Raw genomic sequence first — 121,896 nt, forward strand, 5'->3', positions numbered from 1 at the left:
GCTTCTCTCCATGGCAACCGCTGCATCACTTGAGCCTCATGCCACTTCCTGAACAACTGCACACAGGAAAATAAGCCAGCAGCCAGCATGGGGGAAAACAATAGGGACAGATACATAAAATCTGCCCCGGCTGTCAGGCACAGTCCTCCTGTAGACTGTTTAGGGCTGCCTTTTTATCTTTGTTTCCGCATGTTCTGTGGTAGAGTCCAGTTTATCCTTACTCTGGCACGGGGGCAGAAGGTTGAGTGGCTGATGAGAGAGCTAAAGCTGGGATGATGCAGAATCTTCTCCTCACACGGGCCTCATGCAGCAGCCTTGCCCCTTGGCAGTCTGGTGGGCAGGAGGCAGGGCAGGAGGAAGGGCAGACTGCCCCTGGATCTTTCCAGAGCCACCAGCATCGGGTCACTGCAGTGATTCTTCCCAAACAGATGCGGAGCTGCACTTGGAACCCACCCACAACAGCCAGGCAGTAAAGCAGGTTGTGGCAACAAGTAACCCTAGTCCCTGAACTGTATATGGCCCTGCAACAGTTGCCAGTTTTACCTAGCCTTTTTCACTGAGCCCATTTTTGTAAGTAAAATGAGCCACAGTAAGTGGCTAAACTGTCCTCTCTCAGGGCAGTCTTCTGTCGTTCCAAACGTCCTGGAGAAAGAGCCCTAGGACATGGCCATGTGCTGCCTGGAGGGAGCCCGGGTAGGAAGATTTCCCACCCCCACCTGTATGCTACCTGTCAAACCCTGTGGAGGAAATTGGAGCAGTGTTTACATGCCTGCCCCAATCCACTTTATGAATTTCCAGATAAAAATGCTGGAAACAGGTAGACATCAGGATGGCATAAATAGACAATGCTCTTTTCACAGTTTTGCACTTAAAACAGAGGCATTCAAGCGGAGATGGGCAGAGCAAGCTGCTGGAAGGGCCAGACTTGCTTTGCATTCAACACACTGATGTGGCTAGGAAGAGATTGGCAGTCATCTAGCAAACTTACTGTGTCACTGCAGAGATGGGATTCTTACAGTGTTTATGATATTCTTCCTGTTTAATGAAGTTCATAATGGAATTAAACACAGTTGTGCCTAATGCAGGATCAAAGAACAAAGTTCATGATCCTCTACTATATGAAGGCACTCCATATCTCATGTGTTTCTCTGTTGCTGCAGTCTACATACCCCTCAATATTAATTTTTTGGTACTTGGTACCATATGAGATGTGGAAATCCTATATTCAGACTTTATAAGTGTACACCAAGCAAGTATGCATAAGTGTATCGAGTATTTTGCATTTATCTATATACATGCCCTCTTCTTTAGCCATTTTCCAAACCTAATAATAATATTTCATAAGTAATTGCTATAAATCCATTTTTTATTATATATGTCAAGCCCATTTTATGTTATACTAACATTTTGTTGCACTTTGCAAATTTGGTGCTTAGAGAATGGCTCACTTACCAGCACTGTGAAAAATGGCAACCAATGCTGAATCAAGGGATATGTGACTATTGAAAGAATGCAGGGATGAGTAAAAACCCCAAATCTCTCCTTTTTGATAGAAATAAATTGACTACAAAAGTCTTTGCAGAATACTTTCTTAGATTAACAGGTCAATTTGCCAAGCAAATGTCCTAGTCACTGGATCAGAGAAATAGACTCTTCAGGGGTCACTGAATGCTTAATTATTTAAACAAGATGGAACAGCTAAAACCGGAGAAAAAAATAACATTAGCCTTGTGGTAAGGGTACTTAGCTGTCATTGAGAGATGTGGAGTCAAGTCCCTGCATCAAGGCAAGCAGTGTGTAGGCACCACACAGGACAGCTGACCATTTGTCTTCTGGCTGTTCTTCAGTAGCAGTGCTTACACCTTCCTCATGAAATTTTTTTAATTTGATTTTTGCCCCAGTGAAGATTAAGACCCAAAATTCATTTTATTTATGAATAAAAAGAGGTTGGCTAACTAGACATCCTGATTAATTTTCAGAAACAATTTTAGGGGTTTTTTTTTCCTACAGAAAATGCAAAACTTGGTGGATTTAGTCAATTGAATTTGTTAATGGAGTGTAAATATGTGTGTGTATCATTGGGACAATGGGAGGTCGAAAAGGGAAAAAAGGATGTCATGAGGAGAGTAGTGAGAAATATCACTGATGCTACTGTCCAGCAGCTGCTTTGGAATTTTTTCTTTTTCCAATTTAAAGGAAGATCCTCATAGCTGAAAATTCTATGTTTTCCCATTTTCTACTGGCAAATATTGAACAGTGTTTCTCTACTACCATTCCTTGTGTGGGAGATGCTCTCTGCTAGATGATCTGCTGCACTTAGAGTCAGTCAAGGTCTCTTTTTTTGTTGGACTCCTGCAGACTCAGGTAAAGTGGCAGCCTGCTTGGAAAAGCAGAGGAAACAGCTGAAGGCAGCATTTGAGTGCCTTCCCATTACCACTGAGAGCTATTCAAACAAGTATTTTCCTTGTTTCAGGTCATAGCTGCATAGTACTTTTGTATATGTAATCAAAGACAAATGTTATCCTTAATGCAGACATTTTAGAAAGTTGTGCCATTTCAGACTTATTTAGGCTGTACATTTTACAGGCTGGCTGTGACAACTCTGTGCTATAACATAATGCTTGAAAGTTTTTCTAACAATTTCTTGGGAGAGAACAGAAAATAGATAACACATCATTAGGGTGGAGCTTTTGAAATGCATGTAATGGCAGGCTCAAGGTGTGGAAATTTCTCCTTTATTAGCGTGAGGATGATATGAAATTCACTGACTTCAGAAAAAGTTGTACTTTTATGCCCAAAGGTAGATTTTCTCCTTCAAGACATAGTTTATATGTGTTGTCCTTATATGTTCCTGGAAATGGCTGTAATGGCTGCTTTACAGAGGTGTGTGCAAAAGCTCAAAATCACTTCAAAGCACAATTACTCTTTGAAATAGTCAGCCAAGAATGGTCAGCTTATCAAAATTTGAAGTGACATATTAAAGTAGCCATTTGGATACTGTATCCAGATAAGTGTTAAGAAAGAGACTTCCTTTGTATGTCTATACCAATCTAATATCTCTAAATCACATACACAGCCTAAGCCACCTTCAAAGCAGTTTTGTAAGTACTGGTTACAGACCAGGCAATGTAGACTACAGCTATGTGTGGCTTACTCAGCACGCCTGTTTATTTGTACCCTGTGCTCAGTGTTTTGCAGCAGCAGCAAAACATCTGGAAACACCAACTTGGAGGAGCTGTTGCTGACTGTAATAAAATTAGAAAACTTATGTGAAGCTGATAGAGTCAACTACTGGTTCTAGGTCTAAACCACTATTTCCTGGACAGATACAAGATTGTTCTGTCCTGCTCCAGGGCAAATGAAAGCTATTTGGATGTGGCTACTAGGATGCTGACCCTAAGCTAATACACCCTCCCTCACCAGAACTTGTTGGCTCAGACTCATCACCATGTTAATTGCTTTTCAAATCTTACAAACAAAAGCTATGCAGAATGGACAAGTGAACACATGTCTTCTTATAAATAACTATTCGAACATTGAATAAGCCAAATTGTCTGGTGGAAATAAAAGTGAGACACAGACAGTCCTTGAGCCCAACTGTTTACTCTGGTTTTCCTATAAAAGCCTGAACACTGTGTGTCTCAGATGGGATGTGAAAGGAATACCAAATTACATTAGCTGACTTTTCCTCTGGTTCTTTTTCATCTCAGTGGAAAGCATCCCAAATCTCAGGTTTCCACTTGGCATAAAAGAGCAAGAGTAAATCCTTTTGTGTGATTTGTCTGTGGGAACAGTGGAATAATTAGAGACTGTTTATCAGTCTATGAAGACCAACTGACTCATTGCTTCTGTCTTTAGTGGTTCTTTTGTGTTCATAGCTTATCTGAATTGTGCATTAACCAGGGATTCAGGAGATCTACTTATTGCTGTAGCCTGTGGTACGACTTCTAGCAACAAAACCTTACTTGATTGTTTCCCAATTTGTAAATTATGAATAGTGACAACAACTACCAACTATTCCATCAGAAAATTTGAGATATACTGATGAGAAGTACATATTAGAGAAAGATATTATTATAATAATTGTTTACTTCTTGGTTAACTGAAAAATAATTGATGGGTAATATTTAGTGCATTTAAGTATTAATACAGGAAGTTTTCTAGATAGATTTTTTTCTAGCCCTTGAGAGGGCTGCTCATTGTAGAAAATCAAAAATAGAGTTTGAGGGAATAGATTAGATAAAATTCCTACTTTGCATCACCTGATGGAATTTTCTACTACCTACCTAGGACAGTATGTTTCAGATGAACAAAAATACTGAAAAATGTTAGGATTCTGAGGAAAAATTAGAGTTAGTAATAGTGCAGATCTGAGATGTAAACCTTTGTACTCTTACTTAGGTAGAAATATGGTTAGATCCTGGCTTAGATAGATAGGTGGTATTTATATTATATCTGTATGTACTCAGAGCAGATTGGAGAATCTAGATCTCTTTATAGGGATCTAGCCCTGAAAACAAGTTCTGTAAGTTTGAAATAGGAATTCTTTGTCAAAAGGATTGCTTAAATTCCGGTATGTCACATCAGTCACATCTATACTAGTGCCAGAACAAGGATTTGAACCCAATTTCTTTTCAGAACATATTCAATTATGACCAAACATGTGAACTTCATAAGAGTCACACAAGTGTATGTACAGCTGTGCACAGAGATGTAGCAGATAGTAATTAATGGCTATGGAAAAGGAGACTATCACACAGAAAGTCTCTGAGACCCTTTTCATCTTAAGAGCTTTTGATCTTACATTTCTATTAGGGGAAAAAAAAAGGCAAGAAGGAAAACCAGAAGAAAGAATTGGAGGATGCATTTTTGTACATTATGTGATGTAGTACAGATTGCCTTTACCTCCAGTGGTAATGATTTTCACAAATTAACACATTTTTTTGCTGAAAAGTAAAAAATAAAATCTCATAAATGCAGGTTGGGAGGAGAGACAGAAAACTGCGATATTTCTTTAGCAATAGTTGGCAACAGCTGTAGCACAGCTGAGTTCTTATAAGTGTAATGGGGAAAAGCTACACCATTCTAGATAATTTATCTTATGTTGTTCTCCAGGCTCTATTGTCTAAGTGCTTTGTGTCAAATGTAATAAAATGGCCAGATTTCTCATTATAGAAAGCATAAATTTCTGAAGGCAAATATATTGTGAAGGAAACTGTCAATATGATAATTGTGCACTCCTGTCACTGAAATGCAGAAAATATATATGAATATGCTAACCCTCTAGACTGTTTACTCATAGAATAACTGGAAGAGTGTGCACTGAGGCTGTTTTATTCTTTTTCATTGTTAGATTGTCATTTTCATTGTTAGATAGCCCATACAGATTGCACGTTGCAATATATTTAAAAAGCTTTATAAATATGTCAGGATGCCACTAAGTGCCCACTTGCAGTCAGAGACTTGTAATAATATCATTTTAGACATTATAAAATTATTTGAGCAATAAATTAAGTAGTAATTCAAGGGATATGAAAGTCAGTGGATCTAAGTTGGGTCTTTGTTAAAAATATGAAGTCAGCTGGTTTTACTGATGAAATACATGCTTCTCATATATAATAGTTTTGAATGTTTCTAGTGATAGTCATCAAAGAAATACTTGCTAAGGTCATTTTAGTTTAATAGAATAAGTGGCTAGTTCTCACACATTTAATTTAAAATATTATTTATTATGAAAATAACTGATATTTTAAAAACAGCTCTTGTATGCTATTAATAAATTGAGTTTTGGTATCTTCAACAAGAATAGTTGTTAACTATAAGAGTTGAAACATTGCCAACCAATCTACCTTTTCCCTTTTTTCGGGTTGTTTATGAAAAACATGATGCAATTTTCATGTGTTAAATAAAATGATGTATCAGAAACAAAATTTTCCCAAATGGGAAGTCTTGGGAATATGTGGATAGGATGGAAAGGAGTAATGTGGAAACAGAGAAGAGGAAAGGGAAGAGCTCCAAGTTCTTCTTGGCCACTTGCCAGTGAATGAGTTCTGTGTTACTCAAGTTACCTTCCTAGTGACCAGGAATGAATTTGGGGTGGAAGGGCTGAAAAAGAGAAACCAGGGTTTCCATCCTCAGCAAAAGGCAGAGAGGAGCTTCCCAGCTCTCTGTGGATGCTCCATCTATCTGCATGCTAGAAGGACTGGCCTTCCCCTAGCTCCTTTTCTTGGACATCAAGAGGATCTGGAATATGCTCCAGCCCCAGTGTTAAATGAGACACAACTCAGCTGACCTATGCACCCAAGCTGCCAGACCTCAAAGTTAGCCAAGATGCTGGAACAGAGAAGAAGGGATAAGATTTCAAGTACAAATTAAAAACATGGTTTCTTCATTTATCATTCAGTTCTTTAGCTTCACTTAAAATTTTGAAATCAATAAAATTACTCTGTTTTTCTCGTGCCCTTATGTTTAGAATGACCTTAGGTAATGCTGGCAAGCATTAGAACAGAACTCAGTTTAGAATTAAAGTATCAAATATATGTACCTACAGAAAAAGTTGGCTAGATGTCTAAGTGGCCATGACAGTCATTAAAAATCTCATCAGTGGGGCCTCAGCTCACCATACAAAGTCCACTGACTATATTTAATAAATCTTTGAGTATGTGACAGCTCAGATGCTTAGCATATATGTAGACACCTTCATTAATATGTAGCTATGATGTGTGAATTAAATGTCACCTATAATATCTTAATAAAAGCATAACAAATTATAGCCAGCTGTTTAGAATTTTTTGACCTTGATACATGGTGAGATGGCTGTAAAAGCTGTTTTGCTGTTAATATTCCTGCATGGGCTAGGTGTTGTATCTACATCTATGTAGAAACACAGCCTGGAATAGTGCCAGGCAAGGAAACCATGTGGCATGATCTGAACTACCTTTTGTTAGTAAATCTGTCAGCCTCCAAAACATGCCTGAGCATGTGGATATGAGCATGAAAAGTGTCTGTTTGAAGTGGCAGGGATCTCTTCATTTCCCTGCAACATTCTGACCTCACACCAATGCTGACACCGTGGGGTTTTACGCTGAGTGGCACAAGCTAAAAGCATACAGAGAAAGCTGACAATTTATCCACATCTGACTACAAACCAGAGCCTGGGGACATTCCCGGGCATTGTTTAATTTATTAGTGTACTTAGAGCTTTTAAGTAGTACTTCTCATCTATATAACTTGCAGGCTTTTCCTTTGAATCCAGCATGATCCAGCTGGACTGAAAGAGTGTTACAGTGTTGTGAATAAAATATAGCAGTTTGGTTGCAGATGAAGGAAAAAATCCACAAACACCAACCCAAGAAATCAAGAAATAAGGTACATATTGCTTTGTTCCAGCTTCCTTCCACAGCTTATGATAACTCAGTTATTGGTACAGCAATGCAACATTTCCTGGGATTTTCTAGTAATGAACACAAACAAGTGGCACGGGAAGGTAAATGGTGCCATGGAAACAGAATTTAGATACTGCCTTGAGCAGGATGGTAGTGTAGTGTAGGACTAACAGAAGAATGTATAATGATTATGTTAAATATGGTCTAAATGTGAGTGAATCTTACATGCAAATAGAAGATGCATTTATGTTTGGTTATTTTCCACCCCATCCCAAAAAAAATCTATCTCACAGGACAGTGAAATCTGAGATTTTTATTCTATAGTGCCATGGCTGCTAACTTTTAGAGGTAACAGATGTATTTTTGTACTTTATTTGAATGCATTCACAAGTCACATTCCTTTTTGTTGTTTTTACTGTAGAAATAATGCAGTTAGCTTTAAGTGTGTTGGAAATCTCTCTCATCATCAACTCAATGCAAACTTAAATTATAACAGTGGATAAAAGGAAAAATGAAACTCGAATGGTATTATGCAGATATCCCAGTCCAAGGAAAACCTCTCTCTAGATTTGGTAGTAAAATATGGATTAGGCAAATGGCAATGTTTTTCTTTAATACTTGTCTTAAACATTCTCTTGAAATTATTTTGAATTAATTTAAAAGCAGATTGTTTTCCTTTTTACATTATTTTTTTTGCCTTGTACATTACCTTTTTCTTCAAGTATTGCTGAAGTGTTGTAACTACCACCAGATTTTGGCATCTGTGTGCTGAATCTAGCCTTTACATTGTGCAATGCCTATTATCTCTTTCTACTTCGAAATTATCCATCCAGTCATTCTGAGCTATAAATAGCAACACACTGGTGAAATAAAATTCTGTATTAGAAGTAATTTAAGAGGATTTATGTTTCTGTCCCTAGTTGTTTTGAATGAGCTGTCACAGTATGCTGGGATGCCTAGAATGTGTGCTTCAGGAGCTGGGACATAAAAATTAAGCCAGTTTGGAACTAGTAGTTGCTTGGTATTATAGTTTATAACCATAATATTTTTAATCATTGTATTTATGAGACTGCAAGTTGGAAAAGGACAAACAGAGACCAGGGGATGTGTAAGGAAAATGAAATGTCCCAGTTTGTGGGAGCAGCTGATGCCATGGTCCCACACAGGCAACAAGCAGCTGCAGTGAACAGGTGGATGGACACACAGCCCTTCTATGAGCGTTGCCCATTCCACTCCATCTCAGCACTGCTTTCAGTGGGCCCATTGCAGCCACTTTGGCAAGGAAGACCTGAATAAACTCAGAAATAGAAACTCACAAAGTGTCTTCGAAGAGTACAGCTGTATTTCACATGATGGAGATTGAATAGCTGAGGCAGAAAGACTGCCTCTTGCCCAAGGTTTCAAATCAAACCAGAAGCAAAACCAAGAATTAGGACCCACAAGTTACTTATTCACAGCTTCCTCCCATTTGCCTAGATACTGCCACTTCAACCATTCTTTTTTCAGGTTTGTTTTGTTTTTAGGGTTTTTTTTTTCAGAAAGTTAACTGTAATTGTGAATTTTAATTCATCTTTGAAAGGCCCTTTGAAAGGCCAGGGCATGAGAGCCTCAACACGCACTGGAAAGCATGGCCAATGATACTAACTTGTCTCTTGAAAATTGAAAATAGGATATTGAATTCTGTTTTGTGTATGAAATGAAATATTTATCACAAGAAATTTAGGGAAAAGGATTTGAAAGGTCAAATTTTCCATTATGGTCTTGCAGCAGAAAGGACAGCACAGACCTTCAGAGAAAAGCTAAGGTAAAAATATCACTTTATTCTTAACCTTGACATGCAGACACTTCATTTAATTCAGTAAACTGCATCCTGTTGCTGCTTAACCCTTTATCCCCTTGACATTCACCTAAAAGAGTAATGCTTCACAATTTCTATGTATTGTTTTTCCTTTCGTTAATTCTTCCACACTTCAGATGTGCTCTTTCTGAATGCTCAAAAGCAGTTCTGTGAAAGTAAAATCTTTAAAAAGGGAATTGTGTAGCTTTTTCTACTCTATTTGTAAACATGTGATTTCCTTTTAAAAAATGTGCAAATCTCCCCCTCATTTTTGCCTGATAAAAATTATTTTTTTCTGCAACTTTCTGGTATCCAATCTACAGCCCATGGGCTGGGAAAAAAACTGGAGAACATTTTTTGCAGCTTTCTGATTTCTCAGCCATGCATAACTTGAGTCAACATTTTCTATGTGTTTCAGACTCAATCTTTGCTGTGTTTGACTCCTGACCGCCTTTTCTATGCATTTTGGTCATTGTCATAAACTTCTATTTGTTTTTAGGAATGAAGGAACTACTCATCATGAATGAAAGCATTTTTTATCATGAGTTTTTTTGGTTGTTTTTTTTTTCCAGTAAGACTTTGTACTTTGACTTGCTCATGCTACTGCTAACCATAGAGAGCTACCATGCCACGTCTGGCATTTGGTCATTTTTGCACAGCATGGAGATGGTATGTACTGCAAACACACCACCTTTAGAAAAGCAAAAAAGGAGGTAGTCAAAAGATGGTCAGCAAAGCAAAAGACAAGTTCCAGGATTTTTAGTAAAGTGCAGTCTGTATGAATCATGAAGTGTTATCAATAAAAATGCCAGACTAGTAAGGAAAAGAGAGAAAAAAGAAAGGAATAAAAAAGTTTTGCAAACTGAGTATATTCAATCTAATTTAAATTTTAATTTTGATGCACGGTGACAAAAAGTTGGATGTAAACATTTTGTTACAGCAGAAACAGCTCCAAGAAAGTAGTGATTCAGATTCAGGGATACTCTGGAAAAACTACTCTGGAATCTAAGAATGCATCAAGAGAAAAGACCTATTATTTGTCTGGTAAATAATTTCTAATGCAGAATATTATCTTCATCATATATTTTTCCATGGATTTTTTTACTTGGAAAACAACTTCAGCAAATTTTTACATTTTGAGAAGTTGTTTTCCGGGATTTATTTTGTTTTGTTTTTCTCACAGGGTTGGCTTTGCCTAGACAAAGCAAGACATTTGGCATTTGAAGGCATAATTTTCAGAACCCCAGCCATGTAGTAAACTAAATTTTATTTTTATTTGTAATGATTAAAAGCAGAAAAACAAAAAGTGAGTGTTAGCACTTTGGAACCCACATAGATTCACCAAAATTCACATTAATTCAACAAGAAAAAGCTGTTCGCAATTGAAAATGACAGGTTCATTTTGACCAAAATTGGGATATTTTTTTTACCAGGTACAATAGTGCTGCTGAAAGGTACCTGAAATTTAAAAATAATGGAGAAAAAAATATTTAGAGTGAAGAGGAAAACCCATATCTCATACAAACATTGAGTTACCAGTCACCAGATTCTGTGGATTAGCAACCCAGGAATTAGGTAGACTTGTATTAATTCCTTTTAAAAGACATCCTTACTCGCATTCAGCATTATTCTCTAATTTCTTTTTCTACTTATACATCTTTCTGTTTCCTATCAGACAAAATCTGGTTTGTTTCGTTGGGTTTTTTTTTCCCTCAGGTGATGCTTTTCCTTCCTTTTACTTTCTTTCAAACAGAATACATTTTTTTTTTTGAGATGTAAAAGCTGTAACTGCACCTAGGAATAAAGTTCACTTCATGATGGATATTGTAATTCTTTTAAATTCTAGTTCAATATAAAACCCTATAAATTTTGAATTTTTCAGCTAGAAGAATGCTACCATATTGGGCACTTCCTATGACAAGATTGTCTCTGAGCTAAAAATGCTGCTCAGCCAGGTCTCTGGGCTGCAGCCATGCTCCTAGAGAACTGAGGAAGTGTTCCAAGGGAGAATGAATTTATTTCCATTGCTGAGCTATGGTGAACCTTTGTTGTGATCAAAATATCTTCATAAAATGTTTTGACTCCAGGGAATAGGAGCCAGGAAATGCTGGATATTTTCTGAGCAGCATTTATGTTAACAAAGTATCTTTTGGTTTTCCAACAAGGGCTTTTCTTTTTGCAAGTGTTTGATTGGTATGAACTATTTCTTGCTCATCTGCTCATGAACTGTCTTTTACCTCTTATTTTATATTTTTTAAGACTTTTCAAACAAATGTTGGCCTTCACCTACTTCAACAAATCAGAAGTATTAACATTTTTCTCACCTGTGGTATATGCATAAGCAGCTGTTGTAATAAACACAGTGAATTTTAGGGGATATTGAAACATCTTGTTATAGGAGACTCCAAATGATTAAATAAATAGCAGTAAGATTAATGGAAAGAAAAAAAATGCAGCATTGATAGTGAATGACAAAATCTTGAATATGTTTAGGTAAATAATCTCTGATATAAAAAATGCACTTTAAATGCCAGAGAATGTTAATTACTTGCAATTTAATAAGAAAATTAATTAAGGATCAGCACAAGTACAAAGTAAGAATGCCTGTTGCTTTTCTCAGCAGATAATTGACAGCTTTGAAATACTAATAAAAGCCAAGCTTGAGACATACAAGGCTATTATAGAGCCTATTATTTCATGTAGAGGTGAGTTTTGGGCACACAGTGAAAAAAATCATCTTCATAAGGAAAGCACCAAGTATAATCTGGAGCGATAAGAAAAAAAAATATGTTAAAAAGAATTATTGCAGGAGGAAATTAGAGAGGTGGTACATGAAGTGAAATCCCAGCAATAAAAGAAGGCTGGACATGTAGTTAGGATCCTGAAGGATTTCTACAATTATCTTCTGTCTCTACTTTTTGACTTCATGTCCATGGAAAAAGGAGAAGATTGAACATAATATATAATTCATTAATATGATTTAAAAACAACCAAAGGAATATATTTTTGGCTAAAAATGTTTGGACTAGTAGTGGGAAAGACAGCAAAAAATATTGTTAATTGTGAGAAAGGCTGTTAAGATCAGGAGTCAAATATAACCTACAGTGTGATGTCTTAAACGTTTATTTCAGATAGGAAGAATTCTAGTAATCCCTTATAAACTCTTGCTTACTATGCTGGGTAAAGATTTTTCCAGTTTGCACTTGGCAAGCAGGCAGTAGATTTCTACCACTATACCTACGAAATGTATGTGTGATTGTCTGATGAATCATATATGGAAGTTTTATTTTTCAGCTTGATGTTTTCTTTCTATAGATGTATCATATTCCTTCTAATTATGTTCAAATGGGTAGAAAAAAGGCAAGAAGAGTGGAAACAACCAAAGGAAGCATCAGTATCTACTTTTAAAACTTTCACTGAGTTTATAACACATGACATAATTGAAACAGCAGAATAAAAAGAAACTACAGAATTTTTATAAAGTATAGACTGAAACATTGAAATTACTTTTACTCATATTTTCATACGTTCTGTATGGTCTTGGATGCATCTCCAGGGGAAATCTGATTTCTGTAAATGGGAATAGATATATATGCCAATTAATGATGGGTTTTTAAGTCACTATATACAGACAGTGCAGTCCTAAGTTGCCACTACATTTGAATATCCATTATTTTACTTTTATAGCTATTATTTATTTACTATAGTGATAGATTAGAGAGTCTGTTTTCAGAAGTCTTATGTGTATATTGTCACAATATTTATTTGCCAGTTAAATGAATTATGACCTAAGCAAGAGACATCTGTGTCTTCCTACCTAGGGCACCCAAAGATTTGTTTCTTTGTTGCTTTTATTATGTTGCATTTTTCATCCCTGAAGCCATTAGTTCTAAAAAAAAAAATAAAAGACAGGATGAAAAATTCTATGGCTGCAGAGTTTCCAGGTGTCTAAACATTGAGGGTTTTTCTGTCCCAGATTGTGGACATTTTTCGTGAACTGTTTTCAGTAAAAGAACTCTTCTAATAAGTATTAGAAATACTAATACTAGCATATTACTAGGAATAACCATAATAATCTAGTATTAATTACTTATTTCATTACTTATATGTTAAATCTAGCATTGTGGCATTAGGAAACCATGAGCTGAGCAATGCAGCAATGAGATTTTGTAAATTTAGAATCTTTATAATCTTTAATTACAAGATGAACAAATAAGAGGAGAAATTACTATGACACAGACTGAGCAGTGATTTACAGATGTCATGCTAGTTCTCTGTCTGGAAGTTCTTTTAATGGAGTTTTTCTTGTTATTTACAATTTTTGATTGGAGCTTTTGGAAGAAAGCTGTTGCCAGTTGAGAAACTGAACTTAAGTGAACAGCTAGGGATATTTTAGAGTCCCCTGGGTCTACCCAGGGCTGGATCCATGTGTCCAGAACACGAGTAGTATAACTTAATGAATTGTGAAGGAAACCCTGTCATGCTGTTCTGGACAACATTATCCGTGGACATATTTATCCTGCCATCAAGTGTGATTTCCCTTAATTAGTTCAGCAGATGGGCTGATGTGTTTAGCTCCAGCACTGATGGCAACAAGGCTGCTGTTGCTCAGGCTTCAGTGAAGCTTTTACCAGGACCCAGCATCTATTCTTGGTGGCGAAGGCCTGAGTTGCTATTGCTTAGCAACTGGTGATTTCTAGCCAGATTTAAGTTTCATGTGCTGTAATGATTCTTAATAAGGCATATGATCTTGAGTGTGTTTATGGGTTTGAGAGCAGGGGGCTGAAGATGAATAAGCACACATCAGCATGTAGGAGATGGAAAACTACTGGAGTGAGCACAGGATAGCACAGGAGGCCCTGCTCTCAGTGCCTCAATGATGTAGTAAAATTCAGGGTGTGGGAGAGGGTATTTGAGCATAACATTGTGGGATTTTGTATCAGTGAAAGCATTTCAATAAAATATGTCATGTTCTATATCTTTCAAAGGAGGTAAGTTTTAGTCACTGATAAATCCCCTTTTGTTCATAAATCCAAAAACTTTAAAAGACGTTTTGTGGGGAAAAGAAAAAACCCTTTTGCCTCCCTTTTATGGAATTACCTGCAAAATACAATAATTAATGTTGGAAAAGGCTTCTGAGATCATCGAGTCCAACTGTTCACTAAGTCGACCATTTGGGTGGTGCAAATGTTAGTAATTTCGAATGAACTGTGGAGGATATTCAAACAGGTACTGATCTTATTTGGAGAATTGAACAGAAAACAGTTTTCAGGACTGAAGCAAAACTGGGTCATGGGCTGACCTCAGCCAATAGCCAAATGCCCACACAACTGCTTCCTCATTCCCTCTACCAGGGGATGGGGAGAAAATAGAAGGTGAAAAGACTCATGGACAAATATAATGACAGTTAATAAAGAAAGTAAACTGTACATGGAACCAAACAGAGGATTAATTCAGTACTTTCCATAAGCAGGTGTGTGGCCATTCCTTAGAAACAAGGGGCTCAGCAACCATAGCGATGACTTGGAAGACAAATCCATAACCAGGTATTGCGGTCATTGCTATAACCACAAACATCCTTCCTCTTCCTCCTTCATTGGGCTGACATGAATAAAGCAAGCCTCATCCCAAACAGACCCAGCAGAAACTGAAACTTTTATGTTTGCTTTTTCCTTCCTTCTTTTTTTTTTTTTTATTTTTTTTCCGTGAGTGGCTGAAGAGTTGTATGACCACTAGTGGCAATATGAACAACTCAAACATGTTTTTCTGCTTTTTCTATTCTACTTAACATTACTTGGTTTTTGGCATAGTGACTCCTCCTCCTCCCTCTGTCCTGACAAACATTTAACCATTTAAATTAGTTTAAATAGGTCTAATAAAAAAACCCTAGAAATATCAAGTCAGGAACACTAAGACACTTTGAGTGCTTGATCAAAGTGAGGGACTTGTTTTCTAACAAATCTGACCCAGATAAAGGAGCAGCTGACAGCTGCTTCTTTTATGCTGAATCAATGTCAAAATTAGCAAGTTCTTCCAAGACTTCCTTCTCTCTTTGACTGGAAGAGGAAATCTTCATCAAAATTGATACATTCTTGCAAAGAAATTTAGGCCTCAAGGAGTTTATATTTTCTAAGAATGGGAATAATTAGTGAAAAAAGAAAGAAAAACAAGAAAAAAGACCCCAACAACACTCTCACCCAAAGATTTACTTATCCATCAAGGAGTAAGTCAAGAAAAATTCCTCAGGAAATCCAAAAGGAAAGGATGTATAAATAAGGCATGCTCAGAGGTTATGTTTTACTTAAGAGACTGCACAGAACACAGCCATCAGTGTTGCCACAGGTGTTTGTCTGCACGGATGTGGTGGGACATGATGCTACATACAAGAACTGAGGGTGCAACAGTGAAATTTAACCCATTAAATGCTTTCAGTGCTGGAACGGATGGCTAGAAAGTAATTTATATATATTTCTTGTCAGTATGGCATTTTTTCAGTATTTCTTTTTAGCTGACACTTTCACATAGTCATATTCTTTCTGTCACCTGTAAATACATGGTGTACTTTCAGTGCCTTTGCCATTTTCCTTTGGACTGACTCCAAATAAAGTTAAACCAATGGAAGGTCTTGTATGATGAGACTACATAATTTGACTCAAATTATCTTTTTGCTCAGAGGCCGGATAATGAATACCAAAAGTAATATTACTTTCAAAATAAAGTCATTAGTAATCATTAAAGCAGCAGCCAAAAGCAGACAGTATTACAGCTGCATTAAAAAATGGAAGTGGAAGTCAAACATTACTACTAATCACTGCCATTGTCCTGAAAGCACAGAAATTAAGCACTGATTTAAACTCATTTTAAATCTCATTACTGAGAGACCAAATTACTAAAAATGTGGAGGCCTTTCTCATGGATTTCCATAGAACAAAACCATCTTTACATTCTTTAAATTTGCTAGTGTACTTAAGAGTTACCAGAATGACAGCATAGGAACTACATCCAGTTGCATGGGTGAATAATGGATATATGGAAGCAAAATTCCTCGTACTGTCTTGCTGATGTGACTTGACGCTCATGGGGTAAGAAGCTGACAGGTTATTTTATTCCTCTTGCCCTTTCATTCTGAGATAAGAGAGATGAAAGTTTTGTCATGATGGCATGCCTCTCTTGTGGGAATTCACAGAATTCACTAATTTGTTTTCAGCCAAGGAGTTTGTCACTTCCAGCCTGGGCTTGATTTGAGCATTGCATCAGAAATTAAAGTCTCAATACTCCATTTTAGGCTTCTAGCCTTTCTGGTGCTCCTATTTATGGCCTTGAATAAAAAAAGATATGGAAAAGAAAATGAGACTAACAGTAATCATTTGGTTTCCATTTGTAATGTGAGCTTGAAGACCCTGATACAAGCCTTTCTCCTCCTTCCTTTGAAAATGCAGCCATGGCTGAAATACTGCGTGACTATATGTAACATCCCAGCAAATGTTTATGGGTGTCCCAAACATCTATTGGAGTAACATTGTGGTAAAAATGGATTGTAATTAGAAGATACTGTGTTCAAGGTACTGAAACTGCCCAAATATAATTGTAAAGGGAATGATTTGTTAGTTTCCAGTATATTTGTGTGTGATGGACAGATCAAAGTGAGGGCCCTGCTACACTATTGTGTTGCAGTAGTTTATTAAGTCACCATATGTCTACTGACCCTTGGTAACTGAACTTCTTTACACTATTGGCAGAAATTATCTAATTCCAGGTACTTTTACCTTACAGGCTATGGTTTAAGTGATTTGTCTTACCTTACAGGCAGATGGATGGTTACCTCAGCAGAGCTGATATTCTTAAGCACATTAAACCAACCAAATCTGATCAAGTATCTAAGCTGATATTATTAAACCTTTTGTTGTTGTTGTTATTAAATTTTTCAGTTGTGTGAGTTCTTCCAAAGAGCAAGTTGGATGTATTCCATGTATCATTGCCAGGGCAGGAAAAGGCCAGGTGAACATCTGTGCAGAGCACCTTTAGTGCCTTGCAGATACAGGAGTGGAAAGAGTCCCTGTGCATAATGTCAGTGACCTTGGCTCTGTGTGGGTATTTGCCCACACACACAGACCTCAAAGACCTTGTAGTGAACAAGGTCTTCAAACTATTTTACTCTGTGTAAAAGTAGGATTAGTAGCACTTAAATGTGGAAGAAATGTAGGTTGTACCTCTGCCAGCGTAGCAGCTACAAACATAACCGCAGCTAGTGAGGTGACCTGAACAAATAGCACCTTTGCTGAGAGCAAATATTTGTGTTCAGTTTCTTTGTTCCTTTTTAAGTAATCATGACAGTCTGGCTTAATGTCATTTTGCTTCAGGCCCTCAGTTGAGGACTGGAGCTGATGAACCTGGCAACTTAGCACTTTCCTTAGTCCCTGGAGAAATGGGCTGGACAGAGATCAGCCTAGAGCTGCCCACACCTCCCGACCAAGGGGAGGAAGACAAAGGTGCCCAGACTCCCCAGGTGCTTCAATGAAAAGCCTGTCCTTGAGAACTTAAATGAAAAATTTGTCTCTTTTGATGAGATCAGTACAGTAAACTTTAAGATCAGGAACTGGCCAAGCACCTTTTGCAACATCCTAACTATTGATTCTGCCCATCCCACAATGGACAGCTGATAATTTTGCTTTCCATTTTCACTGGCCACACAGAGAATTGATTCTCCTTCAACTTTATTTCTGTTTGTGTCATAGGGAAAATCCAAATAACCCAGCAGCTGCACAGGTTGTAATTGAATGTCACAACCAACAAACAGAAAGGTTCACCTCGGGCACATTGTAATTGGTTTTAAAATGTAATGAGTCAATGTGTCTGTGTATCCTAAACAATCACAGAAATATCTGCTATATATTACACAATTTCTAGAGCAACTAGAGAGGACCCAAGGAGGGTTGCACTCACTGTGCGGAGTGGTAAACAAATGCATTAGTGAGAAAGCTCTCTGTGGTGAGGTAGTTGGCAAAACCCTTTTCTTTGTAAAGCACAACCTTTCTGAAACTGAAACTGTTTATGAGTCAGTTCCGAACAAATTCATTCTTAAAATAAAAATGCAGGGGGAAAAAAGAGATTTTCAATTGTTGGAGCACCCTATTTTGACATTTTAGAAGTCTCATTTTTCTACCTTGAAAATGTGCTGCCTGACATCTCTTTTAACTTGTGAAAAAGGATAAAACTGTACGCAATTAATTTGAAAATATAGACATTTCTTTAACTTTAGATTATCACTTAACAATTTTAATAATTTTAAGTTATTTCTAAGCTGTGATTTTATAATTTGTAGCTGAAAATTGCTATGGGAATGAGAAAAATTTCTTTGGTTTTTCTAAATATTTGCAGTGCTCCATTAAAGACCTGGTGGTACAAATAACTCAGTAAAGCACAAAGTTGGGACTATACATGCGTCATGTACAAAATCTTCAGGGGACCTTCAACCTGTGCCATATCAGTTGTACCTCAGGAATATTAGGACTGTGGATGGAAAAAGAAGACAATTAAAAAAAAAAAAGAAAATAAAATAAAAGAAAGACTAAAGGGGGAGAATTAAAAGGAAAAGTAAGAAAAAATAAAGCATATCTATAAAGGAGATGGGAAAGAGAGAGATACAGGACAAGGGAAAGATGAGGGAGATGAAAGGAAGTAGATGAGAGAGCAAGCCTCATACTGCAATTGCATAGGGATGGTGGGGGAGGAACTAATAACCAATTGCTGGAGAATGCATTAAATCTGAGCCACTGAGCAAAACTTCAGCAGCACCCACAGGATGATGAAAACACAGGACAACGAAATGAGGCATCCTGATTCATCAGTCTTTGCCTGCTACAGCTGCTCCAGACCCATGATTCTTTCTAGGAAGAAAACTTGTCCTGGTTATTGCTATTTTTGAGAAAGAAAAAGGGCTCATTTATAGGTACTGCATTTCATAGCTGCTTAAATTGCCAAAAGGAAGCTGCATATTATATAATATGTAATCATATTTGCTAAATAAAAAACCCCACCAGCTGTCAATCTTACCACCCCAGCATTTAAGTGTTCACAGAATTCCTCACCAAAATTCTCTTGTGGAAGAATGAATATATTTGAGCCTTCCCTCTGCTTTCTTTTAACCTTGCACATAGAGAAAAACACATGCAAATCCTGTCTCCAGTTACAGAGAGCTTCATCATCTAATGTCAAAAGCCTCATTGAGTGATTTCACAGCTGCAGATACTAATAGCTAATTTCAGTTTTCAGTGGAACTGCTGACATTGCCCTCACATCCCACTGGGGTCAAGGGTTTTCCATATTAAATGTCTCCTACCGTGGTAGATCAGTGGAACAACTGCAGTTGTTCTCTAATGTTAAAATATCTTATTTATTGAACATTTGAAAGACAGGGACATTGCTCAGACCTTTTGCCCCACTGTAAAATCAGAATGCCATGACCTACTAGTAATAGTGGCTGTATATCTGGTTGTGATTTTTATCAAAGAGTAAAGCAAAATACAGTGTGAGAATATCTAGTTTTAAGAATGGAAACGTTACAAAACCCATGTTCTGTCAAACATAATTTAGTATTAGAGATTTCAGTCATTTTTAAGCAAAATCTTAAAGACTTGCCTTTTCTGAAAGTGATTTTGAAATAGATTGAAAAGGCTAATTTCATCTACAGTTTATTTTTTCTAAATGACTTTTCATTTCCATGCATATGCAGAAGAAAAAAGATCACTAAATAACTACACTCATCCAGTAAGAGAAATATCCTGTTTCCTCTTCACAAACCAGTGCAATTCAGGGACAATTTTTATGTATTTTTAGGAGAGGTGTAAGTCAAGTTTTCTGACTTGTATACTTCTCTCTCACTACTGGGCTGCCCTACACTATTCTCTGGCATTCTTCCTCACTTTTGTCTCTCAAGTATATTTTCACATAATTTCTGCAGGTATTTTTATAGATTTGGTGAGCATTTTACTTCTCTGACAGGATAGTTAAACCTTCACAGCTGTGGAAAATCCTTCTGTGTTCCTGACATGCATTTTCTATTTTTTCCTCTCTGCCAAGGTCCAAGATAGACTTCTTGGACCTCCTTAATTGTCCACTGTTAGGTAGCTGGGAGTCCTTCCAAGAGCTGGCACAGTGGGTGGAAGATGAAAGTGTACCAAAGGCACTTGTTGCAGTTTACCAGAGTAAAGAAACATAATGGATTCTGTAGAGCTGTAGGGAGAACTAAAGATTTTTCTGTGGTATCAAGGACTACTGGGTTCACAGGATGTGGGTTATAACTCACAATAATGAGATACTGTATATTTTAATATTCCCACTTTTTATTATAGAATATTTGGGATTCCTCTTACAGATCCTAAAAACAATAAAGGGTAAATAGCTTTTTCAGGGCTTGACATAGTCATTCATCCGTGAAAAATCCAGGAAGAAAGAACTTTTAGGAATTTCATGGACTGTTTGAAGCACATCACACAGAGCCGAGTTTGAACACAATGTCTTATCACTGAGTTACTCATTTTTGTGAGCTCGCAGTCACTTGTTAATTTTGATATGAAAATATAGAGTTATTTAACTGAATTATTCATTTAAGTGTTAGAATGACTGAAAAGTGACTCTACTTTAAGACTTCGCAGCATCATCCAACACATTTTTGCATTTATTGCTTTAAGTGAGGAAAGGAAGAGGAACTTGCAGATCTCTGGAGTAAAAGGGATAAGGCAGATCAGAAAGCCTTCCAAGGAGCAAAATGACCCTGGCTAGCTCAGGAGAGGCTGCTGTAGGGAATCAAAGCCTTCCAGGGTGATCACCACAATATTGCTAAGGCAACCTGTGTTTTGTGGTTGATTTTCAGCTGCCAAAAGCTGGGAGGTAGGAGTTAGTGTGCCAAGACCAAGATGATCCCTGACAGTTTCTGTGGTCCCTGCAATATATTTTATTCTATTCTTTTTCCATTATAGGATCTGGGGGACATAGCCAGCTTCCTGTCCCTGATTTATTAGGCTGAGTGTCTCCAAAAACTGATGCCTGATTTCATAGTCCTGCTGTCTGGAACTATACTGTATAAAAGTGGAAAGGCAGGATGAAAGCAAGAGAACAAGGAAGAGAACAGGAATTCCTCAGTCCTGATTTTCAGGGGGTGTGAAGGGTGGTTTGTTTTTGCTCAGTAATCTGAGCTAAGTGAAAGGCTGGGATTCTTCAATATTTATTAGTGTAATATATAAGAGAAGTATGTTTGTGTTTGGAAAGCCAAACAAATTTTCTCTCTTGGGCACAACTTAATATGACTAATGAATTCTCTAGGTTAGGAAAAGGGCAGATGAAAATATTAAAAGATAAAACAGAAGAAAAAAAAGGCAGAGAACCACACCATACCTCAGTAAAAAAAATCCCCCATACTGTAAAGCCTTTTGAATTTCTGGCTGTTGCATCTGAAAATGGTATTGCAGAGAAACAAAAATGTACAGAGGAGAATGAAAAGAATAGTGAAAGTTTTAGAATAGCTTTGCCATAATAAAATACTAAACAGATTGATTCTTTGTTTTGGAAAAGGGAGGACTGGATATGGTCTACACAATTATAAATTATATAGACATAGTAGGGCTCAATGATCCATTATTTTTCACAACCAAAGAACTAGAGGCACCTAATTTAATTATCAGGCATCCTGATAAACAAGCAAAAAAGCAAATTCTTTTTCAAATAAAGCATAATTAGATTGTGAGGTGCATTGGCACAGGATGCAGTAGAGGCTATCAGTATAAATGGGCTCAGAGAAGATTAGATAAATCCATAGGGGATAGACCCATTGGTGGCTATTAAAAATGATGGTCTAGATTAAACTTCTGTCTCAGGAAGTCCCTTTAGTGCTGGTTGCAGGAAGTTGGAAAGGTATTTTAGGCAGTCTATGTATTTGCCCTGTTTCTAGCAATATCCTTTTGGGTCAGCGCTTGAGCCAGCATACTGGAATTAAAAGATCTTTGCTGAACTCCTCAGGAACGTTTCTCTGTCTGTCTGTGTGTGTGTGTGTCTGTGTGTGTGTGTGTGTGTGTGTGTGTGTGTGTGTGAAAAATAGCAAGAAAAAAGGAGGCTGTGATGAGAAAAGCAAAAGCAACTTAATTAAACAATGACTTCCTCTTACTGTTAATAGTTTCCAAGCAGTCCTCTTGCAAAGGAAAACCTCAATAACCCTGAATCTGCTACTATCAGCTTTAATTTTCATTTCAATCAGAGTTTTCCCAGCCCTGCTGTCCTTCTGTGTATTTGTTGCTTATCAGCATGCTACGAGAACAATGCGTGAGACTATTGTATTTGACAATACTGCCACCTGGGCTACATCTGTAGTAAATAAAACAGTGCCAGGACAATGCCCAACAAATAGGAATTTGATTACTTGTAATGCTGCTCAGACAGATCCCTGTCTTAATTTTACACATGGCCAACTAATTTTCTCTGTCCAAAATAATTCCCAGACTTTGGGAATCACGGTTCAGATGTATCCACCCTATTCTTGAAGATATGGCTAGAGCATGCCAGTTGGCCTCATAGCCAGAGGAGGAGCCTTTACCATGCCTAGTTTGCTTTATAGATGTGGTAAAGATTGGATATAAACTCTGGAGGATTTGGGTGAGGAAAGGAATAGGTTTTCTAGAAGTTTTTTTTGGCCTCTTGCGGAAGGTCCAAATCAATCCCATTAGCTGTCAGGAGGGGTGAGGAGTCCATAACATCTCCCAGGCATGCAAACTTTTGGTAGTCTCCCTGACTAGTTCTCAGTTCTCTGCTCTCATGACATACACTGAGCAGTCTGGAACTTTTGGTAGTCTCCCTGAGGTTAGGACTAGTTCTCAGTTCTCTGCTCTCATGACATACACTGAGCAGTCTGGGGATGTCTTTGGCCAGGGTGAAAGACCACCTGCAAGAAATACTTTGATTTCATAGCAGGACTTGAGGTACAGGAGATTTCTCTTCTAGATCTTCAAGTTTCCCTAGTCTGGGAGAGGTGATTTTGTTTCCTTAGATAGTGGAGTGATGTGGTGAGTGTCCCATATTCAGCCTCTGGACACATTCTGTCATTATGTGATTGAATGAAATTCCAGCTGCACTTTAATTCAGACATTTTGTGTTTGCTCTCACTTGTTGCCAGACTTCTAATACCAGGCACTATATAGAAACTAAAAAAACCCAACAACTTCCATAGGGAGCTTGCAGGCTAAAAGAAAAGCACACAGTGAAAAGAATTGATGTGAGGTCCAGAGCAGGCCAATAATAAATAAATCAAAATCCTATGAACTAAGAAGTTCAGTATCAGTTCTAGTTCAGTATTTCTCTTATGTTTTGATGGAGAAGGCAGTTGATTATAAGTCTTGCTGAGGTGAAACTTTTAAAGTATGTGAGCAACAAGTCCACTGACACTGGTGCCTATTTTGTGGATGGATAAGTTATAAAAGAAGTACAATTAGGAGATGGAAACAGCTTGCCTGCTTATTGAGCAGAATGAATGCATAAAAAATGAGGTCCAACAAAGAGGCAAGATTTTGCAGGTGAAGAAAGAGAATTTGAACTGATAGATCAGGTTCGGAGAGTAGACAGAGGTTAAAGCTGAGATGACAAAATTTGAAGGGTGAGCAAAGTGATTATTCATCCCTGTCTCAGCACATATCCTTGACCAGATTTGGCCCATGCCAGGTGCTTCCCTAGAGAACGTCTCCTTAGCAGAGTATGGAGCAGCACAAGCCAGGCCACATTCCTGACAGACATCCAGCCTGTACTGGGGACAAAAGCTGTGCCATGCCAGCTTGATCTTGGGCACTGGTCTGTGTCATTTCCCACTGTACATGCAGTAGCTTCAGGGTTGAATGAGCTGTCTGGATGTGTCAAGCTGGTTCCAACTCAGCAAGATCTCCTGACGTTTCCAAGCTTAAGTCTGGAGAACTTCAGCTGTGACAAGTTCCTATCACAGTTTTGAGTGTCATCTGTGCAGTGTTGAACTGGATTGAATGACAGATACATCACATATTTAAAAAGGAAAATGAGATACTACATATAAGTGATAGTTTTTGCTCTCCTACTTATGCAGATCACAGCATCATTTTACTATACACTGAGCTTTCAAAGAAGGAATGCTCTCTGCATTTTTAGAGCCTTTCATTTTTTGTCAATGTTTTTGAGCCCTGTTGAGAGTGAACACTTCCTGCTATGTTTTAGTTTCAGGTTCAGAGCAAGAGTCTTGTTTTCTATTTAGACTTGCTTGTGATGAAGCAGTTTGTACATGTCCCTTGTGTGTGAGCTGTGTTCCATACACAGTTAAAAAACTTACGTTGTAAATCAACCAATTTTCATAATCTCTTTGTTTGCAATTAATTGCCCATTGAAGCATTCCATTCTAAGCACATGACTTTCTTGTATGTCCACTGGTGTAGAATGTGCCACCAGTAGGTAGCAAAGGGCAAACTGAGGCCCTGTATATCTCTGAGATAGAGAAGGTGAATGACATGAGATAAATGCACTCATTTCTGACACTTGCATTTCAGCATGAGTCAGAATGCTGTGAGAGTCTGCCTGACTCCTTTACTATGAGATATGAAGTGTTCATGAATGCTGTGTGTTCATGAATGAAGGACATGCTTTTCATTTGTACGAACAATAATAAATACGGTAATTTCTAGGAAAAATTTAAACTGAAGAAACAAAGGCCATGTATGTCTGTTGCTGAAGGAATAATATGAGTTTGGAGTACAGTTTAATCTCATACAAAGATTATCTGTGTAAAACTGCAAGAGTCACCAAGACTCTAGATTAATTTATGCTTCATAAGTGCAGAAAACAAAAATCAAATCTTTTCAATGGCTGAAATGACAAAAGCCTTCTGAAAAGACAATAGAAATAATGAAATAATGATGTGAATATGTATAGTGATAAAATATAAATAAATTAGGAAGTAAACTAATCACTAAGACCTATTCATACCCCTCATACAGATTCATAAACCTGAGGGAATGACAAAGGAATTCTAAGTTCCTTTGAAATATCTGCAATTGACCCTATTTATAACAGAATATAACTTTTCTGCAGGAAGGACATTTTATCTCTTTGTGCTCTCTGTAGGTTTTTCTAGACAACAGGCTCACTGACATTAACAAATGTAGCACAGCTACAAAAAAGAAATTAATTTGAATCCTAATTCTAATGGGAAATTGAGACAGAAAGAGATTAAGTGGATTGTCCAAATTCACACAGAAATGCTTGCAGCAAAGTCAGAATCTGACTTACGATCTCATTGCATGACCTCTCCCTTTAATTTTGGAAGATAGTTTTTTTTTCTTTTTTTTTTTTTTCCTTTTTTTTTTTTCTCCTTTTTTCTTTTTCCTGAAACACTTCACACCCACAAATGTTTAGTCTTAATCAGCCTGCTCGTAGCATCTTAGTCTAGTTTTGGGCAAATTTATTTTATGATGATGATTTCTTGCAAGGGAAAAAAATGTTATGCATTCATTCTGTATGTGTTTCTGAATATATGTGCATGATAGACCTTTGGAATCAATTAATATATTTTTCAAAAATATTAAACTATCTTCTTGATTTTGAAGTTAGCAGTAAGATCTCCAACTTACTTACAAGAATGTAAAGGATCTTTCCGAATATTTTTGTTACAACTTTCATTACTTATAACTGATTCCTGTGCAGCCACATTAGAGGACAAGCATATGAGTTATACAATACAGGCAGATCATGTGAGCAAAGTCTCCATGGAAACTGCCTAATTTGTGCTTTTATTTAATTAGAGTTGTCCATTACCTCTCCAAATGAAGTTTAATTTAAATTCATATGCCAGTCATTTTTTAAATTGTGTATGACTTTTCATCCATCACTTACTGAGATCTCTTGTAGGCTGTATTTTAGCAGACTGAGTTTATTTAACAATTTAGTTTATAAACAGGATGTTTATTTGACAGTTCAGCTTATCCAATATTTTTAACATCCTTGGATCTAATTTTCTATGCAGTATCTCTGCTACACAACTCATTGTTATCAATTAGATATTCTTAACCTCAGAAATTGTCAAAACCTCGGAACAATTGCTTGAGAGATCCACATGAGTATATTCACTCATTTTGCTTGCTGTGAGATAATTGGGATAAAATTTGAGTACAAATAAAAAGTGTAACCAAGACCAAGAAATATGCAAAATGCATGTGTTTGTTAAATGGAGCATTGAAACAGGCAAAACTGTGTGTCTACTATAAGCTGCACCACAAAAACCAGCTGGTCTCGTTGAGACACTCTTCAGAAAAGTCTGAGCTGGTTTGACCTTACAGAACTGTCTGTCTGAGGGTATGATAACATGAACTGATGTGAGTTATTTGGAAACCATCAGTCCTTGGTTGTCCATTATTTCCCAGTTCTTCTGAGGTGTCTTGTAACATACGCAGGTGATAAGAAAGAGGACAGTGGAAGGCTGTGTATAGTCAATAATTCCCACCCCCCTGAGACACCAGCAAATATCGAGAATAGGGAAAAACATTAAAAACATTAAAAATGTAGTATTAAGTAAATACATGAAACATATTACTGACATATTTTGTATCATAATGTACGTATTCTGAAGCAAATCTTGCATCTCATGGAATCATTATTGACCCAATTTTCCATTTGCAGCTCCATTACAGAAATATCTAGACTAGGTGCCTGGTCCAAAATTAGTTTATGTGCCAGCATGACAAGAAGGCAATGCAGAGGTAACTGCAGCTCTGAAAGGGACATAAGCAGGGTAGCTCAGAGCTGCACTCTGGTGCCATTCAGGTAGTTTCTGCATTCATACAGCATAGACACATCATCCAAGTTTAAACTGTCTTTCAGAATTACTGAAGTTATCTCTGGAAAAAAAAGTAAATGGTAGTGTTAGGAAAAAAAAGTCATCACAACATTATCATAGTTCACAATGGAGAATTAAAAGTTTGTGTACAAAAGGTAATAAAAATGGCTTAAGAATAATGTGTGGTAAATGCTAGAGGATTCTTCTAGAATAATTACATGAAGGCTAAAAGTCAATACAATTTAACACAACTAAAAAAATTGGAAAGAACAATGTAAAAGATGTTAGGAAAAAAAAGGCATTTATGAATATTATGTGATATTAGTGATTGTAAAATGTCTAGAAAATTAAAATAATAATAATTGATAATACTAATAGAAGAAAACTTGAAAAACTGGCAAAGGGATAGATACTGCAGATAACAGCAACACAACAGCTTAACATTAACAGAGGTCCTGAATGGTAATAGGTGTCACTGAGTGGATTTAAAAACTAGTGGAGAGTTATGTCTGGATGTAGAAAAATATCAGAGTTATTTAATAGCTACTTTGTTTCTGTCTTTTCAGAAGAAGAGGGTGGCGATCTGCTCAAGTCGAGCTTCAGTTTTCCAGGGACGCCAGAGGAGGAGCTAGGTACAGACACATCTCTCAGACACCCGGTACCGCTTGCGCACCCCGGGGCTGGGCGCAGCCGGGCTGGGGCTCAGGGGGCTGCTCGGGGCTGCGGCCTCGCCCCGCCGGGAGCCCACCACTGCCAGTGACAGTGGCCACAAAACTCTGAGCCAAACCCTTCTGGGCATTTCTCACCTGCCGTGTAAGGTTAGAGAACGCAAAGGAAAATCATCAGATTTGAGTTAACACTCAGGCAACTGAGAATTCAGAAGGTATTCAAGGAAATTGCCAACCTTCCTTCTTTTGTCTTTTTCTCTTTGTCTTACTCTTTAGAGAACATCCTAAATGCAGACAGAATTTTCAGTGTTACCTTTTCAATTTAAAAAAATAACAGAAGCAAGATGAAATCAGAAACTTTTAAAGCCCATGAGTGAAATCTTGATACTTCTGTTTTACAAAGCTAGTACTAAAATGTCCCGCTGGCTTCACTTTTATACATTTAGATTGTGAAAAATTGAGTTTCTGTTCCTGGAATTTCATGCCCAGATTGTCACTGGTTTATGTGAAATCTGTCAAAATTTTGACTTATATGCAATTACTTCATGTGGTTATTTTTAGAAAAGCAATATGGGAAGTGGTTTCTATGTGTTTGCTACTTAAAGCTCCATTTATTCAACATGAGCTTACTTGCATTTCAGAAGTCAGCATAAAGTAATTTTTCTTTTTGTGCATATGCTCATGTTAATATATTGCAACAGTCTATTTTTTGTTATTAGGATATTGTTGTAGTTGACAAGAGTATTATAAACTTTTGCCCTGACTCTATTATTACTCACTGCTAGGAAGATAAATTATAGTTGCTGTGTTAAGGAATACTACCCAAGCAGTTAGAGCAAGGAGCATGAATTCAGACAGGTTGTGTCCTTATGTTTAGCCAATCTCTTAGAAGAGGATTCAAGTAGTGTTGCCACTCAGCTGCACTCAAATCAGGCAGTGTCATAAATGCTCAATGTAAAAATTTCTGTACTGGACTTGTTTATCCACTTAACATTCCAAAACAAGTGAAAAAAAAAAAAGCTACAGGGTACATTCCAAAGATTAGACAGAAGAATGTGTTATGGAAGAGACTGAAGAAGCCTCAGTCAGTTTCTGCCTTAATCAAAGTGGTGTAAAAATGTGGTGTATCATTTAACATGAGGCTTCCTAGAAATCTCACAAGTGGATCCTATGGAGGAGTCATGAAATGGACAAGTGTCTCAGCCTTCTTGGACATTTGGAGTTTTTTCCCACTTCTGTCCCATTTCACAGCACACAGGAAGGAGTTCAGATGGCCTGGATTAGAATCCATCTCATCTGAGATTTGGAAAGTATTTCAGATGTAGATGGCTAAACTGTACACCTCGGACTTCTTTTAGAGTCAATGAAGAGTGATAGACTTTTCTAGGACATAGCAGGTTTGGCCTACTTTAGAAGCTTAATGAAGAGTGAGATAAATAATGCTTAGAAGAATGTCAAAATTGTTCTCCTTCCCCTTTGTTTAAGAAAGAACTGGAGGTTTTCTGGAGCCAGAGCAAATGATATACAAGTCAATAATGCTAAATGTCAGATGTCTATAGGAGCAAGGACCCTCTCATGAAATAGGTAGTCAAAGATTAGCACAAAGATATATTCTAACTGACCAATCATCCAGAACCCTGGCTAGGAAGAAGATTGGGGATTAGTCAGAAATGAGAAACAGGAAAGCAAAACAGCAAAAAGAAAAACAAATAACAACTAGACTACAAAGAAATTAGGCTGCTTTCCAACATTTCAACTATTTATGGCCAAGTGACTGAAAAAAATATGCCAAAAGCAAGGAAAAATCTGTCCTTGCTCCTAAATTTTGTCCTTATTTCAGTCCTCTGAAAGTAAGTACCAAAGATTGCTAGATAATACATAGGAAGAGGTGGATGGCTTTAATATTTTTGGAAGAAAATCCTGTCTTCCTGGCAGGACCTAGTCACCAAACTGGAGGTGGTCAAAGTGAACTGGATAGCATCAGTAATGTAAAAACATATGATAATGTAGAAATATAATGTAAAAACCTATCCCCTTCTCCCCTAGAGAGAATCACTGAAATTGGTAAGACTTTTAGAAAAGTTGTGGGATAGTTAGTTAAATTCTGTGTAGACAAGCTCTGCAGTTACAGCTATGCTAATGTGCTACCCCTCTACAGATGGACAGGACATATCTGTCTTTCTGTCTTTGCCCCAGTGTTGTGTTCTGTCACTTGAAAATTTGTGTTCAAATCAATGAATCATAAATAACATAAGTGAAAAAACTGCAAACAGATCTTTCTCAGTCTTCACTTTTCCTTACTGTTGCACATGCATGAAGTTAATTATTCATTGGAGAGAAATATGATTCTGGGTGGATACTCTAATGCTTGGACTATGGAAATGGGCTCACTTCTTTTCTGAATGTACATAACCCAATGACTATGTCATAATTTTGTATGAACAGTCTCAATCTAACAGACTGCTAGAGACCTTCATCCCTGAAGAAAACCCAGAAAGGGCTTTCCTTGAGAACTAAAATAAACTGCCCTAAGTCAAGACAGAGTCAGGATGATGTTCTTTGAGGTAGCTCTAGCTGCAGGGCCATTCATTTTTCTAGACTCTCATTGTCCCAAGGAGCTTCAAGTTGTGATCTCTCTGGTACTGAAAGATCTCTGGCTCCAGGTCCTTGTTTGTAAAATGGGTTTAGAATTTCCGAGCGAGGTTTGTGGCTTTGGTGGAGTTTAATTAATGTTTGCGCAGTATCTCCTGAGAATGAAAATGCTGAATAGTCATTAAATAATATTTTTAATAAAATTATCCAATGCCTTAATTGGAAAAAGGTACCAAGGGATAGGACTTATCTAAAGTCTTTCTCACTATTGATTCTATAAAAGACCTCTTTAGTTAAAACAGGCAGAAGGGCAATGTATTCCTTCAAAAAAACTTATCCAAACACTATCAGTCAGTTTTTGAGAACATGACTTCATGACTTTACCATTAACATTTATTTGTTACCAGAGTTAAGGGTGAAAAGTATTATTGTTACTAGAATCACACTCACACCAAAAATTCCTATTCCTTTCACTAGGAATATCTCAAATAAGAAACCTGTTAACCAAATAAGAAAATAAAGGTAGTAGGACATGGTGATGAGAGCAAGAGGTCTGGCTTGTGAGCTCAAGCAGCTCACTGTAAGTCTCACAGAAACTGGAGTTCTTTCATTCATTCAGCTTTCTTCTAGCTGGTGTTTATATCCTCTAAACAATGTTACTGTATTAGAAAAAAAAAAAAAAACATTCAATGAAACTACTCTTTTCTATGTTATCTGAAAATTTCTCAGTCTTGTTTACTTTAGGCATGTAAAGGCCAAGGCAAAATTTTTCTTTAGGCGTCCAAAGCTAATAGTGTAGTCTTAACAAGAGACATACAAAAATGCCATGTTTGAAAGGCATTCAAATAGTTACAGAAATGTGAACGGGGAAGATGGGATGAACTTCTCTTTAAACATATATTTTAATGGGTAGTACATATACAGAGTAAAGAGGGAAAAATAGATTATTGAAAATTTTTTTTAACTCCTTTTTACAGGTAAGGAAAACATTTACTTTACACAAGTTTTATAGTTAGGCTGTTTTATAGTTAGCAGGATCTAATGTCAAGCAAAGAAAGAGAACTTGCACTAAAGGTTTTTTGCTACAGTAAATTGCTGTTTTCTCTTCAGGAGTGGATATGGAGTTAATGTTAAGGAAAAGGCTGAAACCTGTAAAACAGGTTGCAGTTACTAATAATGCTCTTAACATGCCCCAGTTGCCAAGTAAACTGCAAGGGAGTTTAAGGGCAGGCTATGAAATGTATTTTCATTTCACAGTTGATGCTTTTGATTAATTGGAAAGGTTCCAGTGTCAGACAGTAACTCATGGTTATTCAATCACTGCTGATTGCATGATCATGCCTTTATGACCTTATGTGTTGGAAGGAAGAAAGGACATGGCTGTTCTTGAAATGAAAACATTAATAGAGTCCTGACTTTTCAGTCTGTCTGTCCTTCTACTGTGCACTCAGTGCATCAGTGTCTGAACACTTCGCAAGGGTTTTAGCTTCATGTGCCAGGAACTACAGGAAATTTTCCCAAGGACAGAGGAGGGGTTGTCAGCGAGCCCTTGACTCTCACCTGTATCACATCCCCCAGAGCATCCAGGGATAGTTAAACATCTGTAGACTGACTGGAGCTGGTGGGACTTCAGCCAGACACATGGCTTGGCCACACAGTGACTACATCAGTGACACTCATCCCAGTAATCAGCAGGCACAGGAACGCTCTGGTATTAATTCCTAGATGAGCCACAGACTGAATGTTTCCCTGATTGTGGCACTAACGCTCAGAGGTACAGGAGTTTTATCCTAGTTCTATGGGAAATTGAAGTAGGAAGTCTACAAGAGATGAGCACAAAGGATCACTGCAACCCAGCGAGGTAAGATCAGCCTCTCCATGGCAACTGACACCCCTGCCCATGGCATTGTCCTGAACCGTGCAAATAATTCATGGCTGACAGAAAACTTGACTGCAGCTTTCCCAGGTTAATCCTCTAACCACAGGCCTATCTTTCTGTTATATAATAAAAAATGTGTAACCAGGTGATTTGGTATGACAATATAAAAGTCTTTCAAATTTATGAGATTTTAAATATGACATGCCCTGATATGATTCAGTGTCATCCTATGATTTTGTTATTGTGACTAGATTAACAGATACTGAAAAAAAATAGCCTTTCTTATTTGTCTTATTCCACCACATCTTGAAATAATTCCATTTCATATTCTTAATTTTTCTGTACCCAAAACTGTAGTGTTGAAGGTTATTGATGTGATAATCAAGACTGTAGAAAACATTAATGAAATAAAAGGAAATGTTTTTCAGAAAACAAATTTTGAACTTTAAATTTCTTTTAGTTATTCTTGAGAACTTATTCTTTAAATTACTTTCAGTCATAGAACAAAATCATATCCTATGGCCTGATCATATAAAAAAATGTTAACTGCCCATCCTTTTAATTATAGGTTGTTGGCAACAAATGCTTACTAAAAATCTGCAGATCAGAAGCTATTTATAAAAATTAAATACCTCATAATGTCACATAACTGCAAAAATCCCATTAGGCCCAAGGTCAATTCACAAACAGGCAAAGATACTTATAAGGATGCAAGAATAATCAAACAGGATATTTGTAATGAATTATTAATCCGTTTCTACTACATAACACAAAGGGAGTTATGCATTCATAAACAAATATTTCTGTTCTAAATGATTTCACACGTGGGATGTTAGCAAAGAAGGGACATTTTTCTCTCCCTCATGGCCTGCTGATCTCTGAAACCCCTGGGTGCATACCTGACACGCAACATTTACCTTCCCATAAAGAGTGTGACAGCTGCAGAGATGAGATGATGATGATGATAATGATTGAGATGAGATGAGATGAGATGAGATGAGATGAGATGAGATGAGATGAGAGACCAACTGCTTAGCCACACCTTCCCTCCTCAGTGAGTGTCTTCACTGGATTCTCCCTTTTCAAAAGGATAAACTGTGAAGCCTTTTAAATGTATTTCTATAATGAGCAGCTTAAATGATGTCCTCTCAATTTCCTCAGGAAAAAAGTTACCGTGCTCTACCTGCACATTCATCATTGCCTGCTTAGGTTCTGTTGGGAGTGGGACAATTTTAGCACAACCAGGGTGGTGGAGATGCTTCCAGCATGGAGGCAAATGACTGCAGCTCTCGGGCAGAGAGCTATGCTGGGCACATAGGCAACTGTCTTCCCAAGGAAATTTGCCCTGCCATAAGCAGTGCAGCAAGAAAAACATCAGCAAATATTGCTAATGCAATCCCAGCTTTCACTGCTGAGTTCAGTTGCCACCTTTCACTGTGCAACTTCACTTGTTTTTCCATCTATATATAATGTCATTTCTCTTCATAAGAGAGCAAACAGCAACATATTAAGATGCCTTGTCTCAAACTCGCCCAGAGTGGGGGTACTTAAACCACCACCTTATCCCAGGAACAGGAGTCACTGTTTGGCCCATCACTGCCACATGGAAAATCTGGGTGCTAGTGATTGTGGGCACAGGCAATTAATGTTTGCAGTGTTTGTCACAGACCCAAAACAGAGCTCAGCCAGGCAGAAAAGAGACAGCACCCTGATTTGAAAAACTCCCAATCTGGAGGTTATGTAAAGTGGAAGAGTGTCTGCCTGTTACTATGGCAACAGGTTTAAAAGGGATCTTGTCACCAGGCTGCTATTTCTTCCTCTACCCCATAGGAAAATCAGGATGAGTCCTCCTCCATCTCAGTGGGTTGAACTGAACAGAAAAGTTCATCATACAATGGCAAAGCAGCAAGAGGTAACACCAAGGGTGTACACCTGAGCAGATAATGATGAACTCTGAAAAGTAAAATAATTCTTGTGGGTCAGACCATGGCTAAAACTAAAATTTTTGGTGAATCAAAAGTCTGCAAAGAACTGATTCTGAAGCAAACAGAAAATCAAATAATTTTCTTCAGGTCTGATAATTTAAAAGCTGAATTAATATTTAAAAAAAAAAGAAATATAAAGGTAATTTTGAAATAGAATGGTATTTTAAATTGAGCCGTCATTGTTCCATGGCAATAACCAATGCTTTTGGTGATTAACAACTTCATTATTTCTTTCCCAGAATAGCGCTCTGTAAAAGAGGTGAAATCTTTAAAGTACATCCATGTTTTAAATAAATAGCAAAAGGCAATTTAGAAGGAATACACAATAAGTATTTTTGCTTGGATACACGAGCATTACTTCTTGCAGTCCCCTTAGTATTGGATGGAGTGGAAAACTTCCTCCTTATGATGACATATCATCATAAAAAGTGGACAAATTCAGAAGAATTCCCAAAACACTGAGAAAAAAAAAAATCAGGGAACGAGATAATAAACTTCAGCATTTTTTGTCTGATTTTTTATTTAAGAATCAGTGATAAATATTTCTTAGTAGAAAGAGGTTCCATCCAGCTGAATGGTTGGTCCAAGTGTTTGGATCCTTGGGATTAAATTTTGGCAATTATGCTATCACTGGCAGTATTTCAAAAAACAAGTTTCACCCTTCCATGCCACCATCTTTCTGACTGGGAACCCTTGCTGTTTTCTAACACATTTATTCCAGTCCAGCACAAATTGTGCATTCTGCAACATGCAGCCCTGATAAGAGATGATCTACCTCAAGTAACACAGGTGTCATAGGTAAAATGACCAAGAATTTTCTCAGCAAATGTTTGCAACTGATCCTGGCCCCATGAAGTTAATGGGAGATTTGTTACTGCTATCACCATGACATGGATTTCCCTTGTACTTCCAGAACTGTGCATATATTTCTATGTATGTGTTTGAGTTGTACCCTGCAATTACTTTGGCTTCCTTTAATTGCTGAGAAAATAGTGGCAGTTTTATGACCGCAAGGGAAATGGATTGTCTCATGACCTAATAACTGCAAGCAGCAAAATTTTATCCTTTAGGAAAGAAAATCCATAAAGTCAGATGCAATAAGGAATAAAAGAAGTTTAATGGTGTTGGACTAGCATTTCTACTCTGCATTTGGAAGCATTATAACCAGTTGTTCAAAGATATTCAGATAGTGAAGCCCCGGTTTACTCCATACAGCTGGATTTTTCCAGAAAATAAGCTGACATGTTAGTTATTTTAGGTCAGTCTAGTTCTGCTACATTATATTTTTTCCAGAACTTTGCTGATCATACAGATTCTGTGAAAAAATATTAGTCATGAATCATTTTTTTGGACTTACCTGTGTCACAGCACTGTTGAAAGGTGAATAATGGCAATATATTTCAAATGTGAAAAGCACTGTGAAGGCCTGTGTGCTGCATACTTGGTACCAAGACATCACACACTTCAAACCAATGGAAATTAATTTTGCACTATCCTGAGGGCTCCCTGCATTGCTCTACTCCATATCCTGGAGCTTTATACAAATCCCATATTGCCTCTCGTGGATTTTTGTCCTGTCCTTTTTCATGGCATGAGCACAACATTGTGACTTTCATCCTCTCCATACAGTCCAAGGGCTGATTTTTCTACCCAGAAGATGTGAGATGTCTTCATTCCTCAAATACTGTTTTCACGTTTCTTCATTTTCACACATAGCATGCCCTGTTCTGAATGCCGGGCAGTCAGTGTTGTCACCTGGCTTTAGCTTGTCCCTGGTCACAGCTTTCCCCAGAAGTATTTTCCTTCCTCACAGTATATTGTGCTTTGAGTCTCCCACCATCCTGTTCATCCAAGGTTTCATTCTTGCTCATCCATTATTATTTTGCACTCCTATTATTATATAACCTTTTCTCTTATCATCCTTATTTATCTCAGAAATAAATACCTTGAGCTGTTGGACTGTCAGTCTACTAATCTTTATTTGAAAGATGGATTGACATGGAAAACTGTTGGGGTGAACAAGGGGATTTGGTGTTACCAATATTTGTTCCACATGCAGACACCTGTGTAACAGTGCTCAAAACTGACTACTGAATAAATTGCAGCATTCCACATGGTCCTTACTTCTCCCTTTGGGTTTTCTGACTTTGCTCCAATTTGGTATGTTCTGGACTGTAATGCTGTTCTAAGAATAAAATTTGAATGTCCATTTTAATCTAACATGGGAGTTTAAAAAACCGTCTTACCCTTGGTCATTATTTGTCATGTGGTTCCATTGAATTAGCTTGGGCTAATTGGAAATGTCAAAATATTTTCCATGGTTTAGAAGTATCCATGTGCCTCAGATCACCTAAACTTACACATTTTTGATGTAGGTTTCTGCACTGGAGCTTGTCAGCCACAGTTTTTGGCATAATCAGCAGAGACAAATATGTCCATGAAGGGCAGTATTCATCTGTTGTTTCTGGACACATGTTCAGGCTTCAGAAGAATCATGCCAGTTTCTTACTCAAAAATAGAACCACATCCAGACTGCATATTTGTAAGGATCTTTGGTGATGTTGTTCCTGAAATCATACCTACATATCAGTTCCTATTTCCATAGTATGAAACTGTGATGGCAAAAGCTGAGCTGTATGGTCTGGACACACTCTCCAGCTGGTGGCAACAGCTATACATGCCTGCCACACAGTGCCCAGGATTCTGAATAGAGAAGTATTTGTTTTTCAGGTTTCTGTGTCAGAACAAATCAAGCAGCCACATGTAGCCCATGTGCTGTTTGACAGCTTTGGGCATTTTGTTGTTTGGCTTTAGATCCTCAGAACCACCTACTTCTTTCCTTTGGCTGTGCATAGAGACTGGGGGCATAAAGTACCTTGTTACAACAGTGCTACAAGAACAAATAACCTTGTCTCTGAGAGGATGTTCAATTTTTCAAGTAAGCAGCTTGAGTACTTACGTAGGAATTCACAGAAAAGTCAGTACACTGCATGAAGAGCACACACATCACCAAAAATACAAGTCATCTTCTAAAACTGGAAGATGATCACTCAATCTTTGCAATTTTATGTAAATTTTATACCAGATGTTGTGCTACATAAATAGGTTGGAAATTTGATGAGACCATAACAGAAGCTTAAAGCATTTGCATTTCCAGGACTTCTTCCTTGCATTTGGCCAATTAGTCACTCTCCTCAATCCCTGTAAATATTAATTTTCAAGGCTAGTGTAGAACAGAGAAAAATACTGTAACAAGTACTCATATAATGCTACTTAATGCAGACCTTGGACAGACATTTTTCCAGCTAAAACATTTAATTATGCATTTTCATATTTAGTGTCTACTTATTTAATTAATATGCCCATTTTCCCAATATTTCATTTTCTATTAGTTATAGGTTAATCTGTGAGGATATATTTTTCATAATGCATTTCAACACTGATTCAACTGTGTGAAACAGCAGGATGTAGCAATCTGTTTTTGTCCACCACCTCTTTTTGAAAGCTAAATTAGGTATCTCTTTTCAGCAGTGCATTTTCCTGGTTACACTAGGCAGAAGAAAAGTTCCTTCTCCAATGAAAACAGCACAGATGTTTCAGATGGCAAAGCATTACAACAGACTTATACAGTTAAAGCAATTCAAATTAATTTCACAATAGAAAGAAAAGTAAGAAAAAAAATTAGGCATAATTTAGTAGTTCCAGAGAGTATTATCACACCCTGAAACCTTGCTTCTAATATGCAACACACAAAAAGATTTGTGGAGACAAGCACTTCTTTTGAATGTCAGAGAAGTTTCTGTGTTTTTCTATTGATGTTCTTTAGCCAAGAGCAGTGTTCCAGGAACTCTAGAAATGCACAGCTCTTATGTTGCTTTACTTGGAAGGTTTTAGCCTTCTAATCTAGAACACTAATAGCAATTCTAATTCATCATTTCAAATATTATTCTTGGTCCTTGAACCTGTCTTTCTTTCCTTGATACTGACTAGCACAAGGAAATTTCTTGGATGATCTAAAAATAGTGGCCAGACCCCAAACACAGGCAAACCAACATCTGCTTGGAGCAAGAGAACAACTCTCAGAAAGTCCAGAACTGAAAACAGGAGAAAAAAGTAAGCAGGACACAACATGGCATAACAGGGAAAGATTTGAAGGAGATAGGAAGGGATGCAGAAATCCTTCCATCTGCTGAGGTTAAAGGTTGACATATCTGTACAGTAGTATCTGAAAAAGAAGAGCTTTAAGGGATTTTCAGGGTTTTGGAATTACTGGAATCTCTGACATAACAGCCCTTTTCTTGTTCTAGGTCCACCCCCACCCCAGTCTTTAAATATTATCTGAATATCCATTGAAGTTAGTTGGAAGATTCCATTTTGTTCTGATGAAATCTAAAAAAAACACATTCCTATGCTCTCATATAATATCTTTTTCTCTGTTCCCATTCCTTAATCTCTTTGTCTGCTTTGGGTTATGTTTATTTGTTCTTCTGTCTCCCTTTAGCTCTTTAGTTCTGATGGTGGCATTTTATTTGGTGGTTTTTAGAGTGATTGACCAGAGCAAACATAAGAGCTGCTGTAAAAAAACACAAATTTCAAGTTATAGACTAAAGCTTCAGTCCAATTTGTCATTATTTGATCTATCAAATATGAAACTATTTAATTATATCAAAATATTAAATTTCTTTTGAAAAGATGGAAAAAAATTACTGTAGCTTCATAAATTTTTATGAATCAGCTGTGCTGTGGTCATTGACCACAGACATACTTTTAGCCCCTTGCAAATTCTAGAAAAGCATGTTAGCTTAATTGAATTTTAAGCTAGGACATTTTTCTTGGCAGGCTAAGAGCGAGCACATGGGCAATTATACTGCTCTGGTACCACACAGTAATTCATTCAGCCACAGATCAACTGTTTCTTCAAGCACTTCAGTCTCTTGAAGAAAGCTGACTGAATAATACAAAGCACAAATTACTTGATAAATTTATATATTGTATTTCAAAATTCTGAAGATTTTTCAAAATATTTATATGAAGAACTAGTTGTGTCTGGGATAAAGAACAAGTTTGATATCCTAGATTGACAAACCTAATTAGAGTGATAAATTTAAATGATGAACACATAAATAATTTGGGAGTTTATCTAGTTTTAGTTACTCTCTATGACAGAGTTAAGAGGGGGCAATTACTTCTGGAAAACATCTACTTCTTAATTCATGTTTTAATTATTTTGATTATGCTTAATAAATGCCTATAGTAGTTTCTAGCTACTGTGTTTCAAACAAAAATAATTCAGACATTCCATGTAGCTCATAAAATGCTAAAGTGACATACAGAAAATGGTATTTTTCTATAGTTGCAAAATGAGTCGGAATCACAGGGAGCCATGAGGGACAGAAAAGCTGTTGTTAGATTATCCATTGCAGTGCAGTCAAATCATCACTTCTCATACTCCTAGGGATGTAACAGGACAAAAATATTTGAAGCCTTCTGGTTTATGTTTGATGTTGCATGAGGCCTAAACAAATCACCAGGGACTAGCAATTCTGTGCTCCAGAACTCCTTTAAAATTAGTTTCTTATTCTCTTTCTTTCATTCTGGATCTCTGCCATGCCTTTTTTTTTTTTTTTTTTTTTTTTTTTTTTTTTTTTTGTCTAAATACATTGGTGAGGCATAGTACAAGTTATATTCATTCATGGATGGGCATGATTGTGATGAAAAGGCTTGGGGCTGACTCATCATGTTGTTAGAGTGACAGAAGAGCTTCCTTCCACCTCCCTCTGGCTCACACCTCTGTGAACATTAATATCACAAAATCCATAAGCGCTTTGGAAAATATTTTCTATATTGCAACTTCCTATTTCTTTAAAAGGAGAACAGTACCTTCCACATAGAATCACAGAATAGTTTGGGTTGGAAGGCACCTTTAAAGGTCATCTAATCCAACCTCCCTGTAATAGGCAGGGACATCTTAGATGAGATCAACCTCTTCCAGTGTTTTACCACCCTCATTGTAAAAAAAAACTTCTTCAGTCTATCTAATCTCATGGGTTTGTAAGAACTATGGTAGTAATGTCTGTCAGGTACTTTGGGAAACCTTTATTGGAAGTACAGACTAAGTAAATTCAGCACATGGTCCATTATTATTCCCCTGATAATGTTTGGTAATATTCTGGGTAAAGTACCACTAATTACAGGACTACTTTATGAGGCTGAATTCCAAAGCACTGTTATAATTTACATTCTGTATATAATCAAAATTACGTCATTTCAGAGAAACAGTTAGATTTCCTTCCTGTAACTACATTTATGCAAGGTATTATAACCTAATAGGACAACAGACTGAGCAATCAGCAGTAATAAGATTTTATTTTAATGTAATAATAGCCAAGAACTAAGTAAAAGAAATAGACAGGAAAACAAAATAGAAGCAGAAAGGAATACATGCACAGACCCACCAGTCTGATGCCATGATAAAGTATAGGGGTGGCATTCGTACCATTAAATCCATCTTTGACTTCAGTGTGGCATCATTATGCCTAGGCTGAAGAATACTTCACTATTTATTAGTTTAATGCTGTGTTCATTTTAAAACATTGTGTGCAACTCTGTTGAAATCAGGGTATAATAAATATATCAAAATGTCTCCCACAATAGGAAATACACAGCATTTAGGTTAAGGTATCATGATGTAAAACATATTAGTTGAATAAAATAAGAGAGATATGAGTATTGATCTGTTTCATGACCATATCCAGGCATTGAGTTTTCACCAGCAGTGGAAATATGATTTGGGAGAGCTTTGTCATATGGTTAGAAACCCGTCCAAGTGCTGTCAATTACTGTCTTATCTCTACAGCCTGGTTCAAGTGTCCAGTTAATAAATATTCTCTAGCTTCCATTCTGGTTGAGACCCACAACTTCCTTGTATCAAACACCTGTGCAAGTTTATTTAGATTCTTAGAGTAAATTTGCAGAAAGGCTGTGATAAGTGGGTTGTATAAACACTTACACATCTGTCTTATCCTCTAAAGGATTATCTTGCATCTTATCTCTTTGTCTGCTATTGAAATGTTTCTTAAATAAGCTGAAATTGAAGAGGGAAAGTGAATGGGAAAATCAAATTGAAGTATTTCTAGGGTTGTTTTTATTTTTCTGTTTGTAACATATGACAGCTGCAAGAAATTGCATAAGAGAAAAAAATCAAAAGCTTAAGTATCAAAATCTTTGCTTACAAGCTACTCTTATTTAGCAATCATGCTTGCATAATAACCACAACTTGGAGCACATGATTCATAGGAACAAGTAATCAAGTCTATAAAACCCCATAGCTTGTACCTAAATATATTTGGGGTTTTTTCAGGAATAACTTAGAGAGATTAAATAAATATTATGTGGTGTGGTCATAAAACGTTTTTATTGATAAACTGTTTGGCAATATAAAAATTTAGCTTCATTTCAGCACGTTCATATTTTTTTCTTCTTGCTGCTTATTATTTATACTTATGAAGAGTGAACTTAGGATCATGAAGCTGAGATTCATTGAAGAAAATTAAGTTCAATTTACGGTACAAAAATGACTCCATGGAGAAGGGATACATTTAATATATCCAGCTGTGAAAACACCAAAATAGAAACTAAACCCATGTAACTTAAATGATTAGTCACAAAGCTTGACATATGAGCTATAAATAGTAAATAATAAACTGAATACTTGAATGTATCCATTAAATTTGAGTAAATTTATACAATTAATAGCTTCATAACATCTAGAATTGCTAGCACACAATTTTGCAAAGAGAAATGAGGCTGTGTTCTCCCCATAATTTACTCATAGTAAACAATTTTAATTAGTTTTTAAATGGTGGAAGAAATTTCATGAATGGTGAGACTTTCCACCAAGGTCATAGAGAAAAAATGTTTAGTTTTTCAATATACTTGGAATTTTCAAGTTAATCTTTTAATCAGACACATAACACAGGTTTTATATGTTCTCATGACAGACCAGCAGTACTCATGGTCGCCTTCTCAGCACTTCAATGAAGAAAGATATTCTCCTGCTCCGAGGAATATGAAAGGATTATCTGGTAGTCGCAATCAACCACAGTTATGTTCAGCTCATACTTGTGGCTTAGCATCCCCTGAAGATTGTGAACATACCCACGACCATATCCACCATGGGCAGGAGCCAAGGCCGTCATATCTTCTCAGCCCCACGGAGAGTTGCCCGCTGGACCACCACCGTTGCTCCCCCCGCAGCTCCATCCATTCTGAGTGCATGATGATGCCCATGGTAATGGGCGATCACATGTCAAGTAGCACTTTCCCCAGAATGCACTACAGCTCACATTACGACTCCAGAGACGACTGCGCCATGTCTCACGGTAACCCCAAGATTAACCGTATTCCTGCGAATCTTTTGGACCAATTTGAGAAACAGCTTCCTCTTCACCGGGATGGGTTTCATACTTTACAGTACCAGCGGACCTCAACAGCTGCGGAACAACGCAGTGAGAGCCCGGGAAGGATTCGCCATCTCGTTCATTCCGTCCAGAAACTTTTTACTAAATCTCATTCCCTGGAAGGATCATCCAAGGGCAATGTTAATGGAACAAAGGGAGACAGTCGAGGGGACGATCATCATCATGGGCACCATTCCAAGCATAGCAAAAGGAGTAAAAGTAAGGAGCGAAAACCAGAAGGCAAGCATAAATCTGGAATGAGTAGCTGGTGGAGCTCTGATGATAATTTGGACAGCGATAGCACTTACCGAACCCCTAGTGTGGTAAATAGGCACCATGCAGATCATATATCCCATTGCTATCCTGAGGCACTCCAGGGGCATTTTGGGGATCTCTCATTGAAGACTTCCAAAAGTAACAATGATGTGAAGTGTTCGGCTTGTGAAGGGCTACCAATGACCCCTGATAGTAAATATATGAAAAGGAGTTCTTGGTCCACGCTTACAGTAAGTCAGGCTAAGGAAGCTTATCGCAAATCATCACTGAACTTAGATAAGCCTCTGGTTCATCAGGAAATCAAACCTTCTTTGAGGCCGTGCCATTACCTTCAGGTAAGAGGAAGATTTTCTTGAGATTTTTAATGAAAAGAGCATCACAGTATATATAATAGTCATTGTAAAAAATATACAAAGGTACCTCTCAAAGAATTTCTGTATGGCTCTCCTAATGCAAGTATCAGATATTCCATTAAAGTGAGAAATCTCTGGCCTTTGTCTTTGTTTATAGACCACAGATTAAAAACTATAAAACAGGTGTGATATAAATTAGTTTCAGGTCAGTAGATGTGTTTTCATCTTTGGAATTCATCCTGAACCCCTTGATGAAATATATATATCACACTAAAAAAGGAGCAGTACTCTCAGCAGTCTGAGAGCTAGAAAGAGTGTTTCAAATACATCCATGAATGAGTGATTTTAAAGACAGGCTCTGGGAAATCCTATTTTTGTGTTCTTTTATTCCTTCTCTCCATGTTTTTGTAAGTAACATGGATGGATTTACAAGATGAATGGATTTACTGGTGTGCCAAATTGCTTTGTTGTGGTGATGATCACCCACATATTTCTTTTTAATAATCACCCAGGATCACTGAACTGAGCCTCTTTTGAAACCATACTATAACAACATATGTGTTAAAAGATACACAGGTACCTCAGGGAGAGAGATATTTCAGGCCTGGGCCTCAGACTGGTTTTGATGGTGTTCTGCACATGTGTTCTCTTGCAGCAACAAAGAAGCTCCCACTTTCTCCTACATTTAAATTTCAATACCTCCTGCTTGATACCATTTGCCACTCCAAAGTCAAGTTAATGTAACTATTTAGCATGCTGCAAAATGATCTGGATCATAAAGTGACATGGCTTTAAAGAATACTTTCCAAAATACTATTTTTAGACATTTGTATAATTTACCTGGCCTACGTTCAGCACAGTCCCATCACAAGAGGCATAAGCACATCAGATTATACGGAGAATTCTAGTGGTTGCAGAGCAAAAGCACAGAGAAGTTATCCTCAGAGGATAACTTCTTCAGCTAGCTTTGTCACCACAAAAAAAAAGTAGTATACAAGTATTCCTTTAGTAATTTATACTAAGTATAGCCTGCAAAGCCCACATTGTTCTGAGTACGTTCTGAGTACATTCTCTTCTATTTCTTTTTAAGCAACTCCTCTTTCTCCAGAACTTCACCAATTCTCACATTAACATGGGGAAATCTCTAGTCCAGATCTATGTATTATGAGATTTTCAGTTTCTCTGGGCCCTACAGAAATTACTGTACTTCTGTGCAGAACTCTCTCCTCTCAGAGGTATAGGTATCCAATAGTGGTGAGTCACACTGGAAGAGCCAGATCTTTTCAAATGCATATGCAGACATCCAGGATCAATCTTCCCTACTGAAACAGGGAAAGTTTCTGATTGCAGAGAAAGGAAAATAAATTGCAGCCCTCAGAGCATTACCATGCAAATTGATTCCAAAGTAGACTGATAGCTGTGGTATTTTATCATATCCAAGTACATTCTCATGTATGTAAAATAGACTGCACTTCCCTGGAAGTTTTTGATCTAACTCAACAAGCCAGAACTGGAAGTGCGTCATGTGCAGAGCTTCCATTCTGTCTACGTTCTAAAACCATGCATACAGCTGTGACATTACAGAGAAGTTTAGTTATGATTAGATTTTCCCTTCCCATTACATACTTTTACCCTGAAAACTCTGGTTCCTCTATACCTCTTTTGGCTTTAGTGCTTTCCTTTTGGATCACGTTTCATAATTTCTTCTTCCCCACGCCCCCACTCCTATATCTCATTTGCCTTTGCAGAAGCTATCATTTTTTAATTTTCATTTGCCTTCTCCTTACTCCCAACTTTTATCAGCATCCTCAAGTGAATGTGAAAGACTGAGCTCACAAACTAACTTGGTTATCACCAAGCTTTAGATTAAGCCCAGTGACAGGCTTAGTGGTTGGAAAAGCACACTTCTTTACAGCCATTTTTTATGCTTTTTGTGAATTAGGATTACTACAGAAAGGAATTTTCATTCAGTAATTAGGAAGGCTTATCCAGCTTAAAATCTAGGAGATGGATATTCAAATTTTTGCTGCACAGAGACTTTGTGATCTTTGTTTTTAAGACACTTTAAAAATGGGACAGTACCCATTCCCTATTCACAGGGATCCCATAATGGAAATGTGTTATGACTCAAGTGCTCAGTTACTACCACAAGGAATCTCTACTTGTGTCCAAAGCAGTAATACAAGGAATTCTATAGCAGAAATATTCTAATTACAAATATTAAAATAAAACATATGTTTCATCATATCAGAATATCCCGTTCAGAGCATAGATATCCTTCAGACTGAGTAGGTTGCTTATTCACTGCCCAAGGTCAGCAAACAAATTGAGGGGATTCCATTCTGCCAATGTCATAACTAAATGCTTGGTTTTGACACTTCTGCTTTGAGGGATATTGGGCTGTCACGATGTAATCATTAAGATCAGAAATACGTCCCATTATTACCTCTGCCAGGAACTTTCTCTCTGGCCCAGGAAATGCAATTTGTTAATCTCTCAACACTTCAATTGCTTTATCTGCAAAACTGAGGAGGGATATTTAACTTTTCTTATGGCAGTATAAGCAGCACCACTGGATAATGATTGGATAAAAATAATCATTAGGTTCAGAAACCAAGAAAAGTAGAGAAACATGTCAAAATTCCTACCCAGGAGATTTTACTGCCTTGCTCAAAAGTAGATGGCAATGAGAATTCAAGGGATTATGAAGTTGATGTGCAGCAGCAGATTTCCCTGAGGTGCACAAGTGAACAGATTAGCATAAAACCCAAAGGCTTTTCACAGGGTCTCTCTTTTTAAAGTTGTATTAAATACATTTTTCCTGACTGATGTTAGGTATATATTTTTAATTCTTTTTAAAATAAATTACAGTCCTTCAATGAATACACAAATATGTAAATTACCTCTGAATAACAAAAAATAAATGTCTATATTTATATATTATTATCAATTATATATATATTATATATATCTTTTTGTTCTACTACCTTTTTTCTACTTTTGTTCTACTACATAGTTATATGCGGTTTCTCAGTAGCCACCTCACTTTTCTATCTATTGGTTTTCTTCCTATTATTTTTTTCAGTATCTGCATGGAATATTTCTACTTCTGTTTTCCACTGAGACTTTTGATATAGGGAATCTCAGACTGAAAGACCATGGTAGTCTTAGACCTATGCTTGAGACTTTGTTTACTGTCTTATATTTCTGAGCTTCTACTTTGTCTTCTGTCATAATTACTGAGCTGTTTTTCCTTCAAACTGAAACTCTGAAGTGAGTATAGGAATTTTCTTTCTAAGAAGGAAGCTACTAGCAAATTAACAAATGCCTGGGAAAAGGAGATAAGACAAGGGATTTTGAAGTTTTCTGCTCTTTATATGCTTCAGTCATGTCTTAGAGTTGAAAGCAAGTATTTCTTTAACCTGGTAAATCTCCAAGCTTAATCTCTGGCTCCTCTTTTAGGGTTTTGCATTTCCTTCTCCACACAGAGTCCTTGCAGCTAAGGCATCTCCTTGGACTGGGAGTGTGGTGCTGGAAGTCAGAGGTGATTCAGCCAGCATGCCTTTTTCAAGCATGGGTGGTCATCTAGTCCTAAAGTAGATGGTTTGAGAGAACTAAATTAGTTGAAATACAGTTGTATAAAATAGTGATTATTTTTATCATTTAAAACCCAGATCAGATTTGCTTCACTCCTTCTGCAGTGGAGGTGATGGTGATGGGAGCACACAGGAGCAGGGGAGAGGGGAAGAGTGAGAAGCTCATTTGGGAGGGCTGTAGTGTCAATGGTTGACCAATTATCACCTCAACAGCAGAGGGCTACCATTTGTAACTGTACACTAACAGCATTTATCAGACCATATCTTGTGAATGATTAGCTACAGTTACTATGTATGGGCCTTTAATTTCTATTTTGAATGCAAACAAATTGAGCATTTCAGTGCATTTCTGGGCATCCAACACTTTGCCACCTCACTCAGCAGCAAAACAGCCCAAGTAGAACATACATACAATAAAGCACACTTTTGTATATTTTAGCCATAGTGGCTGCTACTGTTTTCCAAGTAATTTTAATTTTAATATAAAATATGTTAAGAAGAAGATAAATGAGCTGTGAGATCTCCTCTGTGTTCATCAGCTGTTTTGGCTAATTAGGGTTCACATGTGTACAGTGCAATGACTTTGATTCATTCCACTCTGATATGAGTACTAGCAAGGAGCGAAGATTTTTAACAGAAAAAAGAAGAGATTAACTAGATAACTGTGCTGAAAGGATATGCACAAAAGAGTCACTTGTGGTTTCCAGAACTGAAATAACTTTGAATGCTAGTTAAAGAAAAATAATTCCCACAATAGAGCCAAAAGATAGGCAAGGGCTTCACACTCACCATGACTGTAGTTCTGGAGCACAGTGCGATGTGTCACTGATTAATATTCCTTCCTCATTCAACAGCCTCCAAAGCAGCAAGCTTGGGGTAAACATACCACAAGGTACAGTGAATGAGTCAGCACTAAAAAAGGAAATAGCATGTTGTTCTAAAAATGGCTTCAACCCACTCCTGTCTTCCTAGTGCATTTAAGTACGAGCGTCATCGGTTACAGCAGAGGCACTGCTAAGCATGTGGATAATAATGTCAGCTGTGTACTCTACAGAATGAAAGAAAAGCACAGTTGGTCTCTTTTAAAAAGAAAAAGAAAAAAAGCAGCAGTTTCAACAAGGGTCTTTGCTGGTTTAAGTTAAGGCTACATGGAGAAAACCTTTGAGGACAAGCTAATGGATAAATAGGCCTTAAGCCCTCAGTTACATTTTTCTCAGGATCTCTGCTGGTGGCAGTACAGATTCCCACAAATGAACCGCTGCCCTTGTGAGGCACACGACTGCTTTGTACTCTCCCTCTGATTTGCAAGGAGGGATTTGAACTCAATGCACTTTTCTCAGCACTTCATCTTTGTGAAACTAGATTGTATGTGCTTGCTTGACATAAAACCTGTGCATGAACTACAGAAACTGCATCCAATCCTCTACCAGTGAGTGCACACTGTGGAGCTAGCCAGAGCTAGCAGTTTTGATACTCACATCCAAATCACTATCACCCACGCTGTCTTCACAATGATTTATGACCAGCCACCACTGAAGAATTAACTGGGTTGTTTCCACAGCAGGAAAAGCTAGTATAGCCAGTAGGGTAGCAGAGCAGTCTGCATCCTTGATCAGCATGGACAAATTCTGTACCATTTGGTTTTCCACAGGCTGAGACATCCTTGTCTCAGCCACCCCTATACCCTCCCAGTCAGCAGTGGAGATGTGCAAGACAAACAGGTAGTGCCCAAACAATAGGGGAAATGAAGGGAAATTTTTTTGCCCTATGGTCCATTCACGGTGTTGATGTCAGCCTGCAACCTCTTGTGGAGCATTAAATAAAAAGGAGTAATAAAGTTTACACTTCCCTGTTTTTACAGAATGCTGATGGGTTTATGTATCACAAATTCTAGAATACTGAAATACCCCTCCCAAGGGGGAAATACACTCAATCGATGATATTGTAAAGCAAAGCCCTGACCTAACAGCTGTCTTAAATCACTGGCATCTTGAATTACTGTGTCAATCAGCAATACAGGGCACTGCTTCCATGCCCATTGAATAAAATTAATTACTGAAACTTTTTTTCCAAACAAGAGTAAAAAGATTTCAGAGTTAGTATTTTCTTAAAGCTGCCAGAACATGTCCCTATTACTGTGGAAATGTCAAAGCTATGAGTAGAAAAGGGAGGCCGTGATCCCACTGCCCTTTAATCAGGGGGAGTTGTCCTCCTTTATGATGTTAGAAGTGTGTTGCCAAATTGTTTCTCAATGTTCACTTCACTGAATCTGAAGGCTGACCTTTGCAGTTGTTACTCAAAGGTGTCGCGGGTTCTGAAGAAGTTTTCATACAGGAGTAGCTCACTAATATATCTACTCAGGCTGTCTGTCAAAGGAGACTGCACTTGGGGCTGTAATGACTGCACGCTCTCCTACGCCACGGGCTCGCTGCCTAGGGCAGACCCAGTTCCTCTCTAGAGCAGTCCATGCCATTCTTCCTGCAAGGATGTGTCACCATGCAAAAATGGTGACGTATTCACAAATGTTGCTTTGTTTTTGTTTTTTTTTCTGGGTTTGGGCATCTTACAATGCTGTGCTTAAAGTCTATTTTTTAAAGTGGAATTGCAAATGTATTTAAATCGCTCATTGTCCATATGGACAAGTTTCCTGGTACTTTGGTAGGGAAACACTTTTTGAAAAGTATGCACATAGTTAATCATTACATAGTAGTTAGGAGAAAAATATTCATTTTGCTCTGGAAACTAGATAATTGCAGTCATCTGGACTTAACTGTTCAAACCATTACACCAATCATTAGTTAAAATCAGAAAAAAATTGATGAGAGGCAAATACAGCTGTTAAATAGCCTTTAAAATATTTATTTTTTTAAGATATATACTGCTTTTTCAGTAGTAGACCTGTAACAAACTGAAAGAAAAAAAAAAGTTACATAATTTCCTGCTTCAATTAAATGAGATGCAGTTTACCACAGGCCAGGGTCTGCTCCTGGTAGCCACACTTTTTCAGGGGTATAGATTGTTCCACAGCATGGGGGTGAAATGCTGCAGGGCAGCGACCTCCAGGCAAGAAGGTGGGTCTTTACTGACCTGTGTTTGCCCAGCCCCAGGCAGCCACCACACCATTTGCATCCTTCTCTGTCCCGAGCTGTTGTGGCTGGGCAGCAGCACAGTGAGTTACAGCAACTCACCAGCTCAGCTGAGCACTTACCTTTGCTCATCCTTATTACTGTTGTTGGGGTTATTTTTCAGGTAGCACTCTAGGTCATTTGACCATTACTAACATTGCTTGAAAAGCTGAATATTGCTTAAGGGAAACCTGCCCCACTGAATTTAGTGGTAATATAATTTTAAAGTGGCTTGAGCTGACCACAAAGTAGTGTCCTTGATGACATACCAAAGGAAATAAACAGCCAATTGAAACACAGGTTTCCTGGTTGAAACTCTGCTGGTTTTTGTGTCTTAGATTGAGAGACTATAAACAGGTTCTCGTGTAAGTAGAAGCCCTCCCTTCAGTCCCAGTTCACCTTATAGCAAAGCTCTGGCACAAGATCTCAGTGAGCTTAGCAGGCTAAAACCACCCACAGTGTGGACAAGCCCATGACTGCTGTCTGACTGCACCTTGCTCCACCATGTCAAAGCAGCAGAGTCCTGAGGGTCCCAGAGAGACCCAACAACACAGCAGAGGATTTCCAGGTGACTGAACTGCAAGGATCTGTGCCATCAATACGAGCACAGATGGTAATGGGGTGGGAATTTGGCCCACTTTCATCCAAATAGTATAAACAAAGCCAGAAAGTCCTCCCAACACCAATTACAGCATTTAGCCATCCCCAAATTATAATTCACATTTTTGCTGGAGAACCAGTTGGGAAACATAGTGCTGGTTCTTTTTAGTTGTTGTTGCCGGTTTTGGGGTTTTTTTGTTTGCTTTTTTTAATTTTGTTTTTAATTGCTTGTGAGATATTAGTTATAAAACATGATTAAACTGAAAAGAGCACAGTTCTTTAGAAAACACAGAAGCAATTTTAGTACACTGGACAGAAATCTTTCCTTCAAGGATTGCTTAGTGCAGTTTGCTCAGAAGTCCACATGAGAGAATAAGATCAGGCGATAAATAATGCTGACAATGATTTTCCTATTTGAACATCTCCAAGCTGGAATAGTATGTTTGTGTTCTGTGATCTGCATGGGTGTCCAGATTATTACCAAATCCCAAATTCCTGAAGTCAAGTTGTTTTCAACCCAATTTATAGCATATATTGTTTGGGATCTATATTATTTCCTTCCTCTTTCTGTAATACTATGGCTGTGCAGAGCAAAGCCTGGAGAGAATGGCTGGAAAGATTACTCTTGTTTTCTCAAATTAGCTTCTGCCTTGATGGACAGTGTCAACACACCTTCGGGAATGCTGCAAGAACTCTCTGTGCTTCTGAGCTGTCAAGGAGTTCAAGGAGTAGAGGGTGGCATGTGAAAATTAAAGCTAATTATGAAGAATGACATTGTTAGTGGTGAGGAGGAGTCCCTGGCATGTTTTGTAGAGACTTTTCAATGACTTCATTGCATAATTCATGTTCTTTGCACAATGAATCAGCACATTAAAAAAAAAAAAAAAAAAAAAAGCTACACAGAAGAAACTAGTCAAAAATGTGCACCAAGAATTGTGGTGAGTTGCAGACACAAGATTAGCTGCTGAGGAAACAAGCTTCTCTTTTCAGATACTGCACTCTTCCTTCCTGCAAAAAATCCTGAGCAACAGGGTCTAGCCAGTAAACAGGGGAATATCTTAGTGCCATTAACTTCAGAAAAAATATTCTTGTAATTGCTTGGTGCTCCTTCTTGAGTGAAATAGTCAAAAACACAGAAGGTCCAGCTCCCATCTCCCATTGTAGTATCAAGGAAACTTTCTACTATTGCAAAAAATCATCTCTGTCTGCTCTGCAAGATTGTCATTTCCTTTCATCTACTTGCACCTGTGCACAAAGGCTGTTTTTCTGAGGCTCTTGAAGACATGATCTAGGAGAAAACCTCTGAGCTGCATTTCAGATCGTGTCATCTTCTTGACCAGGCTGAGAAAGCATAAAATTACAAAAATTATATGTCTCCAACAGAGTGTTTCGTATCTTATCCTTCTTCACATCATGTGTAGTCGAATTTAATGTGCAGACAGGTTCCGCTTCTAGTAAAATGCAAAAATTGTGTTACTAAAATAAGATTTAGGTAAAAATCAATATTTCCCTTAATTTTATATCTGCATGCTAATTAAATTTCACAGAACTCCTATGAGGTAGGTAATCCTCACTTTAACCTTTGGGAATGAGAATTATGAAGAAGTGATAGTCATCTCCCTCAGCTGAAGCCCTTTATTTAGAAGAGTTTCATTTTAGATAGCAAAGTAATCAGCAGTTTTAAGCAGATCAGCAGTTTGGCTGTGGAACATCTTTAAAATTCTGGGAGCTGTGAGCAAATGCCATAGAAGTGGATGGAACAATGGGAGCAGGTCTGTTTTGAAATGTCAATGGCTGTTGCCATTTTGACTATTTTAGCTAAACCCTAATCTGAAATAAACTAAATAAAATCAAATTAACAGTGGTCAAAGTCCAGAAGAGTGAACATTTCATTGTTTCTTTCAGTTTTATCGTCAGTATTGCTTAGATACAAGATTAAATGTTCACACTCCTAGAATTAGTTTTAGGGGGCCTAGATTGCCTCTTTCTCATAAGGTATAAGGAAAAGCTTTTCCCCCCCTGAGTATAGTCAAACATTGGAACACGTTGTCTAAAGAGGTTGTGCAGTCCTCATTTTTGGAAATATTCTAAACCCAGTTGGACACAGTCAAATTATCACTGAATATCCTGAGTGGGTAGGGACCCACAAATATCAATGGGTCCATCTCCTAGCCCTGCACAGCACCATCCCCAAGGGTCACACCATGTGTCAAAGGGCACTGTCCAAATGCTCCTTGAGCTCTGTCAGGCTTGGTGCTCTGACCACTTCCCTGGGGAGCCTGTGCCAGTGCCCAAACACCCTCTGAATGAAGATAGCCAACCCGATATCCAACCTAAACCTCCCATGACACCACTTCAGGCCATTCCCTCGGGTCCTGTCACTGGTGACCTCAGAGAAGAGATTGGGGTCTGTCCCTCCTCTTCCCCTCACAGGCAGTTGTAACTGCAGTGAGCTCTCCCCTCAGTCTCCTCCAGCCCGAACAGACCTCAGCCCCTCCTCACACAGCTTCCCCTGAAGGTCCTTCACCATCTTTGTAGCAGTTCTAGGCAAGCTGCTGTACCTGACCATACTTTGAGCAGAAGGCTGGACTAGAGACCTCCAGAGTCCCTTCCAACCTCAGCAATCCCATGATTTCCAGTTTGTTCTGTAGTTTTGTTAAATCCATCCCTGTTTTCCCTGACAACATGCTGGTTTTTTCTTCCTGAGAATCAGCGGACAGATGTACAGCTGAAGTCCACTTAAGGGTCCAAAATCCTTCTGTCAGATCTGGTCTGAGCACAATCAGTACACTCAACAGGAAGAATAGAAACATAGAATCATTTAGATTGGAAATTATCTTTAAGGCTATTGAGTCCAACTGTTAACTCAGCACTTCCAAGTGCACCACTAAACCATGTCTCTAAGCACCGCATCTACACGTCTTTTAAATACATCCAGGGGTGGTGATTCAGCTGCTTACCTGGGCAGCCTGGTCCATTTTAATCAAATTACAACATGGCATAAAACATATAAAATAAAAAAAAAGAAAAAAAGTTAGGACTCTACTCACAGAAATATGTATTGTTTCTATAAAAGGGAGATAGAAATAAGATTTAGAATAAAATTCAGAAATCATAACTTTTGTGGCCAATAACATGTTAATGCCCAGCCATAACTCTAGGTATTTAGCCAAAAAAATTAGTAGTAAGAGGTATTTTAAGACATGAACTTCTAACACGTCACAAGGATAGCAACATTTTATCTGAAGCAAGGAAATTTGTTTTTTATAGTAACAAAATTTCTAGAATACCCACTGTGAAGGTGACAGTACGGTTTCTTCAGTAGCCTATAGAAGGTCAAACACCATCTTCTGAGCTCCGTGAATTGCATTCTGAGCAGCAGGATGTACATCAGTTTCGAGCAAAGTTACTTATTTCTTTGTTAAGAGGCTCTCCAAGTTTTATCCAAACACTCTTTTACATAAAATTCACGTGAGTGCTTGGCCTAGGGGCTATAACTCAGCTCCCTCTTTTCAGGTAAATCCCTGATCACAAAGATGCATCGCACCCTTTTATGTCAATCGAGTCCCTCTCTACTAACCAGCTCCCCCCAGGCATCTCTGAGGGCTTCATAGAAAGGCTGGGAGTGACAAAAAGAGGAGAGCTCTCCAAACATCATTGACTAGAAAGTGACCAAGAAAGTCTTCCACTTCCACAGCTGTTTCATCATAGAAGAAAAAAATAAGGCTACTGTACTATGGGAAAAAAACAAACAAACAAACAAACAAAAAAAAAACCAAAACCACCAAAAACCCCGAAAACAACCCCACCTTTCTTCTTCTTCTTCAGAAGATGATTTTAGGATCTGACAGGGAAATAACAGAAGGCATTTCTGCTGCCTGTAATCAGATACAGTAAGTCCAAGAAAGGAGAACTATTTGAGATTTTTCTTCACGCTTTACATTCTGATGGCTAACTAGGTAGACCTTCTTTATGTTACTTTGAAGGATTCCTTTATGGGGAATTTAGGATCCTTCCTAAGGTTCTGGAATTCACTCTTAGTTCAACTTCATAACATGAAGTAAATGTTAGGTATCAAGTGCATTATTAACATTGACCCTAGGTGATTAATGTAAGATGTCAAAATGAATCAGTAGATGGACAATTGAAAGATGTCAAATTTTCTGAATCTGGTGCTCCTTACAGCAACAGTGAATACTTATGAACAGTGATACTTATGAAGGAGACTCATCATTCTCTGTAATAGCTGTAACCAGATCAGCAGCCAGACCTTGTCAGCCAGTTGCTCTTGCAAAAGGAAATTCATATGGTAATATGCAGTATAACTCCTCTGTGGATAGAAGCTACATATACAAGGATTCATCTTAACATCTAGAACAGAAGGAAGGCCTTTTTAGACATTATAAATATCAGCATTCATCACTGTATGTAAGTAGATAATTAGGGTAATTATTCCTAATTAGCAGCTGCAAGCCCTGCAGATGGGAATTTCAGGGGCTGGTAACTATTGTAAGGTAGAATTTCTGCAAGTTGCAAAGCCCTTTCCATATTTTGGAAGATGTATATTTAATCACCCTCATATATGATGTTAAATGTTTTTGTTAATATCTCAAAATAAAAATCTTTCCTGCACTTACATAATGCTTTTGCTTTTCTTTAAAGCTGTGTTGGGGTTTGAGATAGCCTGGATTTGGAAAGATCTTTCCAAGTATTTAACCTATCAGCTCAAGTAAATGAAGACCTAGGCTGACCTGAGGCTCAAATTTTGCTTCTATTCTCAGTCCATGAGGAAAAACGATGTCAAGGGCCCTTTTTTTTTTTTTTTTTTTTTTTTTTTCTTTTTTTCTTTTAATTATTATTTTGAAGATAGCAAAAAGACTCCAGCTATTCTCCAAAGCTCTAGATGAAACCTTCTGAGAAAACACATGGTCAAACTTCCTCACCAGGTTCCAGAAGCATTTTCACTGCATTCACTGTATTGTGCTCCTTTGAATGGCTTAAGGACAAAAAATAAAAATAAAATAAAATCCAACAAAACCTAGATATTTTAATTGTGAATAATGTTGTAACAACCATAAATGCTTCTATGATAGCCAATGAGTTGGTCTGATTAGAAAAGGATTCTTGTTGCCTTGTGTGCCATGAGCACATCACACCATAAATGGAGCAGGACATCTTTGGTTTTTAGCTTTGGTCTTTAGCTGTTATGTGAATTCATATAACTTATGAATACAGACAGCAAAAGAAATGCAATCAACAGAAACAGTAATGCACTTAACTGTAATGTTTGTCCTTATCACAGTGAAGAAGTTTAATTTTTTAGATACTTTAATGTACAGAATCAGTCATTCCTATCTTTTAAAATAAGATTGCAACTTCAATCAACAAATAAGCCTGTGTTGTACTCATTTAAATCCAGTCCTTATCTAATTATTTGAATATGGAATTTCAGGCAAAATAAAGTTGAGAAAGTAATCATTTTCTGCATTTGAGTAAGTAAAAGGTTATTGATCAATGTCTTTTTAAACTTTCTATTTAATTATCTTTGAAGTAAAATGAAGGAAAGAAGTTTCAAGCCTAAATAATCATTCTGTGAAAAAGTTATGAGGGGATTTTTTTAGAAAATAATATTAAGACATGATAATTCAGCTCTAGTACTGAAAGTTTAACAGCACACCCTGTAGTGGGCCTATGTAGATGCCAGTAACTGCTTTTTTGACATTTGGATTTTGTCTTGAGCCATGCTGACATACATTTGATAAAGAATATTTAAAAATAAGAGTATGTTTGTATGATATCAAGTAATAAAATAGCTCTCTAATTCAGATTTTTACAGCTGTTAGAGTTGTCAGCTGTAGATTAAAAAATTAAATGCTGAATTTAATGTATACATATTTAGTATTTTAAGCAACTAGCTATGACTACTATGACTACATGTAAATGATCTTTTAGGTCTCATAGAATCATAAAAAACATTCCTGCAACATCAATTTTATATATATTAGGTCTGAGAAAAGAAATGAGAATGATGTATCACACTTACAGCCTTCAAGTTTGGGAAGATTTTCGATGCTTCCTTTCCAATCACCATCCAAAGCTGAATAATGTGAAAAGTTTGTTTCTTTGCAGGATGTTACCATATTTCACTTAGATTCATGCTCTGTCCTACTACTTTGTATAAGAACACGACATATTTTTTTCTCTGATAGTTACCTCTAACATTTTTCTGATATGTGCAATCTTTTTCATCTCTTCTTATCAGACTTCATCTTTAGTATTTTTTCTCTTTTTTCTGTCTTAAGCTTGGGTTTTTAAATTTAATATCTCTATATTTACTTGTTCACCCCCTTTTAAATCTTCATTTCTCTCTTAATCCCTTTTCAGGACTCAAAGCCCCAGCTCTGTTCACCTGGTGTGTGGGGCTAATTCATCTGTCTTGAAAGGGCTGTAGATGGCAAGCAGGTCATGTTAATTTTTTAACCCAGTCTCCAAGACTGCTGAAACCAATGGGAGCATTTGCTTCAGCTCCACAGTGAACTCTGTCTGCAGAAGCTTTCAAGTAGATTTCACTTGAAAATCTTTATTTGACATCCTGCTTTGTAGAAACTACTAAATATATGTCTAATTGAGATTTCACACTTACAGTATATTAGTAAATAAAGACATTAAACTGCTTAATATAGATGGAATCATAATGTTGATAAAGGATTTGATGCTGCCAAGGGCATCTGCCTTAGTCCACTGATGAACTCTGTCGTATCCTGCTTTTTAACTGTGAGTCCTTATAATGAAATACAGAGAGTTGCCTATATCTTTAAAACAAATTAAATGCATAAGTGTGTTTCTGGATTAGAGCCAGAGGACTCAGCACCTTGGAAGATTCAATTAAAAAAAAAAAAAAAAAAAAAGCAATACTGGCAGAGACAGGCGGTGTTTAATCATAAGCATTGAAACAAAACTGATTTCACTTTGGATTGAAGAATCTACTCCTGCTCAATTCTTTGGTAATTTGGGGTGCAGAGAGATTTCCATCCACCAGCTGTGGACTATCTGACTACCAGTCTTACTGTTTGGAAATCCACTTGAACTGCATAAAGGCAACTGCAATCCTGCAACCACTTGTATTATTTAACTGGTTGAATTTCTGATATATTACAGTCTCTATCAACCATTTTGCAGCTTCTAAATAGAAAAAAGACAAATTACCACTTTTTTCTTTTTTTTTTTTCCACAGAAGTTTGCCCTAAATCCTAATCCTATCTATTTATGCCAAGATCATGGCTTAGTTTATCTGAAATACACCATTCTCCTCCTTGAAAGCTCCTTATAAGGACTGCTGGTAATAAAACCCAAAGTGCTCAGCTTTCAATGAGTTTTAGGTCTAAGATTCCTGATTAACGTACTGCTATGAGATGAAAATCTATGTGCAAACTTCAAGCTGCTTCCTGCAGTTTAGAGCATGTCTACAAATAGATATTGCAGCTCAGCTCACAATCCATGACTTCATTGTTCCTTGGGTTCTAACATTTATAAACTGAAAATTTCCAACTCTGAAGTTGAAATCAAATGGCAAAATCATTTAGGGTTCTTGGAAATCTCTTTATAAGCCATCTGTTTCTGAAGAATAAAAAATTCATTACTTGTCTTTGTAAAATGAATAATGGAAGGAAGTATTTAAACATATGAAAAGAATAAACCACATCCTGTGTGTGTGTTTTGTGGTCCCTATTAGGTACCTCAGGATGAATGGGGAGGATACCCAGCTGGTGGGAAAGATGAAGAGATCCCATGCAGAAGAATGAGAAGCGGGAGCTATATTAAGGCCATGGGAGATGAAGAAAGTGGAGATTCTGATACTAGCCCCAAGACATCGCCAAAATTATCCGTTCGACCAGAGTCATTATTAAAATCCATTGGGCAAAGACCACTGGGAGATCATCAAAAGTAAGCTTCACTACACCTTTCTGGAAGTTGTCATGGCTTGGATAACTTCTCTTTGTGTCTTATGGGCAATGGTCAGCTTCCATAGGAAAAAAAAATCTGTAGTTTAAAAGGTAATTTTTTGTCTTCATTTTGACTTAGTTACAGTTTCTTTTGGTTACTGGATGAAAACCCGACATCTTCTTCCATCTATGAAATAAACCTTCTACTTCTGAATTAGTTTGTTATGTTTACTGAAGGAAATGTGTACATATTGTATGACAAAAGTTCAAAGTTCTGGGGTTTTTTTTCTCTAGAAGGATTGGTTTATATTACAATTTTTGTTATTTCGTTGCTTTCTCTGAAATAGAGGATATACTCTATTCTATATTAGATATAATATTAAATATATAATTGTACCATATATTGAGCATTTTACACCTTTTTTATCCGTGTAATGCTTTATGTATCAGCTATACTGTGTCTCACTCATTTAAACACATTGTGGAGGATTTTGTTTACTGGGTTATTTTTCATTCATACTACCAACAATATGGCCTATTAAATAACTAAAGCAAATCTTAAAACTACAGGGAAGTATGTAGCTCTATATGTTTTCCAATAGATCTTTATTTTCCTCTCCCTTTTAATTTTATTTGTAAACTGTAAATATTCTTGTGAGGAGAGTTTCAAAGTGGTAGCCTGATTTAAAATCTGCAGATTCTATTAATTTGACTGGATGTTTCTTATGGCTTAGCAAATTTATCTTTTTCTTGGGATATAAACTAAAGAAATTAGGAGTGAAATCTTGGACCAAGTGTTATGTTTTGTTCTGTAGGTAATACCATATGGTTTACCATAGTTACTCACCTTTTCATAAAACAAAATAAAGCGAAAACCATAGGCAAAAATCCTTATGGCTTAATTAAATTGAATTATTTGCCTTGTAATCTGCAAGAAAGCCACCAATTTTCACTATTATTGAAGAGTTTCCAACTTCATTGTTTCATATTGTACTGGCCCAGCCACTGCCTGGCTGAGTTCTGGGCACTGTTGTAGGCCAGTGATCATTCCCAGAGACAGTTTGGTTGCAGCCATTCCAGTTTTGGAGGGGATGTCTTATCTTATTCATGCCACAAACTGAAATATTTTTTAGGCACTGTTCTAACTTTCCAAGTACTTAGACCAAATAAAATATATTCTATGCTGTTCTTTGTTTCCAGCTATGGTTGGGCCTCCCACAAGGGAATCTGAGTAGCAGCACAAATTTTCCAGTGAGTGACAGGTCTTGGTGCCTGCCCTAGACCACTACAGCTTATAAACAGATTCAGACAGCAATTAAACATAACTAAACATACATATTCAAACAAGCAATATATTTCAAGAAAGAAAGTATTCCTGATTTGTTAAATCATGAAGGCAAGTGGTTGTTAGTGGGCCAATACCAAATGTTGTGTCTTCTGTCATTTTTCCATGTATTGCAAATTCACCACTCAGAATTTAATTGATTAAAGCACAGGTGCACTGCTGATGCATGTACTGGGCTTGACAGCCGTGCTTGTTCATGGCCCCAGAGGATTTCATTACATAGTTACCACTAACCAGTCAGAAAAGGAGGAAGCTTTTTGTAATACTGTAAAATATTATTAGGGGTTCTGTTGAAAATTTGTCACTAGCACTGCACTAAGAATAACTGAGCAGCCAGACTGCCCCTGATGACAGATATCTTTTAAGTCCTCAGTTTTTCCTTAAACTGTAAGGCAACACCTTGAATCTGCCAGCCTAACATTCATGGGTTTTTCCAGTGGACTTCAACAGAAATGTGACAACTATTCTGGTTCTTGTAAGTCTTTCTTGCAAAAATCTACAGATTTCAGCAATCCTAAAGGCAGATAGAAAATTTCTTGTGGCACAGAAATACAAAGTGTTGATCCTAAACTTGGATTTTCACCACAAGACATCTCCTCCCAGTATATCTGTCTCCTGTCCCTGTGGTTGCCTTTTCTGTCTGGCAGATATCTATGAAGGGTATAGCAGTGGATAATGGTTATGGAGCCTTCCTTCCTCCCCCAGCACGGCTCAGTAATCCCACTGCATGCTGAGCACCATTTGTACCTCTGATTTGAACCAGAAGCCAGGGCTTTGAACAGCATTCCTGCATGTATAGCAGGGCTGAACAGCATTTCTGGCATGTGTTATGAGAAATTACATAATTCAAGATGTCAGCTGCATTAGCTGGTTATTTAGCTTGTTTACCCAGATGGAGGGAGCTAGTGCACAGAAATAAAATGGGGGTTTCATTCTCTTACTCCTCTGCTGGGGTGACAGGGTAGCTCAGAACTGGGGTCTGCCAGGCCACCAGTAGACTTGTGATAAAAGCTGAATATTTATAGTTTTGGCAGTATAAAAACATTTATTGGCTGCAAAACAAAAGTAGATGGATTTCATAAGAAAAAGCCTACTTTTCCTTCACTATCCTGAACACGATAAAATGAAAATCAGAGCAGCCTTCACTTAACCTTCAACAGATGTTTGACACGCGTTTCTCCTCTGAGTATTATTAGGCATCTTTGTAAGGACTTTTTTTCCCATTTAAATTCTGTTTATGCTTCAACAAAAGTAAGCCCTATTTTACTGGTTTGTGTTGCTCAAAGATCCAGCAAATTGAATATTAGAAGTTTCTTAACAATAAAAATGCATTTTTGTGTCTGAATAAATAAATACAAATAGATAAATGTAAATGAAATAGCACAAGCATTAAAATTCTGAAATAATATTTTTAAGTTGCTTTTGGAAAGGAGTATATTTTACTCCAAGTTGGGGAAAAAAAAAAAAAAAAAAAAAAAAAAAAAGGAAGAGCATAGTCTGCCACTGCTGGTTTGTAAAGGTGACAGAAGCAGGTCATACACTCAACCACAGCCGTCTGATCACCACCTCTGGCAGAGAGATGGCACAGCCAGCAGCATGCCCAGCCCACCTCCAGCCTGGGCCCCCTGTCTCACCTCTGCATAGTGCCAGGATATGGTTCAGGGACCAGCTCTGTCGGATGCAGCCACTCACTCTGTAGGGCAGGAAAGATTGGCCAAAGGGTCAGGTAATGGACCTGGCTTTTTTCTGAGCATAGCTATAGCATAAAGGGGCCATTTTTTTCTGGACTTTTCAAAAAATAAATGCACCTAAATATCTAGATTACTCACTGAATATAAATGAATTGCAATTCTTTCTTTATGTTTCAAAAAACTAAATAGTATGTTGCAGTACTTAGTCCAATAACATCAAGTTGAAGCCAGTGTAATTTATTAGTATTATTAGGAAATTGCATTTGAGCAAATTATAATGCAATCAGACTTGTTGTGGTGGAGACAGGATACATACCTGAATCTACTTCCTTTTAACTTTTTGTTTTCTTGGAATGGTGCCAGAAGTCCTGTTTAATGTGGAAATTATGTTGATTTCCAGTAGCCCTGGGGGAAAAAAAAATTACTATTGTTTTTTGGGGTTTTTTTTAATTATTTTTCATTGTGATTATACAAAATTGTTCAGATGTCAATTTTGGTATGCTAGAAGTGAAATGCACGTCCTTCTATTCAGTCCATTGTTTTCTGCTGTGCTGTGATGCTACTGAAGATGAAGTTAAACTGTGTTGGAAGGCAGTAGTTTGTAGAAGGTATGTCATATGCTGCTGGGCATTTTCTTTGACATTCAATATCATTAATCAACTGAACAGTTTATGGAATGGATAGCTGAAACAAAGGGTGTGTGTGTCCCTGTCCTAAATAAGCATCAGAGACACTGGGATCCTGAAAGCAAAGTTGAAAATAAAACAAGAATTTTGTACTCTGGAATAGGAGAGTAATTCTGAAAAACTGAATATAATATGGTTATTTGAAGCTTTTCATTTTCAGGAAAAAAGTACTTAATATACTGATTATGTAAATTAACAGAATAACACTGTAGAAATAGCAAATTCCATTTTCAGTATCTCTTTTTTGAAGTGTTATGAAAGACTCTGAAAACCATCTCACCATTTAGTCAAAAGTGATAACAATAGCATTTAGCCCAAAGTAAATGCACTCTGTTTGAAGATCATACTGGTATCACTCACACAAATGAAGAGTCATGCTGTGCTGAAGTTTTCCATTATGCTCTGAAGTGACTCATAGGAAATTATGAAGATGAAACAGGTTAAGCCACTGTAAAATAAATTCAGTGACAGCAATATCTACTTTTGTTTTGTAAACCTCTAATGGCAGACTTTTCTTTTTCTGGTAGTCCAGACACCTTAAGCTGATGGGTGGGCAGACAGAAAAGCATGTAAACACAAAGGTAGTACAAAAAGGTAGTGTTTCAGTGGGGAAGGGAAACTGCCATAGTACAATTTGGCAAACTACAACAGTAAAATGCCAGTGATACTTCAAGTTGTCTTGACAGCCCAAGATTAAATTTTTCTCTTAATACTCTGCCAGATTTTGGCCACTGTATGGAATGAGTATCTTAAATTATGAATCACACTCACAGGGAGAGAGCATCTGTGCCTCCCTCAGATGTTTAGCATCTTTGTTTTGTGGGTTGTTTACACCCATAGCACACCTGAAGAGCACGATGCATGTCCATATTTCAGCCACTCTTACTCACAGCCTGGTGAGTCAGCACTCAACACAAACACTTCATTCAGTATTTTAAGTTAATACGTCTCAAACCTGAAATGGTTGACGTGTTTTCTAGGCTTATAGTAAGCCAGAGCAAAAGAATGATCTTTCACTGCTCTCCCTCTTTTCAGAGAGATTGCATCTATCCATGGCCACACTAACTTAACGCTTATCTGGACTGTTATCCAAGGCATGTACCTTCTGTTCTGCAGACTTTATTATGGCAACAAAAATGTTGCCAAAGCACACAGCAAAGGGATTAAACCTCAACCAGATCTGACAGCACTTAGCTGCCAGATCCCTTGGCTCAGCAGAAATCATGGAATAGCACAGACTCTTCTAAGACACAAAAAATCTTTCCATTTACAAGCATTTGTGGTAACCATAACATGCTGACAACATTAGAAAGCAAAAGAGAAGTTTGGAAGCAATGCATAAGACCAGCCCTGTGGGTTTTCATCCATCTTTGCCCATGACAGTGCAGACTCCACTATTCTTTAGTGCCACACAAATTTGTGGGTCTTTTCTCCTAAGACACACCCCTTGGCAAGTGCACGCAGAAAAAGCTGTGGGTAAGTGTGCACATGTGGGGGGTGGTGTGCAAAAATGTCATAGATTGAGAGTTAAAGCACACCTTCCTTGCTAGAGAAATTAGTGTCCTCTTTCAACATTATCCATTGCTGTGCACCAGTGATCCAAGCCTTTTTTTAATTTTTAAGGTAAACTTCAATTTGCCATTAGCTCTTGTACGTTTTAAATTAGGAATGGTTTTGAAGCTACTCCTGAGAAATATTTGTAATAGAAGAGATGAGGAAAATCACTAGAAAAGGAGCCCTCATCTTTTATATGCTTTTTATTTATCGTTGGGGTTTTTTTTTCCTCAATCTTCTGACTCTAAAAAGCCTCATTACACACTTCATTAGTATCTTTCTGAGGCCCTATAGTGTAGTAGCATCTACTCAGAGTCTCTGAGGGGTGAAATTGGAGATTTACTGAGGAGAGTTTGAGGGCTAATTACAAAGCCTTATCAACTAATAATGTAATCAGAGGGCCACTGGCATGGTGATAGTCTTCTCTGCTGCAGTCAGTAAGATCTGGGTTAGATTAGGCTGCAGGGTTAAGAGGGAATGCTGATGAAGGGCAGACAGTCACCTGGCTACCTAGGAAACATCTTTTGTGGGGTCAAAAGATATCCCCAGCTTTTCTTCCTTTGCAGAATAATAGCAAATGCTCTTAAGTGTTTGGAATCTTGTTCTCTGAGGAGCAGCATGGTGTGAAACACAGGGAGTGACTGAGCCCAGATCTCCTGCCTCATTTTAGTAAATACCAGCTTTATGTTGTAGGGCTGAAATGTATTACCCTGGATTAGGGATGGAAGGGGAATCCTAAGGCTCTACACAAATTCCAGAGTCTTTTCAGGAATAAAGCAGGATTTTCTCAGGAAAATGCAATTTAATGATGGATTGTGGTGAAAATGCAGTAAGATTCAGGTCAATATAACAAGCACAAATAGTGACATCCAAGGAAAAATATGCTTCTGTTTTTTGGTGCCTATTTGTTTCTGCTTCCAACAAATATGTTAGTTTTACTTTTCATTTGAAAAGGATAAAAAGCTGATTTTCTCATTTGTTTAGTTTTCAATAAAAACTAAGTAGGACTATAAAGGATGTATATAAAGGATATAAAGGAAACACATCAAATCCTTACTTCTTCAGGTAAGGATTTGAAAATTAAGATGCTTTTGGTTAAAAAACCAGAAATTTTGTATGTGTGTGGGTATATATATATATACATATTCACTTTTCCCAATTCTGCTGAATTGCTTCTCCAGAAATTACATAGCCTCATTAATATCTTCAACTTCAGCATGAAGGTCACTTATTTTCCTTAGATCTACTGGTTTTAATGGATTTACATGTGTGCTTAAATTAAGCTCATGCTCTGATGCTTTAATGAGTCCTGATAGCGTGTTGTCTACACTTATTCTACCGAATTAGACTTTTTGCATGTGTACATGTATATGCACCAAAAGCAAAAAGAAAAAAAAAAAGTGAGATAGCTTCCTGAGGAAATTAATGAATGTTTCAATTCCACAAATAGATTTAGAAACATATATCCAATATTTGAGTTCTGCTTAGATCCATAGACCCATTTACTGAACTGATTACATGATACTTTAAATGCCCTTTGAGTTTTTGGCATAGCATTAGCCCGAATTTTGTTGATGCTGACCATCTTGTTGCCTGCTTGCCAGGGCAAGCTCAATATATGTTATAGGAACAACTTTTAGGATTAGCTATAGATTAGCTATATGTGTAAATCTGTCACATTTTTGAAAGTTTAGAGTTTAGGTTTCTTGTAGCCTACTTTTTTTATTACAGGAACATTTTGAGCGATTTGGAATACAGGCTTGGTTGAGCCTACATCCTCTCTGTCTTTGCAAGGAGTGATCAAACCACCAGACTGTTTAACGATTCTGATGATTTCCTCTCATTCTCTTCTGGTTCATGTTGTACCAAATCCCTAAACACTTACTGACAGTAAGAGTTCTCTCCTACTAGTGATCAGTAGGCATTTCATAAGGATAGAGACAGCAGTCTCCACCTCTTTCCTAACATATTCCTGTAATAATGTTCAATATCTTTCAGGCACACTTTTTAAAAAGGTATGGGTCAATGATGAACTATCTAGGCACCTAAAGTATTTCATTTGGCCCCATTTCTCATATCTCCCAGTGATCAAAGAGAATCTTTAGACTGGCAAATATTAGAAAAGGAATTCTTTGCTACAGATGAATTTATGAGATTTATGTGCACTTTTGGTTTTCCAAAGAGCCAGACTAAATGTGCTATTCAAAAGGGAGAATCAGACTTAATGTCTACACTCTGAGCTCTCCAATGGGCTGCATGCAGGCACATCTGGGTGCCTTTGCAGAGCTCTATTGACTCCAGCAGGGCTCCATGGAGATGCAGTGTGACTCGCAGCTGCTGTACAATGGCTCTGCTGGCTAAGCTTAATCATTAGATTCTGGTCGATGAGTTATTTCATGTATCTAGAAAGACATAGTTAAGATAGGTCCAGATAGAGAAATGAATATCCATTGAAATGCAAATCTCTCAATAAAATAGGTTTTGATAACTGCCGCTACTTTGAAAATTCTAATGCACCTCCCTTTTAGGCACCCAAGATGAATTCTGTTATAAATTTTATCTTTTTGTCCCAGAAAGATACTTCTGAATTGCCTATACTGATTTGAACAGAAGTGATTGTACTTTCTTTAATGCTCCCATTCATTCTCACATTTTTGCACAAATACAGGCATGATCATGAAAATAAAAATGTATGATTTTTGAATATGGCAATTCAAAAAATTAATTTGATGGAGCATGGACTTTCTTTATACTGGATGCTTCCTGAATAAACCTGATAAATCCATTCAGAGTCAGAAGGTGACCTTCTTGCTACAACTTTTAGAGGCCTCAGAAGACATTAATTCACTTTCGGTGCCTCCTTGACCCAGGGTGCACTGGTGACTGAACATTTGACAGAGAAGAGGTATTCTGGGGAGTGATCACTATTTTGAATGTGAGTAGATCAAGGAATGACCTTGGCAAGTGTGTTGCTGGCATCAAATCATACTGTTTTAAACAATGGTATTAGGTTTATGAAAAGTATGTGATGTCAATCACTTATTAGAAAATGCAGACAGTAAAATAAAAAATGAAACCAGTGTGACTGAGAGATCCCTTTCTCAGGAGTTATATAGTCCATTTTTCCCTTGGGGCTGTCATGGCTGTCAAGTATTTCTGCTCAGGAATTAGAATTTTTAGGAAGAATTTAGGGTCTTCTAGCTTCTAGCCTGTACTCAGCTGTAGTGGGTTAAACCACGATATCAACACTGGTCATGCCGCACTTCAATTCCTGTATCCAATTTTGGGCCTCTCATTTCAAGCAGGACATTGAGGTGCTGGAGCATGCCCAGACAAGGGCAGCAAGGCTTGTGAAGGATGTGGAACACCAGTCCTGTGAGGAGCAGCTGAGGGAGCTGGGGTTGTTTAGTCTGGAGAAGAGGAGGCTCAGAGGAGACCTTATAGTCTCTACAGCTGCCTGAAAGGAGATTGCAGCCAGGCAGGGGTCAGCCTCTTCTTGCAGGCAATAAGTGACAGGACAAGAGGACAAAGGTCTCAAGCTGCACCAGGGGTGGTTTACATTGGGCATTAGGAAGAAATTCTTCACAGAAGGGGTGATAGGGCATTGGAATGGGCTGATGAGGGAGGTGGTGGGGTCCCTCCCTGAAGGTGTTTAAGGAAAGACTGGACATGGCACTCAGTTCCATGACCTAGTTGAAAAGGTGGTGTCAGGTCATAGGTTGAACTTGATGATCTCAGAGGCTTTTTTCCAACCTAGTTGATTATGTGACTTTGTGATTTTTTTGTGTTGTTTTGACCCTGGACTAGCTATAAGATGCTAAACCATGCCATTTTCTAATTCTGGATTTCAAGCTGTCCTAGAAGTAAAACAATATTGTTACCATACACACCTTTTCACCAAACAACAAAATGATTCATCTTCTGCAAACCATGCAATGTTTGTGTAAGTCCTGGTGCAGTACCGTGTGTTGTAAATCCAGCTCACAGCAATACTCCTCATGCAGCAGTGCCAAGAAACATTCCACAAACCATCCTGGGTGCAAATGAGCATCTGATCTCGGTGACGACAAAGGATGGGCCGAGTGCTGCACAAAGTGAAGGATTTTGACTGAGTGGAGTGAGGTGCTGTGGCACACACCACAGTGGGAATGCCTCCAATCCCCCAGTGCCACGTGTAAAGTCACTGTGCTACCTCAGACACCATCCATAAACTTTCTGAAAGTTATATAAAACAATGGAATTCAGGAAAAAAACTAAATAATGGTAGCTGTCTCTTATTTGTATGGTATCTTACTCCTTTAACAAATACACCATTAATATGAAAGGAAAAAGAAGGCTAAGCATTAGATTGCTAAAGATGAGGAAATAAGAGTCTTTCTGTTATTGTTAGTTAATACTCTTCCCTTATCATTAGTTAATGTGTTATTGCAGCTATTGGATTAGTTTATATTATTATTCCTTTCATTAAAACATGTTCTAAATAGGTCTCTGGTTTTCCAAGTCTTCTGTTAGAAAGGCCTAAGTTGGGAAAAGATAAGGAGTTGCAGACATCATTTTCCATCTCCTGAAATCTCTTCACAAACCTTACGTAGTGCTTTTTGATTGCAGTATAAGAAAACTTAAATTTCTTTCTACATTTTTATATATGTTCTGCTAAGGATGAATAGAAGACAAGGAAAAGCACAAATTTAAATTGGGGGGGTTGGAGTCAAAAGAATTTTAAAAAGTCATCATTTTTTGTTTCTTTGGGTTTGAGGTTTTTTTAGCACATCTTGTTACTTGTTGTGAGGTTAAAGTAACAGATGTTTTCCTGAAATTATTTTCCCCCATTCTGCTCTTAAACTTTACTCTTGATGAAGTGTGGGCAAGAACAGTTAGTTTGCACAAGTCGAGGAGGTTTTGGGTTAGTGGTAGTCTCCTAAGTGAGGGGGTGGGATTAGGCGGCTGCAGCAGGTTGAGCAGGACTTTGATGACAAATAGAGGTGTTAGTAGTACTTTTGAAGTCTGCAGAGGACAGAAGGATAAGTGGCCCAATGCTGACTTCTGGGGGGGTCTTTTAGAACATCTTGAACAGGAGACTGTTAGCTAGGATTTAAAGAAAAAACAGTCAGGATTAGGATCTGGGTGGGTCAAGAATGAAAAAGAGCTGTCCTTGAGGACTCTGGCAAATGTGAGTTCTGAGCATGGAGGAAGGGGCAGCTTTCGAGGAGCATCAGAACATGTGAGGTTTGGATACAGAAGCCTGAGTTTTTGCAGTTTAGAGAAATGCAATAAAATGGAGAATGTAATGCAAGACTCTTAGAAACTGCTTAGGACTGCTTTTGGACTTCTGTCTGTTCCCTTACTCTTGATGTATTTTTTGTTGGAATATGCAGCCTAACCTCACTGCCATTCACTCTGTACCAGGCTGACAGGCTATCCCAGCTATGCTATCAGGCATGCTATCAGTTATGATGTCCCAGATAAACCTGTCATGCTCACTTTATCTGGTTATAATACAGTATTTTTCCTTCCTGAACACACTCAGGCAATCTGCTGAGTGCTGAATGTGCTATTGCAAATTTAGCTACCTTTACTGGGAGTCCTTCACTTTTAGAGTAGAGGTTCTCAACAGCTGTAAGGTCATTACATGGAAGTGCTTTTTTCCCCAAAATTTCTTTAGGTTTTGATCCTTTCTTTCAGATAAGATATTTCTCATTAAATTTAAGACCTCTGCCTGGCTGCCATGAACTTCCTCTGAAGCCAATGGAAAATGGAAAGTAACCCTTGGAGGCAGAAAAGCTTTTAAAAGACATCTCTTCCTAAAATCTAGCCTATTCAGAAAAGCAAGTGGGAAGAGACCAGACGTGCTAATTTAATTTTTTCCTGTTAGTCTCACCCTATTCCTCTTTCTCCATACTACTGATTTTAGAGCCACCTCTTTGATATTACTATGTATATTTTTTTAGTCCTGGAGATGATCTGTTAAAACATCTCGTTTGCACATGCTTGTCTTGCCTTTCTGCAGTGATCAGCTGAGATATAAGATCATCTATGCTGCTACAGAACATAAAAGAAAAATATTTTCTTTTTTCAAAGCAAAAGAATTTTGATGTTCTCGAAATGAAAGTCAAGAATTTTATTCCTAAGCTTATAGATAGAGTGGATGTCATTAAAAAGTCAGCATTTACTGAGGCCAGATGTTGATTGTGTTTTCTAGCATTGTTGACAAGCATGAGATTTCCTTGAGCAACAGACCGTGACATTTGAGAGCAACTTCCCCATGTAACTCTGGTATTTCACTTCCTGGATCATGTTTATAGCATAATTTTCACCATGCATTGACACAATTATCCTAGAGGATAACTTTGAGATTATATTTTAGAAATAAAAACTAATAATTTCTATTTATCAGGAAAATTTCAAAGTGTTACTGAAATGAGTGCAAAATTGCTTTTATAGCCTTTTATAGGTTTTATATGTAACATTTCTTTTACTTTGCTACAGTTCCATGTATCAATCAATTAATCTCCTCTGATGAATGAAAAATTATTTAACTATCAGGTAATATCCAAACTCATTCATCAAAACTCAGCTGCTTAGAAGTACTGGGCTTCTTTCCATAAGAAATTATTGCCGTAAAAATTGTTGATGGTATTTAATGATAGAAATACCTAAGAAGGAACCAGAATGTCACTGATTAAATACCAGGGTTTTAAGCATTATTTAGCAAAGGGGATAATTATTAGAATCAGGTTTAAATTAATTGAGTATTTCATACAGTAATTTCTAATTTAATTCTATTTCTTCTATCTTTTTCTTAATGTGGCCTGTGTTTTAATGAAATCTCAAACATCTCTTTAACAAACTGTTTATGAATTTAGAATCTAGATTTTGCCACCTGATGATGACAAACAGAACATCCAGGAGAGACTTATTTGTTTTGAAAAATACTAATGTAACAACATCAAAGAGATTGTTGACAATGCCAGTCAGACTAAAAGTCTCTCTGCCCTCGTGAGACCCCACCTGGAGCAGTATGTCCAGGTCAGGAGTTCTCAGCACAAGAAAGGTGAATCCCTTAGATCAGGTCCACAGGAGGCCAGAAAATGATCAGAGGGCTGGAGCACCTCTCTTGTGAAGACAGGCTGACAGATCTGGGGATGTTCAACCTGGAGAAGAGAAGGCTCCTTTGCAACCTCCCAGTGCCTAAACGGGGCTTTAAAAGAAGAGGGAGAGTGACTTTTTTACCTGGGCAGGTAGTGCTAGGACAAGGGGGGATCAATTTTGAACTTAAGAGATTTAGGTTAAATCTTAGGAAGAAATTCTTGACGGTGAGGGTGGTGAGGCACTGGCACAGTTGCCCAGAGAAGCTGTGGATGCTCCATCCCTGGATGTGTTCAGGGCCAGGTTGGATGGGGCTCTGAGCAATGTGGTCTAGTGGGAGATGTCCTTGCCGTTGGCAAGGGTTTGGAACTACATGATCTTTAATGTCCCTTCCAACACGAGCCATTCTGTGATTCCATAAGTAAAGCATACACGAAAATCAGAATGAAACAGAGCAGCTGTCAATCATCAGCCTATCTATACAGGAAAGGAGTTTAGTTACATCCAGCCACTAAATGTGGATAGTGAGGCTTTACACCACTTCACCTAATCTATTATATTTCTCTTCATACCTATAGGAACAAAAAAAAAATGCTCTTGTTTTTATCATCTAGAACCTAATTAGAACCATTATCAGCCTGTTATCTTAATCATAGAATCACTTTGACTGTAATGACTTAATTAACCTCTGAGCATATACCTGTAATAATCTCATACATTTTCTTTTTGGTTTTAGCAGTTATAGCATAGTTTCTACACAGTTTATCTGTGGCATGAGGTTACAGAGGCACTCCATAGAAGGAACTGAATAGGCAGGAAGAAATGAATTGGTTTTTTTCTCCAGGGAAATTTCTTGAGATTTTGAAAGAATGTCTCACTTGAACAAAGACGAAAACAAAATGCATCCTTTTGTTTTTTTTTGCTTCACCAGATCTGTTGCTCTTCCTTGGATATGCTCCAGCAAATTTATTAGGAAAAATTTCTTCATTGAAATGATTATCAGGCATTGGAACAGGCTGCCCAGGAAAATGTCTGAGTCAACATCCCTGGGGGTGTTTATAGGATATGTAGATGTGGCACTTAGGGACAAGGTTTAGCTGTGGACTTGGCAGCATTTGGTTAACAGCTGGATTCAATGATCTCAGGGGCCTTTCCCAAAGCAAATGATTCTGTGGATCTAAGGCAGATGCACTGAGGAAGCAGGGCGATGACTGTGTTGACCCTGAGATGGAAGAACACACGGAAATGCCTGAGAACAGACCTCCCAAGTATAAGGGTCTCTAAATCCCATCTGCTCTTGCAGTTGGTGGTGTGAGGGGATACTGGATCATCACACATCAGACATCAAAGGACATGGCCACACAGGGAGATGGATCTCTTTCTCTCGGGATTTGCTTTTCTGGGCAAAGTCATGATAAAATGTTTGAGATTCCTCCCAGACTGCTCCTCAGGGGCTGCATCCAAGCTCAGGTTGTGTCTGCTCCATGAGGACGGCTGAGGTCTTCTTCAAGCACCAGCCTATGGTCATGCTCAATGTTTGATAAATATGGACTGAGAAACAAAACCCTGCTTTGTGCTTCATCTTGCAGCAGGAGTTGAACCTATGGCTTTCTCACTCACTGAGTGGTCTGGTTCTTCCAGAGAGGAAATTTCACCCTTCAGAGGGAAATTTCCAACAGCCCAGGCACATGTCACAGACACTGCTGGACTGACCAACTCTGCCAGCTCAGCATGAGGTAACTGTATGGCCAATATCAGGCATTCAACTGGCACAAATCTATTTTCCAGAAACCGTTTTTGTTCAAGCTACCTTTAAGGAATAAATACAAAAGCTGCCTATTTCCCGCATGAAAGCAAATATCATCTGGGACCTTAATTCATTTCTGCACTGATGAGCAGGGGAAAGCTCTAAAATTTGATTTACAGACGTTCTGAGAACTCTGGTGTGCCAGAGTTTAATTTTTGGTATTCAAGGCAAAGTACTGCACTTTGCTCAGGTTTATTTATTTTTCTGTAATGTTATCAATACATTTAAAAGAAAACATGGAGACTAGTATACTCTTGGTGTGAAAGCATACTGAAGAGGGCTCAATGTGGTTTTACAGTCACAGTCCTGCAAAATGGGAAACGTTGCAATAAAATAATTTCTAGAGCTTCATGCAGTTGCTCTGAGCACCTTATTAATTCATTTTTTTAGCTGAACATGAGATATTTTAATCTTTTGTGAAACTATATTAATTCCATTCTTTGAAAAGGGCTCTTGATGCCTAAAACCCTGATGAAAACCAGATTACAAGTAACAGATTTTATCTATGAAGAAAGATTTTTAGTTACTTTGGTTTGTGCTTTAGCCCTGTTTTTTGTTCCTGTTGACCTAGACCTTGTCTTTTAGTAAAGTTCAACACTAATAGCCAGGAGGACTGATGATGTTGAAATAGAGCAAAGACTTAAAATTTCATACCGTCTAGGTAGCAGAGCCACAGACAGATTCTCTGCTTGTGTGAAGACATTTGCCTACAACAGATCTATGATGCTTTATAAAGAGTAAGGTTTGGACCCAGGGGAGTGGGTTTGTGTGTCTCATACAAATTACTGCCTTTAGTGTCCTAATTGATACCATCTGTAGTTTTACACCCTTTCCTTTTTTTCTTCCTTTCTCCTTTGTAGTCAGAGCTACCTTCAAACTGCAAGTGACGTGCCTGGGGGTCACAACCTGGATCCCTCTGCAAACTACAATTCCCCAAAGTTTCGCTCAAGGAATCAGAGCTATATGAGAGCAGTGAGCACGCTCAGTCAGGCCAGCTGTGTTAGTCAGGTGGGAAATTCTTGTTATAATTTTTCTTATAGGTTAACTGCAGATGTAAGAGTTGTAACTAGTGGATGGTTTTAGGTTTTTTGCATTTTTTAAATCAATATCAAACTGAGGATGTGAATTGTGGAAGTAATTCAGTTCTGAGGAATGTAACTCAAAATTTCAAGAAAAATACTGAATGCTAGGGGCAAAGAAACAGTATCAAACATTATCTTTTTCATTTATTTTTTATTAAAAATATAAATACTAGTGGTTTTATTTTCATTCCATATTAAATATTTAAATGTTAAGAAGATTCAGACTGAGCATGAGGAGTACACTCCTACAACACTCATCATCTGAAAACACCGGCTCTGATTTCAGTAAATGTGGGTTGACAGATTAAGATATAGATTGAAAAAAATATGCTCCAAAAGTGTTTCATCCTAAGTCAAAACCCTCACCCTTCTTGGGTGAAAGAATAAATTCCATCAACTATTCTATGTATCTGGACTCCTGAAAAGGTACAGTTTTCCTCCCTACTGGTTTTATGTTGTCTGTTAGTTAGTACTAACTCATGGTAAAGTAAGGTCTGAATCACACCTGAAGTGCAATAAGCCAGAAGCATTATGTATGCATTCTTTGTAGCAGAGGACTTTACATAAAATTCCCAATGTTTCTAATGTTTATTGGTCCTGACTTTTCTTCCCTGTGTTGTTTCATGACAGATGGGCCCTGCCCACCTCTCAGACATGGTACTTAATATTTCTTTGACCATTTAGTGAACCACCTAAGGGTATACATACACAATGGTTATGTTAAAAGAGAAATCTTTTTTAATAAAGCAATTTCATATTCAGTCATATTCGATTTGTGCTGCATGGCTATTCAGGCCTGGATTCAACTCGTCTAAACTGAGGCTTTTAACTGAGGCAACAACTAAACCTTCCTCTGTAGTTAATGGAGCAAAAGAGATTCTTCCAGGACAGTGAACATCCCGAGTGGGCTGAGAGCCCTCTGGAAATGCTTGTCAGTCTCCACTGACTGTAGAGAGCTGGGAGGGCTAGTCACCTGACTAATGCCCTTCAGTCAAATTCCTCAATTCGTGTGAGGTAATTCTAAATTTAATCTTATGCAACACACATTAGTATTAGAAACAGTCAGTCATTTTCCAAACCTTTCACTATTTTTTTCACAACTCACCTGTGAAAACTGTTCCCATCATTCTGATGCCTTGTTTTTTATTATGCTGCTTATTGGTTATTTTGTCTTTTTATTACACTCTGCTTTTGAGAAAACTTCATGCGTATTAAATCTTGCATTCAAAGCAAATGCTGTCAGCTGCCAACTAACAACGTTCTCACATAAAACTAGTCTAACATCTTCTGCCTCTTTGGCCACGTCTGTGCACAGAGATATTCACCAAGCTGTCCATGATGATTAATTGGTTTCAGTAGTGGTTACAATTCTTCATTTCAGTGTGCATTACCTGGAAGGTGTCCACAATAGATTTCATTTGCAGGTAGATTGCTCAATTGGCCAGATTAACTAAACCTGCTGGATATAGTTCATTGCTTTTTCAATGTTCACTAAGCTATGCAACTTTATGTTAGCCACACACTTCCTACCTCACAGTCCAGCTGTTTCCAGACCATTAATAAATGCATTTAATAGATATTACCCCAAGCAAATGTATTAAAATATCAAGATCTGAACCTGTTCTTTTTCCATGACACCATCCTCCTCTTGTTCCATCTACATAATAGCAGTTTGTGTAATTTGTGAGATTACAAACTCTTTTTTTGTCGTGAGATCCTTCCTTTTTCACACCTGACAAAGGGTAGACTCAAGAAGAATGCTGAATTTCATGGTATATATTTTTAATTTCAGATTGAAAATTTTAATTTTCTATTGTCAATAACCTTAGTTTAAAATAAGTGGCTAAGACTTACTGAGTTCATGGACTAAATTACCATATATTTCCTGATCAACAATATTGTGAGATAGTTCAGAGTAAGATTTTTTTTATCTCTTTGAGATTGCATTAGTCAACTTTATTAAAAGCAAATTTTATGAAGAGTAGTTTAATTCTTTTCTGAAGATTTTCAGTAGTCAAAATGTCTTAGACAAAATTATCAGTTATTCATAATCATCAGAGCTTCTCTATAAAATTTCCATTTACTTAACCAAAACCGTAAAACATTTGAAACATTTGATGGGACTCTCTTTCCATAATGAATAAAGCACTAGCAGCACTTAGCAGCTGTATAGGAAAATTGATATCAACTGGATGTGCCATTTAGTGATCCCATAAATTTAACTTGTAAAATTATTCATATTGATTCTGATATCTAGCACTCACTTTTTAGAAAAAATTATTTTCAGAAAGTCATGCACTTATCTGTCCAGTGTTACCTTCCTATCTGATTTTGGATAAACATTTGAATTACTCAAGTACATTTACAAGTAGTTAGGGCTGCCTTCAGTGAAAGTTTGAAAAATGCTGTAGGTAGAATTAAGGCACTAATCCTCAAAACAGTGACATATGGTTGCCTACCAAGAGGCTCCCCAAGCCTGGCCACTCTGCCTAAGTCCTGTTTATCATGAAAATTACCTCTAAAAATGGTGCAGTGTTGCATCATGCATTAGATGCTCGGTCCTGCCTAAGTGCTGCTGAAATACCCCAAGGAGGGACAACATGGAGCTGGAGGCTGCTGCTGAAATACCCCAAGGAGAGAGAGGGTAGAGGGTTCAGGAGGCACAGCTGGGCTGCTCTGACAGGCAGGGTTCCACAGCACTCCTGCTGGTAGAAGTGTCAGATTTTATATAATGCTGCTGAAGAAAAGGTTCTTCCATGGAAGTGAATGGCTAACCAGTTAACCAGGAAGTGAGTTCGGCTTGGGTCCCTTCTCAACTGTGGCAAAAGATATTAGATGGAGCATTACTCTATGGCATGTGTGATGCATTTAATATAGATGTGATAACAGCTGATCTAAGTTGAACAATGTGTATGTGATCAGAAGGGATTACTACATTTTAACTATTTGCTAAAACAGTTCTTCATCAATGTACAGGTGTCCATTTGAGATGTTGAGGCCGTGATGATCACAAAAAAGCAAGTCAAAAATCAAATGCATTGTTGTTGTTTATTCAGATGAGTGAAGCAGAGGTTAATGGGCAATTTGAATCGGTGTGTGAATCAGTGTTTAGTGAAGTTGAAGCTCAGGCAATGGATGCCCTTGACCTCCCTGGATGTTTCCGAACAAGAAGCCACAGTTACTTGCGTGCCATTCAGGCAGGCTATTCCCAAGATGATGAATGTATACCTGCGCTGACATCCTCCAACATCACCTCTACCATCAGGTCAACCACAGGTAAGCGAGTCTCCACTGACCCTTTCACTGCTTTGCATGTAAAAACATATCAGCTTGTTTTCTAAAGGGAGGTTTGACACTAGAAGCATTTTTGCTGTGTAATGTTTGATACCAATATTCTTATGTTTTTAATACTGTACCATTGTGGCTACATCTTGGAATAAGCTCTTTCTGGGAAGAATCCTGTGTGCATAATGTAATGGACCTGGATTTTTGACCTCCATTTCACATACATACAGTTATCTAGGTGCAAATATAAAAATGCAAGTGTAAATGGTATAATATTGTTAGACATTTATGTGGTTTATCTATCAAGTAATTGACCTTCTAGATGACATTCTTTGTGCTAGTTTTAATTTAAGTTGTTAAAGTACCAAAAAAAAAAAGAGAAGTAAGATTAAAAATATTTAGTCTAATACTCAAAGGCAGTTAATGTAAAAGGTAATTAATTACTTTTAGGCAAGGTGTAATCAATTGTACCAGTGCACTGAATTGTAAGCATTTTGGCAAGCTACACACGTCTGCTGTTACTCATTATCCATTCACATTCATTGTTATAACACTCACTGTTAAGATCTTTTAACATTCTTCTGGCAATTTTCTTTTATTACTTGCTTAGCAAAGACAATAGCTTTATCCATTTTAGAATTTTAGTATGTATTGGTGGAGGAAAGATTGCACAGAGAGCCATTCAATAATTAAAATGAAATCTATAGGAAGTATGTATTCTTTGTAAATGGATCCAAATTCACTTCTACGTTTCCAAATATGTTAATGCCAGTTCCTAATTATGATATTGTCCTTGCCACATACTATTAAGCTGTAGTGCAGGCTACCCATCTACAAAAGGTAAAAATGAGTTCAAATTGTATCGTATAAAAATACTTTTTAAATTATTTGCTTGATACATCTGTTGTATAACAGAACAGTGGGAGCTTCGAAAGGAAGCCATGGATGAATAATATACATTTGCATCCCAGAAGTAGCATAATATGTTATTTTATCTTAAGCATAGTATTTTAATTGTTATATAAAACTCCGTGGAAAACTAGAAATTGTTGCTTGCAGTGCCCCCTCTAGGGATGTTTCTGTTCTTTGATTAATAGAGATATTATCATGATATCAAATGAGATCTTATTGCTACCCCAGAGACTGATTTTCATCTTTATCATATATTACTGTGTGATCATGGAAGACACCTTCCATGGCAAAAGACACAATCAGATGCTTATATTGGGATGTGCTCCGAGTACTGAATTGGAATATTTTCAGAATTACCTTGGTTACCAAGTGGACTGACTTTTACCTAAACTGTCTTGAGTTTATATGCTATATAAGCCCAAAATACTCACTGAAAAGATCTTTTTTTTTATTTTCCTCAGAGTGAAAAAGCTGAATAATAGAATATATTTGGGAAAATACATGATTAGGTAGTAAGTATGTTTGCATCACAGTGTTTTCATGCTCATGAGAAAGGTTTTGCATTGATTAGTAGTCTGCTGGTTAAATACTATGGTTTTGAAAATTTTAACCTTCATTTCAGTCCTAACTTCTCCCTCATCTCAGATATGATTTATCAAATAGATTTTCTTGCTCACAATGTAAATCTTATGTTTTGTGGTGGGGTGATATTGACAATCTGGGGAAAAAAGATTACTTGAGATGTTTTCCTGTTCCAAAATTATTTCCAAACCTATGGACTGTATACAGTTCTGAGTGTGACTCTGTAATTAAAATGTCATCTCTGTGCCATGGAGCAAATCTCTCCTCAGCTTCTATATAGGGTAAATATGCAAATCAGAAATAATATCTGATATACAAGAAGAGTAAGGATTATATGATTCACTTTTAAAAGAAATTTCAGTTGTCAAATAAGTTCTTGTTTTTAAAATCCTAGGTGTAATGCTTTCATTTTTATCTCTTCAGCCCTTGTCACTTTGGAGGGAGATGCTGCATTTCCTATTCTTACTATAATTTTTACAAAAATCTTACTTCTTCTTCCCTTTCTGAAAATTGTAAAAGAAGCAGTTGCCTGAAATGTGAAAATGGTGTTGGCAGATATTTGACATTCAAATAAATGTCAGAAAGGTCAGACATTCACATCAGCTTTTATTTTCAATTCAGTCTTTCATTTCTTAGGAAAATTACTTTAACTTCTTTTTTGCTTCTGATGTAACAAATTCTTCTTGGTAAAGAAACTAAAGGAATTTGTTAGAAAATTAACAGTCATTTCAATTTAATTATTCCATTCAATTTTAGTTATACAGGTCATGACTGCCCCTTATCATTGTCATAAAGCAATTGATTCATAACACACAGGCTTAGCTAAAAATTAATTCTTGTTACTAAAAATGTAAACCTAAAATAAAATTCTTTATGAATTCCATTACAAAAGTATAGAATATATATTTACAGCATGCCTTTTCCTAAAATCTTCCTAGATGCATTTACAATTTTCAGGAGGTTGCAACTATAACGAATATTATGTGGGACATTATTAATGGACTATGATAACAGGATTTTCTAATAGATGGAAAAAGAACTACCAGTATCGGGCTCTTCTAAACTGCTTACAGCTTTACAGAGAAACATTCGTACTAAAGAGCACATAACTTCTGCATGGATCCATGTAGTTTAATTATTTGTGGAACCAATCTTCTCCTCTGAGGGAGATTGTCCCAAGGCCTAGGGCACTCCCTGCTGCCCCGGGTGAAAATGAATGAGACAAGTGACAGGGCAAAGGAGGCAGCCAGCATTGCTGGCCTATGGTGAGCCAGACCTGGCCTCCGTGTGACCCCTGCTGAGACTCTTCTGTCATTGAGGTTAGGGCACTTCTAGCCACCACGTTCCATTTGGTGAGGAGATAATGAACCCAGTAAAAGATACTTGATGTTAAAAGCCCTGAATGGCAGCATATGCCTTCTGCCTCTGAACCGTATCCAGTCACAGCTGTCAGATGCACAGCTGAGAAAATGCAGCTCCAGCTGCTGCTGCCTCCCACCTCGTTCCTCCGTCACAGACAACATGTAATTTCCTGAATGGGAAGTCACTGAGTGCAGTAGTCATCCTAAGTGCTTCTGACTTACAGCTCTGCTACTCCTGCAAGCAATGTTTCACTTTTCAGGAAGAGTTCATAGAAACTGGGTCACTTTCCCAGGTAGTACCGGCCTGGTTCCCTGTTGTGTAAGCACATCATCCCACTGTCGGCTCAGCAGACACCCCGGCAGTGTGGCACAGTGCTGTGGGAGGCACAGGCTGCTGTGCCACCACCAGCTGAGCCAGAGCAAGCCCGGGCTGTAGAGTCCTGCTGGGAAATGGAGGGCAGTAGGTCGGGAGCAGTAACCCCTTGTCCCAGCTGCAACACCTGCCTTCCCTCACTGAAAAGCAGTTCAGATACTGTGGTACAGCACTAGACTGTACTATGCAAACATAACCAACAAGGACATCTGGAAGGTATTAATCACTCCCTCGTTCCCCTTTGTTTGAGAAGGTCAACTTATTTTTGCTACAAGTTCTGTATGTAGAGAGAGTCCTTTATATTAATCATTCCTTACATTATAGATTATTTCAGGATGTTTCCTCACAGGTTTTTTTTTTTTTAGTTTGGTTTTACTGTGAGTGCAGAAACACTGAATTGCAATGGTAATGGAGGTAGCAGTTAGTATGGTCTCTTGTGAAGCAGAAGGACATGCTAAAATCCATTCCCTGAGAGAGAGAGAGATTAACTTGGTGTTTGCACTTCTGGCCAACTTGAACACCAGCTTATCATCTCTTCAGATGTGGAGGCACACATATTTTCTCCTGATGATATTATATACCTTGTATAAAACACTTTCATCTTTTTTGAGAGAAACATTTCCTCTGGATTCCTCTGGACCACTGCTCAGGATGTTTACCCATCAGGTGGAATAGCTTCTCAGTGTACATTGCTTTTATATTCAAATCAAAGCTGCTAGCCAGAAATACTAAATATGTGACTCAATCAGATGCATGAAATCCTTCTCCAGCAACAAGCACAGACTAAGCAGACTCTGTTAAGTTCTTTGGCTTTCAGTCTGATGAATAACAGAGAGGATCATTTTCTTAAAACTACTCCATGTATTCCTCTAACCCAGACTTTTTTGGCTACAACAGTATTTTTTGACTGCATTAATGATAAATTAATGGATTAATGATAAAAAAAAATCCACGTAGCTATTGACTTCAGCACAATGGGGACTTGGTCAGGGTATATAAAGGCATCCTGAATTTCTGTCCTATGTTAAATGTCAGTCCAAAGCCATTTCTTCCACTTCAGGGATTTCCTGCTAATTTCTTGAGAGAAATTTAGCATAAAGCATTACAGGCTATAGGGAACAGAGTTACTAATCTTAAGTTGCCAGTATACTGCATAAATTTTTTAAATTCTTCTAGAAAATGTAGCATAATGCAATCTGTCAGATTTTTCCAATCCTAATGATTCTCTCAGTTGTGCATACACCTCCTTTTTTCTGATTCATAGTAGGTAGATCAACAACTTAGTTGCTTTAGCATGCTTGCTAAAGACATCACTGAGGAAGATGAAGTGACTTTGAGTCATTTTACATTTTTGAAAACTGTCTTTGGGCCATTTTACTTTTCTCAGTCAGCTGGACTCTGCTTGGCAATGAGTAAACTTTAGAGAATTCCACATTTACTGAACTATTCAGCACTAATTCCAAAACCAATTAATTCAAGCAAGGTCACATTGGATGAGGAAGTTTTCAATTAGAACTTCAACAATTACTCAGGATGCCTGAGGAATTGCAGGTTTCCCTTCTCTGGACTTCAAGCTATTTTCAGCTCTCCATTTTAAAATCAAGGGCTATATAAGGTGAATTTTTACAGCCCATGTTTGATATTTAGCCACAAAACTCTCATGGTGAGTGAACTGATTGCATAATCATGTGCTTACAAAAATAGTGGATGAGAAAATGATACTTCACAGAGAAATTGTACTGTTCCATAGTGTGGCTACCCCTTCAAACCCTAAAAGGACTCATTCACTGGTTGCTATCTGAACACTAATAACATTAGTTATTGTTTTAAGGTTTTACTGGCTTGTCAGTTTTTTTTGGCACATATGAGGATACCAAAGGTGGGAAAAAAACATGGTGCTACTACATATGACACCCCTCCCATGAGAAAAGCATAAGTGTCAGGACTGCTGAGCTTGGGAAAGAGAAAACTCAGAAAGAATTTTATAAATGTATATAAATATCATATACATTTAATCTCCAGTTCTTAAAAGAAAAATCATTTATGAGAAACAGACATGTGATTTTCTTTTGTTTCCTCAAGTATGAGATACTTTATCCAGGAGGCTCTGTGGATCTTCTTAATCTGATCCACTATGGCTAGGAAAACCCAGCCAAATGGGAGAAAACTTATGCAAGAAGCAACATCTCCACATTCTTTCTATAGAAATAAATGCTCAGTCTGAGAGGATTTTACTGGTATCCATTGCTAAGTAATAGCTAGCAGTGGAGTCCACAGCAGATATGTTTAAAAACACAAAGCACTGAGTTCAAATAAGATCTAGAAGGTTGTGTTCTCAATCATAACTTAGTATGTTGACTTTCCTTAATTACTGTTGGGGCTCCATGGAATTATCTGACACTAACTGTCTGCAGGAAACACCATCTATCTCTAGGAGCATTTGGGCATCCTGAGTTAATCCTTTGATGCTGTGCCAACTTGTTTTCCTATACTGTGAGAATAAATCTTACCCTAACAAATGATGAGCCCAGTTCTACCCTTGGATACACACACATAATTTTCATTGCTCTGGGTGTATCTGGAGAGCATAATTAGTCTTTAATTTTTTTTACATATTGAAGTTTTGCTGCTATGCTGACACTGCTGTTGAAGAGCAGCTCTACACCATAGAAATGGCCCAGGAAGTCACTAGGATGAAGGTGACACAAACACTTTGGTGCAAGGAGTTTGACAAGGTGGCCAAGGAGCTGTCACAACTGTTCACAACTCTGGGATTCCTGGAGAGGGAGTAAGGCTGTGCTAATCAGGGCTGCCTGGCCTCCTCAAGCTGATGAGGCATGAAAGCAGTTGGAGCAGTAGCCAGGAGCTTTTCATAGTTTTCATTCTCACTGGTGCAGATTATCTTCAGAGTCAAAGATAAAAAATTAAGTCACTGCCTTCCATCTAAGGTTAGTTTAAAAATGTGTAATGATTGTTTCTCTCTTGCTCCTGCTGTTCTGTGCTTGACAAAATTCCCCCATAACCCACTGGATTTGCCAGACATCTGGTTCTTTTTTTATTAAAAAGGACACCTATGCTGCCTCCCCTGGCAGAATGTGGCTTCAAAGCTGTTCTGTTCAAACAGTTTTCTCAGCTATGTTTTCTTTATGGTATTATATGGTTAAAAAAGAAGTAGAATTTATCAGAAAAATATAACATGCAAGGAAGGTGATTCACTGCTCAGTTTGAACCCTTCCTGATGTGGTAGAAGCTGACAGTGGCAGATGTAAATCTCATCCCAGCTATTTACCCTGAGGTTGCCAGAGGGCTTTGTGTGTGCAACCGAGGGAAGCACACATGGCCTGTGACCCTGGAAGCACCAGTTCATCCTGCTTCCTTGCAGTGAAAAAGAATGAAGGACCCTGCCTGTGCTTCTCCTCCTGGGAAAGAAAAGAACCTCTAAGGAGTCTTAGAAGCTCTGCATGTGTTCAGTCCTGGTTTTGTTGAAGGTGTGTGTGTCAGGAGCTGTAATGATGATATGTGCACTGGAACTACATTCCTTGCCGTGCTGGCTATACAATCATTTGATCAATTTCTTCATCAGGAAACTAATTCGAAGTCAGATCTACCCTAGAAAGACAACTGATAAACGTGATACTTAAAACTGGAAAGAGTTTTTTTCCAGAGTATCAGAGAAAATAAAGACACAAAAATTGGTGACATTCCTAGGGCATAACCAGACAGAATTAGCCTTTGACCAGACAGGTTAGTTGAATTGTGTTGGGTTAACCTCAAGGTCAACTAAACATAGGTGCTTTTGTGCAATCTAGTTGTCTAAGTTCCCATGACAACAAACTCTGATTAGTTCAAAGACTATTGACTGGTACCCTTTGAGACATCTATACAGGACCTAGAAGAGAATTGCATCATTCTGGACAAGAAACTCTTGTTTAGGGAAGAAGACTTTGGTACCTATGTTTTGGTGAGTTTGACTCAGACTGAATGCAGTGTATGGATCCTATTGTGCATCAACACAGAATCAACAAACCTCAAATTACACTGAAGTGTTTTATTGTCAATGAATAGCACTTTGATTAGTCCTGACAAAGTCTTACTTGCTGTATGGCCGAGGTTCAGTCTCAGTATATAGTCCATTAAAATCTACACATTGGAAACCGCAAATACCAGAGCAATCCCAACAGCACATTACTACTCCTCAAGGGCAACTACAGGACATCTAGGGTTCTGGAAGATAGCTGGAAGTGAGTAACCTATTACTTGGCTTTCTGAGAATGAGAACAGCACATCAAGGACACATCAACGAGTCATGAATTTTATATGCATTTCTTTACCTTTTTGGACATTGCTATGTCCAGAAAAATACTTGTATTTCCACTCTCTGTCTCCTTCTCCCAGTCTAAGAAATTATACTAATTTCAGCCATAAAAGTTCATCTCATGTATACATATATCTAAAATGTAGGTTTCAAATGCAATTACTTTAATATCCAATTATAGCCAATGGATATTTATGTTCTTTATAACTTGTATCTTCTATAAAAGGAGTGGTCCTCTGGACATCCCTGTTTCTCTCTGTTATCTATTAAAACAGACAGTCTACAATGATAGCATTGCATAGCTAACTTCCATTAACCTAAGGCAAAAGTTAAACCTATTCAAATTGCATTATAGGATGAAAACTAAGGTTAAATTTGGGTCCTACTGAAAACAAGGATAATTTAGAGAACTTAAAAATCTGAGAGATCAAAACACAGCAGCATCATTTTCTACACCTAAATACAGGGATGGGAGCCTGCAAGTAGCTTCCTTAATTTTGACTGGTTTTGACACTTATACTTACTCCATCTGCTTCCTGGGTAAAATGATTATCGGATTTGACAAAAAAGTGCACTCTGAGTTTGTGTCCAGACTTGTAATCTCTGTGGATTAAATTAACTGTTTAAAGGTACTAAATTGCATTTGTTTAAAATATTTAGTAATCACTTATTTTATTTAATGTCAGATTATTACCACAATAATAAAATTATGCAGCATTTCCTTAAGGGTAAGTAAGCAAATTGTTTTTCTCATCCTACTTGTCTTAAAATTCCTTACTGTAAATTAAATAAAATTACAAGCTACACATAGTTACCGTAAGAAAGAGAATAGAAAACAGAAAAAAAAAAACCCAATTCTAAGCCTACATAATATATTCATGAGGGGGTTTAGGAGGCTGATGGAAATTAATTTGAGAGAGAAGGGTACATGGGAGTTTGTGAAGAAATTTTCCTGAAAAATATTTTCAATTTTTTTGTTTTACTTCAATGTGAAAAGAGTAGCACAAGAAGAGTGATTCTTAGTGTTTGGAATTTTTTTCTTGTCTCTTAATGTGTCGATGACAAATGTAATCTTTATTCCTGAAAAGCCGCACATACATTTTGAAAATGAAATATAGTTAAGGGAACATTTTTCCTTCTTGTAACCGAAAAACTGAGATGGAGGTTTTTGATGCAACTTCAGTATTTTAGAGGCACATAGGAACGGTTTAGAAGAGCAGTACAGCTGTCAGCACTTCGCCGTGTCATCTCCAGGATACTGGTTAGGCTATAATTTCTTGCTAATTAACTGATTTAAAATAGAACCCTTTGTAACCAGTCCATCAGCAATCTATGAGGTTTGTGTTGCCCACATCTCTTTTAATTTTAGCAAAGTCCTACAGTTTCTGATCTTGATGTCTTGTTTGATTTGCATTTCTGTTTTGAGACTAACATTAATTACACTGTCAAAACATATTTATCATTTATGTAACATGGAGCTGCCTACAGACCTAAGTTTTCTCAATATGGAGATAACATCTTGCGCACTGAATTATTTGATTATAGTAATTCCTTTTATACATTTCTTCTCCAGGGAGACTGTAGCAGCTCCAGCTTTTTCCAAATTTAGTGGTCACATTTCCTCTTAATTGTTACTTTCCTGTACAAAATCAGATAGATGTACAGAACTAAAAGGATCAACTCCGAATATTGAGGCTAACCTGCTGCACACACAGATCTATTTTCATTTAAAAAAAAAAAAAAACCTCATCCAGTAATTTTGCCTTACCCCAGTAAATTTTAATTGAGGTTATGTGTTATACTAATGATTTCAGTAGTTTTTAAAAGTGCTGCACAGATTCTGTTTATCAGAGAGATGTCAAAGACAAATGCTGCTTAAAAAAATAGGGTTTTTTTATATATAATTTATTTGGCAGCAGTGTCTCAGTGATGAGGCATTTTGAAAAACTTTTTTAAAAATTGTATATAGACGGCACAATTCTTGTCTGTGTCAATAATATGTTAATATAATGGTCCAGATCCTGAGATGGTATGAATTGAACAGGTTCCACTGACTTCAATATCAACATTTTCAATGGGATTAACAGCATGGTCTAATCTAGTGCCTCACACTGGTCATTTAATTAATACAGTGCCAGGCCCACTTGTTTCCTGAACATTTCCAGTGATGGTAACTGTCAAAATCAGATGTCCTAATTTGAGCCGGTTGTCCTTGATTGTTTTATGGTTGACAGAGAAAAGCATAGGATGATTCATTTCCTGGTAAAATAAGCATCTAAAATGGGCAAGTATTGCCCCCAGAATTGCTTATTTTTCTCACAGTAATTCTTAAAGTGATTGGACAACTAACTTAGACCTGGATGACTGGGTTTTTATCAGTGACTGCTGTGAGGTGAGATGGATTCCCATGTATAGTTACCAAAAACTGTCTTGAAGGTCTGATGTAATTCACTGTTATTAAAAGACTCTACTTAAAATACTGGCTTAGGATAAATGCAACATTTTGCCCCCACAACTATGCCAAGATGAGACCACCAATTAACATCTGACTTTAGGGTGCAACAAATATCCAGGTTTACTTAATCACAAGACATGTAAAATTATCCAACAGGAAAAAAGGTTGCAAAGTTATAGATGCATACTACCCAGACAAGGAATTCAGGTTTAAATAAAGTGCAGCCCATCCTATAAACTGTGCTGATAAAAAAACTTCTGGGTGTAAGCAGTGTTTCAAAAAAAATCTCATAAAAATATCACTGTGATTCTTTTCTCTTATATATATATATATATATACCACAGTGATATATATATATATATATATATATCACTGTTTCTTACTGTTTAATCTCAAAGGGAAGAAACAGGGTCTTTTCACAGATACCCAAACTCAAGACTCTCTCTCTAATGAGAAACTGTCGGGCCTTTTACTCTCGTAGCCCTTTACTGGCTATGATTCATCATGGAGGGCTGAATGAGAAAAGGGGAGAAGCAGAAAGATAGGTTAACAACTAAAGCATCTCTCTGATTATGTCAGAGACAAATTTATTCAAAATTTAATTAAAGGAGTTAATTTATTTTAAACCAAAATTATCTCTTGAATTTGAATCACAGTATGACAGTGGTAAGTTTTAATGACTACTTTTACAAGGTTTGAATATTCTTACAATTAAAAAACCCACTCTCAACAACCTTTAAAACGGAGAAACTCTTCAATATGGAAAGCCCTCAGAAATTACAGGATCTTTCACCACCAGAGCAGCCAGCAAAGGTGTGGACCTTTCCAGGGAGGAGCAAAGGAAAAGGCTGGAGATGCCTGGACTGTTTTTGATGTTTCCCTTGCCTGCCCTACACTCACCTACAGACAGTATTTCAACTTAAGTACAAGTGGGTGTGTTAAAGGAGCACTCTGAAGAACTTGATTTACATTCAGGTGCCTGGCTAGGGTCAGGTAATGGAGCAAATCACTCTTTTTTTCTCTGCAGCCTGAGTACATACTGCTTCAGCACTGAAAGCAGAAAGTAGAAACTGCAATCATCAGTGTAGGTTTTGAGGTAGTCACTCACTGAGGGCACACATTGAAAATGGCAAGCTTGGATCCAAACAAACTGATTTACTGATTTACTTGGATCCAAACAGTCTGATTCAACCTTTTCCATGTCATTCTAACAGACCAATTTTTCTTAATTAAATGCCAGAGGCTACACATGTTAAAACCAAGCATTTTTAAATATTTTTTTTAATGACTGAACTTTAAAGGTATAACTGATTCAAGAAGGAAACCCCTTACTAACATTTCAGAATTTGAGTGAGAAAAGCAGATTATTTTGTACAATTAAACTGGCCTGTTTGATACTACAGCCTCCTCTTAATGATATTTGGAATCAGAGACTGGTGTAAATGGAAGATGAAAAGAGGCATATATAAAAAGATGTGTCCCAACACCCTCTCTTTTAAATGGGGACTTGTATTCTTATTTTTGACATCCATGCCTTGTTAGAAAAATCATCAAATAATCAATTCTTTTTGTGAGAAATAAACTATTTTAGTGTCTGTGATTTTTTTTTTTCTCAAAAGTTCCCTTTGATTTCTTAATGTTCTTTTAATGATCGTTATTCTGTGTTTTGAGAAGTAACTGTTAGGCATCCATATGTACATTTTTATTTTAGGAGTAATTAGAATTTCTAATGACCATGATGGAGAACAGTGAAGAGATTTCAGGGCATTTCAGGGACAGTCATGGTAGCTGGGACTTCCAAAGCCTTTGGCTAAAACAGTATAAACCAAAAGACTATTCAAAAACTGAATACTCTTTTGATACAGGGTTAGATTTTATTGTTGCCTTTCATTATGAGAAGGTCTCTTTTTCCTCTTCTGAATTAATTTCAGACTTGATGCTGACTTTCCCTGTGCAAAGCAGAAGCTGCAGCTCCAGCCTGGGCACCTGCATTTTGTTTCTCCTGCTGCTGTGGCTCCTCAGAGGAGCCCTGTGTGCCTGCAGCAGCAAGCTCCTGGGACCTCTGCCTCCAGGGCAGCTCCCAGCTCCCTGCAGAGTAATTAACCTCCTTCTGGATAAACCTCCTTACAAAACAGAAAATCCAGTTTATTCCTGCCACAACCGTTTCCTCTAATTGATGGTGCTTTCATTTAAATTCATCACCCAGCTAACTTTGTGATCTCAGCCTAAATAATGTTATTTTGACTAAGTGCTTAATGGTTATATTGATTTGTAAAAACCCCTCAGGTGATTCTGTCCTGCAAATGGACCAAAAGTGGTGATTTATTAAAAGGCTGCCTTTTGAAAGGTGTTCTAAATGTCACCCACAGCCACTGCTATTTCATCAAATAGATCACATTTCTCCTAATGCCTTGTGTCTGTGAAGGTCTATGGCTAACCTGAAGTTATATCTAAATTTACTTATTTTAGTAATTTTATTTCTAGTATAAACTCTGCTGACACTGAAATATGGCCTGAATAACTGACTTCTATGGCTGCATCAACAGTAACTTTTAGCAAGTTTAGACAAATACAGTGTAGATTAAGAGGATATTCTGCTTCCAGCTATATCAGTTAAACTGTTGCTTATGAATTATCAGGAAATCTTCCTTGTATTTCTACTGTGTGTATCCACACCACCAAATTGCCAGTTCTTCAGTGCTGGAATCATCTTCCTGGCTACTCTGCAGTATTGCCATAGTGCCTGTTATTCTGGTTATGACCGATGCTGCATGGCTGGCATCACAGAGCACATAAAAAATTAATGTGGTTTACAGAACAGGTCCTTCCTAGCCACCTCTGTGCCAAATTCAGCACTGGTAGGCAATCTTGTGCATGTGAAGGTCTGACACTTCAGATATCAATCCTTTCAAAACTAATTTGATGTTTTACACTTTTTCCTGACTGGGTGATGTTATGCTGCGTTGTTACTTTCTCATTTCTCCTGAACAATTTATAAGTGGTTTGCATCATTGTTTATTCTGGCCCACTACAAAGCAGCACAGAACCATTTTGTTTTCTCTCCATTTTTCTAAATGCCCTTCCTTAAAGGAAAATCTAGTGGATCATATTGAACATATGAATCTAGTGGATCTATATTTGAACATATTTATGTTGAAGTGGGGCAAGTACCTAAGCACTTAATACTTTGATTCAAATAGGAGTCTGAAATACCCATATCGTTTAGAATTTGAACAGTTTGTCACCATTTTTGTAATTTTTGATTAATTATTATAAGCTAACAGAGGGAGACAAAACGTATGTTCAGAATTTAAAAAATATTTTTCCCACTTTATCAAATTAGGCAAAAAATAAATTCTGCTTTTTATATCAAGATAGCCTTTGAATACATCCAGAAAGAAAATTTTAGTTTCTTTTTCTAGTTTATTTATAAAAAGACATATTTATGTATTGTGCCATCTACTTTCTTTTTTCTTTGCATTTCAGAGCAGCTATAGATTTTGCATACTGATTAACAGCATTGCAGAGGCCTGTTGCTTTTACTTTGCTTGAGCCTCATTGCTCAGCAGCAGGACTGGTGAGAGAAATACCAGGAATATTCAGGATATACACATTAAAGCCACTAAAAAATTAAAGAAATCAGAAAATTAAAGAATTCAGAAATCTTTGGTCAGCACTAGAAACAACAGCAGATTATCCTGGATTGACGTCTTTTGTGTCCAAACATGGAGCAGGTCTCTGGCATCTGTTTAAGTGCACAATTTAAATCTGTCTGAAGCCATCCTGCAGCAGCTCTGCCCTCCTGGTGCTCTACCGCAGGCCTGCCTCATGCTGGCTCTCATCTCCTGCTGTTGTGCTGCCTTGATGCTCAGCTTGTCTGCCCTGAAGACAAGACTTCTCCATCCCAGTCTTCTCGTTCCCAGTTCAATTTTCATCAGCAGTGCCCTGTGGAGCTATGGGGCACTGTCCTCCGTCAGCGCCCTGCACCCCAGGACTGCATTGCCCAGCACCAGCCCTCTCTGTGGGGCCAGCAAAGTCCTCCACAGCTCTGGAGCTTGCAGAATGAACACTAAAAATGGGGAAGACACGAAGCAGTGCTGAGGAGGTTTTATATGCTTGCTTTGGACTAACTACTAAGGCAAATAAAACGTACAGGGTAGAGAATGGTGCAAAGGTGACAGAAGCCCCTGTCCATCAGCATAAGCAGATGATAAATAAAAAGTTCATTTTCTATTAGGAGCAGGAAATGTTTCTTCCCATATATAATATGTTGCATTTACGATTGCCAGGACCAAGAACTAGATACAATAGAAAAGGGTTATTGTTGGTACCAGGACTATTCCCTGATGCCATTGGTAATGGAAACAATTTGCAAGTGACATAAAGTTTCATGCTTCAGACCTTAAGGCAATACTTATTTATTAGAGATCTAAACCCAAGCATGAACAGTAAGCTGTGGATTACTGTGTTACTTTCTCCTTTAACAAGACCCTAATCTGTTATGTAGCTGTCCCTTAAGTCAGCAACACGTGCCAAGTTATCCCATTTACTTCACTAGAACCACTCGAGTGATTAAAGCAAATAGAATTTGGTAGCAAGATTTGACTGTCAAATGCAGGTCTCTGTCCTCTTACTTGATTTTGTTAGTCTCCAATTAGTCCCAGATTTCTGTCTCTGAAACTGTTATTCCAGATACAAACTCGTTAACAGTGTAGAGATTTTTTATTCCCTTCTCAATATTTGATCTCTGTGACTGTATAGGAATTAATTGAATTTCTTCCTGCCATATTTCACTGTAAACATGTAGCCTGTTTCTCACAAACTTCCAGTCTACTGGAAGTTTCTTCTCTTTGTTTAACATCTGTGGGATTTTTAATTTCTGTATAGTGTTCGCAATCAAATGCTTGCCAGAGCACTGCTGTTACTCTAATACTTGGTGGCTTTAAATCATGTCACTCCACTGAAATAATCAGACTTTTTAGAATAAAAGATTCAGTCCTAGGGGGAGAAAAAAGGGGGAAAAGATAAAAAGGCAAGAAATTGTTTTGGTTTTGACACAGGAAAAATTTTTCTTTTTCAGAAATGTAAATGAAGATTAAGTCAGCTAAAAAGGGTTGCAAAAGCAGTTTAACATTTATATTCATTAGACAGAGAAGTGATCTGCTGCTCAAGTAGTAGAGCTATACCTGCTTGTGATGTTTCATTATCACATTAACCATATGTTTCATTATTCACTGCTATTCTTTTACATGAAGACAGATGTAAAAACACTAAAGTAGTTATCACAGTGATAACCTACCTTATGTTACAGGTAAAATTTGCTTCCTGTACTGTTCACCCTATTTCACCCCATTTTCTCTATTTATAATGTTTTCCAGCATGTTGATCATTTGCATCTGAATTTGCAGAGTGGGGGAGCAGCATTATGGCAACTCTCTTAGTGGAAACATTCCTCAGATCCACTGCTTGAGTTCATTGGACACTGACTTAATTTCCAAGATTTACAGCCTCCCCCTTCTTCTGCGAACTTTCTGTACTCCCTAAAGCATCTGAAAAATATTGAGTTCTTTCTTTCTTAATTGCTGGTCACAAAACTGACAGGAGATAATACTGGTGATAGGACAACAAAATGGCACTTCAAAAAAAGCACAGTCTCAGATTGTGAAGAGCATGTTTCACACATTTTACATGTTTCACTCTGTTAGAGCAATTTAGCTCAGATCAAGACTCTGAATCTCCACCAGAATTGAGCGACATCAATAGTAATTCAAAATGTTCTTTAAATGAAGGTTTTCTTTCCTATGTCAGCCTTTCTCTCTTTTGTGTATGATAACACTTTAATGTATGATTATCAAGAGTCAACATTTAAGAGTCAATTTCTCTAGACTCACTGTTCACATAGGCTAGCCTGGTGATAGAGGCTTAGCAGTCCAAGGCGTTAATTAAGCCAATGTCTTAATTCCAGATGGCTGCAACATAGCCTTATATAAAAAACACAGCTGGAGAGGCTGACTTCACTGCTCATCAGCCCATACTTGTGTAATGTGAAGAGCAACACTTACAGAACCTTTTTTGGACTCAAGTAACCCAAATTCCAAGGTTACCTAAGTAACTGTTTCAATGTCAATCCATTAGTATCACCAGACAAAGGCAAGCTTACTCCTGTAACTGTACAAGAATTGAATTGGACTTGGTTTCTCCATACAGGAATAAAGAAAGATATACCACAATGCATTTTTTTATCAGTTGCTAATTTTATGAATTATGATTGTATGTGCTTTGGGGAAAATACTCTTCCACAGCAGAAATACTCTTAGTACCAAAAAAAAAAAAAAAAGTGAAAAAGTGTATAGTGGGCTTAGACAATTAGAAGACTCATCTCTGTGATATTAATTATTAAATATTAATCTCTATGAATTTTTTAAATTTTGTAAGGATGTAGTATTGGCACAGTTCTGCATCTGTAGAGTTTTCTTGGATGTTTTGTTGAGCCTTATGCTGGATGACAGAATCTGTGTTAAACCAGCTTCAGAACTGCTCTGCTCATCAAAGTCTTAATAGCTTTGCATATATTACAATATTTTTAACATGTCTTGAATTCCCTTTTATTAACTGTATTGAGAAAATGTTTAAAATACATGCTTCTTGCACAAGTAAGTAGCCAACCTTGCCTAATTCCAACCAGTGTACCTGGAAGGATTTTAAAATGTTATAGTGTGGCATACCATAAAGTAGTGTGGCATACCACAAAGCTCACAGTTCAGACAATAAGAACAGGGGGGAAAAAAATCTTCTTTTATTCCTTTTATGAGCTTTATCCTTTAATCTCAGAAGCTTCAGTGTGTACTTACCCAGTACAAATCTTAACACACATATCCTTGCTAACTCTCTTTCATCTTCACTGTAGTTTGGGACACCCATTTCCACCCCTTCCTTCTTCCTTGTTGAAATAAAATGTTTCTGTGGATGGCCATCTGACTCTGAGTGACACTTTCAAATAATAGTGAAGTTGATGAAGAGTGCTACGTTGCACCATCATAATTTTTAAATAGCACAATCTTAAGGTGATTTCTATTGTCAAGTTTCCATCAAATTAATCTTGATTTCTCTCTTTCCTTTTTTTTTTTCTTTCTGCTTTTTTTTCCTTTCAATTCTTTCCATAGCTGTAACTTATACAAGTTACAAGAAAACACCACCACCAGTACCCCCTCGCACCACTTCCAAGCCACTGATCTCCGTCACGGCACAGAGCAGCACAGAATCCACCCAGGATGCGTATCACGACAGCCGGACTCAGAGGATATCCCCGTGGCCGCAGGACGGGCGAGGGATGTACAACTCCACCGACAGCTTGGACAGCAACAAGGCCATGAACCTCGCCCTGGAGACAGCGGCTGCCCAGCGCCACGCGGCCGAGAGCCAGAGCACCGCCATACGGACCAGTGACAAGGCCATCCTGGTGACAAAAGCAGAGGAGTTCCTCAAGAGTCGCCGTTCCTCTATAGGCATCCAGGTAGTCTATCATAAACATATGTCTTGCTTGTCTTCTTTCTGTAAAGAGCATAGAGTGAGTCATTCAGCTTCACTTGCTCTAATAATCTAACAAACAACCCCTGGCTGCTTAGCATTAATTGCAATTCACATCATGGCTGTGCAGAAAAGTCATCGGCTGATACACTGTACCTGGGAGAAAATGAATGAATAAATCTCTAGGGAGGTTACCTGTCATTAACACTTGATATGAAAATTATACTGCAGAGCTACAGGTGAACAGCATGTTCATCTCCTTCCCTCCATGAATTAACGGTCCTTTTTATAGAATTTTACTAGCTTTAAAATGCATTACTGTACTTTTTCCATTATATTTCTCTTTTGACCTTGGAAAATGAGTAAAGCCACGCAATTCTTCAAGTATTCTACCTAAAGAGAGACCCTTGCCCTTTTAGTTGTGCTTGGTACCAAAAAAGAGAAAGAAATGTTCTGCTGCAGATACAGCATGATTAGAGATGGCAAGTAATAAAAAAATATTAATAAACACAGTCTTTGAGCATTCTTCCATTTGTCCATCAAAACCCAAAATATTCATTTCACCTGACAAAATGTGTGTTGGACTGTGGAAAGCTTAGTCAAGCTCTGTTGTTTCAGGCAAATGAAATAAGACAATTCCAAATGCAAATTTTGATTGCTATTCCTTCTGCTAAATGGTAAGTACTAGATAGCTAGAAATGGTCATTTGTTCAAACCCTTAGGAAATACCAGGTAATAATAAAAATTGGAAAGTTGAACTTGCAAAGAATATGAAGTCCTTTGAGTAGGAGTGAAGGAAAATTTAGGCTTCTATTCTGCTGAATATCCCTTTTACATCACTGGGTTCACTTTTGAGCTTACTTTTGCTAGATTAGCTATAGAGAAACTGACATTTATTTTGACATTGGTATTGTGGAGACAGCAACATAGATCTTGAGAAGGTAGTCATCCATGTAAAAGAGCCCAGTGAGTGACTGTATATTAGAAATATACAAGATATAAAAGAAAGTATGTGATTTTCTTTAAAAAGTAGTAATTGCATTTCCATTAATTTTATAATATAGTCATAGAAAAGTGTTTGGGTTAAGCATGTCACAGCTGCTGATTGAACTTTACAGAATAACATTTTAGCATGCTGTAATTTTGCTCCATTTTCCATAATGCATTAGACTAATGGGAAGGAATCAGCTTTGCCAGAAAGCTGTTTGTCCATTTCCTTGACATAAAAGTATTTGCTTCTGATTTTTCAGATGCAGAAAAGTAGAATTCAATTTAACAACAGTGGAAAAATATTCAGATGTCTACTTTTCAAATGTTTTACAAAGTAATTAGTGTATCCTAAATTGTTCAGAGAAGGAGCTTGGGAGATAACACTGAAAAGTTCAAGGGAAGCAGCAAAGAAATTTTTGGTACCTTCCAGCTCCTAACCTGAAACTTACTATTCAGAAAGGAATAGCATCTAGTGTTGTTCTTATCTCTCCTTTACAGCAACTGTGCACAGTGGTATTTATCAATGTTGGTGTCTTGATTTGGTCAGTGCTGGTATTCCAGCAATTAATTATGGAACTTTGATTACATCTCTTGATCCTGTTTATTACTACAGGTGACAACCAGTACTTTTCACTGGGCCCTGACCCTTCTTTATGTGTGCTGTGTTTAATCACAGGTGCTTGTAATCCACAAAAACACCCATGCAATGATTTCCTTGGGGGCAGCAGATTTTCAATAGCAATTTGCTATCTGACACTTGGACTGTAACACTGGTCCTCAGATGCACACATGGAGAAAGGCAAATGCTGTTTGCAACAGCAGATCTTAGAAGGGCGAGCTGTTTATTGTCTTTCAAGAAATACAAACTGCTTGGTTGTACCATTTGACATTAGATAAAGCTGAATTTTCAACAGTATGCTGAGTACATTTTAGTTGTTTGGCTTTTTTTTCAGCATTAAGCTTCAAACATCACATTAGTGAGAAAAATGCATTTTAGCAGTATTTTTAAATAGGAAATACATTTTGTTATATTGCTATTGCCAAGTGGAACAGGAAAAAAAGCACAAGGTAGAATGTTCTTATTGCAAACTACACAAATAGTAATTTATATACTCAAAGTACAGTTGTAGTATTTAATTTCTTTTAGACTTCTGTGTCAAAGTACTTTGGAAAAGGATGTTTTTTATTTGCATATTTCCTTGATTGACTAAATGACTTGTTTTCTCATTAGCATGCTATGCCAGGGTAATGCATTGAATTTGCATTTATTTGCATTAGTTAATTTGCTATCAGGATGGTTAATTTGTGCATTTTTTACCGTTCCACTCTTTTAACACATTGATGGGGGAATGTTTGCCAAGACAGCTTCATACAGGAGCAGAGAGGAATGAAGGTGCAGAGTGACCAGAGGTGCCACTGCAAGCAGAAATACAATGGACGAGCCTAGGGCTTCCGTGGGTTTGAGATATATGATTTGTGTAGTGTACATGTAGTGAATAGAAGTCCTTTTGAAAAGCCCTGGCATGCCAGGCATGTGCCAGTAGGGGAGGTATGCACATGCACAGAGAAGCACCGGAGCTCCTAGAGAAGCCCTGGGGTTACTGTACATCTGTAACACCTGTCTGCAGAGACAGAGACAGCACAGATACACTAATCCATCTCACGGTGTGTTAGTTCTATCCCAGATGGGATTTTGAACAAAAATATAAAAGCTTTGGAAACGAAGCTTTTTCAGATAATGGCTGGGGGCTTTGGGATTTTTGTTTTGGCTTGGGGTTTTTTTTGGGTTTTTTTTTTTTTTAGCTTTATTTTTTCCACTGACATATTTAAATCAAGACAAATATTGTCAGGCATGTCAATAGGTACTGGGAAAAAAGTGCTGACTTATAAATTCAAATTAATTTCAAAATACTGATTTGGAGATTAAAAATTTATTCAGCAATTGAAAGAATATATGGATATAAAAAGAACAAGACTCTTGTAATACTAGTAACTCTAAACCTCATATCTGTCTTCTATCATGACAGCAAAAGACTAATCAAAGTATGTGAATTAAAATGGAGAGTAGGGATTGTCAAGAGTAAAATAAGCACTAAATCAGAACAAGGTTGTTGCTAAGATATTTTCCAGGATTTTCCTCGCTCTTTTGCACACCCTGGTATATATGCTAATGATTAACATTTCAAATCTGCTCTAGTTATAAACCATTTCATATTAAAAGCATTGGGAACGTGAAATATATGAGAAAACATGTCAAGGAATTCCTCCTATTTATTCCAAGTCTTCAAAACATGCAGTCCTTTGTTTTTTCTCTATTTAAAAGACATCAAGGCTTCTCAAAATGAACAGAAAGCCTGGAAACAAATGAGATGGAAACAAATATTCTAAGTGTGAAGGCTGATTCACAGTCGTATTTTTGGAGACAAGCCCTAATGGTAGCGTAGAGAATGGACTCAGTCATCTCCATTTATCATCAGAAGATCACGCTTCAAAATACGTAGTGGGTTTTTTATAATCTTCAGAATGTACATTGAACAAATCCTTGTTATAAATTAAAGGCTGTATCCAGGGAGATTATTGCAATAGCTTGCTTTCCTAAATTTTTTGTGACAAAAGGAGATCTTCTGCATAATTTATTTATATATATATGTGTGTGTGTATATATATATATATATAAATTATTCATGTCATATAGTAAAAACATTTTTCATTATATTCTGCACTCTCAAACTATAATTCCCCTTTAACACAAAGCATTTTGTACCCATGTGTTAAATGTACTTAGCTAGGCACCTGTGTTTTCTTTGTACAGTTTAGGTTATACCATCTCTGACAGTGCTCTACTTCAGTGTATACACAGCAATCAAAAGAAATATTTGCATTGGTTACACTGGTGTTTGGATCGTAAATGATCCAAAGCTATAGAAGTAAGTACAGTTTCTTCTCCTAAAATGTCTACTAGACTGTGGTTTTGTGAGAGGAGTGCATGAAGTCCTTTGTCTGGAGAAGTTAGTGAATATTTGTTGGTTCAGAGCAATTTGCCACTTAGCATTAAATACACCAAAAAAAGTTGTCAGTAACTTCTAATGTGTACATTATTCTCTTGCTACAATCTCATATAAGCTTGACATAAATCCCAATACTCTGGCTTGTATTTTTAGTAAAAAGTCATTTCTTAAAATATCAGAGGAAGTTTTCAAGCTGCTCCTTTTGATAATTAGCAGTTACTGTGCCATGCCACATATTTGAGTAGTCCAGATGTTCAGCTGGGAAGTAGCAGGGTGGCAAAATGGAGCTCCATGGTGAGACACAAAAAATCTCACAAGCATTAAAGTATATGTTTATTTTGCCGGGTTTCTAAAAATTATTTTGAAAGAGTGTATGTTTTTGGCTAGTTACAATCTTCCATCAGTTAAGGAAAGCAATAGTTGCTAGTACTGTAGTTTTATTTGAGGTGTTTTTCCTACTTTGAAGTCACTGCATACAAATAAGGTCTCCCTATACCTAAGAGTGGTTATCTGAATTCACAATTACATGTACTTGATCTAGTGTTAAAAGTAGTGTTTTCTACTCTATTTTAGTCTTGTTATCACTGAGAAGTCTGTGCAAGAGAGGAAGGGTGAATTATTTCCCTTCCTGTACATCATCAGAGAGATTGTTTATTAAACTCTAATTATAGAATAAATTGGTTACAGCAGTGAAAACCCATTGAGGGCAGTGAAGTCGCATGGGGAGAGATAATGTGGCCTGAAGGACTCTTACTGCTAATGTTTATGAGAGTGAAGGGAAAGCCAACAGGTTAAAATCTGTTTTCTTATGCATTGAATATATTAACTTCAAGTCTACCTTTGAGACAGTATGCATAGAAGCTTAGACTGGAATTTTTAGGATGCTGCAGTGTTATCACAGTTGCAGTGCTCATGTTTAAGAGCAGAGTAAGGCTTACACAAAAATAAAGATTGTTTTTAGAGTAGTTAAAAAGCATAGTTAATACATTGAAAGAATAATTTAGTTCATGCATTCTTTGCTAGAATGAGTTCCTATAAACAAAGATTGATTACTACAAGTGAGTTACTTGCAATAGTGATTTGCATTTATTCAAATAATTTTGTATTGATATAACTTACTTGTGGATCCTTTAGTACACTAACACTACCAGTACAGTGTTAGTTACTTTTCAAATTTAGAGCTGTATCAGTCAGCAGTGACTGATCTCTGAGGATTGATAGTATTGTCTGCTCCTTGTATCGACAGCAAGGAATGTTGAGGGGACGGTTAAGTCTTTATGAATGAAAGGTATGACATGGACTCATAGAATCATGGAATATCCTGAGTTGGAAGGGACTCACAAGGATCATTGTTAAGATAGAAATTATCTCAAGGTGCTCCATTGCATTTGCTACTAATATTATAAGCCTAGTGGACATAAGCACGTATAACAACATTTGTCATGGCATAAAATGCCAATTTTAAGAAACTTTTTGTTCTTTTTTGCAATGAGAGGAAGCTGATTTACTATATTAGATCTACTCCTTTCTTCTGCTTTTGATACGACTGCCTATTTTTTCTTTCCTCTTTTGTGTGAGATTCCATCATAAACATATCAAGATAAAATTCTTCACATTATTTTGCTTTACTGAGACTGCAGGCCAATTTGAAAATACTAAAGCTTTTATAACCCATGTAAATATTAAAACAACAATGAATAAAGGACTATAATAACAAATCTAGTAAAAGTTATTTGAGTTTCAAGAGTCAGACAATCAAACCAATGTATTACTTTTTATCCTCTGCTCATTTGAGTTTAGCCTGGCCAATCAGATGAAAGTTTCCTGCTGTTTTCTAGCAGGAGTCTATAATATCTGTCATACAGCAATGCAATACAGTTGTTCATTTTTTTTCTTTATGATTGCAAATAACTGTCTTATTTTCCACTTTTACTTGTCTTGGTATTTGCCTCCATTTTACATTTTGTTGGTTGTTACAATATCTGCAATGCTAGATTTTGCCTGAGTGCACACACACACACACACACACACACACACACACAAAATTGGCATTCTCCTGCTGTTACAAGGCATAGTGATAAAATGAAAGCATTAAAATATCAAGGCAATCATCAGATCATTTAGCTAGTGTCAGTCTTGGCAAGCTGGAGGGAAGGACAATTTGGCAAGAGATTTCTAGAGATAAGTAATATAATTTTTATTTTGATACCTGGATCATAACTTTTCTGATAAATTTTTGGAATAAAATTTTAGAGCATATTACTTCATTTGTGCCTGTGAATTCCAGGTATGAATTGCATATTGGGTAAATTACTCAGGATTATATCTCTAGGTGAAATGCCAGTAAGTAAACACTGGAAAACAGACAGATAAAAGACTTTTTCTCGATGTGTTGCATCAATAGAAGGATACCAACCCATTCCAAATAAAGGTAAAGGGTAAATCTGCCTCCACGTATCAGAGGCAGAGTTCAAAAGAAGACCTGCTATTTCTTACTTAACCAAACAATGTAGCTGGCAAAAACAGGTATGTTTTTGATATGCAATAAGGAAGAAGGGTGTGTGTTGCAAGTCTGCCTGCTTTGTTCCAGAAAAAATTGATGGACCTATTGATGTTCTCTGTAGGGGCCTTTCCTTGTTTATGTCTTTGGATCATCATGTTTGCAACAACACTATGTCTGAGCTGCTGAGCCATCTCTGTGGCAAGCTAAAGCCCATTCTCTGTCCATTGGCCATTGCTCACCTCCAGAGTGTTACTAGCTGTATGTTGCCCCCACAACTACGACACCACTGACCCTCCTCACCCTATTTCTGTGTTCAGGAATCCGGCCTACCATTCGTACCTCAGGACTCACTCTCTAGATACCAAGGAGCACATTATATAAAAATGGTCATCCTAAGGATATCACTCTCTGAAGGAAGTGCAGTTCTTTGGAAAGGGCTGAAGCAAAGACTGTCATGTGGGGAGATGTCAGCTTGGCTTCATCTCTCTGGATTTGTCTCGGGTCCGAATGGGCCACAATGTCCTGTCCTTCTGTGCTGAGCCATGTGAGTGAGCAGAAGGCCCTGATAAATCCTTTGTTCCCATATGCTCAACTTCTTCAGTCTGGCCACCAACAAACCTCTTTTCCCTTGTCAAACCTTAAGGCTTGTAACCCTGTGGAGCCTGTGCCTACATCACTGACACCATCATCTGGAGGTGCAGTTCAGTCAAACAAGTTCAAGGAACTTGATCAACAAGTGGAAGCAGTAGGAAAATATGATGGTCTTTTCCTTTGGACCCAGTCCAACAGAATAATAAAATAGAATCGAATTATGGAATAGTTTGGGTTGGAAGACACTTTAAACATCATCTAGTTACAACCCCCTTCCATGGGAAGGAAAACCTTTCACTAGACCAGGGAGCTCAGGGTCCCATCCAATTTGGCCTCGAACACATTTCCAGGGATAAGGTATCCACAACTTCTCTGGGCAATCTGTTCCTAAATTATGTGATTTAACTCAGACTGACTGGCTGCTTTGGGATGAACCCCTGTACCACAGGTCTTAGCAACAATTTAAATTTCCTCATCACTCCAATTGTTCTTATGGATTTCAACATCAAACAACATCCTCCAGAAAATGTTTCCCCACCTTGGACATCATCTTCCTGCTAGCACTCCTACAGGTGCAACCAGGAGCCACAGTCTAAGCATTTTGTGTTATCTGCTCTTATTCACTACACAGTGACAGAATGGGTTGGGTTGGAAGAGACCACACTGGGTCATCTGGTCCAACCTCCCTACTAAAGCAGGGTCATCCCAGAGCACACTGCACAGGAGTGTATCCAGATGGTTCTTGAACATCCCCAGGGAAGGAGACTCCACAGCCTCTCTGAGCAATCTGTTCCAGTGCTTGGTCACTCACACTGTAAAGGAGTTCTTCCTTGTATTCTGTTTCTGCCCATTGCCTCTTGGAACCACTGAGAAAAGCTTGGAAATGTTCTCTTGATATTCTTCCTTCAGATATCTGTAGACATTTATAAGGTCCCTTCTCAATCATCTCCTCTACCCCTGATAATGAGTTCACTTTTCATAACCTGTCCACGTATGTTTGACTGAGGTCTCATTGCAGAAGTCAAAGCTGCAAGTGTAACTTGCCTCCCTGCTCCGCCCTGCCCCCTCAACAGCCTACACGAGTATCTTATTGTTTGCCCAGTTAATTCAGGAAATTAATATGTTTTATATGCAGCTTTCCTCAAATCACTGAAAGGACTAGCTGAGTGCCTGGTCCCTCACTTAGACTAGAATTTGTTATTTAAGACTCTTTTGGACTCTTCTTTGCTATAGATAAGTCTGCATTTCCTGATAGATAGACATTTTTTTGTGCTAACAGCTGGACCTCATGGCTGCTTTGCATGGAGCAATGTTCTTTCAGAGACTATGACACCCCAAGCAGCTGAAGATTCTGCAACCCATGTTGCAGCCAAGATCCACCTTAACTAGGAAACCAATTTACCTATCATTCCAGTGGGTTGTTCTGGCTTTTTTTCCTCCAAGCTGCTACCTCTGTGGTTGAGAGATGTTTTTAATGCCAATGTCAAGAGGAATCTTTCTTTTTGTACTGGCAACACCACATTCTGTTACCAAGTCTGATATTTTAGTTGTCTCAATGCACTGCCCATCAAAAGGAACCCAGTGAGCTTCCATGCAGTTGCACTTCCAGGCAGCATGCACTGTCCCCTAGACCTTATATGGAATAAAGGGAATTGCTGGGAAATGTGTCTTTCCTGGACTGTTGTCACACTGATAGCCAGACATTTTAGCACACCTGTGCCTGGCACTATACTGTGTAGTTCAAGCATGCCATTCACATTTACTAGAGGATTCCTGCACTAGCTGTTCTCATTAACACCTCCAAGACTTACACACGTGTAAATATGAACGTGTACTGGCTGGAGTTCCCTTCCGTTCACCTACATGTGAACGTACGCTGAGCTACAGCTTGAAGATGGAAGGAGATGTTCCCAGCAACTCTCTTCCTCAAGAAGCAGTGTCCACATATGCACTCATTTCCCACCCTCCTCCCACCTTGTCCCTGGATCCCTTCAGAAACCAGGTGGGGTTGGGACAGTGCAGCTGAGGCGCAGCTGCAAAGATCATCAGGCTCTTTCCAGAGATGCCTGTGACTGCTGCAAGGGTAAAACTTTTCTTATCTTTATCATCAGATATATTCTTTGAATTCACACATGGAGTGTGCATATGGAAATCCGGTTGATAATTTTTTTTTTATTTAACAGTGAAAATATAATTCAAAAGGAAAAGTCAGTTCTACTCTTTCTTTTTTCCCTGTCTCTCCCTTGATTCAGTATAATTTGCATACTGCAGCACTTGCTCTGTCTGTGTCAAAGACTTGGGGGCGGTGTGGTGGTGGGGAATGCTATATAAAATCCCACAGAAAGTTGCAAACACATGTCTCAGTCTTGAAGGAAACTACTGTGAATATATTTTGGTAAGTGTATTTCAGATAGGAATGCTATAAAAAGTGCATAAATTGCCTGCTTGATATAGCATTTTCAGGACTGTGTTATTAAAAAAAGGTGAGATAGGGCATTCTGCTGTATCCCTCACATCATTTAATGGTTTTATATTTGTCAACATAGTTGTCAATAAAATTTCATTGCTCCATTTCTTTTTATCACTTGCAAGCTTATGGGGCTACTTGAGACTTTATTTTATTTTGTAAATCAAGGACTATAATGAGACTGGTTTATAATATTATAAGACGGGGTTACCCTGTGGATTCCTCATTCTAAGAACAGCCCTTCCAGACCAAGCTTAATCCCTGATCCCACCAAACTGAGCAATTGCTTCTGCTTGGATTTGAAACAGGGAATTACATAGCAGAAGTATTTGTTCAAAACTTTAATAAGATACAGCACCAAAACAATAATGCCAGGCTGAATACCTATTGCATTTATTTGACTGTGCTAGGTGTTTCTTAGCAGTAAGAGATGAAATATATAATTAATTTTGAATGAGTGTGTGCAAAATTGTGCTGAGTTGTCAATGCTCACTCTGCAGATGTATCTTTTGTGTTGAATTAGGTGGAAACAGCAACTGATTCAGATACTGAAAGCAGAGGCCTACGGGAATACCACTCTGTTGGAATTCAAGTGGAAGATGAAAAACGGTAATTTAAGCATGTTCAAAAATCTTTCGTAACACAACATGCATTTGTAAACAGATCTAATAAATAACACCTGACAGGTGCTGCCACTAAATAATTCGCAAAGCCAAATTTCTTATATGCATGTTTATCATTTGGTAACATTTGTGGAGATTATTTAGCAGTTGCTTCACATTTATCTAACTTTCCAGTTTTTAATTGGAGGGAAGGAAATAAAAGTATTAAATTGAAATAGTGGCTTTATATAATTATTGTGAGAACAAATACTAAGAGCCACATATTGGAACAGTCTTCCTTTGATAAGACTCCTCATGCTGATCCTCAGGCTTTCCCAGTCCACAAAAGGAGACAAAATTCTTAGGATGGTACCTTTATTCTAAACTAGAATCAGCTTTCTGATTTGTTCAGTTCTCTAATTTTGTAAAGCTACTGGCCCATGTACTGACCCACAGGTTAACCCGGCTAACTACTCTTTGTCAGGTACTGGACCGGGACCATTATCTCATCTCGCAGCAGCTGTCTGAGAGTATCTGGCTGCTAATTGCCTTTTGCCATCACAAACTGCAAATAATTTGACAATGGACTCCAATGTGAATAGATTTCACAAGTAATCTTTGCTTCTCTATCTAACATTTTAACACAAAACTTTTCTAAAATGTCATTATTCAGTGTCATATAACAGTGGATAATCAACTTTTAATGGGCACCCTATAAGGCCAAAAAAACCCCAACCCCCAGTCTTAAATGTGCTGATATTATCTTTCTTTTATTACAGAATTCTCAAAAGTCCTAACTGAGCAGATTTTCAGATCTTTCTGCTTAAAATTCTGAACACTGGAAAGTTTTATACATGTATACTTTACAGACTTCTATCAGGAAGTTCTAGTTCTGCTAGTTATTTACAGTTTATTTAGTAATGACGTGTGTTATTTTGTAGTATGAGAACAAATCAATATTTGCTTCCAGAGAAAATTTAAATGATTTTCTTTTGTACCCTTGCTTAGATCAATGATTCCACTATGCGTTTTATTTTTCCTCTCTGTTGCTACTCACCATCTAATTTTAGTGAGATATACACAAAGCAAAAATGTTTAACATAATGTCCAACAAGAACAGAATCCATTCCTTCTCACTGAAACATTATTCTGTGCCTCTGTACCATCACATACATTATTTATATGTCTTAATGTCTTTTCTTTCTTCCCTCTTCCCCAAGACATGGACGATTCAAGCGCTCGAACAGTGTAACAGCAGCTGTCCAGGCTGACCTGGAACTGGAGGGTTTTCCAGGACACATCACCATGGAGGATAAGGGACTTCAATTTGGCTCGTCATTCCAGCAGCACTCAGAGCCCAGCACACCCACCCAATACAGTGCAGTGAGAACTGTACGGACCCAGGGACTGTTCAGTTACAGAGAAGATTACAGGACCCCAGTTGACACCTCAAACCTTCCACCACCAGAGCCCTGGCTGGAGCCAGCCATTGAGACAGTAGAGACTGGTCGAATGTCTCCTTGTCGACGGGACGGATCTTGGTTTATGAAGTTACTACACACTGAAACTAAGAGAATGGAAGGATGGTGCAAAGAAATGGAAAGAGAAGCAGAAGAAAATGATCTTTCGGAAGAAAGTAAGAACATTTCACTATATTTTCAGTATACAGACGATTACTAAAATATGAAATCTGTTAGGATAAAGCTGTGAGTTGTGGTTTGTCCTCACTCATCTTGCAGGAGCAAAGAACCATAATACATAAGAACACTGTCCTGTGGCTGGCTGCACAAGATGGTGCTTCCCAGAGTAAGGTTTTGTGGAAGTAGTTAAAGAACCAACTCTAGAGTCCAGTGCAGGACCAAAGCATTGTCTGGTATTACACAGAGCTCAGATGGTGCAATAGCTCCATCCACAGCTCCAAATTTGACACATTCTTCCCATTCCAGTGCTTGACCCTTTGCCAGAGCACACAGGGTGGTCTTATATGAACATTGTTTTGCCCTTTTCCTGAAACCTAGATTTTGCCTCTTAGTGAGCAGTCATTTTAAAAATGTTTCCATTCCTTTACAGGCACTTCAGCCTGTTGGAAGAACAGAAAGCATAGCAGGCAGGAACAACAGTTAAAGTACTTCTGCAGTTAGACAGGCATATGCATTATTAGAAAATTCAGCTCCATTTTCTTATTACAATTTTGTCAAGAATCATTATTATTCTCTCATGTCCTGTGGACACCTTGAAAGGAGTGATGGGATAAAGTGAAAAATAATGTAGACTATTTTGGAACAAGATCCAAGACAGCGCTAATGATAGTAATATATCAAAGTGGTCCTAGGACTCAGTAGCCAGCTCCCTGTGATTCCCTTTGAGGTCAATTATCCTTGTTCTTCAGGCCCAGTTTTATAAATATTTCAACCCCTGACAATCTGAATTATTGTCTCAGCTGAGATTTTCTCAGACCACAAATGAATTAATATTAAGTTTTCTTACTAGCATCCTTTCCTGCACTCTTACAAATTTCACCATCACCTCTGAGTATTGTTTCCTGATCGTCTTTCCTCCTCTATGAGTTCTTGCTATGATGTACCCTCAGGTCTTGAGCCAGGCCAGCATGGTGACTAAAAGGCCAATTTCTATTTCTTGCACTGACCTTTTCAAAGCAAAAAATGTCTATGTTTTTACGTCATCGTTTTTTTATTTTACAGTCATATTTCTCTGCTGTATTGTGCACAAGTCTGCCAAGTAGGACTGGGGGTGGGGAGGTGAGTTTTCCTTCCTTCAGCCTCTGGTGCTTTATGAACTGTGGGTTTTGTCCTTATTTTCATCATGGCAGAGCAGAGCTCAGAATTTCCCTTTTCCATTGATACTGTGAAGACTTTAACACCCTTCTAGGACTGTTAAATAACAACATCTTTTCCTTTGATTAGCCTGTGGAAGATTTTCCAAGCCTTTCATAATGGTTATTCCTCAGTACTTCTTTTTTTTGCATGTGTCCTATTTTTCAATGTTTCAAGTCTTTGCAGTGCTGAATACTGACATTTCAGTGACATCATTAAGAATCCCAAAGCACCTGCTTCCCAGATCACCTGTTACTGATGTGGGAACATCAGTGTTTTCTGTCTGAAGCAGAAGTTCAAAGAGCAAGACTTTGATCACTTTTGAAAGAGTAAGATTATTTGGGGAGCAAAAGGGAGAAACACACAGGCCGTTAGCCCCTCTCTTTCCTAGCAAAGAGTCTGCAGGCAAGAGCTGGACTTCTCCTGCCTCCTCTCTTTGTGAGCTCTTCCTTTTGCACAGCCCCAGTCAAATCTGCAGCCGTATGAAATGAGCAATGGAAACACGTTCGCACCCCTACCCCTCCCTCACTGGGAGATGTGGAGAGGCAGTTAGAGCAGTTACTCTTTGGAATATGAAACTGGGTACTACATGAGGAAAACTTGGATGACCTGACTTTAGCTGACTACCTGTTCTCAGATGCAGAACCATTCTCCTTCCCAGCATGTGAACCTATACTCTTGCACTCCAGATATACTCTGGAAGAGTTTACTGCATGGTGAAATGGCAATGAAGAAGGTAGTTTTCTAAAAATTGTTTATAGGACATGAAGACAATATGGACTCCAGTAATTTTTATTAATATTAGGAGTTAGTGACACTAACTTGGAATATCTCAGTCAAAAAACAAAACACAGTACCAGGACTTTTTTTCCCTGCTTGCAGAGGGACTCAAATTTGGAATAGGAAAAGAAAGAGCAATTCCCTGATAACAGAGTTGATGAAATACAATCAAAACTGTTGAAGTTTCTTTTTTAAACTAACAAAAAAAGGTTAATTACTTGTTCTTGGGGGAACTTTTTAACCTCCCTAATAGGTTAAAGAAGTTATAGAATACGTCTACATAGTGTTTGCAAGGTCAGAATTTGTGTTCAGCTGACTGTCTAAAGTTCTGATTTTTCATTGTATATAATGCTTTTCAAGAGATCTTCCTTAAATCATTTCCAAATTACATTATATTTAAGTGGTATCCCTTCATCCAATAACACTTACATTAAGTAAAATGAAGTTTTCAAATAATTAATTTCAGCACGGGAATGAGCTTCACAGCATTCTAAAAACTCTGTCTGAATAATTCTTTCCTGTTGAGTCTTTAAAATGTTTTGTACCCCCAGTCTAAGCTACAGAGGTTGTAAGGTGTGTATCCTCAAGAACTTAAGTTTAATAACATCACAGCATGAAATGTATCTTGACATATTTAAACATTTGCCAGTTCTTGAAGAAAATAAACAGAAATGGCTGAGCAAAAGCAAATAAATATGGTTTTCCATCTTCCAGCAAGACTACTATTCCCAAAACACTTCACAGCAATGTTTGCACATTCAAACTGTCATTCTTAATTCTGAATCATTTCTTTTTGGCCTGGATATATTAATTGTACATAAAGACCGAATATAGCTTTGCATCTCATAGGAGAAGGCTGTCTTTATGATACCACTTCTATTTTGTTTTAAACATGGCAACAGTTAAAATAGAACTGCATTTTAGAAAACAATTTCAGTTTTGGTTTTAGTACAGCAGCCCTGAGATCACCAAAAGCTGTCTGATTGCTATATTGATTTTTTCTTTCACTGAACCTTTTCTTCCATAATGTTGTTTTAAGAACTTCACTCATCAGGTCTTAGAAAAAGAGATAATCATTGCAACAAAAATAACCTCTCTCTCCTTTTTTCAGAGCTTTTTTTTTTATTTGGTCAGTTGCCGTGAGTTTTATTCTGAAGTCTCTGCAAAGTTCTTATATCGTTCGTGGAAGCAGTTATTTGTGCTCTGTTTATTATTTTTATATATGTGTGTGTGTTCATTATATGTAAAAAATATAGATATGTGTCCGTAACAGTTCCCAGGGTTAGATCTGGTCACTTGCACTCAGAGGGTGCCTCCAGGCAAAGATATATTCTCATGGGTGCTGACTGGACTTTCAGTTTTACACCCTGAAAATTGTGTTTGGCTATTAGTGTGTAGGTGATGACAAAGAAAACAATTTCAAGTGTCACAAAGCTATTGAAGACCAAGAGGGTCAGGAGTCTGCATCCCATGAGCATGGTGGTGGGAGCAGGGAGAGCAGAGCAGGGACAGGGAACCGCAGTCCCTGCCCGCAGCTTGCAGGCAGGGTTTGGCAGGGGAAAGAAGACAACCCTGGGTTTCTCAGTGCCACCTGCTTGGCCACTGGAGTACTTTGTTAGGGAGAACAGCTCTACAGAGTTTACTCTCACATAAAAATCCTTAGATACGTTCAAAAATTAACTATAGAATAAACTATGCCAGCAGAAATGTTGTTTTGCTGGTATTTTCTGCATTGTGGTTAGCAGCTCTGCTGGCACAGTAGTAAAATGATATCTAGTGGGGAAAAAAAAAAGATATTAGAGTGGGGGTTCAAAGTATCACCTCTGTCTCCCATTCCCCTTGATTCCATGGATACTGGACCATTCCTTACTAATCCTCTAGCTGCTATTTCCACAGTACTGCAAAGGCTTTACTAATAGGACTGAATAGTAATAGAAAACACAGAGTAAAATCTCCCATAATTTTAGGTGAATAAAAATCAACAAAAAAACCTCACAGCCAATTGATTTTAGTATATTCATGAATTAATTATCCATAAAAGCTTTCTTAGGTGTTTGACCAAATATAGGTTATCCTTTAACCAAAGAGAAATTACTGACATAATTTTCTAAAGCTTTTCACAAATCTATGCTTCAGGAGATATTAAAGTTTCCAGTTGGAGTGTTGTGAATGACTAAAGCATGTCTTAACTGTACTGAAATAGTCTGTAAAATCCTACACTCTGAGATCCAATAATTTCTCCCAGCATTTGTATTGTTCTGCTGAAATTTTCTCCTTTTTGAACTTAGCTTTGTTTTGTTCTCCTTTTTGAACTTAGCTTTTAATGGGACCCTTGTTCACCCGTTGTGAACAAGGGTCCCGTTACCCTCCAGAGCACTGCCAGATGAGGGCTGTGCTGTCCTAAAATGCCATCTGTACATTATATATTTATTTTTGTGTCTAGACACTCTGTTGATAGTAAAATGATATTTCTAAAGATTACTAATTTAAGTTTAGAGTTAGACAAATATCATGCCCTGCTTTGAGTTAGGAGGGTGAACTGAATGCCAGTTTCAATATTTTTCCAGGCATATTATTTCAGATTGTGGAGTAATTTATTTACAGGTATGGGGGGGGGGAATGAAATTATCAAATGGAATGAAAATTTAAATTAAAATATGTCATTTAAATAGACAGTAATGAATGCCAGAAGAAGATTGATTGTTAGCAGTTTCTCACTGCTGGTGCACTGCTGGTGCAGCAGTGGCACAATTGAACAAAGCTTTTAACCTGTCAAGATCAGAGTTACAGCATCAGGTCATAATCAATTTCATCAATACAGACCTAACTTTTCCCTCTCTACTTTTGTGATATGAAATAATTTTTGATTACAAGGTTTTGTCGAATTTCTCAAGCAATTCCACACATACAGGGGAAAAGACACAATTGCGTTAATTGTGCAATTTACACAATCTCTAATCGGGATGGAAATCCTGAGCCTACTCTTACTGAAGTCATGGTCAGAGTTTTGTATGTCTTCAGAGCTAAAGTCATACAGGGCCATACAACAAAAATGGAGTGCTTCATATGCTTCAGGGAGAAGAATTAAGGTTGTGTGACTCTTTCCTGACATTTGGGCAAATACAAAATTATCCTAATGCAAGGAGTTTTATGGATTATATGAATATTATGTCTATGTGTATTGATAGATTTTATCATCATTTATTTACAAGAAAAATCTTCTAGTCATCACCAAACATCTCAATCTCTTCAGTCTCTAGCATTCATCATTTTTTCATGGAGATAATCAATCTGCACTCATCAGAATAATTCCCCAATGCATGAAATTAATAACAAGGCTTTGGATGTCTATTAATATTGTGCTAAAGATTATGAGTTGAAGTGTTTTAATACTTTAATTTAATTACAGCAAGGCAGAGTAGCATGAATATGAGCGATTCTAACCTCTATGTTTTATTACATCAGATTTACTTATTAAAATGGAAATAGAGTTAGATCTTTAATAAATTCTAGGGCTGTAATTATACATGTGTATTCAGCACTGTGACTTAATGGCACATGCAACCATCACAGCCTTATATCCCTGACAAATGTGTATCCCACCAAAATGCTACATTGTCAGTGCCTAAATCTTGACCAGTCTGACTGGGCTTTAAATCACTAATGCTTGTTGACATGATGCTTCATGATAATGAAGATAAAATTAATGTTTATTTAGTATGAGGGTTCGGGTAGCTGAGGTTCACTAGAAAATATCAGACATATATAGATTCTGTCAGGATCTATATTTCTGCAGAGGAGCTAAAACCAATGCCCCTTACTCAGGCCATGTGTTTGAGCTATGAACTGTAAAATTCAGCAGAGGAAACTAAAACTGAACTTTACTCACTAGAGACAACCATTACAACCATCAGTCCATGGAATCAACCTCACTCTTTTTTTGTCCAGTAAATCATTGAACATAGCATGGAATAGGTGATGTCAGGGACCTAATACAGCACAATTCCTCATCCTGGAAAAGGAGGACCTCTGACCCCGTACTGGGAGTTTGTCTAATGTCCTAAGCTACCAATCACCAAGAGAAAAAAGGAGGATACAAGGCTGTTCATCACTAAAGTCATTGCCTTTATTAAAAATATTGAAAACCAAATTAAAGCAATTTGTGTCAGATCAAATGAAACATTTCTTTTTTATTTATGTTTTTGTATGTTTGTTCAGGCTTTAACACTCAACTATTCCCTCCTGTATGCCAATAACACTGTAGAGGAAAGCGAGGGGTTTGATGATCAAAAACCCCCAAACCAATTAAAATGATTTATTTCATTTGGCCAGCAGAACAAAAACAATCCTCAGTGAATTACTCATGCAGCCCTGAACCACTTAACCCTTCTACAATGGATGTCACACAGGACTGATGAATTATGTATATTTCTGTTTAATTTAGTGTTGTGGCACAGCTGTACTGTTTGCCTAACAGAAAATGGAATAGAGTTTGAGACCCACAACTCTACATACTAGCACATGCCTTGAAAGTTACTGAGACTTTAACTAGAGCCCAAAATTTTCAAATTGTCTCTTGCTACTACTTGTAGGTGAGCAGATGTTTCACTGGTCTAAAGAAAGCAGAATTAAAATGTAAAATCTACTACCAAAATACTGTTTTGACATGCCCTCCTGTACTTATTCTAAATAACAACAAAATTATAAGCCCTGTCACATTTTAATGTTTCCTATATCAGGGGCTGCAGATCAGTTGTGCTGTATCAGCTTTATTCCACATTTACACTTAACATCCTGTTTGAATTATCAAACTTGGTTTCTCCAATTTGAAGTAAAATATATCAGAGTAATTCCTTTCTACATTTACCCCACCTCTCTATATCTTTAAGATTATTTAATGATCTGGAAATTCTCCTGCTAAAATAAATTTTTCACTGAGACCACAGTTTATAATGCTTTTTAATTTTTTTTTTTTTTCATCATAGAGATGGATGTGGAGGAAAGGAACTGTAGGAAAGGATATGTAGGAAGGTATAGAAAAGCACGGTGCCACCTACCAAAGTGTGTTATTTATCCCAGCAGGTGTGGGAGTCAGGATGAGTTAGTTTCTTAGAGATAAGCCAATCCCCTTAGGTAGTGCTGTCAATGGACAGACTGAAGCATCTCCAGGAGGAAATTCAGCTCATCTAAAAATAAGTGCCTAACATGGCTGAGCTGCTGAACTCAGATCACTGATTATAATGAATTCAAAAATTTTAATTTAGACAGATGACTCTTGGAAACAAAGCCAACGAGTTTGGTCATCTGGAAACAAAGTAAAATGAGTTTGGTCATTTTCCCCAGTGCATACTGTATGGACATGTGCATATGGACAGTGAGAAAACACCAACACATCCACAGGAGCTGATGCTGGCTCAGCAAAGTCCTGGAGCACACATTGTTTGTGTCCCACTTTGTCTGAAGCTCCTGTGCTGAGGACTTTGTATATTTTCCTGGGCAGACAACCTGTAATTCCTTGTGGGTGTACCAAAATATGTCTCAGAGATGTAATTCCTGTGAGGATCTAATCCTTATGTTATATTACAGTTGAATGTAGTAACTTTACCCTCAGAATTGATAAAGAGATCTCACCCAGGGATCATCCACACAAGTGTAGTGACTGAAGTAATTTGCAATTGCAGAACCAAAAGGTATAATCTAAGGTACATGTGCCTTCAACTTCAGAAGGAACAGATATCCTACTGGTTCTTGAAGCAAGACAATTTCAACAGCTCTCAATTTACATGAGCAAATGTAAATGGGAGAGGTGTCATTTACTTTGAAATTTAAAAGTGTTTTCAAAGTCATATGGATTAATGGATGCCCACTTCAGAAAGCTGAATATAGCCCCTTAGTTTTTTCTACTTTCTTAAACAAGTAAAGTCTAAGCTGTTTTGACTTATTAATATATCATTTATTATTCGTTCCTCATTGCCAAAAGATGCCACTGAGTTTTCCTATACCTCAGTCTTTTTAAAAAATGTTTTATGTGTACAATCACAAACAACAAAACCAAATATTTACTTTTATTTTAAAATAACCAGGAAACTCACCTGCACTTTTTTGAGCTGAATATTGTATTTACTGACAAAAAACATTTATTGGTAGTAATCCATCTGTATGCTTAGTCCTAGGTAAGATCCGAAGTGCTGTTGGAAGTGCTCAGCTCCTCATGTCTCAGAAATTCCAGCAATTTTATTGGCTTTGTCAGCAAAATCTGGTAAGTCACTTTGCCTGGTTATTCTTGAAGAGTTTAAGTTTTTTCATCCATAATATTCCACAAAATGTCACTTAAATTTTAGTATTCAATATTTTTACTTCAAAAACAGCTGTAATGCACCTGAGCAGTAGCTTTCTGAAATGTTATTTTCATGTCCCACATTTTTTCCCCTATTTTTAAACTTAATCCTTATATATGATGTTGGTAGATTTTTTAAGCATATATATAAATTCAGTAATTTCAATCTGATTATGTTTTGCTTTTCTCTTTTTGCTGTCTTTATTAAACAAAATAAAATGAGAAGGGAACAAATACAAGTTTTCTGAGACGTAATATTATGGCTTATTTTTGCAATACCCTAATATAGTAACTATATTTCATGTAAGGAAGGGGGAAATTTTCACATTAAAATCAGTGGAAAATCATAAAATTGAATATTGGAGAATACATAATCCATTTCTACCTACCTGAAAATAGGACTGATCATGGAAATGAGATATCTATAATGTTCATCAAATTAAGTTGGATAATTTGTGTTGCCAATTATATATGAGATGTCCTGGGGCTAAAGGAACAGATATATTATATAACTTATGAGGGTAACTGCTATTGTTCTGGAAGTTCATTAGAGACTAATTCAATTCTAAATGTTATCTTCATTAATATGACAGCAGCCATCAGTGATACAAATGCTGTGGCAAGATGATACTAACCAATAGAAGAACATAATTCTTCTAGCTGTAGGTGGTGGTAGAAAACCTTTTTTTGTCTCTCTCAAATAGCAAGTGTACCTTTTCCTTCTGACTGTCCTTAAACCTCAAATCTTGAAATTTGGTTGTGTGCATGACAGCAGACATAACCTATAATCTGCTTACATACTTTTCTTTGCTCATTGGGATTTGTCACATAACTTCCAAGGCAGAACCTCTTTGCAATTCTGCAAAGACCTACTTGTACTTTCCATCCATGAAGTTAAACATCCAGAATACGTACAATGAAATAATACTGAGAAAATAACAACAAAAATGTCATACCTTCTGATAGAAAATATTAAGATACATGGTCCTCATTAGTTATCAAAAAGTCTGTCAAAGCAAAAATTTTAAAATCTGTTACAGAATAACAGAGGAAATATACAAAGTCTGACAAGCAAGAATTGACCACATCTGTATTATCAATTATATGATGTGTGCTCCCTATCTAGTAATTTGTTTCATACCAAAAGAAGGGAATCTTCATCATTGTCTGAAACTTTCTCTCTGCAAATTTAAAAATGCCCTCCATTACCTGATTGATTAAGCTGTGCAAACTAAGATTTGGAGAGCCTAACCTCGACTCCACTTCTTTTATCTTCAAGTGGGCCCAGCACTTGTGCTCGAGAGCATTACTGTAATAGCAAGTGCAGCTCCTGCTCAGCACAACACTCAGCTGTTTGGGAGAAAGAACAATTCATTACTGCAAAAGCAATAGAGAGTGCAAGGAGAAATCTACAACTTTGTAGGCAACACAACCAAAAAGATGGCAAGATTTTACTTCTCTTTTTCTCTTTTGTATAATAAACCTCTGAAGTCCATAACAGCATCTTTACCTCACTCTCAAGATTTAGGTTCTGAGTATCCTTCACATTCATTAAATCAATAATGGGCTCTGCAGAAAGTAGCAACTGCAAAACTGACTGTAGGTCATTCATGCCTGGAAGCTTTTCCTCCTATACCTAATGATAAGCTTTGAGGCTAAATAGTCACTTAGTGCATGCCTACAGCAGGCTTTCCATGCTCCTAAGGCAGCATCTCAGTGCCCCAGGGGAATGCTGCCAGCTTGTGCACTCCCTTTCTCTAAAACACCCAGCAAGTGCAGGGCTGCCACACAGCAGTTTCTCTGACAGCGTTCAGCATCTCTAAGTTTAAGTGTAGGACACAAAACAACAGCATTTAACTGTGCCAGTTCAAACAACAAGGGTTTCAGAGGAATATACTTACTCAGACTGAAATTTAAGCATGAAGGTCACCTGTGGACTTTTCTAAAGGATCATGGGAACTTCAAATGGTACATTTGATTATGCTCTGTGTTAGGAGCACTTATCTGACATAGGGTAAATTCATAGAAATGTAAGCTTCAATGAAGTTTTCTATTTTATGACTCTGGCTGGCTATCTCCTAAATGTATACTGTTCCCACTAACTACTTGGGAAAATGTCATTACTGATTTATAACTAGTCTCTTTTGCATTATTAACGTTGCTTTTTGTAACACCCTTTATTTTCTTTGAAGTGCCCTTCTCCATGCTCTCTAGTCAGCACAGATCCTGCTCAGCTTGTATGTCATGGTTGCAGGCTTAAACAGAGCAGCTTGAGCACCATCTAGGTGCTTGTTCCTTGCTTTAGGCCTCCTTCAAAAGCAGGGCTGTGAAGCTGAATTCCAAGTAAGATACAAATAAATAAGCAGTTTCTGAGAAGAAGCAGGTTTAAGCCAATCTTTTCAAAACTTAGTTGGCTGTAATAGTACTCATTTGTGCCAGCGTTTATTCATGAGCTGTGGATGTGTAAGAAGCAGGAGGCAGCCCTCTTGTGTCCAGAGCACACACGGCACAGCCCTCTGCAGGAGTCGTGCTGGAGGCCACGGTCTTCACAAACACTGTGAGCAGAGTGAGGCTCACAAAGGTACAGAACAGCAATTAGCCTTGACTCAGAAGGCAATGCCCTTGCAATGAGTGGAATCATTTTCTGGCTGTTTAGAGGAAACTGGGGAGCGTGAGTGAGGAGACCAGGCAGGAGACAACAGATTGCAAGATAAGACAGACTGCTGTGGGACCCTCCTCATGAATTTCACACAGGGAGTCAGTTCCTAAAACCTGAAATATTGACCTCTGTAGAGTAAATAACCCCACTGACATAAATTTTAAACTGTTTTGTAACAAATTGGGATCCATCCAATGAAGTAGTTTTCCGTAACACTAATCTGGAGTTGTAATGTTACCCAGATGTCTGTTATAATCTATATGGCCTCTTAAATCCCTGAAGCTCCCTATAAAAAGGAAACTTTCTCCTAGTGAAGAAGGCTTGTAAAGTTCTTGGCCCAGATTCCAGTAGGGGTCTATGGGTGACACTACATGTTGTCATGCTCAGTTCCAGGCCCTAATCTCCCACAGTGGCATGTGTAAACCCAAGTTTGAGCAGCAGTTCCTTAAAATCCTTAGAAATGTGTGATTCAAGGGAGGAATTCAATAGCAATGCTGACTTATCTCTCAGTTTCTAGACAGCTGTGGGGTTGTGTTTAAAGGTAAAATGCCTCTCACCACTAGATTTGAAAAAGGTGGGGAACAGAGGCTGCCATAACAGCAGTGGTGCTGACATAGCAAGTTAGTCTTTACAGGTTTTGGCCAGGAAGGGAGAGATCCAGAGTCTCTTTGGCATGCTTTTGACATCCTCTCTCCCAGCTCCATTCTTATAATGGCTTCCTCCTGTCCTGGAAGGAAAAAGGCATTTCTTCATTACATTCACAGACATGTTTACCAATTAATGCCTATTTCAATAAAGTGACAAAGCTCTCTTCTTGAACCTAGTACCAGTGCTCAGAGAGTATAGGGTTAAGAGTCTGCATACTACCTTATAATACAATTTTTATCCAGCATTAGGTTAATTATCAAATAGAGGGTCATCTTTGTAATTGTTACCACCAATGTTTGCTCCATTAAGTCTTAAGCACATAGAGCCTCTTAATTGCAGTACCTGGTGGTACTGTCTTCCCAGTTCCTGAGTGTGATTCAACTCCCTGGAGAAGAAAATCCAAGCAGCCCATCAAGATTTCACTCTTCACATATATATTTGAAAATCCAAGACAATGTATACATCAAGTTCAGCATAAGGTGATGTCTTTGTGGCATTGTTTTGTCTTAATCAGCTATTGTGAATGCAATTTTTAACCAGGAAGACTTCAGGCTGGCTGGAATACAAACCACGTTCCCCTTGCCTTTAATAATCAGCAGACAGAGGCTGTCAGCTTGTTCCTTTTTAGAAATGCAGGTCAGCACAGCATATGGTGCTAAGGAACTTCCCATGCCGCAGATTCAGGAAGGCTCGCGTGTGACATCCAATTCATTCATGTTTGGGTTGTGTAGGAGGCACAGCTTTCCAGTCACAGCTCCCAGCTGCAGAGCACGCAGAGCCTTAGCACTGAGCAGTGCTGCAGCAATGAAATCTGGCACCATGCCCTTCCTGCCTCAGTGCACGCCGCTGAAAGCCTCCTGGAGTATTCAAGTTCTCTCCTTTGTGCGCTACAGGACCCGAGTGCCATGCCAAGACCAACTTCCCAGGACCTTGCAGGTTTCTGGGACTTACTGCAGCTCTCAATTGAAGATGTCAGCATGAAGTTTGATGAACTGCACCAGTTGAAACTCAATGAATGGAAAATAATAGAATCACCTGAAAGGAAGGTAAGCAGACCATGGACAATACCATTTACTCCCCATTTGTAGTTCTGCAGTCTCCTTGTGTTAAATACAATAGTGAAACACAATAGGTTTCTAACCCTGGGAAGTATTTAATTGGCATGGCCCAATTTTTACATGGAAACTTTCATCAGATGTCAGAAGTCTTTTCTATTTTAACAATGTTGAGCTGAATTATATAACAAATATAATGGATTTTGCTAAGCTAGTTTACTCCACGACATTTTGTTCAAATTATTTGATTCACATTCTAAAGGCTAGAACAGAAATACCTTCTTATTAATTCAAATGGAAGACAATAGCCCAAGAATTCACACAAGGTAAATTCAGCGCTCTGTTACATTTGGGGCAGCTCAAACTTGAACACTGCAGTGTGAACCCTGCCTGCATGACACAATGATAATGGAAACAGAATGAGAGAAAAACATGTGACAGAACATAGCACAGGTTACACTAAAGCTCAGCTGACATACTGCCAGGGGACAAAGTGCTGCTGGTGAACTCGCTGCACCTCTGCCCTGCAACTCCACCGCTTGGGAGACACCCCACATGATGCTTACAAACCAAAGGTGACAAATTGCCCATAAAAGCTGTGTAATTCTGAAACTGCCTTTCCCCTCTCTAGCACTTCATCCCTTACCTTGATTATCCCACTATCCTTGCTTATTATTGTATCAGTCAGATGAAAACAGCATTTGGTTTGAGTCAGTACTGTTGGCCTCAGGTGAATATTTGTTTGGTTTGGGAGGAATTAGGAGGCATTTTGACAACTTTTTCATTTCTTCATGCTCCTCTTGGATTTTAATTTTCAGCCAACGGGTTGGTGGATGGTGAGTTTGCAACTCTTGCTTACTAGTGGCAACTGGAAATAAGAAATTATTATAGTGACAGCAACAGTGATATTCCTAAGAGGGAAATAACTAAAAGTGGAAAAGAAAATAAGATGGGATGACAGGAATGGAGCTTTTATGAAAACAGGAGATAGAGAAAATAAAGACAGGCAGAACTAGCTATCATGGGGAATAGCACCTTAGGCTGTTGCACTGTTCCTGTTTAATGCAGAACTATGTTTTTAAATAAACTTAGTTATTTAGTCTTGGCTATTGCATTTGGATAGTGGAGTCAGAATTAGTTTTAAAAAAACCAAAGAAACCCAACCAAACATAAAAAAAAAAAAAAAAAAAAAAAAAAAAAAAAAAAAGAGGAGTCTGGAAACCTTAAGTGTATCAGTTCAATTTTTGTATTATTGGAATCCTGCTGTGCATCAAATTAACTGTGTTCTCCATAAAGAACAGCCCATACTTTGGACTATGACCATTACTTTAAGAAATTATATACCAAAAAGGTCTATGATAATAATCATACCTATACAAATGAAGTTACGGAGTCTTCATCTTCAGGGCTATACAATCCAATATTAAACATGAAATTAAAAAAAAAATTAAAGAAACCAAAACCAAGCCAAACTGATTTAACTTCAAAGTTGCATCTAATTTCAAGTCCACTTTGAATGGAGATTGTATGAAATCACCTCCAGAGGTTCATCTCTTCTAACCTAAATTAGTGTACACAGCCTTGATTATAGGCCCTCATATGATATTTTACAGTCTCTAAATGGTCAAAACAATTCTTGATTTAACACCTGCAGAGAAATTTACAGCTCCTTTGGTAACAAAATCTACTGACTTCACTTTATAATTTGATAATTCTTCAGAATAATTTTCTTTAAAATAGCCCAGCCTTGCAAGCAGAACAATTAGCCCTATGTTCTCTCTCTGGCTTGAATGTTTCCATAGAGCAATTCCTGGAGGAGACTAAACTAATAGACATGTATACACAGCTGCCATCTCATATCCAGCTGAGGCTAAACTCAGTATGATTAATTTAATCAAAAATCCTGTCCTGCTAATCTTAGAGAGTCTTTTCACTTGATCAGACCACACAGATGGCTGAATTCTTATTGGAGAGACAGTGTGTGTTTCTGTTTATAATGAGTGTAATAATGTGTCAGCTTAAATCAAACAAATCCATATGAAAGTGAGGTGTGCAGATTGCATGTGCCAATACCTGCAAGGATGGTGGAAGGAAGTGCAGTCTTTTTTTTCAGGCACAGGACTGCAGAATGCATAATGGTTGTCAAATAAGAGGGTTTTGTCAGTGTCCCTAGTGTGGATAGCTGTTCATGTAATCCATTAGTCAGCTGATGGGCAAGCAAAAATTGAGCATGCTTGATGTATGTAATCAGTATTTCGCATTTCATGTCTTTGATGTGCATGCTCTGCTGACAAGTACCTTTTACACACAGCTCACCCTTAGTTTTAATGCCCTGTTGCAGGAAGAAAGAAAGATTCCTCCTCCTGTACCAAAGAAGCCCCCTAAAGGAAAATTCCCTATCACAAGAGAAAAATCTCTGGACCTACCTGACAGACAACGGCAAGAAGCTAGGAGACGGCTGATGGCTGCCAAGCGAGCAGCCTCTTTCCGGCAGAATTCAGCCACAGAGCGTGCAGACAGCATTGAGATCTATATCCCAGAGGCTCAAACCCGGCTTTAAAGACAGAATGCTGCAGAGTTCCTTTTTTTAAACAAAATGCTTGTACAGTTTGTCACTTACCTGGTAATTTTTGTCTCATTCTCTCCACTAAATATGCCCTTGATGTTGTGTTCTTTGTGCCATAAGCACAGTGGAATGCTTTTGATTTCCTCAGAATTTGCTGAGCTCACCGCAAGAACAACTTCTTTTTGTATTTATTGTCTGACTTACAATCAGCTACAATGGATAGGGCTTGTCAAGACCTGACTTATCCGATATATTCTCAGAGGACAA

The 121,896-nt window shown here is 37.7% G+C and overlaps 1 protein-coding gene across 1 annotated transcript; it reads left to right on the forward strand.

The window, feature by feature from the left end:
• Positions 1-42,481: 42,481 nt before the first annotated feature.
• Positions 42,482-121,623, forward strand: DLGAP2 (DLG associated protein 2). The gene is made up of 12 exons (XM_041477420.1): positions 42,482-43,246; positions 58,318-58,497; positions 61,413-61,426; positions 72,145-72,201; positions 73,558-73,687; positions 76,836-77,055; positions 94,226-94,575; positions 104,672-104,757; positions 105,971-106,386; positions 114,532-114,623; positions 118,902-119,054; positions 121,405-121,623. The coding sequence occupies exons 1-12, from the start codon at positions 42,482-42,484 to the stop codon at positions 121,621-121,623; spliced, it is 2,682 nt and encodes an 893-aa protein (XP_041333354.1).
• The last annotated feature ends 273 nt before the right edge of the window (positions 121,624-121,896 follow it).

Source organism: Pyrgilauda ruficollis, unplaced genomic scaffold (assembly GCF_017590135.1).
Source record: "Pyrgilauda ruficollis isolate IOZ18807 unplaced genomic scaffold, ASM1759013v1 scaffold40, whole genome shotgun sequence".
Taxonomy (NCBI): domain Eukaryota; kingdom Metazoa; phylum Chordata; class Aves; order Passeriformes; family Passeridae; genus Pyrgilauda; species Pyrgilauda ruficollis.

Coding starts and splice junctions, on each gene's coding strand:
- DLGAP2 (XM_041477420.1), top strand. CDS start 42,482: ATGTCAAGTAGCACTTTCCCCAGAATGCACTACAGCTCACATTACGAC. Junction 43,247..58,317: donor GGCCGTGCCATTACCTTCAG/GTAAGAGGAAGA, acceptor GGTCCCTATTAG/GTACCTCAGGATGAATGGGG. Junction 114,624..118,901: donor GGCTTTGTCAGCAAAATCTG/GTAAGTCACTTT, acceptor TGTGCGCTACAG/GACCCGAGTGCCATGCCAAG.